Source organism: Ursus arctos, unplaced genomic scaffold, assembly GCF_023065955.2.
Source record: "Ursus arctos isolate Adak ecotype North America unplaced genomic scaffold, UrsArc2.0 scaffold_13, whole genome shotgun sequence".
Classification (NCBI taxonomy): Eukaryota; Metazoa; Chordata; class Mammalia; order Carnivora; family Ursidae; genus Ursus; species Ursus arctos.
The window spans coordinates 35,352,766-35,496,944 of NW_026622797.1; the positions used below are offsets into that span (position 1 = coordinate 35,352,766).

Genomic DNA, 144,179 nt, shown 5'->3' on the forward strand with positions numbered 1-144,179 from the left:
CGGTATACTTCACCCCTAAACACTTCATCATGTATATCAGTAAAGTGGGTTCAATATTTATTTACTGTTATTTTTTGAAAGTAAAATTGATATATAATAAATGTCCAAATCTTAAGTGTACCATTAAATGTGTTTGACACATACATTTATAAAACAAACCTCTACCAAGATATATGACATTACTATCACTCCAAAAAGTTATCTTGTTTCTGTTGTTGGTTGGTTTTTCTAATTGCTGCCTCAGAGGCAACCCATATTCTGATACTTCTTGACCATAGATCGGTTTTTCTTTAATTTAGTATACTATCTTTGAGATTCATTTATTCTGTTGCATCAGTAGTTCCTTCCTTTTTATAGCTGAGTAGTATTCCATTGTATGAATTTACTGTAGCTTGTTTATCTTTTTGTCTATTGATGAACACCTGGGCTGTTTCTAGTCTGGGACTATTATGAATAAAAGATTCTATGAATATTCCTGTATACATTTTTCCTTCCTGAGAAGGAAATACTTAATAGTGAAATTGCTGGATCATAAGGTAGATGTGAGTTTAGTCTTATGAGAAATTTACATAGCTCTTCACAATTTCCATTAAAAAATACATGAGCGCTCTGCTTACTCCATATTCTTACTAACATTCAATATGGCAGGCAGAAACTAAACGGCAAAAATAAACAATGCCTCATAATTTAGGCATAATGTAATGATGACTTAGACTGAAACAAAGTCAGTGGGCATGGTAAATAAGAAAAGGTAAAAAACTTTATGAACAAGTAATTTAAAATATTTGGCATCTGGGGAGGGGTAAATGAATAGACAAAATTATTCTGAAGTCGGTGTAGGGAAAATGGATTTACCATGAATTTGTATAGGTAAAGGGAGAATTTGTTTTGTGGTTATCTGTTTATTGGTTATTTGTGCTCACAGACCAGTAAAATAGCAATCTTCATTGGAAGATTGAAGGAATAACATTGGAATTAGATCATCTTCCCATATATTGTGCTGTTTTTGGAAACTGACTTGTCGGACCAAGTAGACTTTGAGGGCAAGATGTCTGATTTTTCTTTCCTATTTCTCCTAGTATACTGCTTTGCACACAGTGGGTCAGAGGAAGTATTGTATAATACAATGTTCTTCAACTTTGTACATCATAAATATTTGCAGAATTTTAAACAAATATGTAGATACTAATGAATGTATAGATGAGGAGCTCAGATATTTATAATTTTAAAAGCCCACTGGATGATTATGAATCTCAGCCAGGATTGGAACAGTGGAAATAGCAGGATGTAATTTTTGGTTTAGACAAATTGATTCACCTCTTTTGAGTCTCTATTACCTCTTCTGAAAAATGGAAGCCTCTCTACATTATTGTAAAATTTAAAAAAGCTAATACATGAAAGCATTTGCATAGTTTCTAGCATGTGGTAGGCATCTAATAGATGTTAATTTCTTTTCCCATCTTTTAACTCCTAAAAATATAGTTATTATTAATATAATATCAACATATATATTATTATATTATTATGTTAATATTTAATTATATGTAGTTATGTGCTGTACCATGTTGTTTATTACACTATAATATGTTACTATATAGTACAACTATTGATGTACAGGCTTTTACATTTTTTGTACATTTATGTACACATTTCCATCTCTTTTTTATTCTGCTTATTCCTCTGTCATGCAGTCTCTGAGACCCAAACCACTAAAGTGACCTGTATCATTGTTACTCCTTCCCATTGTCAATCCTACCTCCTTTCTCCAGCTCTGTAGCTCTGTGTCTTTTCACAGAGATTCTAAGCCTCCTGACTATATCCCTCCCTCTCTGTGGAGTTAGAAGCAGGATATAAAGGCTGTCGTAGCCATATATTAGAGCAGTTCTTCAGTTCCCAACACAAATGCTATTTTCCAAAAGCACAAGAAGCAAACCCAGTTTAAAAATACTTAAGCTATCTAGAAAATATTTTGAAAAAAAATCACATTTTATTAAGATAGTTTTATATTTTGTTTAATTATAGGCACAGCAGAAGGAGAGTAACCTACTCCCTGCCTAACATCCCCTGATATATGTAGCAAATACAAAGAACATCTTATTTATATACAGTGTTGGTCAAATACTTGTTTTATATATTGCAATTAACCAAAGAAGTAAACATGTATTAGGCAGTTACTAGCACCAAGTCTTGTACCACTGATGGGAACAGTTTTAGACTTTACCCTTGAGGAGCTTAGAGTCTAGAAGGGGTGGCTAAATATGAGCATGTGGACTCTTTGTGTTCTGCTATTTTCTTTAATAAATGTTGATATCATATCAGGCTGATGTATTATATAGCAGTGTTTTTCAAACATTTATGTGTTTATGAATCTTCTGAGAATCTTGTGAAAAATGCTCATTCTTTTGACAGTGTAGTCCTGGATTCTTTGTATCTACCAAGTTTCTAGGTGGTGCCCATGCCACTTGTCTGAAGAGTGAGAACTGACTGGCAAAGGTCTAGGATAATCCATCAGGCTGTCATTTGAATGCAAGTTCTGCGACTCTTCAGTTGTGTCATTTTAGGCAAATTACTCATCCTCTCTGAAACTGTCCATCGAAGATAGAGAAAATAGTAGCTACTTCACAAGATTTTGGCAAATACTATTTAAATAACATATAAGTCTCTTACTGCAGAGCTTATGCTAGAGACTGTAATTATGAGCTCCCCTCCCTCAGTCTTTTTCAGATTCTTCAGGAATATTTAGAAAAAATATATTGGACTCATAATCAGAATACCTGGGTTCAAATATTAGCTTTGCCATTTATCAGTTATGCAACTTGAGGCAAGTTAAATCACTCTTCAGAACTTCAATTTTGTTTTTCAAATATAAGGTTAATAACACCTTAATACAAGGGTGTAGAAAGGATTAAATGAGTGAAAGAATAAAGTTAATTTATAAAGTATATGTATAAGATATATTATTTCATGAAAGTTGAAAAGTATCTTTTTTCTTTTAAAATTCCGGCAACGTGGACTGAAAAAAAATTAGAAGAATTGGGCAATATTCTAGTGATATGATTCAATGGGGAAAGCCAAGGTGTTTGATTCTGACACAATTCCCTGATGTCTTCCTCAACAGCAAATATATTTTGGTTTGAAATAGCTACGTGATTTCCTCCATATTGCACTTTGTAGTGTAAACATAGGCTCACGATGCAATGAGAGCATTAAACAATTCTAGCCTCATATAAAGTGACAACTTGTTAATTAGTACCAATATTGGGAACCATGTTTACAGGCCAAATTTCATGAATAACAAAAACACTGAATGTACTTTTAATTTAGTTTCACAGCTGTACAGTATTTTAAAAATGTAGATGTAAGTGAAGGCTCTCTCTAACTTTATATCTTAATTAAATAGCACAGTTGATTTAATTTATCAAAAAATTGTAGAGCTGCCCATTAGGAATATGGAAAATAAAGAATTTGTATTTTAAAGGGAATGCAACTGAATATTCACTACTTGCATATTTATTTTTCAGAACTAGTATGGTGGCATTAACTCAAAATATAACAAAACCAAACCTTGTTTTAAGAAAATTGTTGAATTCATGTTAGTTTGATAAAAAAATAATATCTCAAACTACTTTTTATTAAAAACTTGTGTATATAAGTTGTGTAAGAAAACTGTGTTTAAGGTATTTTGGGTTTAAATTCATGTTTACGAGCTGCTGTAATGCATTATTTTAAAATAATACGTTAGTATTTAGAACTTCACAGTGAACACGTAACACACAGATTTTGCTCTTCAATGACATTTGGCGATCTCTATGAGAATTACCTTAACATATTGTGTTCTGCCTTTGCCCTGGTATGCCTGGAGCAGGTGCTGTTAATCTAAATTCTTTGGAAGGGAAAACTGTCCTTATTGATTACATGTGGCTAAAAATGTGATCTGGGAAGCTTTGTCATTCAAGGGGTGCCTGTCTCCACCCTAATCTGTGTCTTGATTATGTGGTTCTCTTCCCAGCAGCTCCCTTCCTTGGCTGGTCTGCTTCACACTACACAGATGTTTCTCCTATTGCTGCTACATAGTGATTTTTCAAGCAGCTTCATAGACAGATATTTCCAGATGTGTCCCCCCACTTCTCTGGATAGACCTTTTCTCCTTACAAAGAGCAGATCGCACTGCTGCTCAGGCTTTTGATCTGTTGACTATAGAAAAAACAAACAGCACTCTATTGATGTTGTGTTTTGGGGAGCTTTGGCAATAGCACACACAATAAGTGTCCTCTTCACTCTTTGAAACACTACTGGCAGATGTTTTCCATGGACTTCTCCACCCAGCAGTTTTTATTCTCACACCAGCTCCTCCTTCCAGGGGGAGAATGGATTAATGTGGTTCAGTCTCTGTTTTCTATTTTTATTTACTTTAATACTATCTATACCTGCACTTTAACAGCCAAATTAAGTTCTTACCAAGTAAAGATGTAGTTAGTATCTCATATCAATAATTAGGTAAGTAATTTTAGGAAATATGTACTTACCAACAAAGAGAAATTTCAATTTCAGTTACTTAACACTTTTATTTGCCCTTAGAAGAAAATTTTTATTTGAGATTGTCTTAGTGCGTGAATATTTGTTTCTTCATTCATTTACCCTGCTATCTGCTCATCCATTCATATGTGACTATTCAGTACCTGATAGTTGAAGACCTGATAGCTAACAGACATTGAGGATACAGAGAGAGAAGAGATACAGTCCTTGAGCTCAGGAAGCTCATGCCCCAGTTGTGGAGGCCAATATGAGACATGTAATATAAGTTGTTTGAGAGCAATCTAAATGGAATTCTGAAAGGATAAAAGGAAGGTAGATGAGGCACCTTTAGGACTTCAACCAAATTTAGGACAAAGAATGAACTGTTGGTGATTCAGAAGGGCTGTTCTGTGTCATATGAACAATAGACATTTTACAAAACAATGGTAGGCAAGGGCATGTTTTCATTAACACTTTGAAATAGATAGTTAAGAAACATTGGGGAACACAATGTTTTACAGGGACAATAAAAATAAAAATGTGGGTATTATCCAATTACCCACAGAGATTGTTTGATTCTAAATATTAGGTAAGCAGAAACACTACCTTCCTGTTGCAAATTCCATTAAACGTTGGGTAATAAATAGGACAACTAATAAAAGTAAAATCTTTGGGGGAAAATGGTTCTGTACTCATCAAGGAAATTGCACCTGCATTTTTTGTTTTTGTTTTTGTCTGTTTGAGATATTTTATAAATGTGTAAATGTACATTTACTGACAAAAGAGCAATTTTAATTTCAATTACAGTTGACCCTTGAGCACTCAACACAGGCTTGAATGGCACAGGTCCACTTATACAAGGATTTTTTACAGTATGGTATTATAAATGTATTTTCTCTTCTTTATGATTTTCCTAACACTTTCTTTTCTCTAGCTTACTTTATTATAAGAATACAGTATATAACATATATGTGTTAATCGACTATTTGTGTTATCAGTAAAGCTTCCGGTCAAGAGTAGGCTATTAGTAGTTAAGTTTTGGGGCAGTCAAAAGTTACACACCAATTTTTGACTATATAGGGTTTGTCACTCCTAATACCTACGTTGTTTAAGGGTCATATATACTGACTTAATAGTTTTGTTTTGTCTTATTAACTTTTTAATTATCTGTTTAAGATTTTTGATAAAATAAAGCTATGCCACTAAATTCTGTCAGATCACTTCCTATGATGAGGATTAACAGTATTGCATTTAAATGAAGAGGAAGAATAGACTCAGCAAAATGATAAGATCTAGTAATGTGAGGAGAGAAAAAATTAAATTTAATTGAGTTTGGTCTTTTAATCTGGTCTGCAAATGAATTTAAAACTAGAGGGTATTCTCACACTGGAAGCAGGCAATTAATGGGAAGTCCAAGAGGAAAAAATTTTGTTGGGTGTTTGGAAGGAACTGGAAGGTTCTTGAAATTATGACAGTAACCTCTGAAGCTACCACATAGGCCCTGCTGTGAGCCTGGTTCACAAAATTTTGGACCAGTAAGTAAAGACATGGGGCTTTAACTAAGGGTGGAACAAAATTTAACAGCTGAGCATTAATTAGGGCATAAGCCAAACTGCTGTAACAAAGACATATCAACAACACCGGTCAAAAGAAGTAGTTTATTTCTCTTACACTTAAAGATCAGTGTAGATGGGTGATTAAACTAGTGGGTGGGGTCTGCCTTCTTTGACTTGTGTGCTCATGACTTACAACAAGTGCCCCTGGCAGTTCTTCAAATTTGCCTATCTAGGAAAAGTCATTTTATCTTTAAGGAAATTTCTCAAAAACTGTGTATGTTATTTCCACTTACAACCTACTGGCATGTAATTGACTATGAGGACACATCTAGTTGCAAAGGAGATTATAAATCAAGGGTATAGCAGGGCATAAATGTTCTCAGCTCATATGACAAGAATTCTACTATAAAACTGATAAAGGAGAGAAAGAATGCTAGGAGATGGTCTTTGCTACAAAATAGTTAATATCCTCGTTATTAACACTGAAAGAAATGGCTTAAGAGTGAAGATAAAGTTTTCATCAGTCAAAGACTAGTATAGGAGTATTTTTAAAGGTTTCCTTTAACCTTCTGACTCTTGTATTATTTTATTTCCTTTCTTGGTTCCCTTTAGATAGTGAAAAATTATGAAATAAAACAAGGCAGGTTATAGGTCATCTCAGTTTCTGCTGAGTGGATATTAAGGAGGAAAGGGAAATTTTGTTGAGTGCCTACTGTCTTAGACTGTGTTACTGTTCCTCAATATTTTTTTCCTCATTGGTGAAAGATTATATTTCCCAATGTAATTGAAGTTAGGCTTTACCAAGTGATTTGTGTTGGCTAATAAATATTGAGTTATTATGTTCTCTGTAACTTACAGGCTGCAGCTTTCTGAGGCTGTTCTCCTATACTGTATTTTCTCTTTCCCCTCTGCCACTGCAACTGAAAATGCTATAGATAGGAGTTACTTTTCCAGCCTGGGTTCTAGAGTGAGAACAGTGACAATGCAAGCTACGGTGGATGTGTAACAAGAACAAGAAGTAAACCTTTGGTGTTTTAACCTACTGAGATTGTGGTTGCCTTACAGCATTACTTAGCTTGTCCTGATACAGCAGATTGGAAAGGCAGGAAGACTACACAAACCCCTGGGCACTGAGGAAGACAAATGGGAAAATAGGTATTTGATTTAGGAAGAGATATACTTCCCCAAGTTTAACCATCAGAAAACTCTTTTACTCCATTCTGACTTTTCTTCTCCAATCAGAAGTCTTTTTGTCTACAAAACATCAGATTTGAATGACCCAATATTTAATACCTGGAAGCTCCCCCTTAAACATGACTTCTATATTTTATCTCTGTAATATGTGAAACCATCCCCTTTAACAAAAAATATATATCCTGCCTCCTACTGTTCTGTTAATGCTATTTCTTCTTTTCTATTTCCTTGGTATCCACTTTCTATTTTCAACCAACAGAAATTATACCCATTCCCTCCTAGGTCCAGTTCAGTCTCTCTTCCCATCAGAGATGTTCCACAAATCTTATCAACTAGATATGCTACCTTATTCATCTAAACTCAGTTTCATTTAGTGCTTTTGTCTGTGTTGGGATTCCCTAGTATAAAAGCCTGAGGCTAAAGAACTAATATTTTATTGGGAGGTGAAATTCCAGGTCAATAAAATGAGGGAATGTGGACCTGAGATAAGAAAAGATGGGAAAGGAGTCTAAGGTAATAGCTTATTGAGCTGTCTCCTGCTTTGTGAATATATAGAGGTGCCTGGTTGCTTGGTAAGTGAGGCATCTCCAGAAAATCCTTATAGGAAACCATGCTTTGTAACAGAAAGAGTGAGATGGCTTTTAGCTCTCCTTCTATCCCATCTCCTGTCTCTTATTAGTTGAAGTTTGCCCTCTTGGTAGTTGATTGCCCTGCATTTGCAAACTGTGTCACTGGCCCTTTTGGGATTATGTTGGGACGGCCAATTTCATGCCCTTCAGTGTGGCCATTCTTCTAAATCTGAAAAATGTGCATGAAGCATTTATAAATACAATATATGTTTGGCTTTAAACAAAATCCTGCAAAGTTCAAAAGACTGAAATAATTTAGGCTATGTTCTTTAACTCACTGTATGTGAATACTGTAAAATATTTGCCCCAATTATTAAAGTTCTAGGTTATTTTCTTATTTCATGAGCAATTTTTGCTGCATGTCCTTGTACATCTCAATTATCTAATAGTTTTCAGCTCACCTGTATTTCTTTAATGTAAGACTATTATGACCAAGAATGCTTCATATATATATTTTATACTACAATATAGTACTATTTGTATAGTATTTATATAGTATATATAATATATAATATTGAGAGTATTGTATATAATATTGAGATTTCTGTGGTTTGCATTTTATTATACTGTAATATATGTTTATATTACCTGTATGTAGTATATATAGCATGTACATGTATAAATATTTTATGTATATACATATATGTTATATATAAAATGATATTCTATTGAGATTTCTGAGGTTGTTTGTTGTCAATAACCTAGTCATGAACTAGCCTCTCCTGATTGATAGAGCTAGTATTCCAAATTTTGTTAATCTCTGTAAGAATTAATTTTTCTTTGATATAATTTTGCCTGTATGAACCAAGAGTTCTCTTTGTGGGAAGGTTTTAATTTAAAGATTCAATCAGTTCACTGAAGATCTACTAACAATTACTAAAGATTGCTTTAGGCCTTGTCAGTTTTCTATTTCTTCCTCTGTCAGTTTTTATAGGTTGTTTTTAAGATTTTGTCCATCTCATCTAAATTTTCAAAATTGTTGGCCTAAAGTTGTTCATAATATCTGGAAAATCTGATATTAGTTCTTTGTTTTTTTTTCTTTCTCTTTTTAAAAATTAATCTTAGTAGAAGTTTATCAGTTTTATTGTTTTCAAATAACCAGCTTTGACTTTGTTGATTTTTTTTATTGATTTCTCCTTTATTAATTTCTCCTATTATTTTTGCATTTGTTTTGCTGCTATTTTTCTAATCTCTTGGGAGAAAGTATTGGCTTATTCATTTTCAGTATCTTCTATAAACGACACACTTGGGGCTATATATTTCTCTAGAAGCAATGCTTTAGCTGCATTTCATAAGTTCATGAGACTTTTATTGAATGTCAAAAATAAACCATAATACTGACCTTCATAGTGTTGAGTCATTGAGCAAACACTAGCAACTACATCTCTTCCCAAATCATTTTTTAAAAGTTATAATTGTACACAATAAAACTCATCCTGTTTAGATGTACAGTTCTGTGTTTTTTCTCAAATGTATATAGTCACATAAGCATCACTCCAATAAAGATTTAGAACATTTCCATTACTTCAAAAAGTTTTTGGAGCCATTTGACATAGTGTCAGTCCCTATACTAAATTATATTTTATCCTGATATTCAGGTTCCCTTCACAATCTTGCTCCTCTTATTTTGTCACAGTTTGAGTGCAAATCAGTTAGAGATTAGCCCTTCTACCCTTTCTAGGTATTGTTGATTTAAATGGTAGATCTTGCTAGAAAACAATGTTATTTCACTCATGTATTTTCAACAGATTTTTCTATCAAGATGCTGATGCAAAAAGAATTGAGACCTCATTGTCAATATTAAGAACAGAACTAATGATAATGTATTTTCCAAATCACAAAGGAAACTTTCTTTCCTAAAATTAAAATATGGTAAATTTGCATTATTGTGGGCCGCAATTTCCTCCAAGGCAACATGTCTCTTCAATATTTCAAAGTACACTGGGAAATCATAATGTAGGCTAAAGATTTTATGCCACTTATGAAAGAAGAGGAAGACACAAAGAAATGGAAAAACATTCCATGCTCATGGATTAGAAGAACAAATATTGCTAAAATGTCTGTGCTACCAAAAGCAATCTACACATTCAGTGCAATCCCTATCAAAATAACACCAGCATTTTTTACAGAGCTGGAACAAACAGTATCGCATTTCTTTTAATGGGCGAATCATATTTCGTTATTTGAATACACTATATTTTGCTTATCCATTATCAGTTGTTCATCAGTCGGACATTTGGTTTTATTCTCCATTTTGGCTATTATGAATAATTATGCTATGAACATTCATGCACAAGTTTTTGTATGAAGGTAAGTGTACAGTGTTCTTGACAAGAATTCTGGGGCCAGAATTGCTAGATCATATGGTAATTCTAAATTTAACTTTTAGAAGAAATGTTAAATTGTTTTCCATAACAACTGCAACATTTTGCGTTACTACTAGCAGTGTATAGAGTTCCAGTTTCTCCACAGTCTCACCAAGACTTCTTATATTCCCTCCCTCCCCCCTCCCTCCCTCCCTCCCTCCCTCCCTCCCTTCCTTCCTTCCTTCCTTCCTTCCTTCCTCCCTCCCTCCCTCCCTCCCTCCCTTCTTTCCTCCCTCCCTCCCTCCCTTCCTCGCTCCCTCCCTCTCTCTCTCCCTCCCTCTCTTCCTTCCTTCCTTCTTTCCTTCCTTCCTTCCTTCCTTCCTTCCTTCCTTCCTTCCTTCCTCTCTTCCTTCCTCCCTCCCATCCTTCCTCCCTCCCTTTCTTCCTTCCTTCCTTCCTTCCTTCCTTCCTTCCTTCCTTCCTTCCTTCCTTCCTCCTTTCCTCCCTTCCTCCCTTCCTCCCTTCCTTCCTTCCTTCCTTCCTTCCTTCCTTCCTTCCTTCCTTCCTTCTATGAAGTGGTATCTCTTGTAGTTTTGATTTGCATTTCCCTAATGACTAATGATGTTGAACATCTTATCATATGCTTGTTAGCCATTTATCTATCTTTGGAGAAATGTCTATTCAAGTGTTTTGCCTTTTTTAAAAAATGGGTTATTTGACATTTTATTGTTGACTTCTAATAGTTCTTTATATACCCCGATTAGTAAGTCTTTTCAGATACATAATCAGCAAGTGTAGTCTCCCAAATTGTGGGTTGTATTTTTACTTTCCTTATAGTATCCTTTAATACAAAGAGTTTCAATTTTGCTGAAGTCTAATTTATCTATTTTGTGTTTGGTTGCTTGTTTTTTCTTTTTAATTTTTGGTATCATAGCTAAGAAACTTTACTAATCCCAGGTTGCAAAGATTTTTATCTATGTTTTATTCTAGAAGTTTTATACTTTTAGCTCTTACACTTAGGTCTTTGATAGATTTTGAGTTAATTTTTGCATATGATTGGAGATAACCAAATCCATTCTTCTGCATGGGGACATGTAGTTGTTACAGCATCATTTGTTGAAAAGACTATTCTTTTCCCCCATTAAATAGTTTTGACATCCTCCTGGCAAATCAGTTAGCCATAGACACCAGGGTTTATTTCTGGACTCTCAATTCTATTCCAGTGGCCTATAGTCTAGCCTTATGGCAGTCAGTGCCACACTTTCTTGATTGGTGTAGCTTTGTAATAGATTTGAAATTAAAAATTATGAGTTCTTCAATTTTATTCTTTTCCAAGATTATTTTGGCTATTCTGGGTCCCTTGTATGTCTATATGAATTTTAGGATCAGCTAGTCCGTGTCTGAAGAAAAGCAATTGGAATTTGGTAAAGGATAGCTATGAATCTGAAGATCTATTTGAGGAGTATTGTAGTTTTAACAATATTAAGTCTTCAATCTAAGAACACAAGATGTCTTTCTATTTATTTAAGATTGTCTTTAATTTCTTTTTTGTTATTTGATTCAAGTATTTGCAGTAATTTTTTAAAACTTTTTATTATGTTATGTTAGTCACCATACAGTACATCCTTAGTTTTTGATGTAGTGTTCCATGATTCATTGTTTGCATATAACACCCAGTGCTCCATGCAATATGTGCCCTCCTTAATACCCATCACTGTCCTATCCCAATCCCCCATCCCCCTCCCCTCTGAAGCCCTCAGTTTGTTTCCCAGAGTCCATAGTCTCTCGTGCTTCATTCCCCCTTCTGTTACCCCCCCTTCATTCTTCCCTTCCTTCTTCTACCGATCTCCCTGCTATTTCTTATGTTCCATAAAGGAGTGAAACCATATGATAATTGTCTTTCTCTGCTTGGCTTATTTCACTTAGCATAATCTCCTCCAGTCCTGTCCATGTTGCTGCAAATGTTCGGTAATCGTTCTTTCTGATGGCTGAGTAATATTCCATTGTATATATGGACCACATCTTCTTTATCCATTCATCTGTTGAAGGGCATCTTGGCTTCTTCCACATTTTAGCTATTGTGGACAGTGCTGCTACGAACATTGGGGTGCATATGGCCCTTCTCTTCACTACGTCTGTATCTTTGGGGTAAATACCCAGTAGTGCAATTGCTGGATCATAGGGCAGCTCTATTTTTAACTTTTTGAGGGACCTCCACACTGTTTTCCAAAGTAGCTGTACCAACTTGCATTCCCACCAACAGTGTAAGAGAGTTCCCCTTTCTCTGCATCCTCTCCAACATTTGTTGTTTCTTGCCTTGTGAATTTTTGCCATTCTAACTGACGTAAGGTGGTATCTCAAGGTGGTTTTGATTTGAATTTCCCAGATGGCTAATGATTTTGAAATTTTTTCATGTGTTAGCCATTTGTATGTCTTCATTGGAAAAGTGTCTGTTCATATCTTCTGCCCATTTTTTGATTTGATTATTTGTTTCTCGTATATTGAGTTTGAGAAGTTCTTTATAGATCTTGGATACCAGTCTTTTTTCTGTAGTGTCATTTGCAAATATATTCTCCCATTCCGTGGGTTGCCTCTTAGTTTTTTTGACTGTTTCCTTGGCTGTGCAGAAGCTTTTTATCTTGATGAAGTCCCATAAGTTCATTTTTTCTTTTGTCTCCCTTGCCTTTGGAGATGTGTCATGAAAGACACATGACAGCTGTGTGTCATGTGGCCGATGTCAAAGAGCTTGCAGCCTATGTTCTCCTCTATGATTTTGTTGGATTCCTGTCTCACATCAAGGTCTTCCATCCATTTGGAGTTTATCTTTATGTATGGTGTGAGAGAGTGGTCAAGTTTCATTCTTTTGCATATAGCTGTCCAATTTTTCCAGCACCATTTATTGAAGAGACTGTCTTTTTTCCACTGCATTTTTTTTTTCTGCTTTGTCAAAGATTAGTTGCCCATAGAGCCAAGGGTCCATTTCTGGGGTCTCTATTCTGTTCCATTGATCTATGTGTCTGTTTTTGTGCCAGTACCATGCTCTCTTTGTGATCACAGCGCTGTAGTATAGCTCGAAATCCGGCAACGTGATGCCCCCAGTTTTGTTTTCCCTTTTCAACATTTCCTCAGTGATTCAGGGCCTTTTCTGGTTCCACACAAATTTAAGGGCTGTTTGTTCCAGCTCTTTGAAAAATGTCATTGGTATTTTGATCGGGATGGCATTGAAAGTGTAGATTGCTCTGGGTAACATAGACATTTTAACTATGTTAATTCTTCCGTTCCATGAGCATGGAATGTTTTTCCATCTTTTTGTGTCTTCTTCAATGTCTTCCAAGAGTGATCTGTAGTTTCTAGAATATAGATCCTTTACCTCTCTGGTCAAGTTAATTTTGGATATCGTATGATTTTTTGGTGCTATTGTAAATGGAATGGATACCCTAATTTCTCTTTCTTCATTCTCATTGTTCATGTATAGAAATGCAACTGATTTCTGAGCAGTGATTTTGTATCCTGCCACATTACTGAATTGCTCTATAAGTTCTAGTAATTTGGGGGTGGAGTCTTTTGGGTTTTCCATACAGAGTATCATGCCATCTGTGAAGAGAGACAGTTTGACTTCTTCTCTGCCAATTTGAATACCTTTTATCCCTTTTTGTTGTTTGATTGCTGGTGCAAGGACTTCTAGTACTATGTTGAATAATAATGGCAAGAGTGGGCATCCTTGTCGTGTTCCTGATCTTAAGGGAAGGGCTTTGAGCTTTTCCCCATTGAGAATGATATTCGCTGTAGGCTTTTCATAGATGGTTTTTATGAAATTGAGGAATGTACCCTCTATCCCTACACTCTGAAGGGTTTTTATCAGGAAAGGATGCTGTATTTTGTCAGATGCTTTTTCTGCATCAATTGAGAGGATCATATGGTTCTTGAGTCTTTTCTTGTTGATGTGATCTATCACACTGTTCGATTTGCGAATGTTGAACCACCCTTGCACCCCAGGGATGAATCCCACTTGGTCGTGATGGATAAGCCTTTTAATGTACTGTTGGATCCTATTAGCTAGGATCTTGTTGAGAATTTTGGCATCCATATTCATCAGGGAAATCAGTCTGTAATTCTCCTTTTTGATGGGGTCTTTGCCTGGTTTGGGGATCAAGGTAATACTGGCCTCACAGAATGAGTTTGGTAGTTGCAAAAAGTAAAAACAGAAGGAAAAATACCACACTCTTTAATTTCTTTTAATAACATAGTGTAGTTTTCAGTGTACAAGTTTTTAATTGCTTCTGTTAAATTTATCCCTAAGTGTTTTATTCTTTTGATGCTATTGTAAATGAAATTGTTTTCTTAATTTCATTTTTGGAATATTCATTGAAGTGTATAGAAATACAACTTATTTATGTGTGTTGATCTTATATATGTGTGTGTGTATTGGCTTGCAAAAAGCCATGTTGAACTCTTCTATCTATTTAACACTTGCTGTGTTGTGTATCTGTTTGTGGATTCTTTAGAGCTTTTAATGTATGAGATTATGTCATTAACAAATAGAAATAGCTTTACTTCTTTTTTCCGATCTGGATGCCTTTATTTGTTTTTCTTCCTAATTGCCCTGGTTACAACATCCTATACAATGTTGAATGAAAGTGGGGAGAGTGGACATCCATGTCTTGTTCTTGATATTGGGGGAAAGATTTCAGTCTTTTACCGGTAAGTATGAGTTTATCTGTAGTTTCTTGATGGATGCCTTTTATCAGGGTGAGGAAGTTCCCTTCTATTTGTAGCTTATTTAGTGTTTTTATTATGAAACACTGTTAGGTTTTGTCAAATGCTTTTTATGCATCTATTGAAATGATTATGCATTTTCTACTTTTATTCTATTAATATGGCATATCACATTAATTTTTAATATATGAACCAACCTTGCATTCCTAGGATAAACCCAACCTGGTTATGTTACATAATCTTTTTTAGATGTTGCTGGGTTAGTTTGCTAGTGTTTTTTTTTTTTTTTTTTTTTTTGTACCTACATTCATAAGGAATTTTAGTCTGTAATTTTCTTTCCTTGTTGATACCTTCATCTGATTTTTGTGGCTTTGTAGAATGAGTTAGCTAGTATTTCTGCCTTCTATTTTTGGGAGGATCTTGTGCAGGATTGGTGTTGATCCTCTAAGTATTTGGCAGACTTCACCAATGAAACCATCTTGTTTTTTGTTTTTTGGCTTTTGTGTGTGTGTGTGAAGTTTTTTGGTTACTGACTCACTCTCCTTACTTGTTATAGGTCCATTTTTCTAATTCTTATTCAATAAGTTTTGGTAGTTTATGTTTGCCTAAAATTTTCTCATTTCATTTAGGTAATCTAACTTACTGGCATATAATTGTTCTTAATATTCAGTTATAATCCCCTTTATCTCTGTAGGGTTAGTGGAAATGTACTCTCCTTAATACCTAATTTTAGTAATTTGAATCTTCTTTCTTTTTTCCTGGTTAATTTATTGAACAGTTTATCAATTTTTTTGATCTCATCAAAGAATCATGTTTTTGTTTTATTGATTTTCTCTATTGTTTTTCTGTTCTCTGTTTTGTTTATTTCCACTCTTTTTCCTTTATGATTTTCTTCCATATGCTTGCTTTGGGTTTAATTTGCTTTTTCTTTTTTTTCTTATTTCTTAAGGGTTAGTTTATTTATTTGAATCTTTCTTCCTTTTTGATGTAGACATTACAGCTATGAATTTCCCTCTGAGCATTGGTTTCCTATAAATCATAAGTTTTGGTAGGCATTTGCAGTCATCATCAAGTATTTTATACTCCCCTTATGGTTTTTCTTTTGACCCACTGGTTACTTAGAAGTATGTTTAATTTCCACATATTTGTGAATTTCCCAAGTTTCTGTCTATTATTGATTTCTAATTTCATTTCATTATGGTCAGAGAACACATTTTGTATGCTTTCATCCTTTCATATTTATTGAGACTTGGTATGTGAACTAGCATATCATCTATTCTAGATAATATTCCATGTGCTTAAAAATAATGAGTATTCTGCTGTTATGGGTGATGTATTCTATAGATGTCTGTTAGGTTAGTTGAGTTCTAGTGTTGTTCAAGTTTTATATTTTTTTCTAATCCTTTGCCTAGTCATTCTGTTCATTACTGAAAGTAGCACATTTAAGTCTCCAACTATTATTGTTGAATTTTCTATTTCTCCTTTCAATTCAGTTACTTTTTCCTTCAGGTATGTTGGGTGTCTGCTGTTAGGTACATGTGTGCTTGTAATTGTTACATATATATCTTCTTGGTTGACCCTTTTATCATGATAAAATGTCTTTCTCTGTCCCTGTTAATTCTTGATTTAAAATCTATTTCATCTGCTGTAAGTATAGTTAGTCACCCCAGTTTTCTTTTGGTTGTTGTTTGCTTGGTACAGTAGTCCCCCCTTATCCTTGCGGAATATGTTCCAAGACCCCTAGTGAATACCTGAAACCATGAATAGTAGTACCAAGTCCTATACGTACTATGTTTTTTCCCTACACAAACATACCTATGATAAAATTTAACTTAGAAATTAGGCACAGTAAGAGACTAACAACAATAACTAATAATAAAATAGAATAATTATAACAGTATACTGTAATAAAAGTTATGTGAATGTGGGCTTTCACTCAAAATATCTCACTACACTATGCTCACCCTTCTTTTTCTTGTAATAATATGAGCTAACAAAATGTCTATGTGATGAGATGAAGTGAGGTAAGTGATGTAGGCACTGTGACACAGTGTTAGGCTACTGTTGACCTTCTGATGATATATCAGAAGGAAAATCATCTACTTCTGGACCACGTTGGTTGTGGGTAACTAAAACTGTGGAAGGTGACACTGCAGATAAGGGGGTCTACTATATGTCTTTTTTGCATTCTTTTACTTTCTTTGTGTCTTTGTGTGGTTTTGAATCCAGAGTGAGTCTCTTGTTGACAGAATAGAATTAGATCATCCCCTCTACCCCCATTTTGCCAATCTCTACCTTTTGATTAAAGAGTTTAATCCACTTACATTTAATCTAATTATCGATAAGGTAAAATTTACATCTGTCATTTTGCTATTTATTTTCTATGTATATTTGTCTCCCTCCTCATTTCTTCCATAACTGTCTTCTTTTGTGTCAAGTAGATAAATGTTTTCTAGTATGAGATTTTAATTATTTTGTTGCTTCTTTGACAATATATTTTTGAATTATTTTCTTAGCGGCTTAGATGTTACTATAACTTTTAATTTACTATAATCTAGTTCAGATTAATTCCAATATAATTTTGATAGTGTTTCAAAAACTTTGTTCCTATATAGTTCTGTTTCCCCACTTTTTAATGCTGTATAGTCATGTATCTCTACATTGTGTGTTTATCAACTTAGGTTTATAATTATTCTTTTTTTCAGGTTTTTTTAGACCACAGGAAAAAAAGGAGTTACAAACAAAAATATATTTATACTATCTCTTATATTTATCTATGTAGTTAACTTTATTTGTGTTTTTTATTTCTTCATGTGAATTTGACTTGTAGTTTAATGTCCTTCACAACTTGAAGTGGAATTAATAACAAAAATCATGTGGTCATTATGTCTGACTTCATAATGCCAAAAACTCAAATTTAATCACGTTGGAAAATATTCATAATGTATTATTAACTGAGAAAAAGTTAATTATAAATTGGCATGTGTGTCATGATCTTATTTATGTAAAAAGTATATATATTCTGCACACACACAGAAAAATTAAAAACAGACAAGAAATCTGTGTGCCAAATTGTTAACAATATTTATCTCTGCATAGTGGAATTAATAATGATTTTTAAATTTTAAATGGTGATTTTTATTTTTTCTAAAATTTTTTCTATAAATATATATAATATGTAAAAAGAAAACAGTACTGTTGAATATTCCTTGATAATTTCTTATTCCTCAGTAAGACATTCATAGGGAGTTAAGTAAGCATAATGTTGAAAAGAATTTGTTTTGGCAATTTAGAGTAGGATCTTAAACAATTGATTTCCTAACCAGGACCCAACTAGAGTGTAAGCTCTTTAATAGTTCTCTATAGAGCCTGAAATCTACACAGTGTTAAATATACATGAACATGACATAAATACTTGCTCAGGATATGTATCAATGACTCAATAACTCAGTGATTGAATGTATGAATAAACAAATGAAAATGATTGTAGTCTTTATATGCCTTTCTTTTTCTGGAGCTACCTGGGAGAAATTACTTATTAGAACTTTATTTGAGACTCCTTAGTTGCAATTCTGGAATGAATGATTTACTGTTTATAAAACCATATGAGATACTAGGTGAAAAGTCCCACATAAATGTGATATATTATTTTACTCATTGTAACTTTTAGAATAATCTGAAAGACTCATAACATATCATTATTGCCAAAAGCAGCTGACAAACCTTGTTAGCTTGGTGTATTTGCTTTTAACAAATCAAAGTGAAATTGGGAGAAAAAAATCATATCCAAAGTTATTCCATATAAACTGAGACTTACCAGACTTACCAGGCCCAATGAATAATATTTGCTTTCATTTAAAAATTATATAATCCAACCATAGAATGTTTACATAGGAAAATTAAATATAGTTATTATTAATTTATATCATGGGGCCATGATTAATGTTTTTTCTGCCCCAAGACTTTATTTTTTTTCCTTCTTTTCTCAAACATGTTTGGCATTTAGAAGTTTTAAAGTAATTTCCCCCTTTGGCTTCACCTGGGGTCTCTGCTGTCCCAGAACCTCCTCCTGACCTCAGTGTTGTGTTTTCATTTAAAATAGGGCATGTCTATAAATGTCAGCAATACAGAGCAATTAGAAGTTTGAAAAGGGCTGTAACATAAACCAGCATTATAGTGAAATGGATATTGCCTTAAGCTGCCTGCAATTCGCTTGCTGTTGGAAAGACAATATCCTGCCATTCTCCCATGGTGGCCTTCAATTGAACACATTTGGCTGAGGATTGACCCATTATTAAGATAAGTCTCTGCCTGGTTTGAAACAATGAAGAAACACAGAGAGAGTGAAGCCAGCAAATTGGGCTAGTAGTCAGCCAGCACTGGGCAGAAATGTGACACCGAATTAGAGCTTAATAGCTGTCTGTGGTGCTATCTGTGAAATCCAATGCTGTCCTGGTTCCCCCTGAATTGGATGGTAGGTGCATGCTGTTTGGGCTTGCCCAAAGTTTTCAGGGTTTTGAAGGAATTGCTGTCTATATATTTAGGCATGTGCTTTTGTTATTTTCATTTTTAATACCACTGTGAGCAGCAACTACAAAAATCCAGCACTTCTGACATTAAATTAATTTTATTCATTTTCATTTCCTCTGCTGCTAAGAATCCAGATCACAAACTGCTTTTTGCAGTTAGAAAATGGGATATGTTTTTAGACAAGGCATATCATATTGTTCCAATTTACCCACTTCCAAAGATGCTCGACCTTTGTGCACTCATAGTGCTTTCTTTTGCTAGCTTGAGGCCTTTTGACACACTGTCAACTGGGCTCTGGCTCGCCCCATGTGACCTCAGAGCAAACTTTCCAACAAGATAAGGTTGCTGTTGAAAGTGTCTCTTGGGCTTCCAAACTTGGTCCTGCCTGTTCTGGTGTTTAGAGGGATAACAAAATGCAAAAGAGCACCAAGCTAACATGTATTCCTTTCAAGATTCGATCTACCCTTTGTTGGGATTTTTTTTTTTTTAAGACCACATGAGGTTTGGTGGTAAGGTAAGGAGAAAGTTGGGGAGACAACCTACAAAATTGCCTATTCTTTTGCTGTTATGGTGAGTCATTTTAATTAAATATATCTCTGGTGAGGTGTTTCCATGATCCTGCCTTTTAGTTCCTAACAACATTTCATCTCGTCAAACTCAGCTTTGTAAAACTCATATGCAAAGCTGAACTGAAATGAGGGAATGTAATTGAGTGGGAGGGAAACCTATATCACTGGTCTGCTTGTAAAAAATCATTTCTGTGCTGGCTATGAGCTATAGTTTTGGCTGTCTTAGGAAAGACTTTTAAAAATCCTTGCTGTCAACAGGCTTTTGAGGTTTTCCAGACTCCAGGGAAAGTTAAATAGACCATGAAACATGTAAGAAAGTATGCCCAGGCCATGAGAATTGGGAGAAACTAGAATGGTCCACAAAGGAAGTTGGCTGGGTCTCTCTTGCTGGAAGTTTAGTAACATTTGAGGACCTGCATCATTTTGCTTGAGATGGCTTTAGGGGACATGGATGCTAGAGTGCCTAAAATAGTTTAAATGCCAACTGTTTCTAGGAAAGTATGTGGATTAAACACCATTCCACGGGCAAGGTCACCACTCTAGTCCAGATTCAATGTAAATAAATGCTTTGTTTTCACTCTCTTGGCATGTTTTTCTGTATAACTACGTACAATTGTTTCTGAACAGATGTATAATGCTCCTTTATAGTGAGTACAGTATTTCTACTTCTCACTAAATGAAGAAATTGACTTCAGAGACACCTAGAATGATACTTATGACAGACTTCATAAACCAAGATAGTCCCTGCCTCACTGAGACCATAGAAATCACTAAAATGCTAACATTGGAATCACCCACATTGCATTGCTTTCATTATACACCTAGTTCTCAGTAGTCTGTTATTTTTTTACATATGCCTTGTCAACTCCAACTTCAACATGACAGCCATTCTAAAATTCTCTGCAACATTTGAAAACTCTCTAACCCAGCTTTACTTTCCTCCCTTGAATCAATGGCCTCAATTTCATGGACAAAGAACATAGAATACACTCAGAACTTCCTCAAAATTTTGGCTCCAAAACAATCTAAATCTCTATCCATCCTTTCTTCCTCTCAAAAGAAAGGTAGATTTCTCCTCTGATAATTTACAAGTAAACTTCCACTTGGGTATTTGCTTCTTTCCAATTCCTAGGTCTTGTTCATCAATGGCTTCCTTTTTTCCTTACATGTCTAGAAGGGTATGTGAATTCTTCTTACTTCACATTCTTGCCACACTTGGTACTTTTGTCTTTTAAAGTTTTAGTCATTTTGGTATGTAGTGGTTATCTCATTGTATTTTCAGTTTGCATTTTCCTGAATATTAGTAAAGTTAAACACTTTAACAATGTCTATTGGTCACTTGGATGTTATCTTTTTGAAGTACCTGTTCTTTGAAGTAACTTTCTTTTCTCTGGTATTCCAAAACATTATATGTAGTCCTTACCATTGTTTCCTCTATACTTTTTTGTATCTTACACATCTTAAGCTCTTATTCTGGCTGTTCTTTTCCTGATCTTTCTTTCAGGCTATTAATTGTCTCTTTAATTGTGTTGATCTGTTGGCAAAGCCACCTATTATATTCTTAATTTTGTTTATTGAGTTTCTGAGTTTTAGAATTTCTATCTGGATGCTTTTAATATTTTCAAGTTCTTTCATCAATTTCTATTTTGTCTTTTATCTCTTAGACAGCATTTGAAGTTATTTTAAAATGTCTGTCCGTGAGTGCCATTTTCTGAATCCCCTGTGGGTCTTTTTCTGTTGTTTGCTTTTTCTTTTTTATTGCTGTTTTGCTTTTGATCATATTGCCTTGTCTTCTAGTATGACTGGTTATTTTGATTATGTGGAGGATCTCAAATTTAAGTATTTTGTAGATATAACCTGAAGGCTAGGACAATGTTATCATGTCACAAAAAGGATCTAAATTTGCATGTGTTTTTGCCAAGAGCTTATGCTCTGGAGGATGCCTGGTGATATTAAGGGTGATACACCATTAATAAATTTCTTTAATCTAATTTAAGAGACAGGTGATTCAGAGAAACTGCAGTGCTCTGAGAATGGTCAATTTTTGGTTTACTCTTATACCTAGAGGGCAGCTTTGTAAGGTCCCAGACTGAAGTGTAAAGGATCACTGAAGCCATTTCCATTGGTAGACTCTGGACTCAACTTTAGTTCTCTTAGACCTGTGAGGTTGTCAAAAGCACAGCCCAAACTCTCAGAAGCTTTCTTTGTAATTGTCAAACTCTCCCAGGATAAAGTAACCCTAAATTCTGTGCTTACTTTCATGGGCCTCTCTCCTTATTTTAGATCTGTTACTGTCATGTTGGTTCTCTGATTTATTTAAGGATGTGATTCTTTGGTTTTTAAAATACTTTATGTAGATTTTCTGATTTTTTTAGTGAAATACAAATGGCTTCATCTCCCATTAGTGGGAATACCTTACTGTTACCTTACTGCTTTTGATATTGCTATTTCTTGGTTTTATCATCTAAAAATTTCTTGGAAGGCTCCTTTTCTTCTGCACCACCTCTGTGCCTCTCCAGAACTATGTCTATGGTCTTCCTTTTGAAATCTTTCCAAGTCTTTTCATCTAGTCATAGGCTTTCAATTACCAGACCAACTGTATGGAGCCCAAATCTGTATCTTTTTTTTTTTTTTTAAGATTTTATTTATTTATTTGACAGAGATAGAGACAGCCAGCGAGAGAGGAAACACAAGCAGGGGGAGTGGGAGAGGAAGAAGCAGGCTCATAGTGGAGGAGCCTGATGTGGGGCTCGATCCCATAATGTCGGGATCATGCCCTGAGCCGAAGGCAGACGCTTAACCACTGTGCCACCCAGGCGCCCCCCCAATCTGTATCCTTATCTCAAAAGAAAAAGAGTGAAACACTCTATCTCCACTAGCTCACTAGACGTGTCCACCTAAGTAACTTGAAGACAGCTCAGTCTTTAATGTGTAATCAACATTTTTATTAGGCCTATTCCTATCCCTGTCTAGGACTTAATCATGCTGCTATATTACTTAATTTTTGGATAGCGTCATCAACAAATGCTATCATCTCTTAATAATATCACCATTTTTCCAAATTTGGATCCTCTCTTATTCTTTCTCTGACTTTCTGCTCCCAATGTAATTAATCATTAAATCATACTGATTTTTCTTCCTAATACTTCTCTAGTCATCCACCCTTTTTTTAAAACCTTACAGACACATAGGTCAGTTCCTCTGACAACAGTGATGCTGCACTGTTTAGTGAATGATCTAAGGTAAATTAATTAACAACTCTGTGTTTCTGTTTCACTATCTACAAAATAGGCAAGATAATAGTAAGACATACCCTTCCCTTTGCAATGTAACTTTGCAGTATCTATCAGCAACAGATGAGATTAATTTTCCCATCTTGAAATCAGGGCTGGACTGTGACCTGCTTGGTCAATAGAGTGAAGAAGATATTGTGTGTATCAGGTCTTAAGAGGCACTTAATGCTACTGGTCTCTGAAAACTTGCCCAACTATTATGTGAACAAGACTGAGCCAGTCTTCTGGGAACAGAGACACAATGTAAGTTAGAGACAAACCTTCCTGACTGAGGCCATCATAGATCAGCCAGTCCCCAGCCAACCTGGCAATGACTAAAGAGTATGTGTAATGCTAGCCAAATCAGAAGAACTACCAATTTAGTGACTTGTGTGCTAAACAAATGATTGTTATTTTAAAGTACAGAAAAAGTCAATTGATAACACTATTTCATAGGGTTATAGTGAAGATTAAATGAGTTAATATGTATAAAGTGCTTAAAACTTTGTCTACTACACAGTAAGCATTATTAATTTTATTTATTTATTTATTTATTTATTTATTTATTTATTTGGCTCCATGCCCAGTGTGGACCCCAACACAGGGCCTGAACTCATGACCCTGAGATCAAGACCTGAGCTGAGATCAAGAGTTGGATGCTTAACCAACTGAGACATCCAGGTGCCCCCACAGTAAGCATTATTTAATGCTAGTTATTATTATTTCTTTGCCTCTCTATCCCCTCTGCTATGACTTTTGATTCCCGTCACCTATTACTTATTGTTTCTTTTGCTGCTAATCTCTTTCCCCTCAAGTCCACCCTCCACAATTGCCTCTTGAATGCTCTTCTAAAACACAAGTTCAATCATGCCCATTTCCTCTCTAAAACTGAACTTAACCTTTGGTAGTTCCATTTAAGCCCAAACTTCTCTGTTTAGTTATATGAAGCCTGTCCAATTTTATCTATTTATATATTACCTTGATTCATTTATGTTTTTATCAATGCCTGTATTGTTATATTGATTACTAGTAAAATAACTAAAAGTAAGGCAGAAAATGTTTTTTACAGCATAAAGATAATTACTTTGTAGTTGAGTCAGTGTGGTGTTTGTGGTGAATTTGGCTAATACCAGATGGAAGATCCAGAATAAAACAATAATCCCAATATTTATCATGTTAAAATAAGATTTGCATTATCACACATAAACTAATCCACCATAAACTAATCCACCATAAAATTCTATCCGTAAATTGTTGATGTTAGATTTATTTGCACTATAAATATAACACCTAGTTCATCAGCATGGTCAGGTAATGAAATGTTCTACTTCAGGAGTTTACAGATGCAGCTCCCCTCACTGATACTAGATTGTTACATAGGATAAAAGCTGGGGAGTTTTAAAAAATATGAATATTCCAGTGCCATCCAAAACTACTGAATATGAATTTTTATTGGTACAATTAAGGAATTTGTGTGATTTTGAGGAACTTTTGGCTCATAGACCTCTGTTATAGCTAAGGAAAATTTTTAGTTATTTTGGAGTTAATTGAAAACTCTTTAGGGCACAAGAAGGTTAAAGAATATGTGAGACTGGAATATATATGGGACTTGAATTCTCTTTCAAGAATGAGAAATTGTATGTTGATTATTTTTGTATTTTACCTACTGTAGATATGATAGTTGTTAATTAACCACAGTACTGTTTGTTAGAAGAGTAGAAACACAATGTTTTCCATAGTGAATTTTATTTTGATTAGACTAAGCAAGATTTTGAATATGGTTCCTGATTTTTTTAAAAATTTGGATTCCTTTTAGAAATTCATAGTTGATAAAATTAGAAAGTGTTCTCCAACCATTATAAAATCATTTGAAACCTAGAGCCTTATTTTGTTATCTTACTAGAGGTCAATCTGGTTTTGCTTTATCTAACTTAGAATTAAAAAATACCTGCAAACTCTGTGTATAACTGAAATCCTTATTTTCTAAAGCTTTTCCAATATTTTATATGAACATGATTTCTTTTATTTTGAGGTCAAATGGTAAAGTGATTATAGGCTAACTTCGATATGTAGCAAGCTATCAAGTTATACTACAGAATAATGTTAGAAATAGGTTCAAAATTGAATCTAATATATAGTTGTCAAATTTTTGTTATGAATTGCCTCTGCCTATTAATATAAGCCAACATGCCCAAAACATGCATAGGTGATTACAGAGGAAGCCTCTGGACCCTGCATAGGCCAAGGCTAAAATTTTGACTCTAACTTAGTTCTTCCATATTTTAACTGGAGATATTGAAAGTGCCCAACAGGGGGGACCAATTTGTTGGTGGAGGAGATCCTGAACTCACCTTCTCTCACAGACACCAAATCCATAGCTATAGGTAGATCATTTCCCTCTGAAAAAGATCTGAAAACTAGATGAACTGCCCTACACAACAAAGGCTAAAAGGGCCACATTGTGATGGGAGGAGAAGCAGAGATGTGGTCTCACAAAAAAATCCCAATCCCCATGTAGCAATACACAGTAGAGAGGGATTTCACCAAAGATACCTCTCCTGGTGGAGTGAAAGGTTAGTACAACAGATCAGGCACCCTGGCCCCAGGGATCTGCCCCAAAAAGATGAGCTGCCAGAATGTCATTGGAAGGTCAATGGAGCTGATGTCCAGGGGTCCCAAAGTGCTATAGGAAACTGGGATTCTCCTCTTGGAAGATTCATGTATGGTCTTACTCACCCCAAGACCCAGAAAAAAACAGCACTTTGAAAAGTGCCTGTATTATATGTGAAGGCGATTCATTTGCTGATCTGGGGGCATTGACTAAAGGGAAGATGGACTTTGGAGATGTTCCCTGGAGATAGAGTCAAGGGGGGATGCCATTGTTGCATTCTCCACACAGTTTGCTAACACAGGTGTGCAAGCTTGGACACAGTGCCTTTCACTGCCTTGCTGGGATGGGCAAAGGTGAGTGGTGGTGGCACTTGCTGAGAACAGAGAGCATGGGTGGTTTCAGTACTTCTCTGCTCCCTGGCTTGGATGGACAACTGCAAATGGTCATGAGGTTCTTCTAATCCCTAGCTAAGTCTGTGAGAATGGGTGGTTGAAAACTCCTTGGGCCCCTGGCTGGGGCTGACAAGTGCAAGCAGTCATGTCATTCTTCTATTTCCAGGCTAAAGCTGGCACACATGCACACATAAGGCATTCTCCCACTGAATTGCTAAAGCCCATGGGCATGCGCAGAAAAGACATTTTCCTGATGCCCTTTTGAAACTGGTGAACATGTCCCAGCTGCCTTGCTAAAGCCAGTGGGAGTACACGATTAAGACAGGTGATACCTCTGTTGAAGGGCATCTCGGCTGCTTCCACAATTTAGACTGGATTAAGAAGATGTGGTCCATATATACAATGGAATATTACTCAGCCATCAAAAAGAATGATTTTACATTTGCAGCAACATGGATGGGACTGGAGGAGATAAAGCTAAGCAAAATAAGTCAAGCAGAGAAAGACAGTTATCATATGGTTTCACTCATTTATGGAACATAAGAAGTAGGAAGATCGGTAAGAGAAGAAAGGGAAGAAGGGAGGGAAGAAGGAAGAACAGAAGGGGGAATGAACCATGAGAGACTATGGACTCTGGGAAACAAACTGTGGGCTTTAGAAGGGGGGGGGGTTGGGATAGGCCAGTGATGGGTATTAAGGAGGGCACGTATTGCATGGTGCCCTGGGTGTTATACGCAAGTAATGAATCATGGAACTTTACATGAAAAACTTGGGATGTACTGTATGTTGACTAACATAACATAATACAAAATTATAATTAAAAGAGAAAAAGATGGGGATACCTCTTTGCTTGGCTCTGGTGGTCAAGAGGGCTGGCATTCTAGAGCTCCACAGGACTGAAAAAATTAGAAAGACAGCTCTTGGCAGGCTACCACTCCCAGGGCACTGCAAAAATATCAGACTAAAACACAACCCAAGTTTTCCTATGAAAAAGACCTATTTACTTAGCCTGGAGCTTTGCCCTGAGGAACAGGCTTCAGGTTTCCCACATATTTAAAAGCTAGGGAGGTGCTTCCAGAAAACAAGCAGGGAGATAGCATCCTTGTACATTTCCTTGGCCTCAGTACAGCTTGATGAGACTCCTAGAAAAGAGCTCCATTTTTTTTTTTTTTGCAACAATTCTCCAGGGGATTCCTTCAGATCTTTGGTCTAGAGGCCAGCAGGGATTATGATTGTGGACCACAAGACTAAATATATTTACATACTTCAAACACTGCTGCCTGAGGATCTGACTTCCAGTCATTCTGAACTAGGTGCTAAATAAGAATGCTCCCTTTGGATCACCAACACGTCTTGACATTTCCCAACAATGGGGGATGTCAAGAATAAATGAGGCAGTTTAGACAATCACAAAGGTTTGAGAGGTGACCAAAAGCTAGGACAATGTAGAATGAGGATTTTTACCTACACAAGGCCACTCCTTCAAGACTAGGAGAGGTAGCTGTTTCACCTAATACATAGAAACAAACACAGAATCTAGCAAAATGAGAAAACAGGGAAATATGTACCAAATGAAAGAACATTACAAAGCCTCAGAAAAAGACTTAATAATATGGAGATAAGTAAACTACCTGATAAAGAATTCAAAGCAATGGTCATAAAGATCCTCACTAAACTCAGGAGAAGAATGGATGAACACAGTGAGGATTTCAGCAAAGATTTGGAAACATAAAAAAGTGACAAACAGAAGTAACAAACATACAAAAGTGACAAAGAGAGATAAAGAATACAATAACTGAACTGAAAGTACAGTGGAGGGGTTCAACAATGGACTGAATAAAGTAGAAGTATGGATGAACAAGCTGGAATATAAAGCAATAACATCTAGACAAAGCAACAAAGAAAAAAAGATTAAAATGAAGATCACTTAAGGGACCTCTACAACAACATCAAGTGGAATATTATTTGCATTTTAGGTGTCCTAGAGGAGAAGAGAGAGAGAGAGAAAGGGGCAGAATACTTATTTGATGAAATAACAGCTGAAAACTTTCCTAACGTAGGGAAGATATTCACACTGAGGAAGCCCAGAAAATTCCAAATAAAGTGAAGCCAAAGAGAGTCACACCAAGACACAATATATTTAAATTGTCAAAAAGGATAAAGAGAGAATCTTAAAAGTAGCAAGAGAAAAACAAATTGTTATATATAAAGGAAAACATATATGGGTATCAGGTTTCTCAGCAGAAACTACAAACCAGAAGGGAGGGGCATGATTTATCTGAAGTACTGAAAGGGAAAAAAAAAAAAAAAAATCCAAGCAAGAATACTCTACGATAGCAAGATTATCATTCAAATTTGAAGGAGAAATACCAAATTTTCCAGTTAAACAAAAGCTAAAGGAGCTCCTCACTACTAAAGTGATCTTACAAGACATTTAAAGGGACTTTTTTAAGCTGAAAAGAAATGGCACTAATTAATAACAAGAAAACATACAAAAGTTAAAAAGTCTCATTGGAAAATGTAAATATATAGTAAAGGTAGTGTATCAATTACTTATAAAGCTACTAAGAAGTTTAAAAGAAAAAGGTAGTAAAATTAACTAAAACTACAATAATTAAAGGATACATAAAATAAAAAGATGTGAAAAGCGATATCAGAAGTATAAAATGGGGGTGAGGAAGTAAATGTGTAGCGTTTTGGAACGTGTTCAAAGTTAAGTTGCTACCAACTTAAAATAGACTGTTATTTATGAAGGATGGTATATGTGACCCTCACGGTAACCATAAAGCAAACACTTATAGTAAATACACAAAAGGAAATGAGAAGAGAATCTAAACATAACAATAAAGGAAATCATCAAACCGAAAGAGAGAAAGAGAAAAAAGGAACAGAGATCTACCAAAACAGCCAAAAAACAATTAACGAAATGGCATAAGTACATATCTATCAATAATTACTTTAAATGTAAATGGACCAAATAATCCAATCAAAAGACATAGAATGGCTGAATGGATTTAAAAAAAAAAGACATATCCATATGCTGCTTACAAGATACTCATTTCAGAAGTAAGGGCACAAACAGACTGAAAGTGAAGGAATGGAAAAAGATATTTCATGCAAATTGCAACAAAGAGAAAGCTGACAGAGCTGTACTTATGTCAGACAAAACAGACTTTAAAACAAAGATTGTAATAAAAGACAAAGAGGGGCACTACATAATGATAGAAGAGTCAATTCAAAAAAAACATAACATTTATAAATATATATGCACCCAACGTAGGGGGACCAAAATATAAAAGCAAATATTATGATATCTAAAGGGAGAAATTGACAGTAATATAATAATAGTAGGGAATTTTAACACCCCACTTACATCAATAGGTGATCCAGACAGAAAATCAATGAAGAAACATTGGCGTTAAATGACACATTAGCCCATATGGACTTAATAGGTATATACAGAACGTTTTATTCAAAAACAGCAGAATACACTCTTTTCTCAAGTGCACATGGAACATTCTCCAGGATAGATCACACAAAACAAGTCTCAATAAATTAAAGAAAATTGAAATCATATCAAGCATCTTTTCTGACCACAATGATATGAAACTAGAAATCAATAACAAGAACACTGGAAAAACTACAAATACATGGAGATTAAGCAACATGTTACTGAAAAACTACTGAGTCATAGAAAAAAATCAGTGGAGAAATTTAAAAAAATACCTACGGACAAATAAAAACAGAAATATGACATACCAAAATCTACGGGATGCAGCAAAAGTGGTTCTAAAAAGGAAATTCATAACAATTTAGGCTTACCTCAAGAACAAAACATTTCTCAAACAATTTAAATTTACACCTGTTGAAACTAAAACAAGAAAAACAAAGTCCAAAGTTAGTAGAAAAAAGAAAATAGATATTGGAGCAGAAATAAATGAAATAGAAACTAAAAAGATAATAGAGGAGATCAATAAAACTAAGAGCTGGTTCTTCAAAAAGATAAACAAAATTGACCAACCTTTAACTAGACTGACCAAGAGAAAAAGAGAGATCAAATAAATAGAATCAGAAATGAAAGAAGAGTGGTTAAAAATAATGCCAAAGAAATACACAGGATCATAAGAGATTACTATTAACAATTATATGCCAATAAATTGGACAACCTAGAAGAAATGGATAAATTTCTGGAGATTTACAATCTTCAAAGACTATAAAATCTGAATAGACCAATTACTAGTAAGGAGATTGAATCAGTAATCAAAAACCTCAGAACAAACAAATGTCGAGGACCAGATGGCTTCCCTGATGAGTTCTACCAAACATTTAAAGAAGCTTTAATAGCTATCCTTCTCAAACTCTTCCAAAATATTGAGAAGAGGGGAAAGCTTCCAGACAATTTTTTACGACTGATACCAGAACCAGACAAAGACACCACACACACAAAAAAGTTACAGGCCAATATACCTGATGGATATAGATGCAAAAATTCTCAACAAAATATGAGCAAACCAAATTCAACAATACATTAAAAAGATCATATACCATGATCAAGTGGGATTTATTCCAGGGATGCAAGGATGATTCAACATCTGCAAAATAATTAACATGATACACCACATTAATGCAGTGAAGTATACAAATCATATTATCTCCTCAATAGATGCAGAAAAAGCACTTGACAAAATTCAACATCCATTTTTGATGAAAACTCTCCACAAAGTGGGTATAAAAGGAGCATACCTCAACATAATAGGTGCCATATATAACAAACCCACAGCTAACATCATATTTAATAATGACAAGCTGAAAATATTTCCTCTAAGATCAGGAATAAGACAAGGATGCCACTCTGGCCACTTTCATTCAACATAGTATTGGAAGTCCTTGCCAGAGCAGTTAGGCAAGAAAAAGAAAAAAAAGGCATCTGGATTGGGAAGGAAGAAGTAAAGCTGTCACTATTTGGAGATGACATGATACTATACAATAAAAACTCCAAAGGCTCTATGAAAAACTGTTAGAACTTGCATATGAATCCAACTGTCAAAAGAATAGAATCTTGTCATTTATCTACATAGGTAGAACTAGAGTGAAATAAGTCAGTTAGAGAAAGACAAATACCATATGATTTCACTCATATGTGGAATTTAAGAAACAAAAGAAACAGATGAACATAGGGGTAGGGAAGGAAAAATAAAATAAGATAGAAACAGAGTGGAAGACAAAGCATAAGAGACTATTAACTATAGGGAACAAACTGAGGGTTGCTGGAGGGGAGGCGGGTGGAGGGATGGGCTAAATGGGTGATAGACATTAAGGAGGGCACTTGTTTTGATGAGCACCGAATGTTATATGTAAGTGATCAATCACTAAATTCTACTCCAAAATCAATACTAAACTATATGTTAACTAACTTCAATTTAAATTTAAAAAACCTGCAAAAACTAATTTATACCCTAGATCACCCCATTTGGAACAACAGTTGATTTGCTTTAGCTTAGTTCTCTCTGTTACTATAATAATTGTGAAATTCCCTTAGCAAGCACCTGCTTATATACCATTTTTTCTTTAACTGAATAATTTTGAGAAATGCATAGGATATATTTTAGTTCAAGATCAGAAGATCTATTTCCATACAGCAATTTACATATACAGAATTGGGCTTGAGAATCTTAAAATGAGACAATCATGCATATTTGCTTTCTTGTATTAAGGTACCAAGGTATAAAGTAAACATGAAAAGAAAGCAACTTATAATCATATAGCCTTTCCCTTTTACAGAGGTAGCATTTTAAAATTTACAAAGCCCTTCTCCTTACATCATCAGGATGAACCTAAGAATAATGTACAAATAGCATATATGCCAAACTACGATAGAGAGCTTAATTCTACATTAAGTGCAAGAGAAGTAGATGGTGCTGAATATTCTTATCAAAGCTCATGATTTCTTGAAGATTTCTGGTCCTCATTGGAGAAGACAACGATAATTTAAAAAAAAAATCATAGGTACAGTGGTCTGTGGGAGTAGTAATCTCAGAATTTGTGCCTTGAATATTTTTCTTTCTTTGGATACATAAAGTAGCAGAGCATGACTCCATGTGGGTTGGTTCCACTTTGTGTTTTGGCTTTTGTATTCCAAAATGGAATAGTTTTCCTTGGCAGACTCAGCAGTAGAGTAAGTCTAAAGTAGGTGGAGTGCATGTTTTTTTTTTTTTTTTTAAAGGAGAGTGGGGATTTGCACAGTGACCCAGATGTGTGCTCTCTGAACTCCAACTGTCTGTGTTCAAATATGCAATGTGAGGTGAACAGGATTTAAAGAGACCCTTTGGATACCTTGGGGGTATTTCTTGCACAGTGTTTTGGCAGCATGCTCTTCTAGCTGAATTATATTTATTGCTGAAGCACTAAATCTTCATTATATGTGACAACCTTACTCCCCTGCCGCCCTGGTCCCTTTCCATTCACAGTCCTTTTTTATTTTTTTTAATTCCAACATCTTTTTCTTCCCCTTCCTTAGCCCCAAGATCCCAAAATATTCTACATTCCAGTCTATCTGAGAGTTAAAATTGCATTAAATTTTTGAATGTGTCATTCACAGATGTCAGAAAGTAGAAAGAATGGTAAAGGTTAAAGATGTCTCATCCAATCCATCAGTATTTAGCCAGGAGTGCACTGAAGCTTTTAAAAGTGATCTATATGGCTAGATGCCTGACATAACTCTATCAACGAGAAGCAGTCACAAACATTCTGGCTAGGCATAGTTACAGGTGAGTATTGAAAAAGAATACTATCTCAGGTGTGTGGTCCTGAAGCCGTCACTTTTCTATCCAGCATTGTAGGCCAGGGTAAGCAGTCAGTACACATGTTCAATGGACTTAATCTCCTGTTGAACTACTCTGGAATGTTTAATAACTTAAGAAAGACTAGACCAGATGCACTTTAGAATAATTGGATAAATTTAGAAATATCAGGAAGGCTAATGTTAAGAATCCCACCTGTTTAGGTAATTCCACCGAGGCCCAAATTGCTTACCAATTATCTGGCTTGTTCAAAAGTTGTGATATTGTTGTATATTATTTGTCTGCTTACCACAATGATAACAGATTTAAGGAATATCAATCATTATATATGAAGTTAGCAAATATACCTTGCCATACCTCATATAGGTACTGCATGAAAGTCATTCATTCATTCACTTACTCATTTATTCATTTAGTAAATATTGATTACCTGATATGTGCCAGACACTGTGAGATGTATAATTGTGAACAAGACCAACAAAATGTGCCTCTCTCAGTGAGCTTACATTGAGAGGTAAGATTCAGAGAAGTAAGCGGGCAATTTTAAGTGCTGAAGAAGGATAGTATGTAAGGTACAGTAGTGCAAAGGGCTTTTAACTGAGCCTCTTGGGAGGCATGGGGAAAAGGAGTAGGGAAGAGGAGGATGATGGTTAGACTGAAATCTGAATGGTTAGTAGTAGAGTTAGCCATTTGAAATAAGTGGTGTCTGAGTAAAGGCACATAAAAAGGATTAAAGGTGAGAATGGAAATGACTGATAGGAACTGAAGGCAGTTCTGTTTGTCTGGATCATTTAGAGTAAGGAGAGAAGAGCAAGAGTTGAGGTCCCCAAAGGAACAGGATGCTTGTAGATGTGAATTTGGTCAGGAACTTCCGTTGCGCATCTACTGTTCATAGATATATTTATGGAGCTTCCCGATTCCTACAGAAATGCACTTCACCTGCCCAGTGTGCTTTAAAACATTAAATGTTGCGCTCAGCTGCCACTGTGTTCAGCTTCCAGATATATGAAGGTGGCAGAAATAGACAAAGAAACAAGCAATAAGTACGTGTTATCTTATCCCATTGAAAGTCTGTATATCTTCTTTTGCAGTTAAGAAAGAGGTAATGCCATTGCTACATCAATGAAAATATATTTATAAAAGCAAGTAACACATGAGGAACATAAATGACAAAACTAAACAAAAAAGAAAGCTACCCTGGAAAAAGTTAAAATATAGTTTAGTCTAAACCTAAAACAGGGGGCGCCTGGGTGGCACAGTGGTTAAGCGTCTGCCTTCGGCTCAGGGCGTGATCCCGGCGATCTGGGATCGAGCCCCACATCAGGCTCTTCTGCTATGAGCCTGCTTCTTCCTCTCCCACTCCCCCTGCTTGTGTTCCCTCTCTCGCTGGCTGTCTCTATCTCTGTCGAATAAATAAATAAAATCTTTAAAAAAAAATTTAAACCTAAAACAGTTAGGAAATTATGATTTTTTTTAAAAAAAGTTAAATAGAAGATATCATTCCGTAACAAGAAGTATCTCACCATGCTCTAGACTTCTTTGGAGAGTACTGTGATTCCTGTCATGAGCAGTAATCCAAGCAGATGGCAGTACTTCCACTAACTCATGTTGTTCTGGACAGATTCCTACAGATGCAGAATATTATTTATTCATGGTGGTGAAACATGACTTTGCTTTCTTCTGTGGGTTAAGTTCACTTCAAATGAATTTAATAGTGGATTTGGGGACAAGTGCTGCTCCAAATCATTCAAGGTCACCTTCCGCTGAAGTCTGATTCCTTTCTCTGATGTCAGTGGCAGTTGTGTGTAAGAATTTGGCCCACTCTCCTAAAGATTACCCGTTTCGGGGGTCTTTTGAGTCCAATCCTAACCCCAAACCTCAACACAGTTGAATTTTAGACGGCTGGTGCAATTTCCCAAGAACACATGTCAACATGCTTTCCAGTTGTTAAATATATACACTTTGTAATATATACCTTAGACCTCTAATTGACATACCTTTCTGCTAAATTCTTGTTCATGATCGGTGGTTTGTTGAATCCTTTCTTGGTGTGTTCTTTTATAAATGAGAACAGATTTGTTACTTTAAATTTGGCTAATAAACAAATATGATAAACTCATTTTAAAAAAAGCCTCCAAATTTTTCCCAGACATCTTTTCAGTGTAGATGTAATGAATCTTACCTGCAATAATTTCTTATCTGCCAAAGACTGCTTTCAGAAACACACCGGGTAAAATGGCCACGTATCTACAAAAGAAAGTAAAGAGCACACTCAACTTCATACAGTTTATAAGATATGCTTAATGATGCAGTTTTTCTTTATAATTTTTTGCAATCCTTTAAAAACTATTTGAAATGTCATCTTTGTGATGAGCTCTTTTCTGAATTTTGTAAGTCAGATTTGATATTGATTTTATTTCAGTCCCTTACTACTGTCTTAAACCTCTCCTCATATTTTGTCTTGCATATACTTGTGAACTCGAATCTGTTAATTTTAAAGATAATTAGTGTAATAGACCCTGCATTATCTGTTTTAAGTACACTACATTGCATAATTTGGTACCTCTTATGTAATATGCCCTAGAGAAAATAGCGTGATACACTGGAGAAAAGAAAAGGGAGGGCTTTGGAGTCAGACACACCATGGCTTGATTCCTGTATTTGCAGTTCCTGAGCTAAATGGCTATAGGAAACATACTTACCTTTCTGTTCCTCAGTTTTCTCACTTCTAAGATAAGAACATTAACGCATTCTGTGCAAGCTTGCTGTAAGGATACAAAAAGAGAGCACATTGAAGTGCACTTAGAAGGCACTAAATAATTGCTACTTTCTTTCTACCCTTGAGTAGAATTTAAATTTTTAATTCAATAGAAGTATCTTGTGTTTTCCAAGGTATATGTTTTTCTTGTACACATATTAATTTAGAGATATAATAACTTTTCCAATTATTATAGACAATTAGTTTAATATACCTCTAAAAACTATAATATCTAAAAGAAGAGTGCAGCTTTACATTTAATGTACAGTGAGGTGTGCTTAAAGAGACTTATAACCTTTTTCTTTATGCCTGTGGAGATCCCCTGTGTCATGAAATGGAGTGTTAGAAACAGTGAGAAGTTAATGAATCTACAACAGCCCAGTGGGCTGTTATTTACAGTAACATTACAGAGATGATTTATGCCCATGAGGTTCCTAGGTGACAAGGGAACTGAGATTGTAAATTAATGTAGGTTTAGATTGTTGCACAGGAGGTGCCGGTGGCCTTTGTTTTCTATTTTGAGGCACAACAAAGGACAGAGGGATGACGTACTAGCCCAGACACCAGCTAAGCTCACATTACATTTCACACTCTGACCCATCTTCTCATTTCTTTATTGTGTGAGGAACATTTGCTATTTTATTTTCATGTTGTCATACATGTAGCCTCTTCCTGCAGCCTCATGACTAATTCTAAATGATGGAGGACCTCCCACCCTATTTCTTTCCAGGTCTACAGCCACCTGCCACCATTGCATAACAGACTCAATAATGTGTTCTCATCATGGTGATCATCAGGTGCCTCTGTCATTTGTACTTAAAAGTCACACCAGAAGCATTTATGCGGATTACATGCACCATTAGGGTGACTTCTGAATGGGCAAATGTCAAAATCATTGCAGAAGGTCACTAATCTTATAAAATACAGTGGGGTTATAGAATGTTTGTGTTTCTGAACTCGTGTCTATGGAGATTTCCAAATCACATTCACTTGCAATGTCAAGGTTAAAGTTTTGACTTTTCATTTTGTTGTTTTGGGTGATTATTTGAGAAATATTAAAAAAATAAAGACAGAGCTGGTAATTCTAAAAGTACATTTAAAAATACTTTACCTTTTAAAGAATTTCACCATAAGAGAAATATTATCTTAACATTATAGAGAAACTTAATAATATCCCTAAAGTATTCTGGCTAGTACAAGAAGGACCCAGAAGAAGAAGCCAGGTTTTTTGAGTCTTATTTGAGTGTTCTTTCTATTGTAGAATTGTTCCTCTGGCCATTTGTGATATGAGCAATGTAAAATTTTTCATTTGACAGAGAAATTTATAAATGGATACATGTACATAAATATGTATATATTCTGTGTGCACACATCTACCTATGTAAATATTTATTTTTCTCTACCTTATACCACAATGTATTTTAAGCAGTGTTTAACAATGTACCCAAAAACATACCAGAGCCGAAGAAAATACAACTAATAAAACATTGGGAAGTTTAAAATATATTATAAAACAGAAAACAGAATGTAAAGTATGATGACACAGCTAAGAATAAACATAAAAGTCATATTAACAAATGCAAACGAACTGGAGTCAATTAAGAGAAAAGCATTCTCAAATTGGATTACAAAGCAAAACCAGCAAAAACAAGAGATCTATGCAACACAATGTGACTCAGAAAGATCAAAAATTTAATGATAAAAAAGAACATACCAAACAAATGAAAATAAAATACAAGGACATATATCATTATATCAGACATGGTTGAAATTGGCACACAAACACTAAATGAAACTTAGAAGAGTCCTTAATGATGACAGTGTGCACTCTGCAGTGAAAATATGACATCTGTGAATATCTTTTTGCCAAAAACATAGCATCGACATTCTTAAAGCAAAAACAAACTCAAACACATACGAAAACAAACAGACAACATTGATACCTTATTTTTATTCATTCCTCTTAGTCCTTGATGCATTTATTAGAGAAAGATTTTTAAGGGTACTGAAGCCCTAAATAAAACAAAACAAGGGATGAGATAATGCTAACATGACAAACTCTGGATTACCTTGGAAACAAACTATGTGCCTTTATTACAAGTACAGTGACCATTTACAGGATTTAATTATATGTAGGACATTGAAAATATGTCAATACATGCAAAATAGGAGAAATAATACAGACAACATTCTCTGATCACAGCGTACCACAAACAGAAATAATAACCAAGTTGGAAAATGACAAATGCTTCCACTTACAAATTAAAAACAAAAAAAGCACCTTTTTTTAAAAAAAGATTTTATTTATTTATTTGAGAGAGAGGGTGTGTGAGAGAGAGTATGAGCCACTACAGGGTGAGGTGGGGAGGAGGGGATGATGCAGTTGGAGAGGGAGAAGCAGACTCCCTGCTGAGCAGGGAGCCCAATGCAGGGCTCGATTGCAGGACCCTAGGATCATGACCTGAGCCGAAGGCAGATGATTAGCTGACTGAACCACCCAGGTGCCCCAACCAAAACCTTTTTTGAATGAGAAAAATCAAAACCAAAATGAAAAATACCTGGAAAATGACACGAAAGCACTTATATCAGAAAGTATGAAGTACAGCTAAACTCTGGAAAATTCTCAGCCTTTATACTAATAAAGAAGAAATAATAATAATAAAAGAAGTGAGTATCTTAGGGAGTTAGAATGGAACAACTATCAATAATATTGTAATAACTTGGTATGGTGACAGATGGTAACTACACTTATCATGGTGAGCATTGCGTCATGCATAGAATTGTCAAATCAATATGTTGTACACCTAAAACTAATACAGCAATGTATGTCAATTACACATCAATAATAAAAATTAAAAACAGCATCTGAAACAGCATCAGATGTAACGACAGAAATGGCCAGTCCCAGGGTAGCCAGCAGCTCCTGCAAGCTGAGAAGCAGGCAGCTGAGAAGGTGGCAGATGCCAGAAAGAAGAAGGCCCACCATCTGAAGCAGGCAACAGAGGAGGCACAGATGGAGGCGGAGCGAGAGCAGGGATTCCAGAGCAAGCAGTGGGCGAGATTTTATGATCCCTGAAAAGGAAATGAAGACCTCATTTAGCCTCTCTACTGTGGTTCCAGGAAGATGTTCCATTTCTTAGCCTCTTTTTGTCTCTAAGTTGGTCTTTCTCTTTATTGGTTTCCCCCTTTTCCGATTTCCCCAAAGAACCATCAGAGAGGTGCTCACTGCTTTCTGAAATCTAAAGTGATGCTGTGTTGTGTTCCCTTGTATGCACAGCCTTTCTTTCTATATCCTCAACACCTTTCCTTTTGTAACAATGAAAAAGTGTCAACTAAAAAACTATGGGCAAATTTTAAAAAATTAAAAACAAGGACAAAATTTTTTTTTTTTTTTTTGGAGAGAGAACATGCATGTGGGGAGGGGGATGGTGAGAGGGAGAGAGAGAATCTTAAGCAGGCTCCACGCTCAACGTGGAACCCCACAAGGGGCTTGATCTCATGACCCTGAGACCGTGACCTGAGCTGAAATCAGGAGTCAGAGGCTTAACCGACTGAGCCACTCAGGTGCCCCAGCAACAAAATAATTCTAAGAAAAGTAGAAGGAGTATAGTAGTAAGAGAAAAGCAAAAATTAATAAACAAGAAAGTAGAAAAAGTATAGAACTACTGAATAAATCCAAGAACAAGGTATTTAAAAATTGGGTAAGCAATTTTTCAAGGAAAAATAAAAAGAGAAAGCACAAATATATAATTAAGAATCGAGAAGGGGGAAATAACTATAGATTGGGAGAAGTGTAAAAGGACAACATGATGTTACTTAACTTTATTCAAGTAACTTTGTAAATCTTGATAAAATGGGAGATTTTCTAGGAAAAGATATGTTTACAAAGCAACCCCACCCCCAAAATAAGTAGTTCAATTGTCATAAAAGCTAAGGAAGAATTTATATTGTTTAACTACCCTCTCTACCTGAAAGCATTAGGCCAAGATTATTTCTTCGTGTATGGAACAGAAAACTCTAATTTATTTGAGTGCTCTAGAGCATAAAAAAAGAAACTAAATTTCTGAATTGTTTAATCAACTTAGCATCACTTTTATAACCAAACCTGATAGCAAATAGCCCTCAAAGTGAATTAAAAATTACTAAATATAAAGTAAATAAATTCTACAATAAAAAGGAAAAAATCTTAAACCAATGGAGAAACGCTAAAAGGGGAACTCTCAAAACATTCCCACTTACGTTGGGACAAGAAAAATATGCTATCGTAGCTATTATTTAAGATTGTTCTAGAAGTACTCGCTAACTTAAATAAGAGAATAGGAATATAAGTGTTAAGATCAGAGTAAAATTATAATTATTATAGAAGATTTTATAACCCTGTATACTTGTAAAACCTGAGGTTCAGCTGAAAACTAGTAGCATTCACCTATCATATAATAAACAATTAAAATATGTAATAGAGAAAAGGCCCCATGACCCCATTTAAAACAAAAGAGAAAATAATTAGGAATAAAATTAACAAGAAACATGTAAGATGTGCGTGTTTAGATAGAGGAAACACATGTTTTAGGAAAATGATAAAAAAAAACCTGCATGTGATTATAGATGCAGGAAATAGCTCTGGAAGGGTCCTAAAGAACCTTATAAAAGTTGTTGGCTCTGGGAAGAGGTGCCCAAATGTTGACATCATTTTGTCCTTTTGAGTGCTTTACCATGTTCATATAATACCTATACAATAAATGCATGAATTTTATTTTTCTTTTATGCAAGTCATAAGATCCTGCACAGTTATTAAATTTTAACCACAATTTGATTTAAGTTTCCCTTACATCAAAGCAAACAGAAAATTAAGGAAATAATAATTGAACAACCAACCAACAAAATCATGATCATTTACATGATTATATCATTCAAAAAGAAAGGTATACCAGTTTCTTAAGGAAAGAAAATTTTACTCTGGCGTATGTTTGAAAGAAACTTAACACGTTTATTTTTTTAGTCATGATCAATGTCCTCTACACATTGCTGTGATTAGAACAGATAACAGTGTGGCAGAGAGTGTACCTTTGTCCACCAAATTTTATCCTGCTTTTCCAAAATATATAATCATCAATAGGAAGATGCTGCCTAGCTAGGAACCACATATCCCAGCACTCCTTGCAAAAGACGTATGACTGTTTATCTAATTCCCACCAACGGAAAGTGAGCATAAGTTTATGAGTGCTATTTTTGGCTAAGGCTTTTAACCAGACTTTCCATCATCTTCTACCAGTTGGATGCACATGATGATGACTAACTAGGGCATGACAGAGCCACAAAATATTCCCAAATCATGGCATGGATGAAAATTGTGCACCTGCCAGGAGCACCCATTTTTGGACTGCTGTGTGAATGGGAAATAAGCTTCTGCTGTGTTTGAGACGCTTATAGATGTTTGAATCTATTTGTTAAAGCAGTTTAGCCTACCCTAATCAAAAAGGTTTTCATTTTGTTTTTCTTATAGCAGTCCTCAGTACAGGTCTAGTGTACAACACCAATGTACAATTCAGTAAAGGTAGGTCTGTAGGGAGCTATGATAATGTACTCTGGTGTTTACGGCTTTCAAATGGTGCAGGGTGAATTAAGTAAACCACTTAGACTAGAGAATTATTTCTCTTTGATGTTTCCCTCCATAAATATGTTTTCTCTCAATACGGTTTTTTATAAATATAGGATGAAAAATAGTTGAATATTTATTCTCTGACACAGGCTTGCAATCCAGATATTCTGTATTGTTGATCCATAGAAATGCAATTTATTTACAAAAGTGAAGTAAATGATAGAGCTGATACATTTATTGTGAAAATTGAGGATGCAAACCAGGACGCTTGTGTAAAAAGATAGTTAAGCCTCTGGGAACAGAAGCTGGCCACACTAGTATCATCAGACAGTTCCAGGACTGCCTTTAGGCATAAATAAATGAGTAGATCGATCGATCAATCGATCGATCGATCTATCATCCTCTACAGTATATGAATAAACAGTAAATCCTCAAAGGTTGGCAACTTGAGATATAGCTGAGTTGATTTCCACTTGCACATATTTCAAAACAAAAGCCATGACATGTCACCCATGGCCATTTAAAATCTGAAAAATGTACTCCCACCACATTTGGTTTGGTTAAGTAAGAGAGCCCACCAATATGAGTTGGTTCTTCTCAGTTCCCAATGAATTGACCTGCTGTATGGTAATATCAGAAGGAGAGAAATGATAGTATGCTAAATTTGTTTGGATTCCCCCACTAGAGTGGCATAAAACGTAGTCATTATATTTGTTTATAATATGTATTTGATAATTCTGATATTTCAAGATTTGAGGGGAATGAGGTATATATCTATTATTTCTACCAATTATTATTTTTCATAACCATCAGTTCTAGTTTCACAATCTGTTCCTATAATTTTCTCTTTTTAGTTGATCTTATTTGTTATTTATTTCTTTAATGATCTTAATTTTATAGATTTATAATAGCTTATTTGAGATTGTTCTATTTGCTCCCCATTTTATCTATAGTGTATTAACATCCTGAAAGTTCAGGCAGCCTCTCTTAGGGTTATTTAATTCTAATCAGTTTGAAATTTTAGTTTTGATTCTCATCCGGATAAGGTTGTTTCTCTCTTCTTTTCTCTCTCTCTGTCTATCTGTCTCTCTCTGTTTATCCATTTCTTGCTTACAGTTTTCTCCTCTGAGTCTGTCCTCCATCCTAGGACATCTGCTCCAGCACCATGTCTTACATCATTGTAGCTGCTGTTATCAGAGACTAGCCACCAGTGCCACTGGACAGAAACCAGAACCACCCTGGGTGGGGGGTAGGTGGGACCATGGGAGGAATGGGTCTGGCAAGACCATGAACCACTAGAGAGACACAGTCACTGCCAGATGCCAGGGAGGCAGAGATAGGAGGCCAGATAACCTAGCTTTTCCTTTTTTTCCTGTTCTCCAATTTCTTGTTATTGCTTCTCATTGGCCCAACCTAGCCAAAGCCGGCTGTCAAGAGAGCCTGGGAAATGTGGATACCTGCGATATAGACAGAAGAAAGGCAGGGAATAGATTTGAGCAGAAACAAATGACCATCATACCTACCCTACCCCCACCCCCACGTACAAACACACATACCCACTAGTCCTTGGTGATTTCTCTTCCACTTCAGGTCCACAGAGATCTCTGTCTGAATTTTCTTTAATTTGGTTTTATTATTTAATTGTTTTCCCTGAAAATGCTTTTTTATAACTGCTGTGTTTGGAGTGGGATGGGAATGAGAGAATATGACCTCAAAGCATGAAATCACAACATGGGCTTGACCAGAGATATCATATTCTCTCTTTAGCCCTGGTGTTTCACTTTATTATTATTTTTTTAGGCAGGATTGCTGAGTGAAAAGTCCATAGGCTTTTAGTACAGTCAGATCTGGATCTTGGTTTCGACTTCATATTAATTGTGTGATTTTTTTGGACAGGCTGCTTAACAAGTTTCCTTATTTATAAGATGGGAATGATAATACTAGCCTTAAGATTTGTTTAATAATTAAATAGAAGAGAATATCCAAATTGCCAGTATTGTGAGCCAGATATTGAGTGGGTTCTCCATACGTGGTTATTATTATTATCATCATAATTACATTCCACCTCATTCCCAGTTAAATGGAAGTGCTGTTAGCTTTGATATGTGTTTTCTGATATATAACTTTCACCTTGTTTTATCAGGAGGTATTGATTAGTAGAACTTAACAATAGAATGAGCTATAGCCAGCCATGTATCAAACATAATGTATTTGTCTGTTTGTTTTCAATATAATGGATATGTTTACAAATTAGCAGGGTACCTATACCTGCCATGGTTTTATCAACTGAATTTATATATCTCACAACATGTTGGTAATTATAACCCAGAGAAAGTCTTAAGAGAAAAACAAGCTTCGTTTCAATGCAGATGAATTCCCAAAACCAAAATTTCAGTGCATAACATTTCACAACTATATGGATCCTCATTGTGAAAATAAAGTGTTAATATTTTAGTCTTTTAAAGGCCTTTTGCAGATGTTTGGCTAATACATTTATGTTTTACAGCTTTTGAGCACCAAAATTTGGTGAGGAAAATTTTCTTACCCTACAAATCGTAACTAATGCTGACATATGCAATCTAAAGGGAAGCATAATTTTTATATACTTCTCCCTTCCATCTCATTTTGAACCCTCATCAAAATGTTTCAGCCTCTTTCTGTGACTTCTAACAAAGAATGGCTCAGTTGACATTTTGACCTCTGTTGCTCAACTGTTCTCCTTCAGAGGGTGTCTTCTTTAATGGGTTGGTTTTACATAAAAAGGATTTGACTATATTCAATATTAAAACAAACATCAATTAACATATTTGTTGGGTTTTTATGCTGCCAAATCCTTGGTTAAACTGTTTCCCTTTCCAAGCTTGTTTTGGCATTGTCAAAACTATGTCTGAGCTACCCAGACTCTTTCCTAACTTCAGGACCCAAGTGCTTGGTTCCAATATCAGAAGGCAATGAATCATTAGAATCCATCAGACTTCATAGGGCCACATAAGTGGTGTGGAAGTTAGAAAGCTGTTTCATTGCCCAATATCTATCCTGTCCCATTTGATTCACATTTTCAATTTGATTACAAGCAACTTATACCATCTTCTACATTGCTAATGGAAATGTTCAATACAAAGGCTGAAATGAGACTATGTGGTAACTGTCTTTCTACTGTTTCCAACATGAGAGGTCCTTTATTACTAAATGTTCTGCAGGGCTGAAATATTTACCAGTGCAAATATAAATAATTGTGATGGTTGCAAGTGTATTAATGAGAAATTCAGTTTGTCCTTGTCAAAATAAAACAAAAGAACAAAACATCAGTTGATTGGAACCTTTGAATTAGTGGAAAGCATTCATCAGAGATTAATTGGAAAGGGAACTAATTAGAAAATGGTTTAACTGCATCAGTTTTGCATTGATCTGACTGTAATAAATGTCTTTTTGTGTAGCTATAAGAATGGTGGCAGTTGTCTTAAGGTCAAAATATCCACAGGGAGTTCATTGCAAGTGGTATGAAGGGACATCATAGAGCTGGGAAACAAAAGAAAATGATTGATGATGTGTTGAGGGCTTCATTCTGTAAGAATGATCTAAAAGTTTTCGTATCGTTTTCAGCACCGTTTTTAAATGTTTTTCTTATAAAGTAGAACTAAGTATAGCACAGTTTAATTTTCTATGATCCAAATATATGGACCCCATAATATTTGGTTCATTGTTTGAAATGAAACAAGAGTCTTAGTTGCTACGTCAAAACCCACATAAATTCTTATTATCAAGGTATATTCTCAAAATACTGAGAAATTGACCCATATAAGACATGATGAACATTAAAACATAAAAACTTCAGAAAAGCCACATTATTTCAAAACACAAATTTCATGTTATACTATCAATCACAAAGAAGAGTTGAAAGTCTAGTGTGCAGCTATGGTAATAACATTGGAGAATTACTGAATATACTTCACATTTATTATACCAGAAAAACAAATCAAAATCATGTGAGTATATAAAAAAATCAGAGGCTCTATTTTTCTTTAATCTTAAGAAGTATCTTATGTTTAGATGTCTTATTAATATCTACAAGGTACTGTGCATATCATATGTGCCACACACTGTGTTTTCCAAGCTACATTATGTCATTATCCGATGTAACCAAATTAGGGAGAAATTGATGGGAAAAACTACAAAGGAAAAAAACCCATGCTTATAAATGATTACCTATACATTAGGAAATCACATAAGCAATAAACGTGATTATTAGGTGGGCCAACAAAGTAATGTTCTATGGAATAAATATCCACACTTGTCTTAGTACTTTTTGATCATTTCTGAAGTTAAGGGATCACCCAATTATTTTAAATTCAATAACAGGCAAAAATACCCAATTAAGAAATAAGAAGGAAGGGGGAAAAGCAAGTCCCACTGTGTATTAGTGCTTTCCACACAAAGCTATTGTGGAAATGTGAGGGAAAGGTCTTTTATAATTGCTTTTATTTTGAGTGGGCTCAAAAGATCCAATTGTGAGAACTTGCTCTGAAGTCTCAGCTTGTTGATGGACAGGCATCCTCTCCCAAGGTAATAGGGAAGCTATTTTAGCAACTCTTATATTTTTGGAAAACTCCGTATTTGTCGTAATTTGATCCTAACTGCAACCTATATCTCACCTACATTTATCAACGCCAAGCCACAGAAATGCCTGGAAGGGCCAGAATACTTGCAGCTCGTGCTATGCATTTGTGGTATTTTGGCTGCTTCACTATAAAAATATTATGCCACAGAAAATACATTCTGATTCCATGTAGCAACTCAACCCACAAACATGAAGCTGAATGTTGGTTTTATGATCCTTAACTAATTTGTATTTCCTTGAGAGTAGAAAGCAACGGTAAATTCATGGATTTGTGTTAACTGTGCTTGGGAAAAAAAGCAACTTCAGTATCAAGTTTCAACATTTTGTTCCCTTTTCTATTATACCAATGCTTTCTTCCTCATATCCTAATCATCTAAAATAATTTTAAGCAGTTGTATTTTATTTTATCAACTACTTATGATGTTTCTAAGTAATGGTGGCAACTCTTCTCTATATTAGATAAAAGAGTAAAAAATTCCAAAAACTTCAGAAATGCTAAATAATTTTCACCAAAGGAGAAAAAATACTTCTTTGACTTACAGATGCAGGTATTCCTTCATTTACTCATTTAGTACATTTTTGTGGTTACAAATTTGAGGGCAAACAACTTAGATTGGAAATTGAGACAACAAAGATAAAAAAGCCGTTATCCAAGCCATTAGAAAGGCCCCTGGAGAGAGACAGACATTGATGCAAACACAGTTACAATAAAGGAGATGAGTGCTTTAAAATAGTATAAAGTTATGTCTGTCCTTTTAAAGTCGGATATTCTTATATTACACTACAGATTTTGAGCTATTGAGTTATCTTTCCCCTATACTGTCTAGGTTCTTTGCGTATTCTCCCACATCATTTTCACTCTCAATATCTCCAATAACTATCAGAGAGTGTCTAATGATGTGTAAAACAAGCCTTTTGAGGAGAATCATACCTGTCTCAGTGGTAACTTTATTTTGGCAAAAGGGGAAAGGATTCTTTCCAGCACCTCTTCTCTGCCCTGTGTTGTGAACTGACTCTATTTTCATGGTAAAAGGACTGAATTAAATTAAACCTTTAGCAGCCAAAGGAGGCTCAAGTGTGTGTATTTATCTTTGTTGTTGCTGCTAACCATCGTTGAGAAATATTACTTATGGGCCCTGTTTCTCCTTTACAATTCTATAGGAGACCTACCAGGCTCTCAAAATACTTTGGATCTTTGCCCTCATTTAGGAACTGTTTTAATGTGATATTTTAGGCATGGTTATTTATATAAATAAATATATATGTTTATTCATTCAAATTACATTTTGTGAAATAATTAAGTAATTTGCCCTTAATTATAGAATTTAGCCATGTATTCCACACCTTTCTTTGCATCCCCAATGAATATGTTGATGAATCTGGTAGTTGGGGGTTTTCCAATGGTGTCTGTGTTTATGAAATAGGTGAGAAACATGCCTGAGGTGTGAGATACTTAAACTTTGCCTCCAAGTGCCCTAATTCATCTTGTACCTATCAGTAGGAGATAAATCCTGTGGGGAAGCAATTAAGAAAGGTATATTTCTGAATCGATTTTCACGGAAGAAACAAGACTATTAATGTTCAGATGTTCAGATTTATTATAGTATATAGCAGGTGATCAAAGGGTGACCTTGGATGGTTACTCAATTTTCCTATGTCCAGGTTTCTTTACCCATATTACTGGGATTACAAATAGCCTGATTTTATGTTCAATAAATCTCTCACTTAGGGGCGCCTGGGTAGTCGTTAAGCGTCTGCCTTCGGCTGAGGGCGTGATCCCGGCGTTCCGGGATCGAGCCCCACATCGGGCTCCTTGGCTAGGAGCCTGCTTCTTCCTCTCCCACTCCCCTGCTTGTGTTCCCTCTCTCGCTGGCTGTCTCTCTGTCACATAAAAATAAATAAATAAATAAATAAATAAATAAATCTCTCACTTAAACCATGCTAAGTGCTATGTAAATATCATTGTAATATTTTGCAAGTCCCCTGCTCAAATATATGATTACAGAATTTAAATCTCCTTTAGAAGATCCTCTGTATGCCCAATATTTCTACAGCTGGACTTAAATACCAGTTCAGTGCAATCCTTTTAACGCTTTTGTTTTTTTCAATGGTTAATAACATTTTTCTACTACAATGCTTTCTCTTACTTTATAAGTTGTACAAAGAACTTAAAAGAAATTCAGATTTGGAAAAAGCTACCTCTACACACATCCAACAAAGAGGGATTCCAATTTCCAGTCCAGCATGTAAGGGGCACAGAATTTGCCACTCATCTTAACAAGTCAAAAGCTGAACAAACTGAAAAACCAATGACACAGATCTGTCCAAGAAATGAGATCATAGGGCAAATTGCTGCTCCCAAAATTGAAGAGACAGATGGAGGATACAGAGACTCTCAATATACCAGAGCAGAAACCTCCCCATGAACACGTGCCAGGATAGGAAAAATTGAATTGTAATTGACAAATTGTTGGAAGCTTAGGGTGGATGAGTCTGGGAGTTAAAAAATCAGGAGTACCCAGTCATCAGAGGACTCCCACACTTTTGTTACTTTTGGCTCCAGGAGAAACACCAGGTCCTCACAGTGAATATCAGAGAAAAAGCCCATCATGCTTCCAGCAGAAAAAGGGGGAAAGGAACCATTTTGAAATATGCTACAGGGCTGTGTTCTTCTTAAGAAGGCAATCCTCTGGAAAAACTATTTTACTACAGTCTAATCTGCTGGGGTTTTATCTGAGCCTGACCTCTCTAGGGGAAGAGAAATACCCAACTCTAGTCAGCAATAGCCTTCTACATGGTAGAAGGAAAATACACAATCCACCTTCCTCCAGTCTTCCTTGTTGGGAAAGGGATACGCACAACTCCAGCTCCCTCCAGCTATCCTGCTCTGCCTAACGGGAGAAGGGAAAATGAGAAGCAAAGGTGATGTTCAAAGTCCAGGAGCACAAGCTCACCAAAAGATTGAGACCTAATCATAGAATGAAAGAATACTTCCTCTCCCCTCACATTTTAACACATCCACAATAAAAAATAGTTTAGCATGTTTTGAAGACAACCACTGGTAAGAAGATCCTGTGCATGGAGTGTACAGGACTTGATAGGGAATGAGGTTGGGATGACACGGGGGCCAGTGTATGCAGCCTTTAAGGTCAGGGTAAAGAATTTGGATTTTATTCTAATTTTTATTGGAAGAACCAAGCAATTTTTAGCAGGGAGATAATTTGATCTGATTTGTCTTTTAGAGAGGAGATACTGGCTGCTGGGCAGAGGACAGAATGAAGTGGAATATGAGTAGGGCCAGAGAGATCATCTAAGAGTCCATGGCAGTAGTCGAGAAGATAGTGCTGTGGACTTGGACAGCAATAATAGAAGTAGTGAGAAGCTCTCCAATTTAGAAGATATTTAAATTGACAGATGATAAGATGTACTGAAGAATTAGATGTGAAAGATGATGGAAAGAGAGGAATCAATGATAGCTAGTAGTTTTTTGGACCAAGTAACTTTGTGAAAATGTAGTATTTTTTACTTAGGAGGAGATTATAGAAGAAGGAGCAGATTTGGAGGATCGTAGTAGATCAGAATTCTGTGTTGCACCTCTTAAGTTTGAGGTGCTTATTAAACAATCAGTGGATAAAGAAATCACTAACAATTTCTACACACAAAGCATTTTTAAGTGCTCTTAATATACTAGCTCATTTAATCTTCATAGCAACTTTGCAATAAAAGTACTATTATCATCATCATCCCCATTTTAAGATTTAATACTTTAACAAGGTTTAATACTTAACTAACTGACCATAATAAATGGAAGAGGTCTGGTTTGGGGATTCTGTGTTGTTAAACACTGTAGCATGTTAGATAGATGTGCCAACCAGTCATTAAGAAAGGCAAAGGCTATTCTTATTAAAAAAAATAGTTGAATAAATGTGACAATTTTATAACTCGAACAGATCCTTTAAAGAATATCAAATTACCAGGGCACCTGTGTGGCTCAGTCAGTTCAGCATCTGCCTTCAATTCAGCATGATCTCAGGGTCCCGAGATTGAGCCCCACCTCAGGCTCCTCACAGGAGTCTCCTTCTCCTCTCCCTCTGCCCCTCTCCTGCTTGTTCTCTCTCTTTCTCTCTCTCTCTCTGAAATAAATAAATAAAATCTTTAAAAAAAAGAATATCAAATTACCAAATTGATGCATGAAAAAGAAATTGAATTATCTCTAAAACTATTATTTTAACTTGATTTCCTAAAGACTTTGCTCCAAAACCTGTCATGGGATAAATGTTCCTTACATTACATGGGCTTGAAAAAATAGAAAAGTGAAATATGTTACTATCCCTTCCACATTATGAAATATATTTAGCTTTAGTACCAAAAGTCAAAAAGGTCAAAAAATTATATAATTCAACTTTCTTTATGAATATTTTAATGAAAACTATAAGGTTTTAAAACAGAATATGTCACATTGAAATAATTATTTGCTGTGACCTTGTGGGGTTTATTCTAAAAAACAAGCTTGTATAACATAGGAAAACTATTAGCAGAATCCCACTCATTAGTAGGAAAAATCAAAAATATTTTATTAGGCAACAATCACTAAAAAGTTAAAATGATCACATATTTGTGTATGATTTTATATAAATTAAGAATCTCCTCAACATTTAAAACCAGGAATATGGAAGTCTGAGTGGGTGGTAAATATAGATAGTTCAATCTAATAAAACCAGAATTCAAGATGATGGAGGTTTTCATATATTATGTTAAAGAGTTTGGATTTTGCTCTGGGAGGTAAAGCAGAGCCAGTGATGGGCCTATTATAAGTGGGGAAGCCTAGGAAAAGAACAAATAGTCCTCAGTGAGTAGTCAAACCAAACAGGTAACAACTCATGGCACTGGAACAGACCTCCTTACCCGGGAAGGGGAAGGGTTTTTATCCCAAAGAATGGTTAGTACCACAGATTAGGCTAAAGTCAACAATCTTCCAGAGATTAATATCCAGGCAGTTAAAAATGCCTAAAGTAAGTAAATAACTTTGTATTTTACCCTAAATGCCTTATATCTACTTTAGATTGGCTAAAAGGAATTAATGAAATGGGGTGCCAGAAAGCAGAAGGGGTATTGGAGAAGACACAAATTCATTGTTCCTGATACCTCAGTACTTTGATATATCTTTTAAAAAACAAAAAATAATAAAAAAATTTTTTAAATTAAAAAAAAACAGCTAAACTAAATAGATATGTTGAATCAGAATGCATACTGGACTGAGAGCCAACTATTGATTAGCTAAGCCAATTTCCATATTGCTGCCAGGTTCCTAGAGGCAGGTAGTGCATTAATCCTCGCTGACCGTGAAAAGAAGTCCATGTTATTTGGTAGTATATAAATGTGAAACATAGACTGGAGTCTTTTGGAACAGAAATAATTTTTTCTGATATCCAAACTGGGATTCCATTTCTTATTCACCAACTTCATTCTCCTTCAAGGGAGAGATACCAAGATAATACAATGGTTCTTGCCTTCCCTCTTTTGCCTTCACCAGGCATACACACACACACACACACACACACACACACACACACACATGCATCACACCAGCAAAATGTTAATAATTATGAGATTCAAATTCTGATTTACTGAAGTATTTAGACTTTAGACAAATATTCTCCACGTAAAGTAAGAGAATTTGGAAATCTTTCAAATTTAACATAATTATGTCTTTAACTCAATGATAAAGATTTCTCAACAAATACCATCTGTTCTAGAGTAGTATAGTGATCTCTCAACTTTTCCTTCCACCACTGGTTTATTTCTTTTATTTTTTAAGGATTTATTTATTTATTTGAGAGAGAGAGTTGGGGGGGAAGGGCAGAGGGAGAGGGAGAGAAGCACACTCCCTGATGAACATGGAGCCCAACAAGAGACTCGACCTCACCACCCAGAGATCATGACCTGAACCGATATCAAGAGTGGGCTGCTTAACTGACTGAGCCACGCAGGCACCCCTCCATTGGTATATTTCTAATATAAACCACTCTTCCTTCATTAATGGAGATGAGTATACGTGTATCAAGAAAGGTCATAAATGAATTTGGAAAAATGTAAATAGATTTTGTGTTCTTTCTTTTTTTTTGAAGATTTTATTTATTTATTTGAGAGGGTGCGAAAGCCCTCACAGAGGGAGAGGGATCACAGAGGCAGAGGGAGAAGTAGACTTGGCACTGAGCAGAGAGCCCAAATTGGGGCTCGGTCCCAGGACCCTGATATCATCACCTGAGTCAAAGGCAGATGCTTAACCGACTGAGCCACCCAAGCTCCCCTTTTGTGTTCTTTATAATCCTTGCTTAAAGTTGCCTAAATTAAAGATGTCACTGGAAGAACCAGCCTCCTGCCCTATCTCTGTCTCATTCCTTTACCTGAGGAATTGGATCAGGAAAATAAATTCTATACCAGAACTACTGGTTATAGAGATGTAGAGTGAGATGGGGTGGGGGGGATGCCTGACTATTAAATTGCCTTTGAATTTCAAATATTTTAATTTCAATTCCAGATGTTTAAATAACTAATGAAATATGTAGTTTTGCTATTTGTCATGGAAATCTAATGGAGCTGTTTTCTCTTGCTTCACTAAGATTTAGGATTATTGTCTAGAAAGAGATGGACACTAAAACTTTGTACATAATAACAAAGTATTATAGTTATTGTTCACAAAGCTATCTGTATAGATTTTATTATATTTGCCCCAAAAAAAGTGCTTCCCACTTTTACTGTGGATTTAGACTGCAATATTTTTTAAATTATAGTTTATCCTTGGGAGGGATAAATGTGTATATGTGTGTGTGTGTGTGTGTGTGTGTGTGTGTGTGTTTATTCTGGTATCCATGGGAGACCTGGTGCCATAGGAAAAATTCAAGAATATATTATTCAAGAACCTTTGGATTGTGACAGGAAATCAACTCAAATTGGCTTAAGTTAAAACAAAAATCTTGGTTTCCATACTGAAAATTCCAGCACTACCAACTTTAATCATGTCTGGATCCAAGAGTCTCAAATGCCATCATTAGAGGCAATCTATCTTTATATCTCTGCCCTGCTTTCCCCTTGATTGGCCTTATTTTTATGATTTTATGGTGCCTGATGGAAGTTCAGACTTACTTCATCCTCTGTGCTAGCACTCTTAGAAAAAACTCCCAAAAACAAAACGTCTTTCTGAGTTGCTCCAGAAAAATTCCTAGGATTACTTTGATTAGAGCGAAGAGTGATTAATCAATCACCATGGCCAGACCACAATACCAATTGACCAGATCTGGGTCATGAGCTCACCTCTGATTTCAGGGGTTGGGCTAGCCCCACCTAAACCACATGGAATGAAAGTGGGTGGAGGTCGATCCCCAAGGAAAGTCAGAACACTATTACAAGAATAAGGAGAGTGATACTAGGTATGCAGAAACAACACAGGTCCACCCAGCAGCCTGCGGTGGTTTCACTGCACACTGGCTGCAAGGCCTGAATGGTAACCAGACTGTAGAAGTTACCATAGACTATTTTCTGTGTGCCCTTCTCCCCCCAAATGCAACTCCCACTTACTGTTGTCATGGTCTTACTTTGAACTCCCTATCTCAGGCTTTGGGAAATGCCCTGTGGGATGATTATTGCAGCCCCGGAGTGCCCAGGTTAAGAACAAGCCATGGGTAAAACCAATCCACATAGGTATCAGGCAATTTTTTATTTTTTATTTTTTTTTTGAGAGAGAACTAGAGAGTTTTACTTGGAACAATCCCCAAACCTGCAGCAAAATCCTTAACAGCCATAAACTTTGTGGTGAGGTATTAATGGGAGCAAAGTGACAGATTAGTGATGGAAAGTGTGGCCCTCTGGAATCGGCACCATACCACCAAGGAAGACCCAAGTTCCAGTTAGTAAACAGCAGTGAACAGAGCAGTGACCAACGGCCATGCAGAAAGCAAGGCTGAGAGGAGCACATGATATAGACAACAACTGCCAAGTGGATGACTCAGGAGTTGACATGGGACAAACCCTCTTGTTCTTTTATTTTCCAAATAAACTAGAAGGTGACCCTTAGATGCAGGAGGATGACATTTCAGTTACACAATCATAAAAGCCCAAAAATTAGAAGCAACAGCAAAAGGTACAATGTGTTATTATTTTCAGATGGGAAAATGGGTTGGGATGACTATTTCACAGTGACTATTTTAAGCTGTGAAGACATAGCACAATATTGCAAAGTGATTTGGCATTTTAATAGGCCACAATCAAATGTTGATTAAAAATTGGAAGCTTGGGCTTCCTTGCATGAAAATTTTCTTCATCTGCTCCTCAGATGTAACTTTCTTATCCTTGCCACCTTCATTCAATATTGTACTCATCAGTTTTCTAGATTGTACTGGTCAAAACTAGATTGGGGCATGGGGCAATTCAAGAACTTGGTGGAAAAGTATAAAAGATGGGGACTTTCGAACCCAAACATTATAAAAAATTATGAATGTAATCATGAAATAGTCACTTGCATTCAGGAATGCACAGCGTTCTTTATCTGCATATGGGTGTGTGTGATAGGGGAAGAGCTTGGGAAATCAATTAAACATATCCTTGACCCTTTGGGAGCTTCCAAGACCCTAACGCAGATTTAACTGTAAAAGAACACATATGCAAATGTGTACTAATGAGAATAAGTGATGTACCAGAAAGAGAACAAATCTAATGAAATTTTTATGTTGCTGTGCAACTATCATTTGAATTTTAGGACAATGGCCTCAGTAGGTGTCTGTTCTTTGCTGCAACTTAAAGAGCTTATAGGTAATAGGATTATGGTTCTACTTTCATCTGTGTGAACTCCTTCTGCGGCAAATGAAGAGCCAAAGTCTTCTTTTCACCCTCTGGGCCTCTTGCACTGGAGTATCTGTACTGATCATAGGCTCTCTGCTGAACTTTGGACCTGGCTAATGTGAGCAAATAGGACCAAATCAAACTTCCAGAGAAATTGTCGACAATTTCCAGCCGTCATTAATGTTCAGTGCTCCCTTGGATTTTAGCCACGTTCTTACCTTTAATCACTGGACACCCTTAGGATAATGCACCACACCTGGGACTGGGGATAATTTACCACTTGCAGATGGGTTAGCACTGCAGTTCACTTAGACAGTGTTTTGCATTTATTCTGGGTCCCAGAGGCCCTTCTTTTATAGTGCAGTTATATCCACTAAAATTATAACTTCCAAAATTCTGTTCTATTTTATTGCTCTTGCAAAGTATTTATGACCTCTACTGCTTAAGTGGACATTTTTAGAGATTTACTGCCGAAAGCTTTCAGGAGAACTGCACAAAATTGGTGCTGCTGGTGCTGAACTATTAGACTGAGATTCTGTAAGAACTTTTTATAAGATGCCAATGGAAAGTGTATTCAGGTTTAGTTTCTGATACCTTAAGAGCAAATCATATTGAAATATGGGAAGTTTATTTTGTGGCGCATCACCATCAAGTAGATTTAATATGCACCGCATATTGTATAAATTAATGTGTTAATTTTTTTCCTCTTATTTTAATACGATTCCAGGTAGCCAGAGATTATTTCCTAACATGTTAGGAAACCAGTTAATTAATTGTGCCTTTTTACGTTTTTATGCTTATATTCAAGAGAGACCTCTTTTGGCAACTCCCTGTCCACTTTTCATATCAGTTTCCTTCCCTGCTAAGCTATTCAGTGTTCTCATATAGCCTTGGCAGGCAGAATTTCCAGGAAGTGTTACTGGGGAGAGTCCCAGGAAAACAGGGGCAAAGAATTCTCTGGGTTGAATTGTCTTTTTCTGCCAGACTGAGGGATTTTGCACTATCTAGACTAGAACACACAAGAGAAAGGAGTATTTGTTTCAACCATACCTAAAAGCCTGGGCCGGGAAGAGGATTGGCTGCAGAAAAGCGGAGCCCTTGCCACACTTTTGTCACCAGAGAAGAAACTACTGGACATGTCTCATTAGACTGTCAGCATCTCCTGGTCCCCTCATCCTTGTTATGACACTTCCATGGGCACAAAAAGCCCCTATTGTACATTTGTCTTGAATATACAGATATATGAGCAAATAAGAATACTAAGAGAGCATACTTGTTCTTTAGGACTCCTGGGGACTCCAGGCTATAAAAACTAACATACACAGCATGCACGTGTGCGTGCACATGCACACACACACAGAGGGCTGGCTATCTATACTGATGCGGCATACATGGATATTTTCAGCAAATCAACTACAGAAATTCCATCTGACAATAATTTCTAAGTAATGCTTTATGTTTTACTGATACTATTGGCTGTGACATGATAAAATTTAATAATAGCCCAATCCAGCTGAGTCACTTGCTGACACTACTAGCCACTCAACTGTCCCCGCTTTAAGACTGAAAATGGCCCTTCCAGATGCTCAGGTCACTCAGGGCCATTTTTCTCAGAGTTGCATGGATTCGCTGCCTTCCCCAGAACCAGAAACAGAAACTTCCAAGCATCACTCATTTAGTCATACTAGGGAAGCTGGGGGTGGGGCGGTGGGAGGAAGAGATGAAAGAGACATATTAAACCTATTTGGGCACATGATTTCTCAACTACCCTCATCGCTTCCTCTACGTCTCTGCCTCCACCCATACACCCTCCCAGCCACAGTGAATGACTATTTCCCGAACACATTATGTTTCTGCATGCCTCATGCTCTACAAAATACGATTTATTTCAGGCCGGGGAGTACCTAGCTGTCCTTAGGAACTTACTCAAGTGTTAAATCCTCTGTGAAAATGTCCCTGACTCCCCAGGCAGAACTCATCATTCCTTCTTCTATGAGCCCCTAGTACTTATATTCATTAACTCAGGGCTCTATTGTAATGTTTCTGGGCCTTTTTCAGTTTCTTCCACAGACTAAAAAGTCTTTGAGGTCAAGAATCATGACTTTTTTCTTCTTGGTAACCACCTTTCCATTTTCCTGGTCCTAATGTCTAATACAATGAAGATTTAGCCCAGAGAAGTGTTACAGTGTATTGGATGAATTGATGACTGAAAAATGACCAGAGAACTAAAGTAAGGGAAGGATAACACATACTCTCCAGCACCTAGCCATAAATCTGAATTTGCTTAGTCTGAGAATGTTTGGAGGCCGGTTGATCAGAAGTATCCAAAAGATGCCAGGGCTGGTAAGGCCCTTTCTTTTTCTTATTTTTCTTTTCCTCTTCTTAACTTTAGCTTTAAGTAATGCTGCCTTAATTCTAAGCATATTTTTCCTGTATTATCTATTCTTTTTTCTCCATCTCAGATCTCTGCGCTTTTCCTTCTGTTTTCTCAGCATGTCTAAATTTGCAGACCATCCGTGGAAGGAAATTGATAGACTCAAAGTTCAGGGATTCCAAGAATCTGCTACCTTGAGCCCTCCTGTCCTCAAATACTTGATCCTGCAGCACTGAGCCCAAAGTACACACTCAGTGAATCTCTTTGGAGAAGACAGGGTGGACAGAACTCAAACAAATGGTGCCCAGGGAGAGACAGTCATGGATCATGGAAATGACCAAAAGAAGTCACTTTAATTTTCAAGTAAGTTCCCAAACCACTGTGCCTTAACCCATTTTTTTTTTTTTTGGTGTAAATTATGTGACTAAATAAAAAAATAAAGAATGAAAAAATGACAAATGAGAAATAAATATATTTCAATTTCAAGCTGACAATTTTTGGGTGTTTACTATGGTGCCTGCCCCTATTCTAGGTGCTTTACATATACTATATAATTTAGTTCTTACCACAATACAATGAGGAGATTTAGCCATTTCTCCATTTTTCAATGAGGGAACTGAGGTAGACAGAAGGGTTAAGTAAGTTGCTTGAGCTCGTGCTAGTTGGTAGGTAATGGAGAATGGTTTCAAATGTCTGCTAGCTTAAATCCATGCAGTGCCACCAAATATTAACAAAAAGCTAAATTGTAATACAGCATTATAAAAGCAGTGTTAACAGATTAATGTATTATTTATGCATAACAACCTCACAGCATAACTACCCAGCAACTTGTCATTATGTAAGGATTAAATACGCTACTGTGATTTTAATTTTAAAGAATAACAAAATCTATGTATAAATGACCAGTGTTCATAATTTAAAGCTCATGCTGTATAGTTTCTCAATTTGGCTAGCCTCTATGTTTCATATTTTATAAATGCTGAAATTAAGGAATAAAAATGCTTGCTGAATGGGCACAACTTGTTTTTTTTTTTTTAAGTTAAAACACCAGAATTTCTGATTCCAGATTTCTCTGTCTTCAGGGTCACAAAACCATGTTGCAGGACATTTGCTTTTATGTTGTTTGACTTCTATACAGGTGCTAACCTCTTTAATGTGAGTATTGAAGAATTTCTAACTCCGAATAACTGAGCAGAATTACCAAATGATGCCTGGGGAACTCAGTCAGTGTAGATTTAAAGGAAGTGACTGAGATGTTCTTAAGAACAATAGATAGGGGCGCCTGGGTGGCACAGCGGTTAAGCGTCTGCCTTCGGCTCAGGGAGTGATCCCGGCGTTATGGGATCGAGCCCCACATCAGGCTCCTCCGCTGGGAGCCTGCTTCTTCCTCTCCCACTCCCCCTGCTTGTGTTCCCTCTCTCGCTGGCTGTCTCTCTCTCTGTCAAATAAATAAATAAAATATTTTTTTAAAAAAATAACAATAGATAAATTAATTATTGAGTGCTTCTTATGTACCAGGAACTGTTCTAAGTTGTATTTATGTATTAACTCCTTAAATTCTCTAAAAATTCTAAGTACCTGCAACTGGTTATTTTTTAGATGAGGAAACTAAGGCTAAGATAAGTAACTTGTGCAAAGTCACAGAGCAGATAAATGAAGGGGTCAGAACCAAGATTGGAATGTTGGCAGCATTTGGTCCAATCACTCTACATACTTCTTCACTATGTTAGATTATCAACTTTTTGTAGTTGGATAAACTTAGCCAGTGTGAAATGTAACTATTAGTCCAACGTATTTTGTTAGTCAGACAAATGACCAAAGTTATATCTCAGAATCTGGGAGTCTCTATGGTCTAGAGTAACAGTCAATGTTCCAGTATCACTTATTGACAAGCAACCAAAGTTTTACACAGTCTTTCAGGAGATTCTGGATGTTAAAACATGAAGCATTTGAGTTTTGGTAAGAATAAGAGCTTTAAAAGTCTATTTTTTTTTTCATTTTATAGTAAGTCCCAGACCAAGAGACTACAGATTTTCTGAGTTATTTTTTCATCAATGTTATTGCAACTAAGCTGTCCATGGTAAAGTGTACATATTTAGGAAATGTTTTTAAACCAAATTATCACTTCTATGAAGAATATTCTCAAGTCACACATCTTTAATTGGGTTCAGAGGGGATGTGGGCTTTAGCATGGTGGCAGTGGGAATGGACATTCACCATTTATCTGTCAAGTCTTCTCTAATACCCTAGTAGACACCCTTTCCATGATGAGGGGCATCTCCCCCTTCTTTCTTACTTCATTCCCTCCTTCAGCCTCAACCGCTTATTCATCCTGCTCTACTCCTGGTCTTTAATCTTGCTCTAGCTAGGTAGGGCAGGTTGTCTTTATTAGTCCAAGTCTAAGAAACATTTGGAGCTTTGTGGGTCATGACAGCTAGAGGACTGAGTGGGCATTCTTGGAGTGATGGAAAAAGATGTAGGTCATTTATAGTAAGAATGGGATACAACCAGTTACATTTTTTTCTAACAGTGCAGGACACTTTGAAATTTGTGGATGAAGAGAAAGAAAAAAATGTTAAGCCAAAAAACTAGGTTAGTTAAAATGGATTGGAAAAAAAGAAAAATATATATAGAAAGATCATGGGTAAGAAAGAGGAGAAATACTATAAGAGGCTTATTAAATATAGAACCATGGAAAAAAGAGAAGAGATGGAAATGAGGATAAGAAGTATAGCAAAGATTCAAGTAAAAAGGGCATATTTCTCAGTCATAGGCATCTAGGTTTATTTCCAAGGGTAAAGTTTATTTCCAAGTGCGAAGAGAGAAGGATGACTGAGGGCCAAGTGGTATAGAATGTACCCTCTGTCAGGAAGATCCCATTCTATTTGGTTGACCACAGAAGCAGAATTAATGGACTTGCTGTGCCTCTGGGACTTTATCTCTTTTATATCTGTGTGAAAACTAGAAAAAGAAAGAATGCTGGTAACAGCTTCTTGGAACTGTATTTTTACTGAGGGTTTGTATAGGTTAAGTGAGCCATTTCTAGGGTTTCATACAGAAGCTGGGTGAAAGGATCTACTGGGAATTTGGCCAAGAGCAGTTTATGAAGTTCTGGTATGTGACATGGGATCTATACTATCCCACTTGATTAGAGAAATCCAGAAGTTTACCAAAGAGCTTAGCATTTAAGGACCTGTCCTTGTATTTTCTGACACTATCCTATTGGGGCTTTTCCTGGTACCTGATGAGTTATAAAATATATTTGATATATGAGTATACATCTATATAAGCTCATCCCTATATACAAAAAGTAAGTTGACCCAGAACATTTCGCTCATCCTTTATTGGTTTATGATACTACCTGTCTTAGCACAAGATGCTAACAAAATATCATATACAGGGTGACTTAAACAATGCAAATTTATTTTTTCACAGCACTAGAGGCTAGAAGTCTGAGATCAGGGAACCAGAATGGTTGGGTTCTGATGAGATTCCTTTCCTTGCCTTGGAGACAGCCACCATCTCACTGTGTGTTCACATGGCCTTTCCTTGATGAGAGAGAGACAGAGAGAGAGGAGAGAACAGAAGTTCTTTTATGTCTCTCCTTATAAAGATACCTAATTTCATCATGAGAGCCTCATGACCTCATCAACCTAATACCTTCTTAAGGCCCCACTTCCAGATACCATCACATTGAAAGTGAGGGCTTCAACATACAAAAATCTTGGGGAAACATAATTCAGTCCATAGCACTACCCTTTGGAGTGAACTCTCTGCCTTATTATGTTCTTAGATCTTACTGAGGTGAGGTGCAGTCGTTATTTACTATTACATTATTTGGAAAGGCAGGACTAAGTAGACATGTCAGGACAATGCTTTCTTTTAATCAAGAAATGCTCATAGAATAAAAATGTACAGGTCGTGACCTTGAAGAGTGAGTTGTGCCATGTCAGCAAGGGTCTAGATGATATCATCAATATAACCACTTTGCAATTTCTGTCAAAAAGTTTTTCTTTTGTTCTGTATCTAGTTGCAATGATTTATATGGAAATTTGTATTTTCTCTCATTTGATTTGGAGCTTCACAATGCAAAATCGTTGATAAATATTTGAGAACAGTTATATGATCACTGATGATAATATCCGATAAGCCAATAAATTAGTAGAGTTCCTGTTACAATGAGTTTGATACTATGGACTAAATCCTCTTCAATATCTTTACTGACACTTTGCTCAAAGTTTCTAATTTTGTTATTGTACACTAGAGCAGTCTTATCCACTAAATTGCCTTTTTAAAACTTTTTCTCATATCACAGGCTTGATAGCAAACACAGCTTTCATGTGTGATAACATACCATTCTGTAGTGTAAAGAATAGGCTCCATATGTTTTAGGTATTTGAGACCTATCAATTAAATTCAATAATTGCTTATTATTCATTGGGTATTGAATTCCACAAGCCTAATTAAGTATATATAATTTTATTTTGTACATGTTTATTTTGTGCATTACGTGTTTGTAATTAATGATGTTTGCACTTATTCGTCAAATTACTGTGCTTTCTCTTTCCCTCTCTTTTATTAAATGGATTACGTGTTTTTGCCACATGATTCTTTTTTCACTAGTGATTTTGGCAATTTATACAACTAATTTGTTTTTAATATTAATTATTCATAAAGTCTTAACTTATGTTGACCTTATGTCTGTTTTTGCTTGGGTGTATTATATAATTTTATCATTTACCATAATTTTATATATATAATCATATCTATATATCCATATATATTCATTTAGTTGAATTTATATAATCTCTGTGAAAAGGTAAGAAACTTAGGACATTATAAATTGACTCCCTCCCTCATGCTCATACTCCCAGCCCTCTACCAATGTTAAGTTAAAATCACCAGAAGGCTCCCTGCTCAGCGGGTAGTCTGCTTTTCCTTCTCCCTATGCTGCTCCCCCTGCTTGTGCTCTCTCTCAAATGAATAGATAAAATCTTTAAAAAAGAAGGAGGGGTGTGTGGGTGGCTCAGTCAGTTAAGTGACTGCCTTTAGCTCCTGTCCTGGTCTCAGGATCCTGGGATCAAGCCCTGCAGCAGGCTCCCTGCTCAGCAGGGAGTCTGCTTCTCCTTTTCCCTCTGCTGCTACCCCTACTTGTGCTCTCTCTCTCAAATGAATAAATAAAATCTTTAAAAAAAATCAAATCAAATCAAATCACCAGAGATTTTAGTTCCAAAAATTTGATCCTGTTTGATTTTTCACCTTATGCTTCAACAAATATTTAAACTTAACTAGGATTATTGGTTTCTTTGCTCACCACTTTTTCTGGTGGCCTAGTATTTCCCACTTCTTGGACTTCTCTTTCCTGTGTTATACTTAAGAGTGATTTTTTAGAAAATAACTGCGGTTGGTAAACTTCCTGAATCGTAGGACACCAGAAAATATCATTATATTGTCTACAATTTGAATATTAGTTTAAGTGTAGTATTTTAGGTTTAAAACCAGTGTTTTAGTGATAACATTAAAGATAGCCTCATTATCTTCTGGCTCTTAGTGTTGCCTAGATGATTTTTGTCCTTTTTGTTAATAGCCTATTTTTTTTCACTCTAAAATCCTGCAGGATTTTTCTTTTTATCTTTGGGATTCTGGAACCTCAGCATGATGGCCTAGATATATTTCTATTTTTATTCATCTTGGTTCTCCATAAGTTCTTTCCATTGTGCCGTTAGATCCAACATTTTCTTCTATAATTTATGTGATTTCTTTGTCATTTCTCCCATGCCAGCCTCTTTGTTCTTGTTGGAGCTCTTTCTTTTCTTTTCTTTTCTTTTCTTTTCTTTTCTTTTCTTTTCTTCTTTTCTTTTCTTTTCTTTTTTTTTTTTTTTTAAGTAAGCTCCATGCCCAGTGCAGAGCCCAGTGTGGGGCCTGAACTCCCATGAGCTCAAGACCTGAGCCGAGATCAAGAATCAGATGCTCAACCAACTGAGCCACCCAGGTGCCCCGTTCTGGAGCTCTTAATAAATGGATGTTGGAATTTGTTTTTTCTCGTCTATTAACTTTTCTCTCATTCTTTCCATTTCTTTGCTCTTTAGTGCCGTGTTCTGGTAGATTTCCTTGACGCCATCCTCTGCTCATGGATTTATTATCTAGTTGTGCCCATTCTCTATTCAATCCATCTACAGAGTTTGGTGGGGTTTTTTTGCTTGCTTGCTTGTTTGTTTGTTTGTTTGTTTGTTTGTTTGCTTTAAACACTTCAACTTCCTTAGCTTTCATTTCCACAAAGACTATTTCCTTTTTTATGGATACAGAATTCTCAAAGAACTGAGGATACTTTTAAAAGTTTGTTTTATTTAACCTGTCTCTTTTTCATTGTTCTCTTTTTACAGTTATTGTTGTTTGCTTTCATGAAGTTTCTTGGTTTTGGTTTTCTGAAATTATTGGTAATCCTTTTGTTTTCTGAAAATTTTTTATTTAAGTATCCCTGTCTACTAGAATATGGCTTCTAGTTATGTTTATCATAAGCTCTATAGTGATTTGAGGTGAAAATACTTCAAATTATATAACTACTTACGGACCTCTTTCCTATTTTCATGAATCACTGTAGATTTATTATTTTAAATATAGATATTTTTAGATATGGTGATATTATTTTGTGATATTTTAGACAAAATAGCAGCTAGATCTATGTATTCCTTTCTCTGTATTGATCTAATCCTCTTTTAAGTACTTTGAAATTGTTAAAGATTATCATATTCCCTTTCTTATTGTACTCATAGGTAGATATAGGTGTAGATATAGTTAGACATATAAGTAAATATTATTTTTCTTTTCTTTTATGGTAACTTAGGTATATGAAGAGGTGGAAATGTATATTCATCCTGCCATATTGATCTAATGCTCTCACTATTTTGTTAACTGTTAAAATAATGATTACCCAGTTTACTCATCTGGATCACAAGCTCTTAAAAAGTACATGTTGAATCTTCTGTTTTCCATATTTTCTTTGTACATGACATGTTTGATAAACTTCTGCTGAATTAAAACGAGTTAAATTGAATATTAAAGTTCCCTAAGCACCAAAAATTTTGTTTATTACATCTAGACTAAGCATGAATCTCTGGAGAGAGATTCATAGAGAGAATCATAACTTTTCTTAAATAATAAGATGAAATCAATCAAATAATAGCTCACTGAATCAGGTAACTAATTTCAGTGATTTTTTTAAAAATGTGCAAATCAACAATTTGATCAGCTGAAATAATACCATGTTTTAGTTAAAGGGTAGTATTTTTATGCATGAATCAGATGGTCCTCAGTTCTTTAATTTTCCTCACAAGTCTTTCTCACTAAAAGAAAATATAAATCACTGAAGTTATGTCTCAGTTTTTAATTATTTGAACTACTTCCACTGGATCCAGGCAGTAGTGGTCTCTTTCATGGGTGAAAAGAGAAAAAATTAAAAATAAGACTTTCCTATTTTTTCCTATATGTTATGTTTGATTTATGTCTATGCCACTCTGAGTGAATTTTAGATAATAACAGGAAAAGTGGAAGTGACTTTTAACATTTATGTGGAAGTTTTCTTCCCAAATATAACAGTAAACAAAAGAAATTCTCCTTTCAGTTAAAGAAATTCTGTGCTAGAACTGTGCTAGTCAGTAAGTCTCTGTATATATCCTCACTGTATAGATGAAGCTATTAAAATTCAGAAAGATTCCCTTCACATTTATTAAGATGGCTAGTATTAAAAATAAACAAACAAACCAGAAAGAAAATAATAAGTGTTAGCAAGGATGTAGAGAAATCAGAACTCTTGTTCATTGCTGGTAGGAATGAAAATGGTGTGGCCACTGTGTAAAACAGTATAGTGGTTCCTTAAAAAATTAAAAATAGAATTATCATATGATCCAGCAACTCTACTTTTGAGTATATAACCAAAAGAATTAAAAACAGACACTCAAACAAATATTTGTATACTCATGTTTTTAACAGCATTATTCATAATAGCCAAAGGTGGATGCAACCCAAGTATCTATCAACAGAGGAATAGATAAACAAAATGTGGTATATACATAGAATGGAATATGATACAGCCTTAAAAAGAAAAGAAATTCTGACACAAGCTACAACATGGGTGAACGTTGAGGACATTATGCTAAGTGAAATAAGCCAGTCACAAAAATATAAATACTGTATGATTCCATTAATGTGAGTTACTTAGAGTAGTCAAATTCAGAGAGACAAAAAGTAGACCCATGTTTGCCAGGGGCTGAGAGGAGGAGGGAATGGGTTGTTGTTTACTAGGTATAGAGTTTCAGTTGGGAAAGACAAAGTTCTGGAGGTGGATGGTGGGGATAGTTGTAAAACAATGCAAATGTACTTAATATCACAGAACTGTACACTTAAAAATGGCCAAAATGGTAAATGTTATGTTATGTATATTTCACCACACACACACTCAGAAAAGTTAAATAACATTCCTAAATTTCTGCTATTGGTAAATGGTAAGGTGAGAATTCCAACCCAGGCATGTCTTCATTCATTCAATCAGCAAACTGCTGTGTTCCTAGTATATGACAGACACTATGCTAATGTTCACAGAGGGTGAAAGAGAGATCCCTGCCCACTTGGAACTTACATTCAAATTGGAGGGGAGAGACAATAAGTCAAAATAATTAAAATATAAATTTTGTGGTATGTGAGAAAGGTGATGAGAGCTACTGGTAAAAAGAAAATTGGAACAAGGTGGGAGGAATTGGGTCTGGCAGCATAACTAACTTCTAAACTCAGGCTTCATCCACAGACCTATGCTGTCTGTCAAGATATAATATTTCAGAAAAAAATATGGAAGTTTTCTTTATTTTGGATGTGTTTTTGTTTTGTCTGTTTTCCCATTTCCTGTAAGTACTTTATTAAGAAAGTAAAAATAAGGCATGTTTTATTTCTCTTCAGAATCAGAATAGAGCTCTTTAGAACAATGCATTGAAATAATATTTCTCTTGTAAGAAAACCTCAGTGTGTAGGTTATTGTCCCTCTTACAAACCTAGGAAATAAAAGACATGTGGAGCTCAGAGAAGACATACACCGTAAATGGGAAAAATGTTATTGAACAATACAAGAATTCTCAAACTTCCAAATATGGATAGTTATACATCTGTATGAAAATCCTAGATCTGGATTTTGCCAGTTGTGGATTTTGTCAATTGTGTGGCCTTTAGCAAGCCAGATTTTCTTATAAGCAAAAAGAATATAAAAATTTCAGCTTTATTCATGTTACAGGGCTACTGTGATAATCAAATAACATAATATTAGAGAACCAGTTTGTTACTTGTCAAACACTATGTAAAGATGACTTAGGCAGTGGTAATAATATTATTACAATATACGCTTTACTTTTCACTAAATATGAAGGGCTGATTTTGGAAGACCCACAGTTGCTCTAAATGCAAACCAAGGCCTTAAACACTCACAACACAAAGGAAAGAAAGAAGAATCAACTCTTCCTACCCAAGTGTCAGCGGAAGTGCCATAGCTCTACTTTCATATGATCTCATTGGTGTGGACTGAGGAATTGCTAATGGAGGCATCAAAATCACAAAAGTCTTTACAAGCAGCCATTTTATGCGGATTGTATGACGTTTCCTTGATTTTAGCATTTTTTTTTCTCTTCTAGGGAAATAATTCTTTCCCTTTCATATTTATAAGGGTGTGAGTTCAATAAGTGGTAAAAATCTGGGGACCAAAAAAAAAAAAAAGAAAGAAACCAATGCATAATTTACAGTCCAGTGTATGCATCTATTGCCAGTATAACAGAGCTCTAATTTACTCACCAAATGAAAATGCTTAAGTTAAATAGGAATTAGGTCACTCACTGATGTATAAGTATACATATACACTGAGGCACTGGTCCCACACTGGAACTAAGTGTGGCTATCCTACGAGGAAGTGACTGCATGTGTGCAAGACTGAGAACTCAATTCATGATGCAGCTTAAAAAATATTAATGCAATATATAGGTAATGCATGTATGTGTGTGTGTATATCTATATCATCTATCTATCTATCTATCTATCTATCTATCTATCTATCTATTATACCATATTGTAATGACATATATTGTTGTTGGATAACTCCTGGAAGACTGTCTAAAAGACAGAAGTCTTGGTTACCCTGTGTCCCTATTGCTTTCTGTAACACTTAGCATGTGGATGGTAGAGTATCACAGCTCTTATCTCCTGCAAAATTCAGTGTTGAAAGTCTGAGTGGTCAGTGATTTGTAGAATGACCCATGCAATGCCTGATGGCAAAGGATATTTGCTCAGGAGAGAATTTGGGAAAGGCTTAGAGGATACCTTGCTCCAGCCAAGAAGACAAAGGTTCATGGCATGGCTTAGCCCTCTTACGTGTAGTAGAGCACTACCTCATTTCCATAGTGGTTTTTGATCTAGAAAACTCTTAGTTGTGCGTACCACAAATCAGAAACCAATATCGGTGGAAGGAAAACTCAAACTTAAAGGCCTATATATTGAGATGTCACAAATATGACAGGGAAAGGAAAGTGAGAAGAAACTGAAATAGAATGAAGCAGGGAAAAAAAGGGACGAAAGAATAACGCACTGCAAGTAAGGACAGAGATTTGACATGTGTGCTAGCCATGCTTTATGGGTGAAAGTCCTCTATGGAGAGTTTCCACAGTCATCCTTAGAGCCTTCCTCTTTATTCGCCCCAGGGCATTCTTCCCACCTCTTCTTCAGATCCCCTTGCCCTCATTTGCTTTCCCTTCTTTTCCAGATTATCCCTTTCTGATTAGCCCTTTACAAGGTTAACTTGGATGGGAAGTCTGTCCAGATCAAATGAAGTTCACCTCAAGACATGGCCTTCTGTATTTTTCTCCTTACATCTAAGCCCTATAGCAACTGGCAAGTGATATCCCTCATCTTCAACTGTTCTCAGTTCCAAGGACATAAGAGCCCCAGTAGAGTACTCTGGATCCCCTAATTCTAATTAGTTGGGGAAATTGACATCTTTAGAATTTTTTTTTTTTAATTACATGTGTATGTTCAGCAATTCATGTACAGTTTAGTTCATGGGAAAAACAAATAACTTTGGTAAACGCTATTTCAGGCATGATGAGTTTGGTGTAAGTATATGAGACTACCCTGTAGCAGATCAGTTTATGGGTCTAGAGTTCAGGTGAAAGTCTGTACAGAAGACATCAATTTAGGAACTATCAGATCTCTAGGTTCTATTTCCTGCTAAATTTATCACATACTTTCAGTTATCATTACAATGTACAGATATAATAATGTCTTTGCCTATATACAAAAATCTTCAATAAATCCCTAGAATATGAAAAATAGAGTTTTAATACTTCAGCATGGGCATCAAACACCAAAATTTAGCCCTTTATAGACTTTTCCATCTAATTTCTCCACCACTGGCTTTCCACAAACATGCTTGGCAATATCCCACTTTCAGACTTTTCCTTAAGTTGTGTTCTCTCTTAAGATTGCATTTTCCCCTAATATCCAACTTCTGAAGTCTAGTCTCTTCATCGAGGCCCCTTAAAATTTTTGTTCTCTGATAAGAAAGAAATTTCTTCTGCACAATATTTTTAATAATGAAATTTTTATTTATCATGAAGCTGTTTGCCAAAAATTGTCCCTCTATTTTATCAACATATTTACTTACCAACTTATGTCCGAACAGCATATTTAAGATAGATTCTGTGCTGTTTGGTGGCTTTCATATTTTCAAGAGGAAAAGGTCTGGCTCCTCTAAGAAGTCTTTTATTCCTGTAAGGTAATTAATCTGCATGAAGAAGAGGCTTTGAATGAGAAATTGGAGATGAGCATGGAAAATATACAGTTATAAGTTTTATGGTAGAGTGTACCCACCAGAGCTAAGCTGAGGGAAAGTAAGTTGCCACTTATGCTCATAAAATATTTATAGGGGACAATTAAATAGATCATTAAGTAATATAAAAGACAACTCCAGGGACCTGGACTGTTCTTGGGGACAGAAGAGTAGAAGTGATTATGGATACCTCAGAACTGTAAAGGAAAAAAAGTACTTTTGTAAGCAACAACAATATACAAAAACAAATATAGCTTATTTAATAGCATGGGATTGTGATGGAATATGCTACATTTAAAGAATAACCAGCATTTCAGTACAGTGGAAGTATCATGGGCATATGACAAGTTAGGTAGAGATTAGAGTTTGAATGAATTTGTAGACCATATTTGATGTTTGGATAATTTTGATCACAGGATTTTGCCTGATGTTACATTATATCATATGCCTACTTCCACTTCATTAAAAATTTTCATAAATACTATTTTAATGACTACATTCTGTAAAATTAATATATCATGATTTGTTTAAGGATAACTTGGGTGTTGGGTATTTAGGTATTGTTTTGTTTTGTTTTTCACTATCACAAACATCAAAACAGTAAACACCTTTGTAGACTTTGCTTGTAATTATCCATCTCTGATTATTTCCTAGTAAAGGTGCTTCTGAGGTAAGATTAGAAGCATGTTAGGTTCAAAGAAGCCAGACATAAGCATGGCCCTATTCCAGGTGTTCATCTTTTCTTAGATTAGAAAAATGTTAGGTTGTTACAACAGCCTATTAATTAAACTCCCGATTCCAGTCTTGCACCCCTCCAATCCATTCCCTACATTAAGCCAAAGTAAAATTTCCAAAATATAAATCGGGTCCCATCCTCCCTACTAATCCTCATGCAAGTTTTCCTTAATGTGTCATGTATAAACTATTCACATTCAAGAGTATTTTAAGACTTAATACATATTACCAAATTGCTTGCAGGAATGTTGTGGTAACTCATACACTAACAAGCAGTGTACAAAGTATGGATCTTATGCCTTCACTAACATATGGTATCCTCATTTGTCACACATGCTGTAATGATCTGTAACTGTCTGTCTCTCTCATTAATTTATTAATTAGTTACAATCAGGAATGCTGTCCTATTCATCTTTGGATTATAACACCCAGTGCAGTGTTAGTGAACAATGAGTGAATTAATACTACCTAACACAAGTACCTCATCTGTATGTAGAAATTAAGATCCTTTTATCCTTTGCTCTGCTGAGATTTAGGGAGAGACAGGGTCAAGGCCAGAAGTTGAGGGTTCAAACAAGGGTTGAGGTATCAGACATGGGGCCAAAGGTCAAAGTAAGTAACACATAAGCCATTAGTTCAGGACATCTGACAAAAGTCAATCTCTTATGGATGATTCCATTCTTGTTTTAGATGCTGTAGCATACACACTGTTTATTAAGTAATATGTATTTATTTGACTGAAAAACTCAAGGTGAGGAGATCAGGTGATAATAGCCCCACTTCAGTTATGCTCACATGAGGGAAATCTTCCTATTGGAACTAAGTGATGTAACTCTCATATGCAAGGCAGGCAGTGTGCAGGGGAGGGCCATTCACTCCCATGAGAAGCCTCATGGGTATGAATCCTCCCTAGAGCAGTGGGACTTTCAAACTTTAATACGTAGATAAATCACTGGGGAATCCTGTTAAAATACTAGATTCTGATTCAGAAAACCACTAGGGTCCTGGTATTCTGCATTTTGAACAACCTTCCAGGTGATGCTGGTGTTGCTGATACATGGACTATGCTTTGAGTAGAAAGACTCTAGCATATTTTCTGCTTTTTCTTCAGCTTAATGAGAATTTTACTACTTACCTCAAATTATTGTTATGATATCAAAATCTAGGCAATGTAACAGGTTATATAAATACTTCATTGATGCTCTTGGTACAATTATCATTTCATCCTTTTCAGTGGGTCTCAAATTTGGCTAGACATTAAAATCACCTGGGGAGTTTTTTAAACATACTGATGCCAGGGCCTCCTTTAGACCAGTTAAACCAAAATCTCTTGGGATAGAGACCAGGCATGATTATTTTTATAAAGCTTCCCATGTGACTTTATTGGACAGTCGTGTGAAAAAGACACATGTCTTTATCAACTTTCCAACTGTCTCCAAAGTTATAAGAAAATTTTAGTTGTTTCTGTAACTAGGTCTTGGGGCTATAATCTTCTAATATAAGGTAACTATGTGCTGATGAATTGAGGGAGCATCTGAATTCTGAGAATGGGGCTCCAGACTCTCCTCTTGCATACCAGGTACTTTGAAGAGGTGTAGGGAATCACCTCATGAGGATCCACTCTTTGGGTATTAGGGATCTCCCACTCAGCAGAGCATCAGAAATCAGACTCACCTCTGGGGCTTTGCACATATATGGATTCCCAGATCCCACCAGTGGGTAGACAAAGCTCTAACATCTGCCTGTTATTTTAATTTTAACTCCTTTAAAATGTTTCTTAGGGATTCTGATGCCCTGCTAAGTTTGAAATCACAACATAAATACATGCTAGAGAAAGAGAAAGTGAAATTCATCTAACATGTCCTATCATAATATCTCTAATAGTGAACAAAGGTCTAGCTGTATCTTTAATATCACAAATAATAGTCATTTCACTGAAAAAAACCCCAGATATTTAGTCTCAAATAGACAAAATACAATAATTAACAGATTTACCTAATTTGGAGGGTTCTGCCCGCAGTGCTATGACCATAATTTGGGCTCTGAGAGACACTTAGGCCTTCCTTGATTGTGCTTTGCTGTGCCTTGAGCTTTTCAGCTCGTATATGTATTGATAGGCCTCATAGAAAAAGGCTCAAAAAGTGTTCTGTTATGTTTTAACTATAAAGTACCCTTTAAAGAACTTTCTCTTTTATGGGAAAATCCAATTGAAGTGTCTTGTAATGATCAAACACAATTATTTACAGAGGAGTATATTGCTTCAGAAAGTATAAACCACCAAAGACAGGGTCCTTGACCTGAGAAGCTTAAGCTTTAAGATAGGGGTAAACACTTGTAAGATAACAGTAAAACAGAGTTGGTCTCAAGGTTGTAGAAGGATCAGTCTGGAGACCGTTGGCAAGCTGAGTGACATTATTCACTTGCAGTGCTTTGTGAAGTACACTGACTTCTAGAAAACCTGTAGTAACTTTGCAACACAACAATAGCGGAGAGTTTGAGGTTTTAGTTTCAGGCTTTCACAGGGAAAGTTGAAAACAAAACGATCACTTTAAAGTGTGGTTTGTTTTAGCTTCAGTTAACATTCTATAGATGAGATTTATCACTAGTTAGGCCAGGTTGACTGCTAATTTGGTTTTGAAGATCTTATGGGTGGATTGATTTGTGATGCCAAGACTTTTTTGTAGGTCCATTTAATGTCCAATGTTTTCTTTGTTAGATTAAGATTTTTATGTTTTATTTAATTTTTTTTTTGCTAATGCAGCCCAATATAATATATTAAATAAATATGATAGAAGTTAATCAAATGCTTATCAGTCTCAATTTCATTTGCAATTAGTCTTTCTGCGTATTTTGGCTTTAACTCCATAACATTAGTATAGGAAGGAAAAAATAGTCAAGTCCCTAAGTGATATTTGGTCATTAATAGTTTAATGTGTGTTTGTTTTTCCTTCCAGATTTTTATTTCAGAAAATAAATCCTGGATTATGTTCTCAAAAGAATTAGAACTATTTGTGTGTATCTATTCCTTAAAACCCTCTAGGCCTTTCTCCCCCCTCCTTGTGGTTCTTATAAAGGTTTAACAACTGGCAGCCCTGGAATCTGATGACCTCTTTCTTTCCTTTGACTAGATAAGGTAGCACAGCTGCTAGTAAGTTTTCCCACAGACTCTGCCAATGGCGCTGGTGGGAAGGGGTGTCCCTCTCTGGACAGAGAGGTAATTTGATCTTCACACAGATCAGACCTGAGCCTTGTCAGAGTTGAGACTGTGTGCTATATTAAATTACATTCAGTGTTTTCTGTTCTACTCCTTGAACTACTGTTCACAGAGACCACCCAACCTACAGCCCTTTCTTGAGCCCATGGGGAATCCAGTTATAACTGTCCACATGGCCGTTCAGCCAGCAGGCTGTCTGGAGCTGGCTCCTTCAGAACCCACTGATAATGTTTCTGGCAGAACAATTTCACATTTCCAGTGAAATCTCATCACATAAGGAAAGTTAATAATCTTTGGTGAGAAATGACTTGTGCTATGAACCTGCAGAGCAGGAAATTGAGAAGCAGTCAGGCAAAGTTTAGAGATGAGCAGTCTGGTTTTGGTGCATTGCCTTTCTTTAGGCGGCCCTAACTATAAGCCATTCTGTGTCTGTATTTGTAGCTTCTTGTGCCCCCACCCTTATCCTCTAGTTCACTGATTTTCAAACCCTAGTGTGTACCAGACTCAGATTCCAGGGCTTCCACAGAGGTCCTAGAATCCACAGAGTGATTCTGATTCAAAGTCTGGTGCTACATGGTTAACAAACACCAAGTGCTTATGACTCACATGATCTAAGGATTACACTTTGACAGCATTACTAACAAAATGCTGTCAATCAATCCTCTTCCCACATATCAAGAGGAGTATATACTTCATAGATTATATTTTACTGTGAATTAATGTGTGATCCTACACTCAAAAAATAAAATTTTGTTGGGGGATATAGAGAAAAAGACCTATTCCAAGATAGGTATACAAAAATAGTAATACAGTTGGCCATGTATAACTTTTGACTCCCCCAAAACTTTATTACTAATAGTCTACTATTGACTGAAAGCTTTACTGATAGCATTAACAGTCAACACATATCTTGTATACGTATTATGTACTGTATTCTTACAATAAAGTAAGCTAGAGAAAAGAAAATGTTATTAATAAGATCCCAAGAGAAAATACATTTACAGTACTGTACTGTATTCATTTTAAAATGTGTGTAAGTGGACCTGTGCGGTTCACACCCATGCTGTTCAAGAGTCATCTGTATAGACTGTAAATGCTGCATAAATTAACAAAAGTGGCACTTAATATGATCAGCTGTGGTCATGGAAATCTTCCTAATGCTTTGATTTCTTTATTTTTGGAGAAGTTACTTTTGAAACAGAGAATTTTAAGTGGGAGGGAACCAGTGATTTTTGCCTACAATCCCAGCCAAGTAGAAATGAGTTTGTTAATGGCTTCATTTATGAAAGCAGAATACACTAAGTATATGTTATGTGAAAGACATTTTTATTGTTGTTGTTCTTGAAGTCCCTTCATATCTACTCTGGCCAGAAATTAAGTGTTCACCATTCTTAAATTTCTCTAAAGCAATCGAACATGTCCAGTATACTTGAAAAGGAAAAAAGACATCCTCTAAAATTAAGCTCAAGGAAAACACTGGGGCTCTTTGAAAGTCAATTCACTCTTACAAAGTCTAATGAGGGATTTAAAGACATTTTAAGATGGCTCAATTTATTACAACAGCAACAACTGGTATTGTTCCTTCTACTTTTGCTACTCATGAGGGGTTTTTTAGGTACTGAAATATAAAAATGTACAATGGTACAATTTTACTTAAGTCAAAATAGAGTAGTAGAAAGATTCCAAGGCTGTGCGTCAGGGGACATAGGTTCTAATATCAAGGCTGGGATTCACTAGCTGTATGACCTTGAATAAATAAGTTAATTTTTCTGTATCTCAGTCTTCTGCAAAATAGAGCTTGCAATGAGGCTTTGTACTCTCTGGTTGCCTTGGGTGTACTTTTATCCTATCCCTGTTCTCATCCTTCGAAATGCAAGAAGGTTCACAATCCTAAACCAAATTAGTATCAGCTTAACTGGGTTTCTATAAATACTATAATAAAGTTAAGATACACAATTACATTACAGCAAAGATGATTAATAGGTGACATTGTTATCAAGGGCTTTACTATTTTCTAGTGATTTCTTGATATTAAATGATAATGTCAAGTTGTTGTTTTTTTAAGATTTTATTTGACAGAGAGAAACAGCGAGAGAGGGAAGACAAGCAGGGGGAGTGGGAGAGGGAGAATCAGGCTTCCTGCCAAGCAGGGAGCCCAATGTGGGGCTTGATCCCAGGACTCTGGGATCATGACCTGAGCCGAAGGCAGACGCTTAACAACTGAGCCACCCAGGTGCCTGACAATGTCAAGTTTTAATCAAATAATAAGAAAAGTTAAAATTTAAAAAGTATTTTATTTGCATAAACATATTTTCTTGTGGTATTCCCCTAAAGAGAGTGCTTCAGGTTCATGAACCTGGGATTTCTGTCACAAATGAAAGGATCTGTATTATTAGCAATGGCCATTTCTAGTTGGGTCAGGGAATTTTAAACTAAGATACAGACTTGGTTGCTTTCTTTTTTTTTTTAATACTGAACAACTACTATGAGCAAGACACCATACTTGAGAATGTAGGGGATATAAAAATATTTAGTAGTGTTACAAGTGAAAAGTACCTTGAGCGAAACACCAATAAAGAGAAATGGGAGTTCAAAAGAGTGACATCTCTTCAAAAACTTGGAAGGATCAGCTGTTGATTTAAAGATGCTAATTTGAACTAATTTGTAAAGAAAAGAGGCTTCAGACACATGAGGAAGGAAGAGAGGATATGCTAGGTAGAGAGAATATTAGAACCAAATACATAGCGAAGGAATAATGAAGAGATACGTTTAAAAAAATCCATTTTACTCATTTTCATTCAAGTCTCAAAGCAGGGAAGGAACCCCTGTTATTAATTTGTTGATCACTCACTGCTGAGGTCTGAATGTGTCACCACCAAAATTTATATATTGAAATCTTAACCCCCAATGTGATGGTATTAGGAGGCGGGGTCTTTGGGAGGTGACTAGGTCATGAGAATGGAGCCCTAGTGAATGGGATTAGTGCCCTTATAAAAGAGACCCCACAGAGCTCCTTTGCTTCTTCCACCGTGTGAGGACCCTGAAAATACGCTGTCTATGAACCAGGAAGCAAGCCTTCACCACATACCAAATCTGCTCATGCCTTGATCTTGGCCTTCCTTGCCTCTAGAACTGTGAAAAATAAGTTTGTTGTTTATAAACCACCCAGTCTAAGGTATTTTGTTATAGCAGACTGAATGAACTAAGATATTCACATTTATAATGTTCAGGGGAAAAAAATGTCTAATTAAAAGTCAGGGGGAAAAATATTGACTCTACATTTTAAATCTGCTTCAAATAAAACAGTTTTGTTGTAAATGCTCAATTTGAGCTATTTAAGAAAACAGTTTCCCAGCTGTTAGAGACACTGTAATAGAACACACTCCAGAAATTGCTGGAACTGCTTTCTATCCTGACCTAACTGTGTGAATCTGGGCATGTCACTTAACTTTGCTGAGTCTCATTTTCCTGGGGTGTGTGGGGTTGAAAGGGGAATTGAGCTAAATGGATCCATCCCAGCACTAAATATTTACAAATTCTTATTTCTAGCATGTGGAGTTATTCATACATTTTAATGTTTAGTTTCTTTTTTTTTCTTCTCCAGAGTCACTAATGCCAGTGCCCCTAAGTTTTTCTTCCCCCCACCTCAAAACCACACATTTCTCCATTGCTTACTAGTGTTAGAAATATTATGAAACTAAATTAGGTAGGCTAGATATCATCTATAAGAAATCCTAGGTTTACCAAAGAAAGACATAAAATGAGTAGTTATCACTGGGGTATTTGCACATATATGTTATTCATGTGATACAGATCTTAGGTGATCTGAAGGTGGGCTTTTTTGGAAGCAGTCTCTCCATACTCAGAAAGAAGCTGAGGGTAGCCTCTTTCTTTCTAACGGAAGACCAAAGGCCCCAGAGTCTTGAAATTGATTCATATTTCAGACTACAGATAATGTTGAAGAACTAGGAATAAGGAAAGGTATAAATATGTTAATAAATTATTAATATATAGTAAAGCTTATAACGCACTAGACATTGTACCAAAAAGATTTGTTCTCATTTAATTCTCCTAATGACTGTGTGAGGTAGATATTATTATCAGTCCCATTTTACTAATGTGGAAACTGAGACTTGGAGAGCCTCAGATAAACTGCCTGAGAGTAAACACTGGCAGAGCCAAGATGCAAGACTAACTCTAGATTTCTTCTCTTTATTGCTTTACCATAATCCCTTGTATCATTTAATTTGATAGCAAATGGGGACCACAAAGTATGCTAGCTAGACAGTTTTTTTTTTTCTTCATTATTGGTCTCATAATAAGCTTCACTTATACTATTTTTTAAAATGTATTTATTTATTTGAGAGAGAGTACACACGTGTATATGTCTGTGAGCAGAGGAGAGACAGAGGGAGAGGGAGAGAAAGAGAATCCCAATTAGACTCCCTTCTGAGTGGGGAGCCTGACAGGAAGCCCTATCCCAGGACCCTGAGATCATGACCTGAGCTGAAACCAAGAGTCAGATGTTTAACCAACTGAGCCACCCAGGGCCCCTTACTTATACTATTAAAAGAAGAAAATAAGGTATTTGAAATGTTTAACTCCAGTCAAGAAATAACCTTAATGACTAAACCAACATAGTGTATAGTCAGGACATATTCTCTGCTCTTGCCCTTTTCTTTCTATTTTTACTCAGTATGGCATCATTCCATTGCACACCTAACTCCCAATATTAGAAATCTCTATAGGTAGTAGAATTAACTGTGGCTTCTAAACAAACTCAATGTTTATAGAATGAAATGTCCCCGTCCAAGAGGCTTTTCACTTGCTTAAACCTATTATATAAGCCGCCATGTTTTCTTTCAACAGTTTAACAAATATTGTCTTTTATTGGCTGGAAAAAGTGGCCAAAAGCATTTACACTTTTTTTTTTTTTTTTACCTTGTAATGTTTGTAAGTTTGAGCACAAAATGCGATAAGATGCTTTGGAATCTTGGATATCATCTCTTCCTTTGGAGCACATGTGGTAGAGCAACAAGACAGGGTATTATTTCCTTGCTGGAATCACACAGAGCCTAGTCAGCCAAGGCAATTTCACAGTGCCTGACCAAAACACCTTGGCTGCTGCCCCCACACATGTGGGAGATGTTTTTGGCTGAGGACGATGGCTTGAGTCAGTGATTGCTGAATGCCCTGTATTTGGCATTCTACTTTTCATGTAAATACTAGGGAGAACAGAGCAGGCCTTCACGACTGTTCCTTTATTGACTGAGAGATTTGGGTGAGTAAACATCTACCTAGTTGTTAACTCCATTGGGCATTTTTGTAGGTTAATATTTTGTACTTTCTCATTTTGAAGTTCTAGTTGGTGTTGCTGTTTCTTTGATATTCATTGGTCAAATATCAATTTGATGTTTCTTTCTAAGCTACTCTGATGCATGAATTCAGAAGCATATATTTGGCACATTATTTCTCTATGATTACTTCTTATATTTTGTTTAGCTTTATTTTCTTAGTTAGACAAAGTTTCTTAACAGCATGTTCCAGATTCTCAAGACTCATATTCATTTACTATTTGTTGAGTGCTTACTACAGTACTGAGTGTATAACAAACATCCATTAAATTTTTAATTGATTGAGTTCACTTGGCTATTGGCTGACTCCATGGACGTAATAAATGGGTATTTAGAGTGGGCCAATGAGCTCAGTTTGTAAAAGCATAGTGTGGTTGTCCACTGGGGTTGGGTGGGTGTTGATCCCACGGTGGAATAATTTGATTTATGAATGTTGGCTGTTGTATTCAACCAACCTCCTCACAAAAGTGTGAGAGTAGTTGCAAGAAGGAGACTGTAATTGAATCAAGAATAAAAAGCAACAGCCTCAGAGTATTCTCTAAAATAGTGGTTCAGGAATGACCCTCAAATACTTGAAAACGAGCAGAGTAGTAAAATAAATTTCTTTCTTTCTCATTTTCTCCATACCTCCCTATTTCTTTCACACACCCTCCCCTTACCTCTTTTTTCTTTCTTCAAAAAATATTGAGCCCCTTCATGGACCAGATACAGTTGCTGGAGGTAACAAATATAATGGCAAAAAAGATATACGCTGACTTCTCTGTTCACATTTCAGTGGAAGAAACAGACTAGAGCTGGTGGGGGGAGTTAACCAAGTAACAGAGAATGAATGCTTTCTGTGAAGGGAATGGTATGTGCAAAGGCCCAGAGGTAAAGGAAGGAAAGCCTGATTAGAAGAGACAAAATAATGTTGGTATAATTTGGGGTAAGGAGAAGAGGTGTGAGACTTAATGTTGAAGTAGTATAAATGGACCGCACTGTAATGAAAAACTGCATCAATCCTAGTAGGGAATTGAGATTTTATCCCTTGGAAAAGAATCAGGATTTTAAGCAGAGGAATGGAATGCTCATATTTGTGTTTTCATAGCTCAGACTGACTGGGCCAGGGGACTGGGGAAAGACAGGAGGCACAAGATAGGATATTAACAGTGAGGATTGAAATAGCTGAATGGATTTGAGGGATATCAATAAGACTTGTGGACTGTTTGGAGAGGAGAGTAAGTTAAGGATATATACATTTCAAACTTGAGTCAGTAACACCAGTTACTGAAATAGGAATCAAAGCAGAAGTAAGTTAAGGAAGGGAAATTAGTGAATTAATTTTAGCCCTGATGAATTTGAGACGTAGAAATAACATTAAGGTCAAAATGCACAATGTACATTTCTTGTTCATAAGGAGCTTGTCATCATATTGCACATTTTCATAGGGGTTAGTTTTATAGTGTTCTTTGTGACCTTCATCATTATTAAATAGTCAACATTACCTACTTGCTTTGCTTAAACACAGGCTGCGAGGGACACAAAGACACATAAAATATGTCTCTTCCCTCGTTGGAGATCAGGGCATGGATAAATAGATAATACCTACACAAAAAACAGAAAACCAACAAAATCATGTTCAATGAAAGGCTAATATATGTATTGCAAATAACAAGTGTTACAGGATTGCCAAAGACAGAGAGGCTAAACTGATTAGGGAAGTAAAATAAAAGGTAACATTGGTCTTGATAAGGTATAGACAACAGAAGGTGAAGAAGATAGGCATTTTTAATTTGGGGGCAGAAGTGAAGAAAAAATAGACAATTTTATTCATAGTTTTAATGCAATGTATGTCTTGAAAAATAGTACTACCAATGCAAATACTGGCCCATCCTGTTTGTTGTTAAAAGAATGATAACTTACCAGTACATATCCATTCAGGGCTGTAACTTCTGCTTTGGGCATTAAGACCTTGCACCTATGTAAGAAGTTTACTAAACCAGCCATGAAGTGTAGATTCTTTTAGGAAAAACCAGATGGGTAGAGATTCTTTACATGGATTGGCTTTGCCCAGCCTATGTTTCTGATGTCTTAAATAGCTCTATGTAAGGAAGTTCATTGAGAGTTTGTTGTCCTCCCTGTAGTTATTAAAAACAAATTGAAGGTACATTAATGTGGGACCATTGGCCTTTCTATATTTAAGGTAGCCAAATAGAATTAAAATACAAAACTATTTACTTGGTGGGCAAATGTAGTCTAAAGGCCCATGAATTAGGGCAATTCTGTCCAATAGAAATATTAAGAGAGCTACAAAGGTGAGTCACATATATAATATTATATAATATTAAATTTTCTAATAGCAACATTTAAAAAAGTAAAAGGAAACAGGTGAAATTAATAGCACATTTATTTAAGCTGATATATCTGAAACATTATCATTAAGCTGATATATCTGAAATACTATCATTTCAATACCTAAGAACATAAAAATATATTAGTGAGATATTTTACATTATTTTTAATATGAATTCTGTGAAACCAGGTATTATTACATATTTATAATTATATCTATCTATCACATCTCAGTTTAGACTAGGCATATTTTAAGTCTTCAAGACGACTTGACCACCCTATTGGATAGCACAGGTCTAAAGGTTAGAATGGCAAACCTTACACTTTCACCCTTTTATCTGAACTGTAACATTCAGGTTGCTAATTACTGCGCACCTTTGGTTGGCTCTGCAGATGCTTTAACTCTTGGTGAAAAGATTCTCAGCAGCAAAAGAAATAAGGGAAAACACACAAAAGAGAATTAACTTCTCTTAAATATCTTGTGGGCTCCAGGCAAAGGGCTAGACACTTCATATTCATTATCTCATTAGCTACTTCATCAGCTGTTTGTACTGAGATAGGCATATGCAAATAAATCCATAAACAAGCAAATAAGCAAGTAAAGAATTAGTTATCACACAATATATCCAATGGACAAGGACATTGAAATTCAGAGACATTAAAAAAATTACCCAAGATTACACAGCTAATAAGTGGCAGACCATGAATAGCATCTAGATCTGTTTGATTCTGAAACTCATGCACTTTCCACCATACTTTGCTGCCTCCTAAAGCACATCCCTGTTTTGGCTCAATCAAACTTTCAGTAAACACTGAATCACCATGATTTTGCAGCGGAGAACAAGGTCTTAGCAAGATCTTATAATAAATACCGAAGGAGAATTATTTTAAAGATATGTTGCTGGATCTGGCTTCTGATACATCCCGAAGTTTAGTGAGGAAAAAACAATTCCATTGGATTACTCAGGAAAGGCAAGTAAGAATTTTGAGGAGGAAAACAAAAAGAATGGGTTAGGTCTGAACAATGAGTAAGGGAATCTCAACCTTAATCCAGATTTTGCATTCAATCCACTAATGCACCTTAAACTCACTTAGAAGATTTGCTATTCCAAACATCTGAGGAATGAAAGGAGTTAGTTAACATACAGCATTGTGTAAACAATATCCAGTCATTTTTTACTGGGTTTTCAAAAACTACCTTCTTTGCTCTCTATCCTACCTATACGACCCTACAACCTCATGGAGAATGTGTCACTGCGGATAGATTCTTACAGAATCTAACATAGAATAGTGGTTCTCACACTTTAGCTTGTGTAAGAATCACCTAGAAAGCTGATTAAATACAAATTCCTGGAGCCCACCTCTGGATATTCTCATTCAGTAGATCAGAGGAGAGACCTGCTAATCTGTATTTCTTTCTTTCTTTCTTTCTTTTTTTTTTTTTTTGTCTTTTTTCTTTTTTTATAATCTGTATTTCTAACAAGCTCTAAGCAGTTGCTGATGCTGCTGGTCTTGGAGCAACACTTTGGAGCTGTACAGGTCTAGATGGTGAGGATGGGTAAGGCAGCAGAATTATAGTCACTTTGTCATTAGCTCTATGAGAGCTGCTTCTGAATTCCTGACCTTTTCTCTTCTTGATTCATTCTTCCTGAACTCCATAGATCCTCATAAAGAAGATTTCAAGTTGTTCAAAGAAAGACAGGCCCAACTTCATAAGACCTTAATTCCTATTTGAATACAGACTTTCTGGCCATAGATCACTATATGACAAAGGTAGATTCAGTGCTGGCCAGTCAAAGGAGAAAGTGTAAAGACATTATCAAAGAGTTCTAGAATCTCCAAATTTGTACAGATCTGGAATATTTATATACTACAACACTGAAAAAATAAAATATTAAATTGATAAATGTAGTAGTCTCTGAATTGCAGTGAGTGAGATAAGACAGAAGTAGAAAATTGGCATGTGTTATGATTCTCAAAAAAAAAAAAAGAGAGAGAAATCTGCTTCTACGATCAAGAGTACAATAGCAATACCTTTATTTTGGGGTTATTCATGAGTAATAGTGTGCGATTATTTATTAGTAACATTTTTTAAGTATTATACGAAAAAATTGGGATTGTTGAACTCATCATGCTTCTCTAAAGACAAGATATTCTGGGGGGTTTTTTTAATTGGATTTCTGGACCATGAGGAAGTGGGATAAAAAATTAAAAGCAAAGACAAATACCATATGATCTCTCTTATATGTGGAATCTAAAATAAATAAATAAAAACCAAGTTCATAGATACAGAAAACAGATTGTTGGTTATCAGAGGTAAGGGGTAAAGATAGGGAGAAATGAGTGAACTGTATTTTTTAGTTTAAATAAGTAGTTTAAATAAAAAAAGTAAAAGCCAATTTAAGTAGGGAGTTGACATCTACTTTTATATCTTCTCATGAAGAAAGTGAAGAAGCTTATCAGATGTAAGGACAATAAGAGGTGAATGGCCAATGTAGTTGATTGTAAGATTTCTGTCCCTCTAAAGTAGGTAGTTATTAGAATGTCACACCTTTGGCCTTGGCTTTCTACCAACTCCTTTACCACATCTGGTCATTTGCTTGAATATCTACCATGACAAACAGCCTATTTTCTCTTCTGAGTCATTTATTTATTTACTCATTCAACACATCCCCAAGTATTTCTTGAAATTACTGAATGCTGTAAACTGTGCCAGGCACTGAAAGGATAAACAAACCAATCGTCCTTTTCCTCTAGTTCTTTCTTATGTTGAGCCACAGTCTCTTTTAGTGCTGCTTCCAATCTTGGGTATGAATTTTATCCTCAGAACTATTCAAAATATGGTTTTCAAGGCACAGCATTTCAATATCTTAAGACAACCAACATGCCACTTTAGGTGGGGGTGGGTCCTTCCTCCATTGCTGTTTTATTTTTTCCTTTCATTTTTGGAGAAGTGAGAGTGGGAAAACTTCCTCCTATGGAGTCATCTTTGGTTTTGAAGAATGAGGGAGGCCATAGGGAAAACAATGGGGAAGGGAGATAAAACTGGTTGTTTAAGGTGGCTCTAGTTTAGCTTCAAGGGATCACAGTATAAGGCATGCTAGATGTATTTTAATATCATCCAGCCCAGGTTTCCGAGGTTAGGAAGCAGAGGTTTGAAGGAAAATAATGAATGCGTATTGGCTAGAGGGGCATCTGGGTAGCTCAGCCCATTGATTGTCTGACTCTCTATTCTGGCTCAGGTCATGATCTCAGGATGGTGAGATTGAGCCCTGTGTGGGGTTCCACATGCAGCAAGGAGTCTGCTTGAGATTCTCTCCCTCTGCCCTTCCCCCCGCCCATGTGCACTCTCTCTCTCTCTCACTCTCTCTTTTTCTCTCTAAAATCAATAAATCTTTTTTTTTTAAAAGTTCATGCATTAGATGGATCTAAATAATTGTTAAAATCTCTTTGACCTGAAAATCTGGTATTCTTCTTTAAGTAACTGTCCTTTATTCTTCCAATAATACATCTCTACTTTTTTGTTGCTGTGCCTGTCAGTTCTGACCAAACCTTCAGTTAGACATAGTCTGCAGCCAATCGTAGTATTCCTAGATCTTCTAATCTGAAACCCTTACCTGTGTCCCGTGTTCTGGTGATATGAGTCATGTATGACAAGATTTCTGATTTACAAAGTTCAAAATGTAGTTTATCAATATTTTAAGCCCAGATGCCATTAGGGGACTAGATAGAACAAAATGTGGGACACATATTTTATTAGCTTATTCTCCCTGGGAGAAAATTGCCTTCCTCTCTTCTACTTTCATTTGAATATGAAGCTTTCTTGATGGACAGGAGTTAGGTTTCTTTATCTTCATGGGGAAGAAGAGGTGGAGGCTAGAAAAGAAGTTTATTTGGAATATTTGCACAAGTCTTTGATACATTAATGCATTCAGTCCTTTGAAATGAAGCCTATTTTTGCCTTTACTGCTTTCTTTATAAACATATTGTGCCGGAAAACTATAATTGGAAAATCTTTTCTACCATTTGTCACCAATTTGGTTGCTTCATTTGGAGCACTATGCGAGTTTTAAGAGAGGGAAATAAAGAGATCATTACATAGCAATGTTGATTTTTCTGCCTATCTAAAAATAATGAGGACCATGACACAATAAATTTGAGTATGAAGAGCAGCATTGCCCCTGAAGATGGTCATGATAAATAGGGCTTGCTGGGCTCATAAACATAGGCACTCTGGATACCAACAGGTTGGACATTTATATCTGTCATTGTTCAGTGATGCTGAATTTACATGGAATAAAAAAGTGAAATAATTAGCTCTTTGACTCTGAAATAAATGCTGTCTAGAGTAGTTGTATGGTTGGCACCAAAAAAAACCACTTGAAGTGGGCTACTTTCTGACATTCAATGCTGAAAATGTAGTCAAGAGCTCAATAAGACTCCAATAGGAGCTATAAAAGTGTGGTTATTTAAAAGTGCAAATCTGGTATATCTTTCAAGTATTAAAAACAGACATTCTCCTTGGCAGCTGTCAGAAGAAATGTGTCTTAGCAAATTTCCTGACTGAACTAAAGTATTCAGCATTTACTTAAAGATTTTGAAGCTATGGCCCAAATTGTAATTAGCATATTTGTTACTGGCACTGAATTCTTTCTTTCCAGGAAACAGATGTAAGAGCAGAGCTGAAAGTGATAAAAATTTCATTCTTCATCAGTATAGAAAACCATTCAATGATACTTTTTCATTCCTACTCTTGTCATTCACAGTACAAATTTTACCAATATTTCCTACTCATGCACAGAAACAAGCAATGGCTAATGCTCTGAAAAGGCATGCTCCATGTTGTTAAGATGACAGGCAGTCATTGCTATGCCGTTTAATCTATATCTTGAATGTTCAATATCATAATGCTTTTGGCCACAGTGAACCCAACTGAAAATTTGAGCTAGTGATGGCAGTTAATATTCAGATAAACCTTGAAACTGACAGCTAACCAGAGGGAAGAGTGATGAGATTTGGCATCAATCAAAATTCTAAGCGAAATGTAATATTTTGTTCTAGCTTCTTTTTAAAAATATAAACCTTGCAACTCAGGAGTTGTTTTGGGTCTATCCCAAAACAGACGGAGATGAACAAAGACCCATTACTTATCCAGTCACAAGAGGCTGCCTTTCTTTAACTGGTCTCTGAGGGGCTGAGTATTAGTCCTCCTGGTACTGTGGAGAGTATTATTCTACTCAATCAATCAACCATTTCAGCCAAATAGCTCACTTGGCTAATTTTTCTGTTCTGGTTTTATTGGATTTGATCAGCTTTTGGAATGAATTTACTAAATCAGCTGGTTGTACCATTGGCTCTGATTCATTGTTTGGCTTATTAGAGGCCCTCAATATAGTTAAAAACCACATGTAATTCATAGTAGACCAAATAAATGTATGTGGATATCTGTGCATATTATATACAAGGATTTATCTCTGCCTCTTACTTTTGCTTCATCTTCGAGTTGGGGCAGCTTTTTAAAGCTTGTCCATCTTTTAGTGGCAGAAAGTATTTACGATATTCTCATTGATGTGTTCCCCTCCTCTTCCTCCTCTTCATTATTCATCTTAAACAGTGGAAAGTCACAGAATAAATGGGGGAATCAAGAGTCTTTATTTTTATTCCTTCACATATTATGTAGAAGAAATCAGACAGTCAGCTTTTTCTTTTCCTAATTGAATGGCACACTTTTGAACACATGTTATGTGTTGTTAAACAAAGGAGTGTCTGGTAACTTTCAATGAAAAGTCTGTCGACTTTTACTGTGGCTGAAATTACAGCTTGACCAAATTCTTCAGTGAATTTGATGTAGAAACTCTCTCTGTCTCTCCTCTTTTCTTTTTCTCTTTTCACCTCTCTCTTTCCTCCTTTTCATTTTTAAACAAAATCCAAACGTAAAAATCCCATTTTCCAAATTATACCCTGGGGTACTCATTTACAGCTTATTTCTAAATCTAGGGCAGATACCCCTAAGAGGTGATCAAAGAGATGGAGGATCTTTTCTGCTGTTACAATAGATTTAAAAGTTGCAGATAATAAAGTTTTAGAATGGGGTGATGATGGAAGAAATAATATGTTATTTGATGCATGAAGCTCATAAATGTCTGAGAAGATTCTGTTGGAGAAATATGGAAAAAATATGGCAATTCAGGGAATTAATGAAAACAGAAATCTGAATTAAATGGAAAGGGGACTGGTTTACATTTCCACCTTCAAAGTTTTGGGTGTGGGAATGAGCCACCTGATTGAGATATTGTCTGAGTCAGTATTAGAATTGCTCATCTATGTCATACATGACTTAGCATTATGGGTGAGGAAGAGTATGGCATAACAACCAATTTGGTGTTGGTGACTACTAGAATCCAGAGAGGGGAAAGAATTTTCAAGGTTTGTCACTCAGAGGTTGAGTCTAGGTGCTTATTAGGAAGGGAACATATAATTTCAGGTCCAAGGTGGACACTTTTCAGAGTGAAAGGAAAAGCCATTAATATTCATGCTGAGACAACACGCATAGACTGGGCTGACCCCGGGTAGATTGGATATATGTCACCCTACTTATAGGCAGAATGCTGTGAAGCAGACCTTTCTGGGGAGATCTCTGGTGTAGACTGTCAGAATTACAAAATATTTCCAAAAATGTAGTCTTATTTGTGTCACAATTTTTTATTGAGGTATAATTTACATATAATTAAATTCAGAAATTATTAATGGTCAGGGGCGCCTGGGTGGCACAGCGGTTAAGCATCTGCCTTCGGCTCAGGGCATGATCCCGGCGTTGTGGGATCGAGCCCCACATCGGGCTCCTCCGCTATGAGCCTGCTTCTTCCTCTCCAACTCCCCCTGCTTGTGTTCCTTCTCTTGCTGGCTGTCTATCTCTGTCAAATAAATAAATAAAATCTTAAAAAAAAAAAAAAGAAATTATTAATGGTCAGCTCAATTATTTTTGACAGTTACTGCTATGGACTAAAGGTCCCCCCTTCCCCCACCAATTCATATGGTGAAGTCATTAACCCTCAATGTGCTGGTATTTGGAGATGGGGTCTTTGGAAGATAATTAGGTTTAGATGAGGTCATGACGGTGGAGTTCTCTTGATAGAATAATTGCTCATATAAGGAAAGGAAGAGACACCAGAGTTCTCTCTCTGCCATGCATGTGACAACACAACAGGAAGGTTGCCATCTGCAAACTAGCAAAGAGCTTGCACCAGAAACTAGGAACTGAGTTGACTGGTATCCTGATGTTGGACTCCTAAGCCTCCAGAACTTTGAGAAATAAATATTTTTATTGTTTAAATAAATGTTTTTATTGTTTAAGCCACCCAGTCAGTGGTAGTTTGTTACAGCAGCTGAAGCTGACTAAATTGCATACACCTGGGTATCTACCAACTAAAACAAGATACAGAATAAGCATAACGGCTTTCAGATTCATCTGTGTTTTCAGATGTGTCAGTATGTGCTTCTTTTTATTGCTGAGTAGCATTCCATCATGTGTATGACACACAAACACACACACTAGCCATTTCTATTATTTGGTAAGTTCTATGTGTGACCTGTGACTTAGATGCCTTCAAGGCCCACATTCTTTCCACTATTCTATTTGTATTTTGGGTTTTAAGGAGGATTCAACTTAGACTATGATATTGGTAAAATAGTTGAGTTTCCCATGTTTCAGTTTGCCCGTAGTGGAGAATTAATATTCAGCCATTGAGGGGAAAATAAATAAATAAATCACACATTAACTAGGTCCTTAAAATCTATCTTATTTTAGCCACAAGGTAACCAACTTGGTCTGTACCTTGATCTTCAGAGAACATTCAGCCTTTACTTTATGTATACTAGACATAAATTCCAGTATCTGGTCAAAACTACAGTCTCTGGAATTGGTAAGGTCGATAGCCTTAAAAAACAGCATCAAAATTTGACTAAAAGGTTCCATAAAGAGTATAGTTGCCCTGATTATGGTGGTAGAAGTCATATTAAGATTATATCTAGCAGATATAGGAAGATGGGGGCATCATCCTGATATTTCAGTAAATATAAGATCTATAGATAGATGATTTGTGCAGGAGGGGGGAAGTGAGGGCTCAGAAAATATTGTTTCTATATTTTGATAATGAGATAGGTTTTTAAAAAATCTTTATACAACTCGTAATTATATTATGCCATTAGTCTTATAGTTGAAAAGTAAAAAAGATACTATATGTGTGTGTGTATATATATATACACACACACACACATACACAATTATATATATATATATATATATATATATATATATATATATATATATATAAAATTCAAGTCCAGTTTTAGGTAGGGATTATAAAGATATTAATACTTTCCACATCAAGCTTTGCATACGACTAAAATAATGAGGTATTCCTGGACATATATAATTTTTATGTGAAAATCATAACCAGCTACCATACAGAAGTGGATTGCAACCTCTTTTTTATTTTGGTGAAGTGACATCTTATGATATGACACAACATATTCACTAAAGAAACTTGTGTATCATTAACCTTTTCCTAACATCAGTTTCCACACCTTTGAACAGGTCTTTCCTTTTGGTTTCCATGGCTCTTTAGGGTACTTGGGACATTTTTAGCTACAGGAGTTTTACAGCTTATGTAGCATATTTAGTGGGGAATTGTTTTCAGATTTATGTGCCATACATCAAAATATCTCATGGCATAAATCTTAAGTACAAACTAAGGAGGTAAATCTCTAATTGTATGGTTTCCTTTTGCTGGCATATTCTTATTTATTTCCCATACTTTTTTGTAGGTGTTATTCCAATACATGGGTAACATCCATGTGTTCCAAGAGGACTTGAATTAGAAGAGACTTTAGAGATCCCTTCATAGATGAGGAAATAAGGCCCCAGAGGCCTAAATGACTATCTTGGTTCATAATTTAGGTACTGGCAGAGCTGAGATGCCTTCCTCTCACTCCTAATCTAGGGTTTTGTTTCCTAGTCTATGCCTTACTACCTCTGTCTAACAAACTGTACCAGGCATTTATCCATTCAATAAAGTTTGCCAGAACTATTCCAAATGTGTAATGTTATCATCAGCACAAGGGCGGGTGATCAGACAAATTATGAGTAATCCTGCTCTTCAGATATGATAGTTAAGTGACGAAGTGAAGGCAGCATGTTACTGATGTTGACACCATCAACGTAAGTGTTACAACACATTAAAGGACAGAAGCAATAGGATACTTTTACCTAGAAAGAGTTAGGAGATGTTGTGCAGGAGTAGGGCTGTAATTGGAACATAATAATCATGAAGAAACTGGCCCTTCAAAATAAGAGCACAAGTGACAGCAGTTAGAGAAATTTAAGGTCACAACAGAGTAATAAATCTTAATGTTTAACTGAATGAATCACGTGGCCATTTTAAAATATATGCTATCAACAATCCTTTCAAGTAGGCCTTTTGAAGTTGGTAATTTATGACTGTAAGTGTTAGACTGTTTGCTCTCACCATCATACCCCCAAAGATCACCCTGTCGGCTGTCCAACAGTTTATGCTGCTACTGCTTTCCATCCCCTTAGTTAGTAGATTTTCCTTTTGTTTTGTGTCTACTTTTTATGGTGATACACGTCTATTGCTTCCTGTCATTTCCTGGGTACCTTCTATTAATTTTAGTCAATGATACATAATTGCTCTTTGTTAAGTTTTTCATAGACCTCAGTCCCAGAAGAATGGGAAAGTTAAGACACTTATCACCCTGTCTACTATTCAAGGTGATTGGGAGTTATTATGAAATTGTTTAGGTGATGTAGATAATTTTCTTTCTTTTTTCCTACAGACGTTAATACAAAACAATATCGACTGCTAATTCTCCTCACATGGTTAAAAATCTGAGTAATGTCATATGGGGTAGAATTATAGAGTTCTTTCTTTAAGTAGAAATAGTACTTGTAAAGAAGTGTCATAGATACCTTGTTATTGAGGCTTGCCTAGAGGAGCAAGCAACAAAGATGAGCCCTGGGTAACACCTTAACCTTGGAGTAATTCATACTTCATCTATGTACTTTCTATATATTGTCCTTAATTTTGTAACGTGACAAAGTCTGACAGAGTTTGGTTAAAGGATTGCTATAATAACGATAAGCATGGTTGATAGAAACTGCTGGAAATAACGAAAAACTTTGTGTCATTCTTTCCTCTACATAATATGAAATGATTACCTTGATTGTGTTTTCCTCTGAGCTGCCATTGTTAACAATAGAAAACAAGAACACTCTGTAGTACCTGTAATCTGATAAAAATATATCGCTGTTGCCCTTGCAATTAGAGTGCTACTGTAGAAAAAAATGTATGCCCTCATTACCTTGTAAGTCAGTAGAAACAGTTGAAAAGTGTGGAAACATGGCCCCTGTCTCTTTTTCTCTTCCAGATCTTACACAGATGCATCTAAAGGAGGGAACCTAAATTTTACGCAGAATCTTAGGTTCGAGGAACTCTAGAAAATATGTTGGATTGCAGGAATGTGCACATCATGGAAGGAAGAATGGAAGAAGCTGGTAGGACGGTAGGACAACCAGGACAGGGACTAGAGATGGGGGGAGAGAGATAAACAGAAGCCAGATAGCTAAAGGCCTGCTAATCATCAGCTCATTAACAAGTGTTAACTCTTATTCTGTAAGTTACGGAAGTTCACCACAAAGCCTGGTAGTTCTCAGTTTCTTCCCCTTCTCATTTTAACCAGAATAGGAATTTCCTTTCTTTCACTTTTAATTTCTTGTTTTGGAATACATTTGGACAGATGCTTATGACACCAGGCCTAGTGGCAGAGGACCCAGGAACATGACACTGTTCTTCCTTCCAAGCTACCAGGAAAAATGAAAAAACCTTACATATTCCTACCAAACTGAAGCAAAAACCTTATGTCATCAGGCAGCAACTGATGCTGAATTAATACTCCTTTAAGAGTTTATGAACACAAGGGTGCCTGGGTGGCTCAGTTGGTTAAGCATCTGACTTTGGCTCAGGTCATGATCTCAGGGTCCTGGGATTGAGCCCCTCATTAAGCTCCTAGCTCAGCGGGGGTGGGGGGTCTGCTTGTTCCTCTATCCTCCCCTTCCCGCCTTCCCCCTCCTCCCCGTGCTCATGCTCTTTCTCTCTCTCTCAAATAAATAAAATCTTAAAAAAAAGAATTTATGAACATAAATAATATGCTACCTTTGCATAATGTTAGGGAGAAGAAGGTTATAGGGATGGAATGCTTTTCCTATCCTCTAAAGTAGTAATAGAAATATTTGATATTTTGCAACATTTCAGCTGAATAAAAGGTTATTCACAAGGTCACCATACATAGACACACAAAAGATCTTATTCCTGTAACAGCTTCTAAGTGCACTCTTCAACAAGTGTTTAGCTGGAGAAGTCCTTTAAACATCACCTACCTACTTTCCTTCCTCTCAAGCAGTATTGTATTTGCTCTTACTGGAGACAAGGATATCAAAAGCAGCCCTCAATTCCCCACCCTCAATGCCAGGCAAATCTTCCCTGTCTCTACCCTAAATTCGTTCCGTATAATTCAAACATATTTTGTGTTTGTTTGTCATAATAAATACTTAATTATCAGTGAATGTATAATAGCATTTCACAAGCTAGCAGGTATTAATCCCCTTAGTTTTTTGTTTTGTTTCAGAAAATATCTGAATTTCATATCTTCCTCTATCCTTTTCTAACATTTCTTTATAGTTGATTTTGGGAGTTCCTTCTTAGATAGATTGATATTAATACAAATTGCTTTCTGTGACCCTACCCTCAAAATATATGGAGGACAATGTACATGTTAATAGTCCTTTTAAAACATAATTCTGGGAAATGTGCTTACTTCCAGGAATGCCAACAACTTTAAGTAGGCTGCAGTTTTTCTAATATTTTATATGAACTAATACATTATATATATATATATATATATATATATATAATGAATATACCAAGAGACTAAGTAATTTATCAATTAGTCTCACTGACAACAGCCTTCTCCAAAAAGTGAATTTAAGCCTCTTTTCTTCCAGCTATGCCTTTTTTTCCTCCAAACCCTGCTATAACCTGGGGAAAAACTGCTGATTTTTATCCTTCTGTGTTCAATTCTGCAATTAAAATATGAACTTTTAAACCTAAAAATTCCAGTGGAGCATTGGTAAATAGCAGGAGCAACACATATCCAAGGGTGTTCACGTTTCTGGCATGTGAAGGCCCACAGAAGAGGGCTTATTTTATATTGGTCTTTTGTATTTTTACATTTGACTTATTGAGTCAATGGAAACCAGCCCTAATTGTTGCTTTATAGGCGGACGATGTTTTCCATCACTGGCACATACTGAACTAAACCTTTGGGGAGTAAAACAGGGCTGGGCTGCTGTTTTCTGTTACTCTGCAAATCAGGAAAAGATTGGTAGTTCTGATTAATCTTTTATTTTGTTTAGTTGCCTACACAACACCCTGCCAAATTACTTTATAATAAATAATAAAAGTCACTGAGAACTATGTGTTTATTCTCACCACCAATTCAAATAAAAGGTTTTCTGTAAATGAGTTATTTCTAATAAAGCACAAAGCTAGAAGAAAAATATTAAAAGCAAATTTGCTGCATGGCTTTATGCTAGTAGAACTGACAAACTTGAGAAGAAGTTCAACTAATGCTAATGTGGTTTTAAAGGTTCTAGAAAATCTAAAGGCAGCAAAGCAATTCCAAATGTATCTCTCCATCTTGTAAATGACATTTAATGAATAAACCTATTAGGGTAAACATGATGCTATTCAGATTCTCCACAACAGTGGACGTCAGAAGTATAACTCATTGGGTATGTTAAAATAACATTTTTTTAAATGTGCTAAAATAAAACAAGCATTAGACTTTAAATGAAAAAAAGATTGCATTTAATAGCAAACAGAGTGTAATGTTGCCATACGCACTTTCTCAATGGGAAAATAAGTTAATGAGATCATTCTTATGCAAGAACGTGGTGAACATCAAAGTATGATTACTAGTACGCACACATATATATTTTGCAAAACACAGAATTGCTTATATTCATTTTTGTTATTAATATTTTCTTAGCATCACTACTTCCATTTTTACAGATGAGGAAGCCAAGACTTAAAGTGGTTAAATTAATTACTCAAGATAAAAAATGAGCCAAGATTCATCTCACCACCCAGTGATTGTCATGTGGGACAGTTGTGATTCTGCCTCTCTGCGTCTGTATCTGGAGTGATACAGCCAACCCACTGAAACATGATGGCCAAAGAATTATTAGCAAATGTAACATCTGGAAGTTGTTTCAATAGTGCAGGATGTTAAAGCAAGTGTGTGGGGGTAATTAATTGATTTAGCACATTTAAGGGAAGTTTCTTCTCAATTACAATACTTACTGGGAAATAATGGTGTACTAAAGAAACAGCATATTTTCCATGGCTAGGGTTGCCATTATGCCATTTCTTTCTCCCTTAGTGAACGACGTAGGCACTTAAGTTAAGGGTTTGAGCCATAAAATGTGTCTTAAAATGCTGGTCAATAGGATATTGGATAACTTTCTGGAAATTTTCAAAAGATCTGCTCCTAATACATTAAATTATATGGCTTCAGATGTATTTAGTTATTTTGCTTAACTGTTACAGTGACTTCCCTCACCTAATAATTCAAACACCTCTTAAACTACTGAACAACCATTAGGATATGCATTGATTCTATAAGCTGCAGGTTACAAGCGTATTTTACACAGTCAAGAATTTTTAGAACTCAAAGGCTTCCTCTATTATTTGTTAAATGGCTACTTTGCTGAGAGACAAAACTGTACATGGGTTCAGCCTGGTGGCATTAACGGCAATAAGCCAAACCCAAACAAAACAAAACAAAACAAAACAAAACAAAACTATAATAATCACATCTGGGTCCTGTGGCAAAAAGAGTTAGTGAAGTATGCTATGGAGCTGATATGTTTAACTGAAGCTAAAAATAATTGGAACATAAAGGAATGGAGGCAGTAACAGTTTTCTAAAACACTTAGCTCCGGATGGAATTAGAATAATTTCCTGACCATATTGTAAAAGTCTTATTTGATAACAAGATCAGCCCTGGTTCCTGCAAAAGTATCCTATTTTGTGTGCCGTCTAATAATTCAAGAGAAATAAGGAAAAAGAATTGGACAAAATACCTGTACTAGGAGCTGAATTAGTTGATTAAATGAACACTTGTGAGCATGTATTGTGTGCCAGGCAAAGGAGTTTGCAGAGACAAGTAAGCTGCAAGAAAAAGTGAGAAGTGTTCAGGAACAAAGTGCTGTGGGAGTACACAAGAGAGGGACAAACCCTGCATAAGGCAGTGGGGGACACTTACTGAGAGGATGACATTTCTGCTGACAGAGGGCAATGTGTGAACAGGCTCAGAGCGAGACAAAAGAAGTAGCACCTGGAAAGGCTATCCCAATCCCTTGTAATGTTTTATCATCTTTATACTGGTGAATTCATCACATTTCAGAGTCTAGACTCAGCCCCGCAGACTTAATAATTCAGTCTGTTTAGTATCCCAGTCTTGGAAGAATGGAAGACGCACACTCAAACCAGCAAACCTTACAAAACATGATGTAAAGGACTGAAATGCCAATTTACTCACTCACTATGATAAATATAATTCAATTAGAAAAGACCTTTGTGCCATCCTGGACAGAGAAGTTTCTATCCATGTAGAACACTAGAATTACCAAAAATTGCTTAGTGAGATTTGGATCAGAGCAAAGAAATCAGAATGCATGTGAGCCTTCCATTTTGATAATGTGATGTATCTCTCTGTGATGTCCCGGCTCACATCGTACAATGCGTATAGTAAAGCAGCAGGATTTGAAAAGATACTAAATCTGTTTGGGACATGTATTTGGCCCACCAGTTAGACATTCATGTGAAGAGATGCAGTAGAGAACTGGTGTTTGAACCTGGACCTCAGAAGAGAGATCCTTGTTGCAGGTAGACATCGAGAACCAACATTTAGGTAGTAGCTGAAACCATGGAGCTGGATGAGAGAGCGCGTACATTGAGAAGGAGTGTGCAAATTGGGGAGATAAAAGCAGCCATTGTTCCTCTAAAACATGGCCCATAATAAAAAATTAGGTGGAACGAGTCTGCAAAAGAGAAGAGGTAAGAAAGTCCAAAGGGGTAAAAGCTGAAGAACATACAGTCAAGGGGTTTCAGTGAGGGAGCGATCTACGGAGAGATCAATGGGAAATGAAATACTGGCGTGGTGAGTGGAAGCTACTCTTTTTTAGAAGATAGTCAGTGAAAGAAATAAAAAAGGCATGGCACTGACTGGAGGAACATTTCCAGAAGCCTCTCCCATGAGTCCTAGTAGTACCTGTGCATGGCCACATTTTAGCGTGTTGCCCTGCAATTGCTGATTTAGCCCACTCCTGCAGTTTGAAAGCTTTTTGAAAGCAAGAATCTGGTCATGGCTTTCCAGAGCATTTGGATGCAGAACTGAGGAAGCATTCTGTAAGAGCTGAGAGGAAATAGTTAATAGAAAGAGGCAACATATAACTGACAAAGAAGTAACTGACAAATCAAGGATGAGGTTTTGCTTCTAGAACAGGATCCAGAATACAACTGGAAACTTCATTTTTTAACAAAAGACCTTTTTCCCTCTTCTGAACTGGAGGGAAGTGAGGTGAGGATGGGTTCATAGGGAATGAAAAGTATAGACATGGGGCCAAGAAGCCAATGAAATTCATTCTAGATAGCTTTGCTTTCCTTAGTGATGTAGGATGAATTTATTGAGTATCTAATAAATGCCAGACACATGTATTTCCTAATATCGATTCATTGTGAATCTCTATTCATAAGAGAGATCTGTCTCTAGTTTTATTTTTTTTTGTATAATGTTTGTCAGATTTTGATGTCAGAATAATCCCGTATCCATAAAATAGATTTGATTGCTTTCCATATTTTTTTTCCTATGTTCTGGAACAAATTATATAGAATTGAGTTTACTAGTTCTTTTAAAGTTCCAAGTAATGCACTAGTAAAACAATCCCTAGAGAGTTTAGAGCAATTTTTGAAATGTTTTTCATTATACCTATGGTTATTATTTAATTCAGATTTTTCTAATTTTTATAAATCTTTATTGTCAGTTTATATCTTTCATGAAAACCATCCATTTCACCCAGTCTTACATATTTACTGCATACATAGGGTCTTGTATTGTAATCTCATACATTGTATTCTATTTGACTTTTGTACCATTTCTCTTTCTAGTTCTAATTATTTTCTCCTTTTTCTTAATCAGATTTTCCAGAAGCCTATCTATTCTAATTTTATTGCCAATAATTCATGGGCTCATTAAATTTATTTTTTCCTGATTTTAATCCATTAAAATTTGCTTTTACAATATTATTTTCTTTTTTCTTTTATTCTTATTTATTTTATTTCATTGTTTTGTTAATTCTTGTTTAATAATGTGTATGTTTAAAGTTGGGAAATTTCCCCTGAATGTAGGCTTTTGCCTTCGATTCCTCCAGGACTGCTTTCCGTTATTTTATTTCTGCCAAATAAGTCTTTGATCATTTTTGTATTTTTATTTTTATTCTATGTCATTGCAGCATAGCAGCAAAGAGTTGAATTTTTCTACCCTGATCTGAAAAGCTTTAAATATGAGGATTTAACTGGTTCATTTTGAGAGTCACAGATGATATTTGGCCTTTCTCTCTGACATTATTTCATGCTTTAACATTTATTTTTTCCTTTTACTACATGAGCTATGTCTAATTCGTTCATCTAGTTTTTCCCATGTATTTGAAAGTTCATTACATTTAAAAGTTCATGGATATTGATTTTTAAATCTAGTTGTTCATTCTAATTTAATTCTGATTGTTTTTAACTCTACTTGTTTTAATTACCAAAAAATAAACCTATATTTTCTCTTTTTATAAAATTAAAAAGTAAAATGATAAGAAAATAAAGAAAATAAAGGCAAGAAGAAACTGCCTGTAGTTATTAAAAGTTTAGTCAGAAATGGAGGGGAAGAAAGACTGCTTTTCTACATAACTTCTTTCTTTTAACCTGTTTTTAACATTATGTATATGCATATATTAACTTCATAATTTTGTTAAAAGGAGAAAAGTATAATATAAGAGAAAGAACAATTTATACTTTTTTACAGACTTTGTAAAACAAAAAATTTGGTGATTTTTTAGTATGCCTACCACTACTACTTGGTAACCTTGCAAGTCAAATCTAGAATGATAGAGCTGGGCTGTTTTTGTTACTGAATTATATTTTAAATTAGATATAATTTTAAGAAAAATTTTTCTTTGGATTCAATAATTCAGTCATGTAAACCCTTATTTTCCCACCCTTAAAATGCATATTAGTAATTACTCTTTCAGTCACAGAATGATTTTGAGTAACTTTTCCAGGAGGATGATATGAATGGTATGTTTACTGATCTCTTATAGAATTGATCATATTTTTCCATTGCCTCCTTATGAAATTCTCGAGTCATATTTTTTTCCTCTCACAATGTTACTTATCATTCCATTTTCTTCCATTTTGTAGGGGACAAGTCTAATTGTTTCTTTGGACATGTATTGGAATAATTTTTGACATATTTAAGAAGTATATTTTTTCCTAGATTTCCCACAGCTCTCCCACCCACTAAATCAAAAATAATTATCATTATTCTGGACTAGAGGAGGGCCTAGACTAGAATAAAGATGTGATTATTCAGCTTCGAGTTTCAAATTAAAAGCCGAGTCTATAATGAGACACTAGTGTTCAAATGAAGGCTTTGTTGACTTTCAATAAATTCCAAAATTCTCCCTTTAGCTTTCAGAGTGAATCTTGAAGCCTGATCACTGTGTTTTACTATAAACCAAAATAGAGCGAGAAGCATGATTTCACATAAGGTAAGCTCTAAGAGGAAGCTTTGATAAGAAGCAAGGAATTATTAGACTTTTCTATTTATTCTTTTGCATTCTTTACCCCTGCTTTAGGGTCAGGTCTCACCGCATCATGGAATGTGGCACAGTAGAAATAAGTGCAAGGTTTTAAAAGAAGTTCCTCAGCAAAAAGCTTATGTATTTCCCTTTTGAAGGAGTAGACGAAAATGCTGAAAAACAGAAAAATTCTGAGCATTTCCTAAAAGAAAAATTGGCGTTTCCTAAAAGAAGAGTGGTGTCAATCAAATGGTATAGTAAAGACACCTGAGGGAAGTATCTAGACAGAGAGCCTTGAGCTAGAATCCCAGATTTCTGTTGCCTTTGTTTGACATTTAGGGAACTCTTGATTGGGGGAAGAAACAGCAGGGCTAAGAGAACTGACTGGAAAAGGCCTTGAGTTCTAGACCAGGAGCCTGCAAAAGGCAGGGATCTCTTGAACTGAGGCTATACCAGGGTCAGAGACTTCCGCTCCAGGTGTCTGCACAATACCGTAATCTGAAACCAATGATGTACGATATGTTGGCTAATTGAATTTAAATTAAAAAAAAAAAGCAGTTGAAAACAGCAGCTACTTGCTAAAACCAATGCAATATGCCCAACAACCAGGTAAAAAACAAAACAAAACAGAACAAAAACCTTACTTTCCAGTGGAGCAAGTGAGGGTAGATGCAGATTAGAAGCCACTCTCTTACCTCTGTCCTGTTATGAGGATATGGTTGCATTTTCCTGTGCCTACATACCCTTTGAGGGAAAAGGAGGAAAAAAGAATCCTTGAAAAGGGAGAAATAGTACCTGAAAGAGAAATGCTTGACAATTTAACCTGAAGGAACTGCATACATCAGATAAAACTAAAATTAACTAGTTTCAACAGTCTCTACCTTTTAACTGTATGTGACAAGTAGTTTTCTTATCAAGATAACGACAACCATAGAAATTGTTAGTGTGTAAATTTACACATTCATTTGTAGTGTGTAAATTTCTTGCATTTCGTAATCTATATTTTAAAATTTTTCCTGAGCATGTTTATTGCTTTTTTTAAATAATCCTTGAAATTATCAAATTTTACTAGAGCTCATCTGGGAGTGAATTTCTTTTATTTTATGAATTTCAACCTACACACTCAGATGAAGAAAATGAGGAAAATTTGCTTCTACTATACAATTGGAAATGTATTATGTTCTTCAATATTGTTTCTCACCCCTTAGTAATGTACGATATGTATATACTCGATCTTTAGGCTCTGCCATCCACATCTACTATATGGTCCTTTATACGCTTCTATTTGTTCTTTTTTCTTTACAGTCGCCAAAACCTACTTTAACTTGTTCTTTATATTCCATATTTGATATCAGTAATGATGATTCCTCCCAACATTTCTATGCTGGATATTGTCTTTGACAAATATTATCCATTCTACCCTGCTTCTGTCCCTCTGCATCACAAGGCCTAGGAGCCTGGCAACTGAATTTCCCAGAATCCCTTATTGAAAGGAATCTGGATATAGTTCAGGTTCTGCTGATAAGGACCATTCACATGAGATTTGGGAGCTAGAAGTCATTGGGTACTGGTGACATACACCAGCTTTGGCAAATAAAAATTTTTGCAACGTCCTTCACTTTCTCTTTCCATTCATCTCTCCTAGGGCTGGTGAGCAACTGTGAAGTTGTCAGTGCTTTCCTGAAGGTTGAAATTACGTCTCAAAATTAGGACTCCTTGACAAAGGCTTATATTGTATAATTATTAATTATGTCACTGCTATAAAGTCATCCCACATATATCACCTAAAGTCCATTGTCCTCCTCTCTGTAATCCCAGCTGCAGGAAGCAGAGAAACCCTTTATTCTTATAACTCCTTGTCAAGATAAATGTGGGAAAGGGGCATCATTTGCCTGCCATAGCAGCATTCTATCATTGCACACCTGCAATTCACCCTTGATCACCTTGTTGGACATCCTCTTAGTAAGGCTTTTCTTCTAATTTCTTACTTTAACCAATCTCCTCTTGCCCTGCTCATCTGTGCCTGGGGACTTCTGGGTGGCAAGGCAGTGGGACGAGAATCTAGGCCAGACACGCTTGAGGACATTTATTAAAGCTATGCAAGGATTGATGTTTGTGAGCAGTCGTGGTATAGATTCCCAGTACCTTTCAACTGGGTCCCTTTCCCTTTTTAACAGGGAGCAGATAAAATCAACACTGTGACCTTGGACTTGGCAGTGATTTGATTAAAAACAAGATTGACTAATGTACTTCATTGATATTAAAAACTTTTGTGCTTCAAAAGATATTATGAAGAAAGTGGAAAACCTACAGGCTAGAAGCAACTATTTGCATATTATATATCTAATAAGGGACCTGTACCCAGACCATATAGAGAACTATTACAACTCAATAATAAAGACAAACTACCCAATTTTTAAAAAGCAAAGTATTTGAATAAACTTTCTTCAAGGAAGGTATACAAATCACCAATACGCAATTGAGAAGTTGCTAAACTTCATCAGTCATACAAATCAAATATGCAACGCAAAGCAAAAGACCAGTGAGGTACTACTTCATACCCACCAGAATAGCTATGGAAGAAAAAAAAAGATATTAGCAAGGGTTGATAAGGATGTAGAGAAATTGGAAATCCTAATACAATTGGAAACGTAAAATGATGCAGCCACTTGGAAAAATAGTTTGGCAGTTACTAAAAATATCACACATAGAGCTACTGTAAGACCCAGCCATTCCACTCTTAGGGAGCTACCCAAAAGAAATTAAAACATGTGTCCACACAAATGTTCATATCTACATTATTCATAATAGACAAAAAAATGGGACTCTACATCAACTAATGAATAGAAAAAGTATGGTGTATCCAGACAACAGAATATTATTAGGAAATAAAAAGAAATTAAGTACCGATATACTACAACAGGGAGGAAAAGTGCCAGTTACAAATAACCATATATTTTATGGCTTCATGTATAAGGAATGTCCAGAATAGACAAGCATATAAAGAAAGAAAGTAGATTAGTGGTTATGTAGGACTTGGAGTAGAAGGTGGAAATAGGGAGTGACTATAGGTACAAGCTATCTGTTTGGGGGTGAAAAAGTGTTCTAAAATTAGATAACAGTAATGGTTGCAAAACTCTGTAGATATATTAAACTATTGATTGCACTGTACATTATTGTATATATTGTATATTGTATATAAATTAAATATTCGTAAAATTAAAAAAAAATTTAAACATTGCAGGAAAGAGCCACAGAGGTTCTCTTCCGAGCAAAGACCTGGTACTACCTCCAGGCCCACTCAGATATTATGCACTACTGCTTTGGTGGAGGCCTGATGCTTTTTGCCAGGCAAGAAGCAAAATTACCAGATGATAGATCCAAAATCATTACTCATCAGGTAGTTGATGAAAAATGACATTTTGTAAATGAGAAGTGATTTAGTGGCGTCAATGTAAGATGGGCAAAACTGAGTTGTAACAAACATCAGTGTATGAAGGTTTAAAAACATTTGGGTAGATATGTTGGTGAGGAAGGAAGGAATGACATGGGCATCTTGTAAGAGAAGGGTACCATCTAGCCCTTCTTGTCAGTGGTACAGGACTTGAACCTCTAGTATTCCAAGGGCAATGGGTCGCAGCTTGACTTTCCTCTCTCTGGTCTAGCCAGATTGCTCTGTTTCTAGGGTTTAGGTTTGAATTAGCTAATGGTCTACCTGTTGCTGCAATTAACAATGATAACTTCCAAAAATGAAAAAGATCAATCAATATGTTTAGATTGGAGTACTTTTGAAATTTGGCATATGTTAGATTTTTCATATATGTTTTGTTAGGGTAGTGAATTCAAGAGAAGTGGGTAGATGATCACTTTGCCACCTATGAGTGGGTAAACTTCTTTTACAGTGCACTTGATTTTCTTCTTCACATTCTCTCATGGAATTGAATGTGATTTCTCGTGTTCTTTCACACAAGAGAAGAAAGATTAGTGGCTATTCCTTTGCCAAACTTATCTGTCCTGCCTTTTCCTAAATATTCCTTTCTCTGATCAAGGATTTTCTCCTCCTCTGATGGAGAATTGACTCTTGTACCTGCCTTTTTACTTTGGCCACTCTCACCTTAGGATAACCCTTGAGCTCCAGGCTCACTCCTGCCCCCTCTCTTCAGCAATCCGTTTATCTTCAGGCTTTTGGGATTTAAACAAGTGTTAGATTTCACAGAACCGTATCTTCCAAAGCACCTGATTTGTACTTAACCATTGAAAAGTACTTAATTTCACTTCTGAATGTCTTCTATTTCACACTACTAGAGTTGAGCAATGCAAATTCTTTAAAATAATGTTTAAAAATATTTTGTGTTTAACCAGAATAGGGTATTGTACTTAAGATAGAAGAATAATCAGTGATTTCAGAATGCAGGGGAACTTTTATGTAAATAAGAAATGAAGACTTCTGGATCAGACTAAATCTTTTCCCACAAATCTCTGTTGCTGTTTTAGGCTGCTGTCAAATACGTGTTAAAATTTTTGTGACTGAAATGCATAAACCAGAGAAACTGTTCTTAATTTTTAGGACATCTGGGGTCATAGGAAATCTTGGCATTGCAGGGCTAGGCCCAGACATGCTTCGGCTAGCCCAGGGGCTCCTACAATAGGACCCCACGTGGCAAGATGCCTGCTCCTTCTTCAGGGTCTTGCTCTCTCCCTCATGCTGCAGCAGAATCACCAAGCAGTAGCTCCAAAATAGAACACAGTTAAACAGAATTGTCTCATCTTGAGTTTGTGAAGCCCCTGTAAAAGGCACAAAGATGGAAGAAATACAGGGTGCAATTATCCATAGCAATTGCCAAGAATGGTCTTATAGCTTGATCTTATTTAACTTCATATGAATTAAATACGTTCAATGAAGAATGTATGCATGTATTAACAAAAACTAAGTTGATTTAACAGGAATTTGGTAACTTTTTTTGTTGAGAGTCTAAAGATAGGAGATTCAAAAATTACCTTTGATTACTTATATGTTAGATGTTCGCATAAGAATTTTTTGTATTATTTTATTTTTTTACTTTTTATTTTAAAAATTTTTATTATTGGGTTACAGCTGACATATAATGTTATATTAGTTTGAGGTGCACAACATATTGATCCAACAATTCTATGCATTATGCAGTGCTCACCACAATAAGTGTAGTTGCCATCTGTCACCACACACTGTTATTATAATACTATTGACTATATTCCGCAAGCTGTACTTTTCATCTCTGTGACTTATTTATTTTATAACTGGAAGTTTATACCACTTAATTCCTTTCACCTATTTTGCCCATCCTCCTGACCCCCCTCTCTTCTGGCAACCACCAGTTTATTCTCTGTATTTATTATTCTATTTCTGGTTTTGTTAGTTTGTTAGCTCATTTGTTTTGTTTTTTTAGATTTCACATATAAGTGAGATCATATGGTACTTTTCTTTCACTGTCTGACTTATTTCACTTAGCATAACACCCCGGGTCCATCCACGTTGTCGCAGATGGCAAGATTTCATTCTTTTTTATGGCTGAGTATTGTTCCATTGTATGTATGTATATGTATCTATATCTATCTATCTATCTATCTATCTATCTATCTATCTATCATCTATCTACCTATCTATATTCATTCATCTATCAATGAACACTTAGGTTGCTTCTATACCTTGGGTACTGTAAATAAGGCTGCAATGAATATAGGGGTGCATATATCTTTTCAAATTAGTGTTTTCATTTTCTTTTGGTAAACACCCAGAATTTTAATAGAAGCCCTACTTTGATTAAGGTTCAAATCAGTATGGACTCAGATTTCTATCTCAAGCCACATCCCTTGCAAGGCCAAGTTAGTTCAATGAAATCCCCAGAGTTAGTTTTTCCATTTGCAGAACTGATTTAGGATAAATTTAGGATAAACTGATGGTTTTTTTTCTGTCACATCTGAAATCAAACATATGTCCCAAACCCTGAGGATTGATTTTCTTGTGAAGACCGTGATCTCTTCTACATGAGCAATTCATGTCTCTTTCAGGAACATTATTTTGGTCTTAGATCAATCAAACCAATAACCTTGGCTATACTATGGTAAGAGAGTTACCTTAAGCATTATTCAAAGCTTCTCTGCATTGACTATAAATGGATGACATCTCTGCCCTACTTGATTTCCTAAAGTTGAGGAGATAGCCAATCACCTCTTAAGTGGTTTATGTATAACTCGTTTAATCCTCACAACACCTTTCTGAGAACAATTACTGGCCCCATTTTACAGAAGAAAAACTGAGGCATAGAGGTTAAATCTGACCAAGTGTACCTAGTAGGTAACAGCTGGCATTGACCAGCCATTCTGGCTCTACCCACTTGTAACGTTAGGCTAGTAAAGGTGGAAATTTGGGTTCATTCTCACAGAGAAGAGGTTCTTAAGGGTCAGATCGGAGAGATAGCGTGGGAATGAAGAGTAAACAGAAAACGCAAGGGTCAGTTCTTAGGACAATAAGACAAAACCCAGAGAATGGCAACTTAGATGAACCGAGAGCAGTGAGAAAGCCAGTGTTTTCTATTTGGGAAGAGGAATCATAATGGGACTGCTGATTGAAATGGGGGGCAAAAGTCTTATGAGGAAGAAAAAAAGTGGCACCAGTTTGATCCTAAAGTATATTTTGAATATATTCTATTTCTCTTTTCATTAGAGGAAATTCAATTTCATAGATGAATAGAGGAAGAGAGGGAAAAGGAGAGTGTTTCAAAGAATAAGGTTAAAGTCATCACAGCTTGACAGAATCTTAAAAATCAAAAAGTATGCCAGAAGAGCAGGTATTTGAGACTTACTGTTAGAAACAATTTTATTTTAAACACATGTGGTTTCTTAATGATACTGCTAGCTTGGTGGCTGTGCAGCCCGCCTTCAGCAGGAAGTGCTGATTTGCTTAATTCTATTAAGGCCTTAAGAAAGGTAAATCTGTCTCCTGAACTTAAAGGGCCTCTGCTCCAAAGTAAGTTTGACATTGGCCAATAATCACCCTGACATTCCTGTGGCTTTGGCTGCTCTCAGAGCTGCTGAGTGGCATCAAGCGAAGAGGTGGAGTGGGAAAGCCTACTTAGAGCGATGGCATATCCCGTCAGGCGGCCTCTCCCGGTGGATGCTGAGGAAGGCTGGTATTATCAAAACAACACAAGCAGAAGTGCTGCACGCTGTGCTCTCCCGCGTTCCGTGCCTTTGGGCTCAGGGTTAGGAAGATTCTCAAAAACGGGTGGCAGAGATGATGATATGCTTCCTGAATCACGTCTGAATCAAAGGAGTTCATTGTGAGAACGGCGTTTGAAAACTGCATGCTTTGCAAAACTGAGCTAGGCAAAGTGGGCAAACAGAGAGTGGGGATCATATTTTGATGACCATTTCATCTCCAAAAATCCAGAGAGCCTGCCCGCAGTAAGTGGTCCCTAAACAAGTGTACCATTAGAAGGGTGATCATCCCCGTGTGCACAGGAGACTCTTGATTCACCTTTTGGTCCCAGGGTCCTGTTCAGTTGTCATATGTCCAAGTATTTTACTTTTTTCAAGTATTATTATTGATGATTGTATAAAAATAAGTCAGGATAGCTCTGATAGACTGCTAGTTTATTTCCCGCTCCTGTCATCTTCTTACTGGCAGTAGGAATAAGACATATGCACTGGCAGATACCAGCAAAAGCCTCTCTCTTTATCCTTTTCATTTTTTCATCCTTTCTAGATCTAAGGAGAATGTGCAGAGCATTCAGGTATGGGCAGCTAACTCCTTTTGTCCTGATGGTGGTTGAAATATTACATGTATTAGATGCTGTTCTTCAGCCAGCCCCTTGATGTACTGACCAGTTGTGTTGCAGGCTGTGGGGTCTCCAAGATTCATCAAGCCACCAGGATCCTAGAAGCAAGTGTTATATATATAAATATATATATACACACACACATATACACACATACATATTATATATTTATATATATATATGAAGCTGAGCAGTTCAGGTTTAAAATGTGTAGCAAGTAGCTTAAATGCTCTTGCTACAATGATGTCATCTACTGATTGTACATCTGTAGCTATGTATCATATTGTTTGGTAATACTCTTTGAATTTAGCAATAAATCCTGTCATCAATGACCTCAAGAAATGAAAGTCCATGTTTAATTAAAAAAATACATACTAAATTTTCCACTCATCTCAAAGCCCAAGTGATATCACTGAAGAGATGAGAAGTAAAGGACAAAAAATATCTTCTGGGAAGCCAGCAGTATCAACCAAAAATTGTTATGTTAGGAACACTGTGCCCAAAAGGACAATTTTACATATGCAGTCACAAAAGGTGTGTCCACATGTCATTCTTTGAAGCATGAGTTTTCATTTAGATCAATTGACTATTGGTTGAAGTTAACACTGTTCATTTTCAGTTCCAAGTGTTTGTGCCTGCACGAAGCTGGAAGCGATAGTGGAAAATCCTGTGGCTGCATTAGTAGCAGAACTTGTCAAGTTTAAAGGATGTCAGTTTTGTATGAGCAGATGCTTCAAACTGAAAATCAGTAATTCCAGTAATCGTTCTTTTCTTCCCCCCCCCCCCATATGGTTGCTGGAATCAAAGTAAAGCTTTGGAATTTATTCTCTCAAAAGTCAAACATCTGATATCATTATGAATGTTGAAACTGCAACACTGAGGTTATAGCATTTGTTTTCGTGGTGATAATATGAATAGAAAATTTGGTAGAGCACATCAGCATGGTAACAACAATGTTCTCACTAAATTAAGGAACCTGTGAAGGAGAAATGTATTTGGAATTGGTTGTAATGTACATAAAATTCATAATTTCACCCAAAGAAGCTGTAATATTCTACCAACTGAAATAGAAGCTACAATTATCAAAATCTGTACATATTTTTATAAGTACACAGCTGGAATAACTAATACTGGTAAAACTAATATTGAATAAAAATTTTCAGCCTTATAATATGCTCTTTCTTTCCTTCTAGCTTCTCAATGGGATGTTAGCAATGTTTAAGCCTTGAAATAACTACTTTGTTAATCAGCCCTAATGTCTTACTAATATTTTTGTAAAGGATTTCTCCAAATTTTGGTTGCACTTTCTTCAAAATCATCTGGAAATTTTTAAGCAAAGTGTTCAAAAAGTGGTATGGCAAGAAAAGCAATGACTTTAGGTTGAAGCTTTTAGCAAATTGAAATTATTGAAGACATTATCTTGCCAATGGGGAAGACATTTTCTACAAAAGCAAAGGGAAGCTGAAAAAATTAAAAGAATGAGATCACAGACAGTGTATAAAATTTAGTTTTGAAATTGCATAAAAGCTTTTGAACGTCTGATTTGCAGGAAGAATTAGTTGACAAATCTCCTATTTTTAATCAAATAAATTTATATCCTGTATTGCAGTGAAAAAAATTGAGAAAACCTACAATTTGCAGCATCTAAATTTGGTAAACTTTCAGGTGAATCATAAATAGAGACAACTTATTTGACAAATGTTGTCTTATAAAAATATTTGTTGAAGGAAACTACTCTAAATGGAAGCAAAAAGGCAGTGCCTGTGAAAATATTTGGGCTGAAATATTTACCCCAGTATAAAATAAATTGGATTTGAGAGTATATTTCATCTAGCAGAAATTATTTGGACAGCACATTTAGAAAGGATACTTTCTTACCTCTTTCACAAAGAAATGTTTCGTGAAAATGTCAATGATTTCACATTTTTTAACATAGAATTTTAATTCAAAAATATTATAGACAACTTTATGGAAAAAATAAAAATAGTAAGTCCATATCTTTAAAAACACGTTCCTCTCGTTCTGGACATGGTATTAGAGACAAAAGTCAGCTAAGCAATGGGTAAGGTATGTGAAAATGTGCCAAGAATATTCCATTCCTAATAGTTTATATAATCAATGTAATCTTTTAACCTTCCTTAATGTATACAAATATATCTTTCAGTAAAAACTTCAAGTTTGAAAGTAATTTTTGGATAGAATTGCTTTTTTTTAGGTCCATGAACATAATACAGCACAATTTCAAACAACAAATAATACTATTTTTGAATAGTAAACTTTGCAGCACTTATTTATTTTTAGTGCTTTCTTCTGCTTTCAGATATTTCCCGTAAATTTTACCGGCATATTTCTGTTGGGCATCCAGATCCGCTTCTGAAGTCGGAGCAGTAGCTGCACGTTTTCTTCTGAGAGATGCTGGTACTTAATGTAAATCTGACATTGATGTCCATCTCTAGAAGAATATTGCAACCATGGCAGAGTTCCTAAGGCTCCCAGGGAGAGGAGGTAATTGCACTGAAGGAAGTTTTAGTCCATGAGAAATTCAGTGGCCTCAACGTTGTAAAAGAGGCATATTTACCATAGCAAATACAACAGTTGGTCAGCATAAACTCTTGGTGGTTGTTAAATGTGGTTGGGTGACATTTATGAGGTGGCATTTCTCCACTTCCTGATCAATTCTCTTGTTTTTGGACAGGTCACCAGTGTCCCAGCTGCTGCCTTTCAGTGACTACAGTGTAGTTTTGGGTGGCGGTGAAATTCTGACACTACTGGACAGTGATATAGTAGTGAGCACAGTGGTGATGAATCAAAGTCAAGATTTTTTTCTTACTTTATCAGATTAGAGATCACTTCATAGGATTCCTTGGTAGGCTATAGAGTTCCCAGAAGAAGACAATCTTTCCATTTGCACAACTGTGTACAATAATGGAAAGGATAATTTGATCTTCATTTCCTATTTTAAAATAAAGGGTGAGGCAAATTTACTCTACACAGTAAAGCAAGCACACAACTTAAAAGAGAAAACCATAGCCCTTTCCTGTGCCTGGGGAACAGAGTGGGACATTTGTTAATTATCCCCCGCCTTCACTTGCCATTTTTCCTTAGGAAACACAGTCCGACGTTAAAATCATGGGGACAGTGCCATTCCAAATCGATCACTAGATTTTGGAAAATATCTCATCCATGACTTTATTTCCACCTTCACTACTGAGCAATCACAGATATTAGCTGACAAAATCTTTCCACATGAAGTGTAAGTACATCAGGACTGTAGTGTATCATAGGGCCAAAGGCATGGGTGTCCTCCAGAGTTTCAGCTTTTCCCAGACTGGACTCAAGCATGGGCCATGAATGAGTTACGCACACCTACTTCAAGGGAAAGCTTTCCTGGGCCTGCAGAAAGGAGAATATTGGAATTAGACATATTTTCACTTATTATATAATACACATGAGTCCTCCCTTCCTTCAATTTTCTTTAGTCATGTGGCTGATCAAAATATTATAAAACAACCATTATAGCCGTTGTATACATTACTGCGCTGGAATAAAAATCGGACAATGATGGCTCCTGAAATTATTAAATAAAATAATACTGAGAGTGATGATGATGATGATGATAATAATAATAATAGTAACTCTGATATACACCAGATGCCATGCTCAGCATTTTACATAACATTTAATTTTCCCAACGAGTTTTTTAAGATTAATACTATTATTATTCCCACTTTACAGGTGAGGAAATTAAGGCACAGAGAGGTTATTTGCTCAATGTCATACCATGACTAAGTGAGAGGACAGGGAATTGAATCAAGTCTTGGATCTCAAGGTCCCGCTCATAACCACAGGCTATACAGCCTTGTATTAAGTTAGGTTTTCATCCTTGGAAGAAACTCTACTTTAAGATGGTGAGCCATCTTTTTAATATTTTAATTAGGTTTGTGAGCACCTTATTGATGTTTTTGCATTGCAGATAAATGATGCTGTTCTCACTTGTGTGCCTGCTTTGCTGTTTTGCGTTTGTATAGGTTTGTAATAGTTTTTTTTATTTTCTATTTTTGTCCAATTTTATTAGTGTTTCACTACTTTCATAAAGAACTAAAAAGTTTTCCATATTTTATACATCCTAGGACAAATAAAAAAGTATTTAAACTTCAAAAGATTGAAAAAATTAAGCATAAAACTCTTTGAATCTGGAAATATTTTTTAGAGTTAATGAGTACACAGCTGGGCAAAGTGTCCTCTTACAATTTTTAATATCTTCCATATTCATTCATTCGATAAATATTTATGAGAGCCTGCTACACCTATGAAATGTTAGGTTATGTGTGTGCTAGGTTATAAATAAATAAAATGAACAAAACAAAGCCCTAAGAATTAAGAAGCTTACTATGAATTCAGTTTTTATTATGTCCCCTTTTTGATTTCTGACATTATTTGCTTGGATTTTAATTTCTTGAGCAGAATTTAAATGAAATTTTGTCAATTTAGTATGTTTTATTTTACTTTTCCCCAGGAATTAGTTCTCAGACTCATTTATCAATTTCGTTTTTTTATATCTTTTTTCTAAGTAATTGGCTGCGGTTTTTATTTAGTTATTTTCTCCTAAAACAGATTTTTTAAAAATCTCAGACTTTTTGGCTGAATGCTTAATTATCATCTTTTTAAACAACACAATCCCATAGGTGTACATAATTTTTGATTGCACCCTAGGTATCTTGATATTAATATCCTTATTTTTATCAAATTAGATTACATTTATTTTTTCCCTTTATTTCCTCAGTTGTGTAAAAATATTTAAATACATATCAAAACAGTAAGATGTTTATTTTTACAACTTTGCTTTTAAATTTGGATATGTCTATATAATGGTTAAATATTACCTAAAAACTTCTATAATTTACAATTTGTTGAGAATTTCAGTATGTTTCATGACCATATGTACATATATTTTGTAGAGTTCAGTGTTTACTTCTTAATCCATCAATGATTATTTCTTAATTTATTAGCATTACATTAATCAAATTCTTTGCTATTTTTTGATAACATTTGACCTAAACTTATGAATAGCAATATTAATTTATAATACTACCTTTTTCGGGAGGGAGGTCGATTTATTCTTGCATGTATTACTATTTGTCTTCATTGTGAATTCTTTTATCAAAATATTATTTATGATCCTTCTTGTCTCTTTAGTTTGTTTGCCACTAATTTTACCTTGTTGGATTTTCTTATAACCATGTCTGACATCGATTTATATTTGCCTTTTAAGTCATTATTGAATATTCAGTTAATTGTACCTTTTGGTTTCCTTGTATCTCTTGTAAGCAACATGCAAATGAATTTGTTCATTAAACAAATTGCCTTGTCCTTTATTGAAAGAGGTTAAATAACTTTTATTCATTGCTATTGGCAAGGTTTATTTTTCTGTCATCTTAATGGAGTATTTTCTTTTTGTTTTGTAAGCCCTGTTCTATTTTCCTTGTGGTCTTTTTATGATATGATGTTTTTGTTTGTTATCTTCCAGTCACATTCCATGAATGTTTATCTTTGTCTTTAAAATCAACTCAAATATTTCTTTATAAAATCAAAGCAAAAAAGAAAAGAAAATATATGACTTTTCATTTTATAAGATTTGAAATTTGGAGTTTGAGAACTCTCTTCCCTTCTTACACCCATTTATAAAATTTTATAAGTTTAATAAAGAATTACAGATTTCCACAAATATTGTGAAATGTTAATGTTTTAAAGTTATTTATGGCATTTGCACTCAAGTTTTTCATTATAGTATTTATTCAGTCTTACTTTCTTTACTTAATGATTACAGTGTTTACTATAATTTTTTTTTTTTCCTTTTTTGAGACAGAGAGAATCAGAGTGAGCGTGAGCAGGGGGGTCAGGGCAGAGGGAGAGGGAGAGAAAGAATCTTAAGCTCCACACTCAGGAGCCTGAGGAAGGGACTTGATCTCATGACCCCAAGATCATGGCTTGAGCTGAAATCAAGTGTGGGACGTTTTATTTATTTATTTATTTATTTTTATAATGATTTTTTATTATATTATGTTAGTCACCATACAGTACATCCCCGGTTTTCGATGTAAGGCTCGATGATTCATTAGTTGTGTATAACACCCAATGCACCATGCAATATGTGCCCTCCTCACTACCCATCACCGGTCTATCCCATTCCCCCACCCCCCTCCCCTCTGTAGCCCTCAGTTTGTTTCTCATAGTCCATAGTCTCTCATGTTTCATTCCCCCTTCTGATTACCCCCCCGTTCTTTATCCCTTTCTTCCCCTACTGATCATTCTAGTTCTTATGTTCCATAGATGAGAGAAATCATATGATAGTTGTCTTTCTCTGCTTGACTTATTTCACTAAGCATTATCTCCTCCAGTGCCGTCCATGTTGTAGCAAATGTTGAGAACTCGTTCTTTCTGATTGCTGAGTAATATTCCATTGTATATATGGACCACAACTTCTTAATCCAGTCATCTGTTGAAGGGCATCTCGGCTCCTTCCACGATTTAGCTATTGTGGACATTGCTGCTATGAACATTGGGGTGCATATGGCCCTTCTCTTCACTACGTCTGTATCTTTGGGGTAAACACCCAGTAGTGCAATGGCTGGATCATAGGGTAGCTCAATTTTTAACTTTTTAAGGGACCTCCACACTGTTTTCCAGAGTGGCTGTACCAACTTGCATTCCCACCAACAATGTAGGAGGGATCCCCTTTCTCCACATCCTGTCCAACAATTGTTGTTTCTTGCCTTGTCTATTTTTGCCATTCTAACTGGCGTAAGGTGGTATCTCAGTGTGGTTTTGATTTGAATTTCCTTGATGGCTAATGATTTTGAACATTTTTTCATGTGTCTGTTAGCCATTTGTATGTCTTCATTGGAAAATAAATGAATAAATCTTAATAATAATAATAATAATATATTCCAAGGGCACCTGGATGCCCTTGGAATATATTATTATTATTATTATTAAGATTTATTCATTTATTTTAGAAAGAGAAAGAAGGGTGGAGAAGCAGAGGGAGAAGAAGAAAGAGCCTCAAGCCGACTCTGCGCTGGGCGCAGAGACCCACATGGGGCTCGATCCCATGAATCCAAGATCACAACCTGAGCTGAAACCAAGAGTAGAATGCCCAACCGACTGCACCACCCAGGCACCTCATCCCCTGGAATATATTCTTTTTTTTAAAAAAAAGATTTTATTTATTTATTTGACAGAGAGAGAGACAGAGACAGCCAGCAAGAGAGGGAACACAAGCAGGAGGAGTGGGAGAGGAAGAAGCAGGCTCCCAGCGGAGGAGCCTGATGTGGGGCTTGATCCCAGGACTCTGGGATCACACCCTGAGCCGAAGGCAGACGCTTGACGACTGAGCCACCCAGGTGCCCCTGGAATATATTCTTTTTTTTTTTTAATTTCTTTCTTTTTTAATGTTTTTTTTTTATTATATTATGTTAGTTCTTAAGAAAGTTTTCCAGAAACTTTAATGAGTGGTTTGTTCGTTTATTTATTTATTTATTTATTTATTTATTTATTCTTACATATCTGAGGATATGTATGTTAAATTATTCAAGCATATGGTCCGTAAAACCATTTTATTTAATTCTGATATTTAGTGTTATGGGGAATTTTAAGATCACCTCAATTTCTGTAAGTTGTAGATAACCTGTTCTTTTATCTGTTTAGATTTAAAAATTATTTAATCTTAAATTTTTTTTAGATGTTTGCACCACATGTCTAAGGTATGGGTACCTTATTGTTCTTTTTTTGCCTGAGTTAAAAACCTGTCCTCTTTTCAATTTAGAACATCACTTTAGTCATATATTTGATTGTTTTTTGTTTGTTTTATTTGCTTCTAATCTTTCTTAAATTGAATTTATTGATCCTAACTTTTATATATTCTCTGTATCATTTTGTCTCTTTTGCTTGGTCTCATTAATTTAATTTAACCCTTATATCATGTAAAATTTTCTAAAATTTTCTTCTATATTATATTCAACTTTCTGCTTCCGTAATTCTGTTTTTCTACTGCCTTCAGTTAACTTTGTATTTCTGTTACTATGCTGACACTTATATTATTTTAAATACTAGGTTAATAGTGCTAAAAGTTAATTAGTTCCTGACACATTTTTATTAGTGTCTTCTTTCTTCATAGAAACACTATTTTATTTAAAAACTCAAAACAGATACATTTTTTTTCCATTTCCACAAGTAAATTAACAAGAATATGACTTCCCTGAGTCATCAGGGTAGTAATTAGTATCTGACTCTGTGAATATGGAGAGGGGAATTTTTAAAATCCCAACAATGTTCTACTGTGCATCAGAAATAAATGGAGAGCTCTTAAAAATCAGCTTCTGTATCTCTACCCGTTGACCTCCTGATAGAGTATGCCCAACCATATTTTTTGTTTGTTGTTTTAGTTTGTTATTTCTATTTGTTTTTACAGATTCACAGACGATCCTTATAATGAGATAAGTTTAAGAACTACTGGACTAAAGAATACTAAGCTCCTCATAGAAGAGATGTACCTGGAAAACTGTGTCCTCCCATCTCTATCCTGTATGTAATCCTTCAGAGAAGGTTTTTACAGTAGAAATATACATCAACTCACCAATCACTCTCTTTGAACCTAATGGCATGAATTCTTTAATTCCCAGAAAATAAATTAGCTGCCCTCCCCCACTAGAGTCAACAGCCACTTTCCCCCACAACTGGCATTTCTTGTGTTTCTGAGACACTGCAGAAATACAACAGCTACATTCTATTGAGCATTTAATCTTTACAAATTTTTTCATTTAATCATCCTAACAACTCTAAGGAGATATGTAGTGTTATTTTCTTTCTGAAGATGAGTTAAAGGGGCTTCGAAAGGTTAAGTCATGCATTCAAGATCACACAACTGGTGAAGACAGAATAAGAAGAAAGATCATTTAGCATCACGATCTGTCCTCTTATTCACTTCACCACATGGTTATATGATGCTCTGTAGAAAAAAATAAAACACTATATGCTACATCGCTTAGAGCTCAGAGTTTCCTTTTCCTTCACTGCGGCAAGGACACAATCTACTGGACGGTGTAGGGGGCATGCACTTTGTGGAGGGAAGCCAACATTTGGTACTGAAGTCAAGGAAGGAATGGGTGCCTGGCTGTACAGATGCAGATGGTCTTCAAGAAAGAAATCCATTTTCAAGAGCAAATGGTTATTAAAATGTAACCAACCTCAAAAGATTTTGGAGAGGAAAGCCATTATATGTGAATAGATTATCCTCTTTATCTCTCATGCAAATATTTGGCACTGGGAAAGGGGCCAAGTGTAACATCTGTAAACAGTTTGGTACTGTCCATTGTGCTCTCAATCAACAGTACCATTTGAAAGTTTGCTCTGTTGTCGCTCATCTCAATCTTTTAGAAAGACTTTTCTTCAGATGCATAAAACTGGTGAGAGATCAGGCCACAGTGGGAATTTTTTCTCATGAGGCAAATGTTTCACATACTGAATGAAACGTACGGTATCAGTAATTAAGAGTTTAAAACACTACTGACAGAATATAATAAAGATGGAAAAGAAATATTGCTAAAGCACTAGGTAAAATGAAAGTTTTAATCAAACATGGTATTTGACATCATGTGCCCAATATAGAAATCATTGTCTGAATTTTAAAATATTTCTTTTGATTTAATTTAAAAAAACCCACTCAGTGGTTCGATTCCATCCTTTATAAGAAAAAGAGGACAAAATTAACTGGAGATTATTTAAATGACAATAGTATGTCAACTCATATCTTCTGTTTAATAAAATGAAAGATAAAGTCAACCAAATTTCTGACATTACATAGATTTTTTGTTCACCTTTTATCTAGTACTGGTGTCTAATCAAAAAAGTCATGATATTACAAATTTACTTTGACATGCTTTGGTTGATTTTATTTTCCCTATTATGTCCAGCATGATGATACATCACAGAGTTTAACCATAACATGGTAAAGTCAGAAGTTATATATAACACCTGTTAATTGGATGCAAGGAGTCTTTGAGTGTGATTTCTGGAAGAAAGTAAAGGAAAACAGCAATGAATATTTTGGAAGATGACTTCCCAGTTGGTTCCAATGACCTTGCAGGTTTGAGGTGCTCTGATCCTGTCAAATATCTTCATTTTACAGTTGAGGAAATGGAGGGACAGACAAACTAAGTAAAATCAAACCACTTATTCCTGACAGAGGGAGGTTTTGTCAGCCAAGTTTCTAGTGCCCATTTCCACATTCAGGTACAGATCAGCTTCTCTGACAGATTCCCAGATCAGAGTTCAGTTTGTTTAAGGTCAACAAGCTCTTTGCCCACACTGCTTTGAGAGGAAGTCCCACTTACTACCCCCAAACATGCCCATGATAAGCCCTTCCTCTGGGCCACCAAATCACTTCTTTAAGGTTAATGCTTTAAAGACTGTTACTAAAATGAAGATATGCTAGGCATCCTTATATTATTTTTATCTTAACTCAAAATGGTGTTTCAGGTTAACTGGATATTACCCTAGGAAGTCACCAAAGAACTGAATTTATAAGAGATCAATGAGGCAATAAAGCCGTAGCAAAGTGTCAAACAGGTCAGAGTTCAAGTCTCAATTATGCTTCTCACTAGATGTACAAATTGAGAAATTTTACTGTCTTTTCAAAATGTGGACAAAATACTTACATCTTAAAGTGTTGTAAGTGCTAAATACGATAAAGGAATTTTTAGGAGCATGATAATTTATTGTAGTTATTCTTTTGAGCTTCAATAAAATATCTTATCTGAAGACTGTTTAGTCCTATTTAGCCCTAAAACTCCTAGTCCATTGAGGGGCACCTGTGTGGCTCAGTTGGTTAAGTGGCTGACTCTTCATTTCAGCTTAGGTCATGATCTCATGGGTTGTGAGATCAAGCCTCACATGAGGCTCCACACTCAGCTTGAAGATTCTCTCCCTCTGCCCCTCCCTCCACTCATACTTAATCTCTCTAAAATATATAAAGAGATCTTTAAAGAAAACCTATATTGTTAGTCCATTGTTAGGGATTAATTCTTTCGAATTAAACATTGTCTTCTCTGGTTATTAACACTTTTTTAAAACAAAGCCTCCTGATGACTCAATTCATGAAATTCTAATAAATCACAACCTTTGTGTAAATGTACCTACTTTAAACATTTCCAAGATGAGATGAGCCGGCATAGCATGCACCTAGAACCTGTGATGAGCCAGTGTCTAGATGTAGGAGAGACACTGTGGAGAAAAGAATAGGAAAGTTGAAGAACATGGATTGTTGTGCAGGAGGGCATCTCTAGATATTTGCCAATAGATGTTTAAAGGACTGGTGGGAAATAGGTTTGGAGAGGACAGAAGAAGCAAAGTGTTGAAAACTGTTTTCCAGGAAAGGTTGACTAAATGATCAAACCACTCACTTAAAGGAAGTGGAGACATTTTCAGATTCTTAGAGTGGCACAGAATTCTGATCTTCAAGTCACCCCAAGGGGTACCTGGTAGCCAGTACCTACATTCTCTTTACGACTGAAATGGCAAAACTCTCTGATAGCTGAGGGGCATGAGAACTATCTTTAAATGTGTGACTGTTTCCTTTGTGAAACAAACTGTTTATGTCTCCAAAAGGAAGTCAAGAATCAATGTATTCATATTACAAGAGGTAGTTACAGTCATTTCCTCAAAATATTTCTTGAGCCTCTTCTGTAGAGAGTAAGAAGGTGACATGTGACAGTTAAGCCTACAGGCTCTGCAGTTAGATTACCTGGCTTCAAGTTCCAGTCCCACCACTTATCCTTGTGATTATGTGTAAACACATTAATTAGTCTTTTCCTGACACACTTTACTTATCTATAAGATAAGAATAATAACAGTATCCATAGAATTGCTGTGAGGATTAAACAAAATATTACCTACAAGGTTGTGATACTCAGTATATGTTATTATTATGATTATTATCATTGTTGCTGATTTTTTTCTATGTGTGCTAACTGTAGGGAATATTAGATATATAACAAGACACACAGCCTTACTCAATTCCCACCTATCACAGATTCAAGGTTGAATCTAAGCTGTGACTATCAGTAGGGCATAGACCCAACTGATCAATTGATCAGGTGATCCCAGAACTCCATTTGCAAGAATAATGGAGCTTCCAGTAGCAACACCTCAGCAATTTTAGAAGAAAAGTTTTTCTGAATGCAGTGTCATATCTGTCATTTCACACTCATCTCAGAACTCAGCTACTTTTGGAGTCAAATCTGTCCTGTGAATGGAGATGAGGCTGGGCAGTGAATTAAAAACCCTGAAGGCAGGGTCGGGGAGGGATGGTATGGACCATACAAGCAACAACAGAGTACACCACAAAAGTGGGATAAACAATGTCTTTCCCGCTACTTTACAGATTACTGCACAGTTCAGGGTTGTCCCAGCTACTGCTGACCCCAGACAATGGGGTGGATGGTGACAAGTCAGTAGTGGGAGACAATCACACCCGCAGAAGTGTCAGGTTCTGCACGACAGTTTTCTGAACAGTTGATTTGATGTGTTGATCAGTACTTCTGAGACATTTTCTGGGACAATCAGAAATACAAGGAGTTGCGGGAGACAATTTTGAAGGAGTTGGGTTCCTATGTGAGCCAGTGTGGGGCATGAGCCCCTAAAGTATGGATATTGTTTTAATTGGGACCCCATTTGAATCCACAGACTGGTACACATGGTCTGGGGTACCTCAGTTTATATTAAGGGAGAATTTAGTGATTAAAGAAATTTCAAAATGGAATGTAGCACCAATAACTGAAGTTGATCAAGCAGAACCCAAAGTCACTCAGTCAAGATGCATTAGATAGAGGACTAATTTAAAGTGCAGGAATAAATGACCTCTTAAGATCCTTTCTAATCCTGAAATTCTTGGAATCTCTAAAATTCTTTGGAACTTTAAAGTTCTTTCTAGTCACAGTCTGCCTGCTTGCTTTGCAGATATTTTGATGAGTGTGTAATCAATTTTGTCTACAGATAGAGGTTGTCTGCATTACAATAATGGCCCATTAGGATGTGAGATACCCCATGATATTGGGACCAGACCTTATTCACCTTTTTATACTCAGGAATGAGGACCATGGCTGGAGCTTGGGGTGTAGAACTGAATGGAAGTGGCTCTTAGATTTTTTTCTTTTAAATTCTTGTGTTAATGATTTTGCTAGTTTGCTATTTAACAATGCTCTATTTATTAGGCTCAGAAAATACTTTTTGATAGTAAGTGAGATATAAATACTAAAGAAATAGACAAGTATTACATGATAGTTAATACATAAATAAAAACCTTGCTACATATACTGTTAACTGACCCTTGTACATTACCTTGCACACATGGGGCAAGACTATATAGACATATTTTTTAATGTAGCTGAAATATTTAGGCGATCTGACATTTATAAGTTACTTCCATTTGATATTATGATGGTTAAAATAATTTATTACATATTTTTTTCTTATCTATAGCTGCTTTGTGGCATTGTATAGTGGACAAAGACTTAAAATGTTAATTGTTCTGGGGACATTTTTTGGAGGGAGGAAAAGAGGGGGTAAACATTTTAATGTTGATCAGAGTTTTAAGCCAAGCCTGATGATAGAACTATGAGCATGAAAGCCTAATAATAAAACTTCTGGTATCATCCTACAAGAGTCAGAGATTCCTGACACTCAGAACTGGAAAATCTGGATCCCCATTCTTTCTCAGCCCGCTGCGTGAATGAAATGACTTAGGAGTAGGCACTTAAACTTTCTAGGTTTCCCCCTTTACAAAGTGAGGATACCGAACTGGGAGTATTAACGTACTTTTTAGTGCTAGCATTTTATTCTACTTCAGTTTTACCTTTTCTTCTGTACTTTACTTCATTTTTTTTCTGAAGGTGTCAATGGCAGAATAAAATTCCTTTACACATTTATAAGTTTTTTTCTCCCGAATAACAATAACTTGGTTCATTGCTTGAAAAAAAGCAAAAAAATGTGAGGAAAATGTAAGGAGAAGCAAATGAACAAAGGAGAGACTGAGCAAACACAGAGGTAGTAATGCTTGTGAGTATGGTATTTTATCCTTTGGGTTTTAAAGAGAAATTAATCATTTTCTCCTGGAATGCTCATTTCAAACACATGTGAATTGTGACCAAATTTTATCTCCTGCCACTGACTCCACTGGGAAGCTTCTGGCAATAAATCTCTATGTCAGTATACACTGTCTCCCAGAATTGCAAACATGTCAGAATGGAAAAATTTGGGTATACTGGAAATACGAAGATAGGTCAGGGTCATGTTATATGAAACAGTTTTTTATTCCTCTAAGGAGAAATGGCAAGGGTTATGTCCGAAATCAGAGACAGTGTTTTAAGTCACATGATGATAGCCATTTAAAGACTAAGGAGAGTATGGAGCAATCACATGTGAAAATTTTGTATAATTTGGTCATTCTGTTTTTAAATTGAAAGGAGAGGTAAGTGGAAACCCTTATGTGAAGTGCTGATATTTTAGAGAACATTAGAGAATCACTAGGCACTAAAGGGGCACAATGTCTTATTGGGTGAGAGACCCGGGAACCAAGGGGTCATTCCTTACTCTTTTTCTCCAGTCCTGAGCAGAGAAAGTTTTATTTGCTGTAAATGGCTGGATGCCAGGCTACTATTCAGGGCAAAAATGAGGTTTCTTGAAAAGGACCATGTTCTACAATGGTCCTGAATAGCAAGTTATTTATATCTACTTGGCAAATGTTATTAAATAATAATGATGAACTTCTGACAAGAAAACCAAAAGAACAATATCTGTCTGTGTGTGGCACAGGGGAATATACACACTGGGGGTTGGTATAAAAAGAGACTATACAGAGATTTGCTCTAGGTCACAGGTGTAACTAAAGAATTGTATTTCATAGAGTCAGGGAAAAATGGTTTAGTTGACTTTTTGAATTTATTATAAAGTATTTGAGGCACTAAAAGCTGTAAAGAGTAATACAATGATCACTCATGGATGGAGCCACCACCTACTTCAGAAATGAGATGTTACTAATGCAGTTGAAATGGATGTGGAAACCTTCCCTACAGTATTCTCCTCCATGTCCTAGTGCAATCAATAGCCTATACCCAACGATTGTTGTTTCCATGAATTTCATGTAAATATCTATGTAATATATATTGTATATTAAATGTATGATACATGTATATAACATATATTGTATATTATATGTATGGTATCTGTATACCATACATATATGTATACATATATCCACATATGTGTGTTCTTTAGGGCATATTTTAAACAATATTTAATATTCATTGTGAATTTTTAAACTACATATAAAATTATCATTCCTTAATATCCTTCTGCAACCTGCATTTAAAAACATTTTTGCTTGGTATTGTTTGTGAGAATCATACATATTTATCCATGTTCCTTTAATTTATTATTTTTATCTACTGTATTTCATTGTAGGAATATACAACAAGTCCATCAATCTAGTCTCTTATTGAGAGATATTTGGGTTGTTGTTAATTTTTTGCCATTGCAAATAATGTTTCTACCCACTTATTGAATATTTTTTTAGGTTTTCAAATATATACCTAGAAATGGGATTTCTGGGTCTCAGGGTATATATAAATATATATATGTACTTTGTTAGAATTTGCCAAATTGCTTTCCAAAACATCTGCAACATTTATATTTACTGCTATTACTGATTTAGTCCTATTTGCCCATGTTCTGGATTTCTTATGGATATGTTATCACCTCATTTTATTCAAGATGTTGGCTGTGGGTTTTTTGTTTTGCTCTTCTATTTTCTCTTTATATTTTTATTGGGACTTGGGGATATTTTATAACCAAATTACCACCAAACCTTGATTTGAAGCCCTTCTTTTGCTTAAACCAAACTTTTAAAAGAGCAAACTTTTCAAACTTTTGGGTTTTTTTGAAGAAAATTTAAAAAATAGACAGTGGTTATATTTTTATATATATCAAAAGAGCATAATATAATAAACATTTTATAATTTTAGAAAATACACATTTGAAAGAAATGTCGCCATAATAAAATCTAGCTTTTTTAGTTAACTAAGAAGCTTAGTCTCATAACTCAACTGTTCTTCTAGAAATATGAGAAACCCACACAGAAAATTTTCTCTATTAGATTAATATTCCAGTAGACATAAAATTTAAAAATAAGTAAACAGTTATAATCGGAGGGCCTGAAAATCTCCAGGAACTAGAGGATTTATCTGTAGAAACGAAAATTTACACATATATTAAGGTAATAATTATTCTAAAGAGCTAAGCGTTTATAACTACCTATGCCTGGTACATAATAGGAAATCAAATATTTGTTAAGTTAATGAATGACTTTTCTTATCATTCTTCATTTTTCACTGTGACAACTATGATTATTTTGTAAATAAGAGATCACACATCTAGCACTTCAGGAACTTTTTGTTTCCTCCTCATATACTGATATTATGCCATACTCTTGCCAGATGAAGGATGACACTTTTTGTATGATCTCATAATCGAAGGTTGTAGATATGGGTAAGAGAATCAAATGCAATAACATAGCTTTCCATTCAATGGAACTTTTTCCTATAAAACAGATTTTATTAATTCAACCAAGTATGAACATTAAACAATCTTAAATTTGAAAAATCTTACTTTAAAGATAGCACTAAAGAATTTAAAAATATATGACATTTTCCTCCAATCAATTTGTAGCTTCTATTAATTACTATTATTTAGTCATTTATTTACCCAATAAAAATCAATGCTCAAGTAGTTGTTTTGTCTATTTGAAAATAAATTGTATTTTTTTTGGTAGAATTTCTCACAAATCTCAAAATCTCACTTTTATACAAGTGTTCTGCTAAAAAATAATTCTTTTTCTTTTTTGGAGATTCAAAGCACTCTAACATCTTATAATAAAAATTTCTTCAGAAAAGAAACTTGTCTGTTCTTGTTTAATTCATCATTTCCTTAATTCATTTGACCAGAGAATTATCTATTCAGGTAACAGACTGTTAAGCCCCTGCATTAGTCATATACCATGGAACATAGTTTGGGAAACACTCTCAGCTTACGAGCCCTTTTGTGAAAGAGTCACGCATCAATTCAGACACATCTGAGCTGCAGGGATATTTGGCACCAAAGGACTTTATAGAATGTCTCTTCACAATAAGAAAGTTAGTGCCTGCTGTAATGAATAAAGCTATTCTACTGATCTGACTTCCTATTTTCTTTTTTTATCTAAAAGAAGGAAAATATGTTATAACAAGATCCCACGATTTTGCAATAAGATAATATAAAATATTAACGTTAAAATCTATGGTTATCATTTCCCTAATATGAACGAACTATTTTATTCTCTCCCAGGCATAAAATTTGTACTGCCTATTTTGAAATACCTTGAGGCATGGCAGTATATTTATAGAATGACAGGATGGAAAGGAATTGCTAAAATCTCATGTTACATTTGGCTATAACTTCCAGGGATAAGGTCCAACTGATTATCCATTCAGGTTCAATTACATGGGGCAAGACTTAGCCTTCAAGGGCTATAGCCATGAGTTTTTGGAAACAGATCACCACCATGGGACTGAAAATGAAGTGGTATTGTGTGTTAATAGGTGAAGAGAGCACTGTGGAGAACCAATTCATTTATTCATTTAGTCATCAAATATTCACAGTCTCTGATCTCATGCATCTCAGCACTCCCACACAAGTAAATAGCTAACCACAATGCAAAGTGATGCAGTCATATTTCACGGGACCATAAGAACAACATCTAACATGGATGCGAGTGAAGAAGTGGAGACTACTGTTTCAGATGAGAGAAGAGCCAACAGGGACTCTTCTGTACCTCATTCACAGCCTCATCCTTTCCCTGCTCTGTACCTCAGGAGTGCTCACCTCAATAGATTGTTTCTTGGCCTCCTGAGTCAGCTGATGTCTTAGAAGATATGGACTGTGGTTGACACTGAAGCGAGGGAAGCGAAGAGGCAAGTTATTTTTGTGACACCAGTTCCTACTGGGCAAGCTCTGCCAGGATTCCAGCTTCCTCTAGCTAATTCTAATAATCTTGTCTTCTCCCTTTGTCTGTCAAACTTAGGGATGGTTTTCTGCTTTCCCTACTCTCAGAGTTGACCCACTCTGCCCTGGTTATTCCTAAACTTGTCCTTCATATGCAAAGTCGATTTCCTGTATTAATTTCCTGTGTTTTAAATACTCAGAGGGGTTTGTGTCTGTTTTTCTCTTTGTATTCTGATATAGAAGGCTTCCTAATTCAGGTAAAATCTGAACTGAGTATTTTAAGGTTAGTAGGCATTATCTAAGCAAATAAGAGAAGCAGAGCATTGGTTCAAACTTAACAAGAGTATAAATGGAAACATGTCAATCCAGCTTCTTAATTCTAGATAGTGTTCAGTATATTGCAGTGGCCTCGTTGTTTTCTCTAAATTGCCATTCTACAGATGTTCAACTTTAAAGGCGAAGGGTTTTTTTCAATTATTTATTCCCTTTCCTTTCAAAATGTTCTGGAAACTCATATGAAAATTTGTGTACTTCTCCCACTCATGTTCAACTTACCAAGAGACAGGATGTAGAGTTTAGACAAGTTTCTGAAAGTCTAGAACTATTTCTTTTTCTTTGAGAACTATTTCTCTTTATTTGTGAAATGAGAATAATAATGCCTACCTTTGGAGTTTTTGTGAGGATTATATAATGAAATATGGCACATAGTTGGTAACTAGTATCTTTAATTCTCTTATCGCATCTGCAAGTATCATTTGTCAACATACTATAAATGTTAGCAAGGCCAAGTATGGTTCCTGGGTAGAATGGAAATTAGTGAGGAATGAAAAACAGTAGTAACCAATGTACAACTATGCCAAACAAGGGAGTCATCTGTTCACTGATCAATTTATTGATTGATTCATATGTATTCATTACTATTTATTAATTATCTACTACATGTCTATGTCTACTACTTTGCTTGGTCCTAGGTTTTAAAAATAATCTAGACAAATTCCTCAAAGAATGCATGATTCTGAGGTAGAAAAGAAATAAAGAACCCATACAGGAGGATGTGCTATGACGGGAAAATACACTAAATATTGTAAAACAAAACAAACATATCAGAAGGGTGACTGAGTTTTGGGAGTGCAAAGAAGGCTTTCTGGAGATGTTATCCAGGCAGAATTAACCATGTAAAGACTAGAGAAAAGAGAATTTCATGCAGAGGAATCAGAATATGCAAAAGCCCAAAGACAATGAGACACCATACTTAATTTTTTATGAGAAGCTAGGTAAACAACTGTAAGTGTCTTGATACTTCTCAGAGTAACTTTTTCCAAATCTTTCCAAACATGCTATTTTGAATGGCTTTTCCTGGGCATATCCTAGTTGCCATATATTTCTCTGAAATGAGAAGATAAAAATTATGTCTAATAACCTAATGAGACGACTAATACTAATTACAATACCATGCCTTAAAAGCCACTGCAATGAGAATTCTCTTCATTTAAAAAAATACTGTACTGTTAGAAGACATTCAGCTTATATTCAATTATATCCCCATTTGTTCTGTTGCTTGTGCCTACATTTTGCAAACTGGTAGACAAGAAGCCTGATTTGATTCAAAGCTGTGTTTTTTTTGGCCTGCACAACTTAAACAAATGGAAATAACATTTTAAAATCTAGAATATTCATGTAAAATAAGGGTTTATAATTTCTCATTAAGAGTCAAAAGTTCTGGCAATACTGGATCCATATTCTTGCATGCCCAGACTGGCAGGCACTGATAAAGCCTGACCTGTTCAAGGTGGGCATGAGCTACTTTGCCACAATCACTAGCATTTAGGGGCTGTAAGCCCTGAACGTAATGCCCTGCAGACTTTGCTCATTTGCAAAAATATCTGCCTGGTTGCATGAACCATTTTATTTTACAACCCTGGCCTAAATTTCTCTAGTTTTAATCTGGATATTTTTTTTCATCCTTTTCCATTCTTCAATTTATAACCTTGCATTTTATCCTGCTTCTGTTGGGCTCTTTCCAGTAAAATGAAGTTATATTTGTTTTGATTTATTAAAGACTTTTTCGATTTATTTTAGAGAGAGAAAGAGAGAGAGCACGTGAGTGGGGAGACAGACAGAGGAAGAAAATTCTCAAGCAGACTCTCTGCTGGGGATGGAGCCTAACGATGCAGAGCTCTATCTCAGCACCCATGAGATTATGACCAGAGCTGAAATCAAGAGTTGGACGCTTAACCAACTGAGCCACCCAGGTGCCCCTATATTTTCTTTTAAAACTTAAAGGTTAAGTCAATCAATAGAGTAAATAATAAATAGCTTTCATGTTTTAAATATATTTGTTTTAATGGTATTTTGCCTGTATTAAAAATGCAAAATGGGTTTGGGATTACATATCAGGTCATGTCTGGGCACAAATGGACTTTTTACACAGTGTGAACCTTTTCAGAAGTATCATGTTGCATGGATCCTAATTTCTTCCAAGATATGTTACTGCCTGCCACACAAAATGAAAGCCAAGGGTTTGGTTTGGAGAAGCAATATCAACTCAAAAATATCTATATGTTTTAAGTTATAAATGGTCTTAGATTCAACTGGTTGATGGAATACTTTACTGCATGACTCTTCCAACTGTATATTTAAGCACCATTTCTGATATTTCTGATAACATGGGAATTTTAAGATTTATAAGGCAAATTCAACCCAACTGAAACATCAAGTGATATAAAATTTTAAAAAATGCAAGGGAGGTGGGTGGGGGGATGGGTGAAATAAGTGATGGGGATTAAGGGGTGCACTCGTGATGAGCACCGGGTGTTGCATGGAAGTGTTGAATCATTCTCTTCTATACCTGGAACTACTATTACACTGTATGTTGCAATTACACCGCAATTTAAATAAAAAGTTAAAAAAATTAAGGAAATAAGAGGAAAAAATACAAGGTAAAAAATCCACAAACCTAATCTTCTGATCTAATATGTTAGCATAGTTATATAACTATATATATATATATATATATATACACACACACACACATATATATAAAACTATATATATAACTATATATATATTACTTATAAGGGGCTGTGTGATTGCATTGTCTTATTTGATCTTAACTATCATAGTTGGTTGGATGGATATTATAATCTCTCTTTAACAGGTAAGAAATCCCATGCTCACTTAAGAAAAGGAATCTGCCAAAATTCAAGTAGATAATAGATCTGGAACTGAAACCCCCAGATTTCTATATTTGAGCTAACTCATTTATACAATTAATATTTATTGAGTATATGATTTATTCAGTCTTTCTGCTAAATACTAGGGTTATAGGAATGAATAAAACAGTTGCCACCCTCAAGGAACTCACAGATACACAAATAAGGATAATACAGTATGGTTGGTAAAGTAATACAGATATTCAAAGTACATAATAAAATACTCATGAGGGCACCTCAGTTTGCCTTGGAATGGAAAACCTGGTCAAGGAGCATGTCTTCAAGAAGGTGGCAACTATAGGAAGACTTAAGGGTGAAAGGCTATCAGAGTCAGGTGAGGTTCAAAGAACAAGTAGAAGTTCCTTGGATGAAATGCGAATGAGAAATGGTACACAGAAGGCAAATGAGGTAAAATGAGTGAGGATGGGGGTTGGGGGGAAAGCAGGAAATTATAAGCAATTGACACTCCTAGGATAGAAAGTTGAAGGTAAGGAGAGGCAAGACGTGAGGCTGGCAAGATAGACAGGGACAGAAGCAGCACTGGGCACCACTCTAAGACTCTGGCCTTTATCCTGCAGCCTAGGGTTTAAAGAAAAATAAAAGAATGCATTAAAAATGGTATACAAAAGGGGCACCTGGGTGGCTCAGTTGAGTGACTTTGGCTCAGGTTATGATCCCAGGGTTCTGGGATCGAGCCCCGTGTCAGGCTCCATACTCCGTGGGGAGTCTGCTTCTCTCTCTCTCTGCCCCTCTCCCTGCTCTCTCTCTCTCTCAAATAAAAAATCTTAAAAAACAATAGGATATAAAATATCAAACTGCATCACACTTAAGTTATTTTTTTAAACTTTTTTTTCAGTTACATTTTTGTATTGTACTGTACTGTATTGAACCTGATGTCATGGGTATTTCTATAGTTCTTAATATGCATAAAAAATGTGTAGCAAAGAAGTGTTAAAAAGTATGATTCTATTCCTGTGTATGGCCCTAGCAGAAAAATTCATGTATATTTAACATAAGATATATACAGGAATATACATGGTAACACTAATCATAATAGTCAAACCCTGAAAACTATCCAAAGTCCATGGATAAAGTGGAAACAAATTTTGACACACCCATACCATTGAATTTTATGTAACAATGAGAATGAATGCTCTATAAACACACACATATCATTAAAAATTCTCACATTTTGGGGCACCTGGATGGCTCAGTCAGTTAAGCATCCAACTCTTGATTTCAGCTCAGGTCATGATTTCAGGGTCATGAGATTGAGCCTCGTGTGGCGCTCTGTGCTGAGTGTGGAGTCTGCCTGAGATTCTCTCTCTCCATCTCCCTCTGCTCCTCCCCCCCACCAAAATAAATAAATAAATCTTTAAAAAATAATTCACACATTCTATTTTTTATGTATAGTTCAAAATGTGACAAAACTAATTTATATAGTTAGAAGTAAGGATGCTGGTTACAATGGGTACAGACTGGGAGGGGGTGGTTTGTGGGGTGGAATTTAGGTACAGGGAAGGGACATGAGAAGGACTCTGGGATGTAGTTTTATTTACTTAATTTTTGTTCTGGGTGTTGGTTACCTGGGTGTGTTTACTTCTCTCTGGGGAATTTGCATTGTGTGAGTTTAGATGGGAAGTAAGGCTTCCAAAGGAACTTGGCCTTTTCTCTCCGCAAAGAAGCATGACAAATTCAGCGGCACCTGCTCAGGACTTTGAATCTGGTATGCCAAGATGGAAGAACCCTGAGAGAGCCCTCATCCCAGTGGGTCAGTGGTCCTACACTTACAGCAGCTATCATCACCTAGGGTGGAACCAGCAAGGAGGTCAAACAAGCTTGCTGTGCGGTGCCCTTGGCCACATTCTCTGCTGCCTAGTTTCGTTTTCTTTCTTCTGGTCTCCTAAGCCTGCTTCAGTATCCTTCTTAGCAATTTCACGAGCCATCAAATATAACTCCATAACTTAACTTTCTGCTGAGTTAACTTGTCTTAAAAAAAATACAAGTACTCCATGAGTCAAAGTGGAAGGATTGGATCATCCAGGCAGTTTGTGCAGGGTGAATAAAGTAGTGGATATAGTAGATGGCCTGGGAAAGGTTAACATTAAACCAGTGGGCAAAGGAGAATGAATTTGGAAGGGAAGCAGAGAATTAATCCTTACAGAGCTAGGAGAATGAGGAGCCTGTAGCATCTGGGAAGTGACAGGAGTAGAAACTTTTAAGAAAATAATCAATAGTGCCAAATAAGGAGGAGGGCTTCAATAAAATATTGTTGGAAAAATATCCCCTGGATTTGGCAATTAGAAGGCAGTAGATGACTTTATAAGAACTGTTGCAGTAGATTACAGAGGGTATTGAGGTGTAAATGAGAAGGGAGGTAGTAGAGGGGGTAAATATATGCAACCCAGCTGTCACTCCCGTCCTAAAAAATATATATATTATATTTAAATATATATTTAATATATATATTTTAAAAGATTTTACTTATTTATTTATTTATTTATTTATTTATTTATTTATTTATTATTTGAGAGAGAGAGAGAGCCCAAGTGGGGAGGAGGGGCAGAGGGAGAGGGAGAAGAAGACTCCTTGCTGAGCAGGGAGCCTGATGCCGAGATAGATCCCAAGACCCCAAGATCATGGCCTGAGCAGATAGCAGACGCTTAACCAACTGAGCCACCCAGGCGCCCCACTTATTTGTATATATTTAATAAAAGTTGTGTATATGTAAGATACACAACATGAAAGTTTGATATACATATATTTAGTGAAATGATTACAACAGTCAAGACAAGTTACATATCTCCTCACAAAATAACCTTTTCTGTGTGTCTGATGAGTGCACCTGAAATCTACTCTCTTCATATATTTCCAGTATTCAAAATATTTAAGAATTTCTTTTGATATTACATGTTTGACCCATGTGTTACTTGGAGATGTGTTGTTTAATCTCCATGAATTTTGGGACTTTCTAGTCATCTTTCTATTATTGATTTCTAATTTAATTCCGTTTTGATCTGAAAGTAGACATTGTATAATTTTTATTATTTTAAATTTGTTAAGATCTGTTTTATGGCCCAGATTGTGGTTTATCTTGGTGAATTTTCCATGTGAGCTTGAGAAGAATATGTATTTTGGTTTTGGATGAAGTAGTCCATAGATGTCAAGTATGTTCGCTTGATGGTGTTGTTGAGTTCAGCTATGTCCTTTCTGACCTTCTGCCTGGTAGATCTGTCCATTTCTGAGAGACTAAGTGCTGTAAGTCTAACTATGACAGTGAGTTCACATATTTCTCCTTGCAGTTCTATATGTGTTTGCATTATGTAGTTTGATACTTTGTTGTTAGGCACATACATGTTAGGAATTATTGCCTTCTTGGAGAATTGACCCCTTTATCACTATGAAATGTCTTTCTTTATCCCTGATAAATTTCCTTACTTTGAAATCTGATGTGTTTTAAATTAATATAGCTACTCCTGGTCTTTTTTTTTTTTATTACTATTACTATGGTATATTTTTCTCTATCCATAGACTTTTAATCTGTATGTATCTTTATATTTAAAGTGGGTTTCTTGTAGACAACATATAGATAGGTTGTGTTTTTATTCCCCTCTGACAATCTCTGTCTTTTAATGGGTACTTTTAAACCACTGATGTTCAGAATGATTATTGGTAGAGTTGAATTATCATCTACCATATTTTTTACTGTTTTCTGTGTGTTGCTCTTGTTCTTTGTTTCTTTCTTTTCTTTCTTTCTTTTTTTTTTGTCTTCCATCCTTTTTCTGCCTTTTGTGGTTTTGATTGAATATTTTATGCAATTCCATTTTCTTTTCTTTCTTGGCATATCAGTTATACTTCTTTAAAAACTTGTTTTAGGGGCGCCTGGGTGGCACAGTGGTTAAGCGTCTGCCTTCGGCTCAGGGCGTGATCCCGGCGTTCTGGGATCGAGTCCCACATCAGGCTCCTCTGCTATGAGCCCGCTTCTTCCTCTCCCACTCCCCCTGCTTGTGTTCCCTCTCTCACTGGCCGTCTCTGTTTCTGTCGAATAAATAAATAAAGTCTTTAAAAAAAAAAAACACTTGTTTTAGTGGTTGCCTTAGAGTTTGCCATGCGCATTTACAGCTAAACCACATCCACTCTCAGGTAACTCTATACTGCTTCATGGGTAGTGTGATTACTTTATAAGGACAAATAATCCTAATTCCTTTCTCTTGTTCCTTGTATCATTGCTGTCACTCATTTCACATATTTCATTCATATAAGCATACATAAGCATACACACACTTATATACACATAAAATATATACATAAGCATATATAATCAACATTGTTGGTGTTATTATTTTGAACAAACTGTTATATGTTAGATCAATGAAGAATAAGAAAAGCAAAGTTTTTATTTGACTTTCATTTATTCCTTCTTTGATGCTTTTCCTTACTTTACATGGATCTGAGTTTCTGACCTTTATATTTTTTTCCCCTTAAAGAACTTATTTTAGACATTTCTTGTCAAACAGATCTACTCCTTCAATTCCCTCAATTCTTGATTGTCTGAGAAAGGTTTCATCTCCCCTTTACTTTTCAAGGATAACTTTATACAATATAGCATACTAGCTTGTGGATTCTTCTCTCAACACTTTAAATTTCATTTCACTCTCTTCTTGCTTATGTGGTTTGAGGAGAAGTTGGTTGTAATTTTTATCCTAGTTCCTCTAAAAATGAGATATTTTCTTCCTCTGGCTTCCTTCAGGATTTTTCTTTATCTTTGATTTTCTCTAGTTTGAAAATGATATGCCTAGGTACACTTTTGGCATTTAGCCTGGCTGGTGTTCTGTAAGCTCCCTTATTCATGGTTTGGTGTCTGACATTAATTTGGGGAAATTTCTCTCCTTATATTCCTGTTATACATATGTTACATTTTTTGTAGTTGAACCACAGTCCTCAGATATTCTCTTTTGTTGTTTTCAGTCATTGTTTTTATTGCTTTTTGGTATTTTCAGTCCATTCAGCTTTTGATTTGTTAGGATGGAATGACTACTTCCCAGCTCCTTACATGCAGAACCAGAACAACCTCAATACAATAATTTTTATGCAAGCTTTTGAGCCTTAAAAGATATTTCAAGTGTTCCTCTTTAGTGAAAAGACTGAGAAAGGCCGAGTTAATCCAACACTCCAGAGAGATCCAGAGAGACAGACTGTGGTGGCAGAAAAGTTAAGGGAAGTAGAGGGTCTTAGTCTGTACAGGCTGCCATAACAAAATACCATAGACTGGGTGGCTTAACCAACAGAAATGTATCTTCTCACAATTCTGGAGGCTGGAAAACCAAGATCTGGTGAGAGCTTTCTTTCTGGCTTGCAAATGGCTGCCTTCCCACTGTGGGCTCACATAGCCTTTCCTTGGTGCATGTGTGTTGAGATCTCTCTCCCTCTTCTTACAGATTTACCAATTCTATAAGATTAGAGCCCCACCCTTACCAAATCATTTAATCTTTACCTCCTATGGGCCTTATCTGCAAATATAATCTCATTGGTGGTTAAAACTTCAACATATGTATTTTGAAGGAACACAATCCAGTACAGAATAGAGAGAGATCACCTTAGCATCCAAGCTCTATGGTCCAGGCCAAGACAGGAATGAAATCTCCAAGCAAAGTAGCCCTTTCTGGTCTCTCCTATAATGTATGATAATATGCTTCTCTTTCTTTGTTTTCTTTTCTTTTTTTAAAGGGGCTGGCATGCTGCTTGCAGCTGCAGGGCAAGGGAATTCAAGGCTTAGTAGCTCTGGAACACTTAAGCCCATGACCCTCCCTAGTTACCCTGTGCTCCTGTTGGGGGTGGAGCTCCAAGGCAAACTGCTTCTCTTATAGTGACCAGTGAGTAACTCTTAAATCTCACACACAGACACACACACACACACACACACACACACACACACACACACACACAGGCGCACACACACAGGTACACACACACATGCATACACACATGTATACATTTCCTCAAGTTTAAATATTCATTCTATGGATAGTAAAGTCAAACTCAAGAGGGGAAAAAAGGTATTTTTCTGTGTCCCATAATCTGCAAAGCTATCTGCACAATGAGGTAGTTCTTTGCATTATCTTCTTTGTTTTTCACTCACTGTCATCTCCCATACCAATACTGTGCATGATTTCTTGTTCAGATTTTGTCTCTTAGAGTAATAAAACACCATTTTTGAAAATTAGATATTTGGATAGAGAAACCATATGTTCTTTCATGTGTATTAACATAATACTAGAAAAGAAATAGTAATTTCTGCTGTTATATGTCCTGATCTGTATATGGAAGTTTCACCAGCAAGCTCATAAATTGGCAATTCCACATATCACTGGGGGAAAAAAAAATGATGTTATTAAAATAATCCCGAAAGTTCCTAAATTTGCTCTTATTCATCAATTAAAATGTAAATTATTTTTAATAGAATATCATCGCTAAATATTATTTATTATACTTTGAAAATTAAAAATTTATGTATAATACTTGTAGTAACTCAGGCAGAATATTTTAAAAGAATACCTCATTTTAAGACTGCTAGAAACAGAATTTTTTGTACTATAAAAGTTTCCACAATTTGCTTTATCAATCGACATATGTGAATACACGTGTATATACATATGTCTATGTTTATATACTCTCACTAATAATATTACTGGGAACCATAGGATAGTAAAAATGAATGGAAACTATATCAAGTCTGTGCATTCATCTTGGTTAAAAGCTGTTTATCTGTAGTGTGATATTCAATCTGCTTTCTTACTTCACCTCAGTGCTAACACTCTTCTCTGGAAAGTTTCATCTTTTTCCCCTGTCTCTGTACATGCATGGACATAAGAAATTTTAGAGGTAGAATAGATCACAAAAATGGCTTAGTCTAGACCCAGCAAAGATGAGAAAGATGAGATGAGAAAAACGAGGCCAGTAAAGCAGGGATTACTTGTTTGAAGACTCATGTCTATTGAGGAGAGTTGAGAGGAAAACTTAGCTGTCAATGATCACATGTAGCATTCTTTTTACTGAACTCATTCCAAGTATCACACTTACGCCCCCTACGGTTTTGCTTACTCTGTTCTTACCACTTGGGGTTCTCGTTCTTCTATTTCGCCTATGTAAAATTGAACCCTTTTGTCAAGCTCTGTAATTTACTCATTGTGTCTGCCTTGCCCAATACTTAATGTACATATTGCCTAATCACAATTTCTTGATTATATTTTTGCTATTTTTAATTATTTTCAATTTTTTGGCTATCTGAACTTAATTTTTAAAAAAGAGATTAGCAGTAATATATCACTTATTTTCAGCTTACTATACGCTAGTCACAACACTAATAGTTTCACACGCACATATCTCCCTTCATTCTTTCAACCGAGAAGTAATTATCATCTTCATCTTAGAGGTGAGGGAGTTGAAGTATGGGGGAGTTAAATAACTCATTTGACTTCATATGGCAACATGCAAACTTTGCACAGAAGCCATATCATGAATACCACATTTCACTGAATTTTAACGTGAATATTTTCCTTTAATTTTTTCATCTCTGAATTTGGGATGCATGCTATAATCAGCAGCACTTTTTAATTGTGCCATAATTTAATTGGCAACATTTTTTCTTCTTTAGTGGTACATATATCCATGCATCTCATGATAGATGATATCTTAGGTTTGAGAAAATATAGTATCTCTTTTGCATTTCTCCTCAGCTCAAGGACTATTCACGTGCAAATATTTGTAGTGCAGAGTTGAATTAACCCTTCAAAAGACAGTGTGAATTAATCTTAAGCAAGGAGAGTCAAATGAAAAATGGTTAAGAAGATAATATAATATCAGTGTATGGTTTAGAGACCCTTTCTTTACTTACAGACCTTGTGTTACCATCGTGTGTTTTTATTTGGGGAGGTAGAGATAAGATAGCAGGAAAGATAGACTCAAGCAGTGAAACCCTCTTCCAATTGTCATGCACTGGAAATCCTATATTAATAACAAATTATTACATAGAACTATTCATGTTAAAGGCAAATGAGTTTAAAAATATATCATATGGAATGCATGTGACAAAAGATAAAGGTATTGAAAGAATAAACTCTCAATTTGAAAATTTGGTGTTATTTGAACAGAAATGGCAGCAATTGAAAGTCAACCATCAATGTTAATCATCTCTGCTTTATTATGACCTATTACTTCTCCAAATAGAATTAAATTGCAAGCTATCAGAATTTGTGGTGTTTCTAAAGAAGTGAGTTTAATTACAGTTGCCAAGAACTGTCTGTTCTTTCAGAATTGTTCAAATTTGTAGTGTAAGGGTTGTACCTTCTCTTTGCCATGAACTTCCATCTCATGTTTTTTTGTAATAATTTATTAAACTCTGAACACTAATTACATAAACATTGATTAATTGCAATCTATTAAAGAAGAGACGCCAATTAAATGACTTTCTCAAGTTTGTAAATATTGATTTATTCATATTTTTTCAATTTTAATGCTTTCATGAAATTTTAATGCTCCTTTGAAACACACAGTATTATAATTTTCTTTTTAATCTGAAATAAATTACTATTATAACTATTTCCAGGAAGGCATTATTCAGAGAGAAAAAAGCATGGCATGCCAAAAAATTTTGATAAATAAGAACTCAGCTTTGAATCTGGTGCATGACCAGACCTTTTAAAAAACAAATCACTGAGTTTTGAGAGAAGTAAAAAGAAAGAACTGATAAGAAGGAAAGAAAAAATAAGGATTTATTTAATTCGATGTCACCCTGACTATATTTTTTTAAATGTGGTTTAAATCAACTATGGTTAAAACTAATACGAACAGTGTGTATGACTAATTAGTTTTTATTTAATTGAGAGTGAAAGTGATATGTTTTTACAATTTTAATATGATTTTGGAGAGATATCTATGTGGAAAAAAGAGAGGAAAAGAGGAAAGAGAAATAATGATATAAGATATTCTTCTTTAACTGAGTTTGCAGCACCTCTAGAAATTAGATATTATAAATATCCTACTTAAGATATTTATAAACTGAGACTCTAAAATGTTAAATAACTCCTCTGAGTCCATGCAAATAGAGAGGAGCATGCTGAAATCAAGTGTGTATAACTGCAGAGCCAGACTCTTAATCAGTATGCTGTTTTAACAAGTATCTGGAATAGTGGAGAGGAATGCTTGCTCAAACTACCTTAATAATTCCACACCTCACTGGAGTAGCTAAAATTAAAAGAATAACCAATCATTAATGAGAACGCAAATATAACACGAACAATTTTGCAGTTTCTTAAAAAGCTATATATAAACCTTCTGTATGACCTAGCCATCCCACTTCTTTTTATAGTATAAGAATATATTCAAAGACTTGTACACAAATGTTCATAGCAGCTTTATCTGTAATAGTCCCAAGGAGGAAACAACTCAAATGTCCATCAACTGGTGAATGGATAAATTATAGCATATCCATGTAATAGGATACTACTCAACAGTAAACAAATATGAACCATTCGGATATGCAATAATATGGATAAATCTCAAAGTAATTATGCTAAGTGTTTTGATTACTCTAGAAAATGCAAATAATTAGCAGTGAGAGAAGTTAAATAAGTTGTTGCCTGAGGATGGAAGTAAAGGGAGGCATGGATTATAGAGGACCACAAAGAAACTTTTAAGGGTATGTGGAAAAGGTCATTATTTTGATCATGGTGTTGGTTTCAAAAGTTTACACATGTTAAAACTCATCAAATATGTGCATTTCACGGTATGTCACTTATAATTCAATAATGTTATGAAATATAATCATGAAAATTAAAACTGCACAGATATTTCCAGTCTTTGATCAACAATGACAAGAAATTACTGTTATATTTCAGAAATACATTTCCATAAGAATTATGTTCCAATGACCCTAAATAGCTCTAGTTCAGTTAGCAATTTGTTTCTAATGACGCCTTCACTAGACCAGCCAGGAGCCTGTGAGGTATGTCTACAAGGTTTGTTCGGGTCCCAAATATTTATTAATCACCTGCAACATGCTAACATAGTTCTGGACCCAGAGGACACTTGGCTATGAATAAAATAAAAAGTTAGTTTAGGCTCAAGGAGTTCACGATTTTTAGTTAATAACAAATTAATGGTCATTAAAATCAATTTAGTTGATTGCATTTAAAAATAACATTTTTTAAAATGAAATGAAATAGAACATCATGAGTAGAATAGATCAGTGTACCTCACGTGCAGCAGGGTAAATTATATTTAGTAAAATTCTCAGTTCTACATAGGTATGTGTGTCTATACTGGGTTAATATATTAACTGTACTTCTTAAATAGATGATAGTCAAAATGTAACCATACTAGGGCCAGTAGAGGAGACATAAATATAAAAAATAATACAGAAGGCAGTGAGAGAGATCAATTAACAGAAGTGCACAGAGCAAAGGTAGATGTAATGGTGATGACTGGTGAAGGGACCAGGAAGAGATTACAATTTTTATTCCAGAGGGGAAAGTTGAAAAAGTTGAAGCGAAGTAAACAGAGAAATGAAGATGAAAACTACAATGAGATATCACCTCACACCTGTCAGAATTGCTAAAATCAAAATCATAAGAAACAAGTGCTGGCAAGGATGTGGAGAAAAAGGAGCCCTCTTACACTGTTGGTAGGAACACAAACTGATATGGCCACTCTGGAAGACAGTATGGAAGTTCCTCAAAACATTAAAAAAGAACTACCCTACAATCTAGTAATCACACTACTGTGTATTTACCCCCAAAATACAAAAACACTTATGTTTATAGCAGCATTATTTACAACAGATGAATTATGGAAGCAACCCAAGTGTCCATTGATAGATGAATGGATAAAGAATATGTGAGATGTATATTACACACACACACACACACACACACACACACACACAGAGGAATATTATTAAGCCATAAAAAAGAATAAAAACTTGCTACTTGCAAAGACATGGAAGGAGCTGGGGAGCATAATGCTAAGCAAAATAAGCCAGTCAGAGAAAGACAAATACCATATAATTTCAGAAACAAAAAAACAAGCAGAGGAAGAGGGAGGGAGAGAACAAGAAACAGACCCCTAACTATACAGAACAAACTGATGATGATTACCAGAGGGGCAGTGGGTGGAAGGATGGGTGAAATAGGTGATGGGGATTCAGGAGTGCACTTGTTGTTATGAGCACTGGGTGATATATGGAATTGCTGAATCACTATATCATGCATCTGAAACAAATATAACCCTCTATGTTAACTATATTGGAATTAAAATTTTAATAAAGAGAATTGTAAAGAACTGAAGAAGACACTTGTAGTTTTGAATAGGATGGACTAGTTTATACCAAATCAATCTTCTCACTGAAAATAACTATAAAGATGAATAAGTAATCTTTCTGACAGCTCTTTAAAGTCATAGAATAATCAAGGCACACTGGCTTTGAGGGGCAAAGATTCTAAAGAGAAGGAGAACAAATTGGGATGAGTCCACCATTTGCCATCATTTTTCCACATCAGGTATTTCTGGTTCAATAAGTAGTGATCCAAGGGCCCAAGTCTGAAGTGGTAGTTCAAACCCTTCAGCTGCCTCACAGTTTCAAGGACACACAGTTGGACTTCAGGGCAACCAAGGCAGCCAGGACTTCAGAGGCCAAAATCTTGGAGCTAAGAGAACACAGATAAATGAGTCTGACATTCTATATTCCTATTCTTTTGAGGAATTTGCTTATTTTTAAGGTCTTCTGGGTCAACATGGCTGAATTAAAAGGTACAGGTAAAAGGCTAAAAATCAAACCTGAGATTTTTCAGTCTTAACAGGCAGGAAACGCAAACAGGAGACTCTGGTAAACCCTCCAAGTCTTTTTCATTGATGTGTGATTAAGAAGCCAGAATAGTCATTATCTTTGAGAGAGTAATGATTGGGAAGGTGAACCAGGAAGACTTTTGGAATGCTGGTCATGATAATTTCTTCATCTGGTAATACTTACATTACCATGTTTATTTTGTAAAAATTCATAAATACATTTGGGATATGCACCCTCTTCCATATGTATTTTAACTTAAGAAGAAATGGAGAATCAGCATCTATTGCCTTAAAAAAAAGATGAAATATTGCTAAGGTAGTAACAAAGAAGCATATTTCGCAACATTCTTTGTTTATACAAATAAAGAAAGCATATTTGGGCTCATTTGTCTTCCAGACAGGGAAAGGACTTTGAAAAAAGATGAAAATCATAGATAAAAATGATTATTGTTATGTTTCCCCCTACTATAGTAATTTCACTGTGTTTATTTGATACATTTAACTAGTAGCCCATGTTGGGGAACTATTTAGAGAAAAAACAAGAGAAGGCACCAAACTTACTATCCACTTTTAGTATTACATTTATATAAAAGACATGAACACCATTTAAAATAACTGTGGGAGTTAAGCTTGGAGAAAGGTCAGGAGATCAACATACTCACAGAAGGAAAAGCCAAAGTTTGAAATGGGCCAGAGTCTTGAGTGGGCCAGATCCATGTAAGAATGCTGTATAATCCAGGAAATTTTTTCATTGCAACATATATCTTATTAGAATCCTAATTGTTTTCAGTCTCCAGCAGAGCAGTAATGGCATGACAGTGTTTTTATATTTCTTTAAGAAGTCTTTTCTAGATTTCTCTTGGAGAGCTGTCTTTAACATTTGGTTTACTTTTGTAGTGGCAATATTTTTTCCATTGTTTTGCATGCTAAGACAGCAATTGATTAGTATAGAATCCTTGGGCCAAGTTCTGCCCTAGGATATGTATGTGACCCCCACTAACTTCAAATAGAGTTGCATGCACACATCCTCCAGTGGAATTTGGCTTACTTCCATGGTAGTCAATGAAAACCATTGAAGTCAATGGGAGCCATGCATGGATAACTGACGGCAGAATTTGGCCCTTAGGAATTGAAAATCATTCGAGCATTTTCTTTGGAAAACAATATCAAAGGCTAAGATTTATAATAAAATGTAATTCCTGGAATTGAGTATTTTTATCAGCCAGTTAAAATCTTGCAGTATGTATCTATTAAAGCACTCTAGTGACAGAAAGTGAGAGGATTGTGATTTATTTCTAATATAATCCTTTGTTCATATAACAATAATTGAAACCAAAGAACAGGCATTTATTTTCAGGTGATTTCATTAAAAGCACATTTATCGTGGTAAGACAAAATGCTACTTTTTAAAAAACCCTTTTAGAGAACACCTTTATATGTAGAAGTGTCTCTTTATTGGACTCCCAGAGGTTTATGACTGAAAAAAGAATAATTATACCGGAGTCAATTTTAAAAAGTTGGTTCAGAGGGGCCCCTGGGTGGCTCAGTCAGTTAAGCCTCCAACTCTTGATGTCAGCTCAAGTCACGATCCTCAGGGTCATGAGATTGAGACCTGCTTCAGGCTCCACTTTGATCAGAGGGCTTGCTTGAGATTCTCTCTCCCTCTCCCTCTGCTCCTCCCCCTTGCTCATGCTCTCTGTCTCTGTCTCTAAAAAAAAGAGTTGGCTCAGAAATGAATAAAAGATAAGTTAGCATCCTTTCTCCTTCTCCTGCTGTAGTATCACTTGAGGGAAAACTAGAGCTGTCTCTGCAGAGTACATAGTTGTTGAGGTGTATGTTCAGGGACATTCTAAAAAGAGTAATCTTGAGCTTCATTTTGGCTTCTTTTACTAATGTACCATCTCTTGTAGACAAGGGCAATACCTTTCTGAAGGTAGCAGTTATTCTTCTAGCCTAGATTTACAGGAACTTTTCCTCACATTCTCATTATGAAAAATTCAAACATTCAAAAAATATGAATAAATATACAGTAGACTCCTATAACTTCCATCTTATTCTACAATATCCTATATTTCCTCACTCCATCCCTTCCTTCCTCTCCCTCTCCCACCCTTCCTTCTTTTCTTCTTTGTCTCCTTTTTTCTGTTAATTCTCTGAATAACCATTTGCAAGTAAGATGCAGACATACTGAGATATCACCTCTAAAAATTTCAGCATTGTTGCCTAAGAATAAGAAGGTACATTGACAAAAGGAACATTAATTATTTAACATCATCCTTAACCAATTAATATTCAAGTTTCTGCAACTGCCCCTAAAATGTCTGACGGCTATTTTTAAAACCAGAATTGAATCAATATGCATATATTACTTTTGATTATTATGTCTCTTTAACATGAAGTTATCTTCCTACTTTTTTTTCTATGATACTGGTTTTTTGAAGAGACCAGGTCAGTTCTATCTTAAAACACCTAACTTTCTGAATTTGTCTAAATATGTCCTTGTGGTACAATTAACTTATTCTTCTACACCCTGTATTTTCTGTAAATTGGAAATTAGGTTTCAGAGCATGATTAAATTTGGAATAAATAACTGTGGCAATGCTTTTTTAAAGGTAACTTTGTGTATTGCATCATATCAGGAAGTACATTGCATTAGGTTGTATCATCAGAGGTGATACTAATTTTGATCACTCAGTATGGCAGTGACTACCAGAATCTCCCCATGGAAAAAATTTTATATATACATATATATATATTTTTTAATTAATAAGTCATATGTTTGATGGTACTTGGACATGGTGAGACTATTCTTTCCCCCAACAGACTTTCAAACAATGGCGTTAGCATCCTTTGGTGACCTTGCCTATAACTTGTATTTCTTTGGGTTTTCTAATAAGAGATTCTTTTTAAAGGGAAAATAATAATGTTTTATTTCTGACATACAAAACACATTTTAAGTTAGCTTTTAAAGGTAAGGGTAAGTAACAGTTCTCAAATAAATTTGTATGTTATTCATTCAATAAATATCCTTGCCATGTAGAATACAACTACGCTATATGTTAGCACTACTTAGCTCTAGCATTTTAGCACTGTAAGAAATGTAAGAGATATAGACAGATAAATGTTGACTTTAAGCTTTATGACTGTGGATTTGAGGCCTCAGTCTAGGTAAAATTTTCTTGTTATTGATAAAATAATTGTTTGTGTGGTGTATGCAGGAGTGACGAATGTTAAGTTTAGGCGGACAGACTGCTGTCGATATATTCTAGGAGAAAGGTCTTTGTTTTTTTTTAGTCTTCCTGCAATAGTTGGATAAGTGATTATATAAGGAATTAATTTAGAATAACATTCAAATAAATGTTCCTTGTGCCAGATTGTTTCTTATTCCATCCAAAATCTTCAAAAAATTGATAGGATTCCCAATTGCCATATGGATCTTAAATACATAGAGCCAGGCAACATTGCCCAAGGGATAAAAAACACATTCATTCAGTGGGAAATAATACACTTACACTCTTCTTCTTAGATTTCTTCTCAAATAACTACTTAACCTTTAGCAAGTTACTTATCCTTTCTGAACCTGTGGTTTCCTAAACAACAAAAAAGGCAAGTTAGACTTGATATAGAATGAATCTGCCAGCTCTAATATTTTGATTTCTTCTCCAGATATCTACTACAGTTCTTATTACTATTACTTTTAACATGCATTTTATACTCCAGTATCAATAGTTATTCTCTTTGGGAAAAAAATAGCATATAGTCATGATATTAGCAATTTAGATTGTTCTAGATTGAGCAAAATAAAATGACCAAAGACAAAGTCTATTTAACATAGAATTTTTGTAATAGTGTTAAAAGGAATATATCTTATGGCATTCTTCCATCAATATAGTCTGTTGCTTCTGTTGGTAATTGTCAGAAAATAGATGCAGAGCATTTAAAGTACAATATGAATGTTGAGCTGGATCATATTCCAGTCTTCCTCTGCATATTAAGTCTATATCGTAGACAAATCACATAACTTTTTTGATTCTCACAGATAATATAGGGATAACAATATTGCCTGGAAGCAAATATTAAAATAAATTCTCCCTTTATAATCTAGTAAACATCAGGTATATAATTTATACAATCTAAATGAATTATTGCTCTAATCTGTGGCCTGTAATAGTAAAATAATCTGTCACATATAGCAGCAGCCTTTTTTCCATTTAATGTCACAGTTTTAGAATTCAAGCTCTGCTTGAATTGCTTTGTATCAGTTGTGTATCAAGTTGGCATTGATAGCATTCTTGTGGATTGGACTAAATAGGGTTAGACCATGTATTAGTTATATCTGCCTGATATCCCATCCCACTCTTCTAGTTATAGTAATGCCCTTCCTCTGGGGAGCTGACGTTCTTCCACACCATGTTTCTGATAGACCAGCCAATCAGAGAAATTCATTCAAACACCATCCCTAAACCAT

At 35.6% G+C, this 144,179-nt stretch overlaps 2 long non-coding RNA genes across 5 annotated transcripts; both read left to right on the forward strand.

The window, feature by feature from the left end:
* The first annotated feature begins 19,802 nt into the window (after positions 1-19,802).
* On the forward strand, positions 19,803-112,293 carry LOC123001350 (uncharacterized). 4 transcript variants are annotated; one of them, XR_008958962.1, is made up of 8 exons: positions 19,827-20,016; positions 23,875-23,979; positions 57,396-57,640; positions 58,360-58,432; positions 91,212-91,346; positions 98,642-98,721; positions 108,889-109,073; positions 109,264-112,178. It is a non-coding gene; the product is annotated as an uncharacterized LOC123001350 (long non-coding RNA). The 4 variants fall into 4 exon arrangements; XR_008958961.1 differs by lacking the exon at positions 109,264-112,178 and having other exon boundaries at positions 19,803-19,960; positions 108,889-109,137; XR_006410147.3 differs by lacking the exon at positions 58,360-58,432 and having other exon boundaries at positions 19,827-19,960; positions 109,264-112,293.
* A 1,531-nt stretch (positions 112,294-113,824) lies between these two features.
* Positions 113,825-115,610, forward strand: LOC130543542 (uncharacterized). The gene is made up of 2 exons (XR_008958964.1): positions 113,825-113,971; positions 115,039-115,610. It is a non-coding gene; the product is annotated as an uncharacterized LOC130543542 (long non-coding RNA).
* Positions 115,611-144,179: the final 28,569 nt, after the last annotated feature.